The following is a 144,179-nucleotide window of genomic DNA, read 5'->3' as shown; positions in this document are numbered from 1 at the left end:
TTCATTAGTTACAACTTTGCTTCCTCTACTGATCGAGAGAGTTCATATACATAAACCATTATTTTCAATTTTTAATTGGCTATATTTTTGCTAAGAATTTTTTTTTTATAAAATACTTACTTTTTGAGTTATTTGCAAAAAACTGCCAAAAACCTGTTTTTTTTTTGTTGAAAAATGGACGTATTTACTCACAAATAACTCAAAAACTATTAACTTAAAGAAAAAAATGTAATAGAATAAAAGTTGCTTAGAATTAGTCAATTTATTGATTTCTGGTCTTATTTTGAACGTATATTTTTCCCCCTTCATAAGGGATAAAACTCACCCCCAGGGCAAAAGCAAATAGCGGCCAAATATCAATTTTCTTCTTTGACATGTTATCTATGTGTATGCCAAATTTAATGTTAATCCAAGCGTCTTTGAAATTTGGAGCAAAAACCGTGATTCAATGTACTATAAGTTACTAAGGGCAACCGACACAATAAATCACAATCGTAAAGAAAAATAAATCTCCACTCCACTTTAAAAATCATTTTTAATTGTTAAATGTAATTTTCTTTTAAAATAATTCTTATTTTAAGATAATATAAGTCTTTCTTTAGTCAATGACTGCGAAATAATTTCTTAATTGTTATAAATAAAGTCACTACGATTTAAGAAAACAAAAGCAATTATCTCGGCTTCAGTTGACCGTAGAAAATTTTTATTTTGTTTTAAATCATCATTGTGTCTTTAGCAACAATAATCTGCAAGTTAGAAACTCATACGATGTATACGGGTCGCTTCAGTTCTAAATGTTTATAACGAAATTTGACCCCTTATTTTCAAACCCGAAAATAAGAGGTTGAAAAATGTTTTATGCATGTATTTACACCAGAATATGAGAACATAAGTCTTTAGAAGGAAAGTGGATCTAGGATTAACCCTCTACGATTTTTTTCAAAAAGTTATAGCCTTCGACATTTGAGCTCTTGGGATGAACAATTTATAATATCTAACAAGTTCACCAATCGGGATTTACAAATTTTTTTATGTTTAATACAATAAAATAAAGTTATTTTTACAATAAAAATAATACAATTGCAAAAATCGGCCATTTTGGCCCTTTCGCGGGCTGTTTTGCAATAACGAATTAACGAAATTAAACTTGCCTTAGCTCAAATTATAGGTTTTTAACAAATAAAAAACGTCATAAATAAAAAGCTCCTACAATTTTTGGTTACATTTTAGTAGAATTTATTCCTGTCATAGTCCTTTAAAACACCTGATAGGTATCAAAAATTCCTGAATTATATCCTGAAATCGACCTATGTTTCACCCACAGCTTGGACTATACTCGTACATGGACAAATTGATGTATGAAGTTAAATTTAAATATCTAACACTAAAGTAAACAATACTTACTTAACGGTTTTGCTCTGGATTTAATTGAATATATAGGAGCGGTCACTTTTCCTACGCGAGTATAATGCTCTGCATAATATTTAGGTCCAGGACCAAGAGGTTTTCCGATGGGTGGAAATTTCGGAGCCATTGTATAATTAGGATATCTATATTTGGAGATGTCATGTTTCGGATATCCTATTACTGAAGGCAAATTGTATTTGTTCGGAGCTGGATCTAAAATGTTACATAGAAATGTATTACCTAGTAAATCAATAACTTCAGTTACTTTTATTTTATGAAGGCTTGTCTAGGTATAAAATGACATTCCTTACATTTTCTTCTTCCCTAGATACAAAGTTTACTACATTAAAAGAATTAGAATAATTGAAACAAAAATATTAAACAATATTTTAAATCCAAGACTTTTCGTTAAGAAACTGCTTTCTGGCTGCATCCTGTATCTCCAGCTTTTACAATATATAAGCACAAGAGACGACGAATATAGAAGAAAGCAAATAAAGGACACTAGCCACGTATTTACCTTCTTTTCGTCTAGGAAAAGGATCGAAAGACGAGTAAAGATGAAAAAGATAAAGGCAGTTTGTGTTTTTATTTGATTCAGAGTTGGACCACCATCTCCATATAGGTAGCTATTTCAGCATCTATGCATCATCAGTGAAGCTATGCAGTCACAACTCTAAACCAAATATCAACACCAATAGAGTTGTGACTGCATAGCTTCACTGATGATGCATAGATGCTGAAATAGCTACCTATATGGAGATAGTGGTCCAACTCTGAATCAAATAAAAACACAAACTGCCTTTATCTCTATCATTTTCTGCTTGTTCATTGATATCTCTATGGAAGGTTGTCACTCCATCTTTTGCGCGGTCGTCCTATACTTCTACCCATTGGCGATTTATATCTTGCCATTTTGATCATACGTGTCTCCCTCATTCTGCTTACGTGGTTTTTTCATTCTTTTTTTATATTTAGTGTCCATTCGTTTATAGACTGTACATTTTCATTTAATGTCTTCACTCCTCTTTCGATCTCTCGCAGCGTATTCCCTCTAATTCTTCTCAGTACTCTCATCTATGTCGTTTCCAGTAGTCTTTGTGTTGTGGCTATATGGGGTCTTGTTTCTGATGCATATTTTTCTTTATTGGTCTTACACCGACTTTATAAATTATGGACTTCACCTCAGTGTTAATATGTCGGTTTCGCCATATTGTATTATTAAGGCATCCTCTGTGCATTCTGTGCATATTTGATTTCACAAGTTTAAGTCTACCTTTGCAAATAAGAGGTAGGGGTGAGTGGGAACCTTCTCATGAAAAAATGGCTGTAAGTCCCGTTCTGCTAAATCGAATTTTGCATACTTGGTCTTGTTGAAAACCGTGACCCGTCAAAAGAGCCCGGTCAAAATAGCCCGGTCAAAACAGCCCCGTCAAAAAAGCCCCGTCAAAATAGCCCGAACACAAAATAGCCCGCAAACAAAATAGCCCCGACAAAATAGATCGCACACAAAATAGCCCCAGTCAAAACAGCCCCGGCTAAAATAGCCCCGGCTAAAACAGCCTCTTATAAACAATTACATAATTATTTATACAAGGTGTCCAAAAACTTTTTTTAATTTAAATTATTTGACAAAAAGGAAGAATGTATTTAATTTATTTAATTTAAAATGCATTTTACTGTTGCCCGAAAACAGAAAAAAATGTTTATATCATAAATAAACATTGATTTTCGCTTAACTTAAATGTTCAAACATCCAAGAGGCAGGGAAGACAGGACTCGAGTTCTCTGAAAAGACCATTCTTATTTAATGTGGTTAATATAAACATCTGAATAGAGGATAATTACCATTTCCGAAAAAATGTATTTTTAAGGAATTATTTCATGATGAATTCTGAAGGGAGCTTTTTTGTCGGGGCTATTTTGTCGGCGGGCTATTATTCCGCGGCTATTTTGTCTGCAGGCTATTTTGTCGGAGCTATTTTGTATGCGAGATATTATGTTGGGGCTTTTTTGGCGGGGCTATTTTGACGGGGTACCGTTGAAAACAGCTCTTTTTCGTCAATGCAAGAGCAAGTAAGAGTCTTTTCGAAAAAGCCTAATAAGTAATATGCCAGCTAGTAGGCGTCATTTAATTATTTTTGGAAATCTAGTTTTCTTTGGAGAATATTAAATACAAGTATGCATTTTTAATCCTGTATTACAAAATTAGACCAACTTAGCAACATAATACCGAAAACCGCATGTCGATACCTTTTTTCTATCTCGGGATATCTTAAGAAACGTGTAAATTTTAAAGTTAATGTCACGGGTAAACGAAGTTAAGGAAAAGTAGTATGCTATAGAAAAAATAAAGAAATATTTTCCAGATGTAAACTTATATAATTAATTAAAACAACAATAAGACAAACTAAAGAATAAAAAAATACAACAATACTTAAAAACAAGAGTGTTTGACCAGTGCATACTCCCAATTCTCACATACGCATGCCAAACATGGACCTTGACCAAGGCAAACATGGATAAAATAATGAAGACACAAAGAGCCATGGAGAGAGCAATGTTAAGAGTAAAGACAGACAAAAAGCAAAACAACTGGGTCAGAAATAGAACAAAGTCAAAGACGCAGGCCAACATATAGCCATGCTAAAATGGAGCTTCGCAGGTCATAACAGGAAAGAGAGCAAGAGGACGACCCCAGATGAGATGGGGAGACGACATTAAAAAGATAGGAGGAACGCACTGGAAACAGAAAGCACTAAACAGAAGCGAATGGAGGAAACTGGGGGAAGCCTATGTTCAAAATTGGGCGAATTAAAGGGCAAAAGAAAAAGAAGACAAACAGCAGTATAAAATATAACAAAGAAATAAAAGCAACTACTTAGGTACTTAGTGACGACCTAAATGTTCAAATTGTTGCCCATAATTTTCGATACAAACATTTACTCTTTCAAGAGTAGATTGAAAGGCAGTCTCAATTTCTGCTTTCGCAATGCTTTGAATGGCGTTTCGTATTCTCTAGATTCTAGATCATGTTTTCTCGCGTAGTAGGCCTAGCGGCAAAAACAAGGTCTTTACTCCGTCCAGGGCCGCTTTATCCATTAGGCAATATAGGCAGTTGCCTAGGGCGGCAAATTATGAGAGGTTGGCAAAAGCAAAAATACATAAAAATGGTAAGTACATGTTAAAGGACGGCTACTAGAGAATTGCCTAGGACGGCAATTGACCTAAATGCGGTCCTGACTCCGTCCCCGTAAATAAGAGTCTAAAACAGTTAAATCTGTTGCTATTCACTCTACTCTTGAAAGAGTAAATGCTTGCATCGAAAATGATGTGCAACAATTTGAACATTTAGGCAGTCACTAAGACTAAGTGAGTAGTTGCTTTTACTTCTTTGTTATATTTTATAGTGTTGTTTGTCTTATTGTTGTTTTAATTAATTATATACATTTACATCTGGCAAATGTTTATTTGTTTTTTCCATAGCACACTACTTGTCCTTAACCTCGTTTACCGGTGACAGTAACAGCTATGTTTAAAATGTACACATTTCTTAAAATATCTCGAGATACAAAAAAGGGATCGACATGCGGTTTTTGTGTTGCTAATTTGGTGTAATTTTATAATACAGGATTAAAAGTGTATATTTGTATTTAATATTTTCCAAAGAAAACTAGATTTCTTAAAATAATTAAATAACGCCTCCTAGCTTGCATATTATATTTCTAAAAAGAGCTGTTTTTAACAAAAGCAAGTATGCAAAATTCTATTTAGCAGAACCGGACTTACAGCCATTTTTTCATAAGAAGGTTCCCACTCACCCCCACCTCTTATTTGCAAAGGTAGACTTAAACTTCTGAAATAAAATAGGCGCAGAATTTTATGAAGAATACGATGATTGGATTTCCAGCGCCCTTTCATTAGGTAAATTTTGTAAAATTTTGATTTTTGAAATTCAATTACGCCCTCTAGCGGTGGACCCACAATCATGAAAATAATTTCCTGGTTTTTCCCGAAGCAACTTTTGTTATAAATATTTTTTTCTCAAAGCTGTACTATAAATGGTTCCTGAGATATGGCCGAGAGCCATTCTTATTGGGACACGCGGTACATACTTGATTTCTCACTCCTTTGTCCGTAGTTGGACAATGTAATTCCAAGGTATTTTATTTCCATTACTTGTTCAATACTGATGCCATCAATTTCTATTTTACCTTTGATTAATTCTTTAATGATTACTATTGTTTTAGTTTTCTGAAATGAAATTGTCATATTGAATTCTTTTGCTTTTATGTTAAATCTGTGGAGTAATCTTTGTAGATTACCTTCATCTTGGGCTATCATTGTTACAGAGTAGTTTTACTTCTTTGTTTCTCATTCTGTATACTCTTCCTTTATTGACACTTTTGATGATTTAATCCATAATTAAATTGAAGAGCATAGGCAGGTCACCATGAGTCTCCCTGTCTTATTCTGCTGCCTATGTCAATAGCTTCTGTAAGTTGTCCATCTATTGTGACCTCCATTTTGTTACTTTGGTAGATGTTTTCAATAGTTTTTATGATATCTAGGGAAACTTCTTTATCTATTACACAAAAGACGGATTACATCTTTTTCATTGCAGGAATTAGGCATTTTTGCCTGTTCAGTGTTCTGGTATCAAATTTCACCCCATCTTTTTATGGGGCGTTCTTTCTTTCAGATTGCATTTGTTTAGTTAGTCGCTTTCATTCGTTCTGTTTATATACCTACATTTTGCATTTTCTTCTGCATTCTTTTATTAATCAGGTAGTTAGTTCTTGTTTTACGTCTTAATTTACCCTTTTGTAACGCCTTTAACTCTTTTGAGAAATCTCGTTCTGCTAGCTTAGGTTCTAGAATTATCCATATAACAGAGTAGGTGCGGCCAGTGTCAATATTTTATTTCACGTTAGGAATATAACATTGCGAAGATAGTCTCATGCATTTCTTATAAACGATGGAAGTGCGCCGATGCCACGCCGTACTGATTAAAATGAATCGTATATCGGCAGTCGAGTAGCCACCCGTGCCCGAGAGATTTGTCAACACTGATCTCCATAAGCGTAACGTTCTATTCTTAACGTGAAATAAAGTATAATAACATTTTATCATTGTATCGTTTCTTTACGTATTCTTGAATGTTCTGCGCACTCTTCCGTATATATAGGGTGAGGCAGATAACTGGCCTATTAGAAATATCTCGAGAACTAAAGGCAACAGAATCATGAAAATTGGAATAAAGGGATTTTGAAGGATGATCTATTAAATGAAAATATTTTCATCTCTTTGCAACTTCCGGTTATACCGGAAGTTGCTTATAACTTCGTTTTTTTAAATGGGACACCCTGTATATTTTTACATTTTTGGATTCTCTTCGATGTCTTCTTTCTTAAAATATGAGGTTTTGTAATATTATACAGGGTATTTTAAAAGATAATTACGTTTTTTTATTATTTTCTTAGCAATATTCACACCCTGTAGAATTGTAGTAGTTTGACATCTAAAACTCTACTTACGTTCAAATGATTTTTAATATACTCTACTATTGTTAAGAGTCATTAGTATAGCTAAATTTTTAATTTTAGTATACAGGGTTGGTCGAAACTCGGAATGAGTATTTTCTGAGTTTTCTTAAATGGAACACCCTGTATTTTTGTATTGTAGTGAAATGATATTTTATAGTACTTTTTTATTTCTTAAGCATTCCCTATACCTAACTGCTTTAACTTGTGAGTTATTGGTGATTCAAGCTAAACATTAATTGCAACAAAAAATGCGTAAAATTTTATTAAGTTGGCCGTGAAAATACTCAATCCCAAATAATTTTTCAGAAATAAATACATATTAATCCAGACTGGTCCTTAAAATTACCAATAATGGTTTAGCTATCAAAATACCTACGTAGATTGTTGGTGCGATTAACAATTAAGCACAAATTATTAATTTGGAAATTAATTTTTAAATAAAAGATATTTTAAAAATTAAAGTAAAATTTCATCAGCCATAATCTTTGTTTTTGATTTATTTATGGACTGCCTTGCATTGAAAATCACTCATTCTATTCGTTCTAACAGTTCTATTGCACCAGAAACTCGTACTCGAACAGAAGTTTCAACTAACACAGGTTAGCGCAGTTGCCACAATGATCTCAATGTATATTCCCTATGTCCAACAGAACGATTTACGTACTGTATCTATATGTTTCTTCAATTTTACCTTCCTCTGCAGCATATTCAATAATAATTATTATTGTGATATTACGTCTGTCAAATTTTAATCTTCTTAGGTACTATCTGGTCTTTTATGTATCAGTTGCTTTCTATTCTATGTGTCCACTTCTTATCTACTAATATAGCTACATCGCATTGAGCTCTTTCGTTCTGATATACTCCAGTGTTTATCTTATGATAATTTAGATCGTCGTTTATTTCTTGTTTTTTTAACCTCAATCATGTGCAATCTCAAGTAGACCTGAATGTGATTTTGATTCGTCCGGCATTTGAGTTTGATGCTATTACTCATTATTTGTAATAATTATCCCAGTACATATTATCAATCTGTAGCTAGGTATGTTGGCTGGTGAAGATGCCACCTCGGGACCTTGAAACCTGCCTGGTTTTCTGTAGTTTTTATCTCTTAATCGACGTGTTACTTAAATGCATACGTAATGAATTCAGTGTTTTCGCCGCCATAATCCTTCAGGAACACGAGAATAGGATTTGTTGGTAGATCTGGATTATATTTCTAGAACCTCCGACTTATTTATAACGATCAGTGGAGATTATTCAACAGTTTTGTTGCATAGTGACCTTCGACAACCCACCTCCAAAATCCATTAGTAGTATTTGAGAAATGATCAGTAACCATTAATAACATTAGTAGTCTATTAGTATGATACTGAAAGGTTTCTGATACATGGCAGGCAGCTTATTTCATTTCGGTTCAGAGATGATTCACCATCCCCATACGTACGTTTCGGTCTCTCCAGACCTCCTCAGTGGGGCTACATGCAGGCTACATGAACACCACTTTTTCTAATACAATTTCTTCATGATGAACAGATTTCCGATAACAAATAGCTAATTAGGTATGAACAGTTCCATTTTTTTTTCGAAAGCAAATAATTAAAAAATTTTACACACTTAATAAATTTGTACACACTTGAATGAATAAAGGAAGTTAAAAATAGTATATCAAAGTGTGTAAGAAGTAATTTATTTCTTTAGTTGAGCACTTTCGACAAAAACGTCATCATCCGAGCTAATGGTCAATTATAAAAAAAAGTACCACTACTTGAGGCATGTGCGTGAGCATCTTGACAATATTAATTTGCATTATAAATCATGTATGCAATTGAGTTCTTTTGTCCTCCGTTTTATTTTTTTTTATTTAGCGTGTGGCTTAAGTATATCACAGAATATATTTAGATTTACGCATTATACAATGCATCACAAACAGATGTCCAGTTTTTTTTATACAGTATGTTCCTGTAAGTTGTTTCCATATGGAAAACTTTTTTATTATTGATTTTACGAAAAAATGTTATTCTTCATAAAAAGCTCTGCATGGTCCAAAACCTAACATTTAACCATCAAATATCAAATTTTTTGAATATTATACGAGGTATGTCAAAAAGTTTGAATTTCACTCAAGAGTAAAGTGGCTTTATTTTTCACAATATTGAAAATTTCTATTACGAAAAGTTGTTTGGAATTAAAAACTATATTCTAGTATGCAATTGCATCCTTCTTTTGGAATTTTTTTTTTGAAAAATTATGGATAACTAACAATATTTTCAGTTACTTCAATTCAGATAACTCTTTTATTATTAATTTTACGAAAAAAAGTGATCCTTAATAAAAAGTTTTGCATGGTCTAAAACCTAAAATACAACCGTCTTATGTCAAATTTTATCAATTTTATACGAGGTATGTCAGAATTTCGCTCAAGAGTAAAATACTTATGACACAAAACATTGTTATTGTGACACTATTTAGTCCGCTCACGAATTGGCCTATTTCTTCCCGAAGACAACCGCGACCGCAAATACATCACATTATTATGAAAAGTTATTTAGAATTAAAAACTATGTTTCAGTATGTAATTACGTCCTTCTAATTGAAATATTCTGAACTATAAAGGTACTTTACTTTTGATCTAAATTTATCTTTTTTGACATACCTCGTATAAAATTTATAAAATTTGATATAAGATGGTTGTATTTGAGGTTTTAGACCATCCAGAACTTTTTATTAGAAACACTTTTTTTTCGTAAAATTAATAATAAAAGAGATATCAGAATTGAAATAACTGAACATTATTTTAGTTATCCATAATTTTTCAAAAAAAAAGTTTTTTAATTAGAAGGATGTAGTTGCATATTAGAATATAGTTTTTAATTCCAAACAACATTTCATAATAGTAATTTTCAATATTGTGAAAAATAAAGCTACTTTACTCTTGAGTGAAATTCAAACTTTTTGACATATCTCGTATAACATTCATAAAATTTGATACCTGATGGTTGAATCTTGGGTTTCGCACGATGCAGAACTTTTTATAAAGAATAACTTTTTTTCGTAAAATTAATAATAAAAAAGTTTTCCATATGGATACAACTTACAGGGACATACTGTATATATTCGATTGACCCTTCGGTTGCCATGCATTACAAAGTCTATAGGGTCGTCTGTGTATGCTCTGCGTGGGCAGTCCTGAACAATGTGTCTGATCGTCTGTCTTGCAGCGCCGCAATCACAAGAAGGCGAAGGAAGTTTACCCCATATGTAGAGGGAGTCGGCGCATCTTCCACAGTTTGTTCGAATCCGATTAAGGACTGCCCAAACCTTACGGGGACGTTCAAATTCGCCAGATTTTTCTATGATGTCCGGTAGACTATGGTAATGCGGATCTCTCTTACTTTCCCAATTTTCTCTCCATCGGGTATTTAAGGCAAAGTTGGATTGCTGCAGCGCTTGAGCAGATTTTAGAGGGGGTAACCTGAATCGGAGACGGTTTCCATGAATATCGGGGGTGTCGTTGTGGACTAGAAGCTGGCGACTGTCCATTATTTTGTTATATTCTTTAACCAATGCATGTTCGCGGCGTAGATTGGGTGGTGCTATATTACTAAGGGTATGTAGCCACATTGTAGGGGTGGGCTTAATTGTGCCTGTTATCATACGCATAGCACGGTTTAGTTGAGTGTCGACCAGATGGCTATGTCTGCTATTTATCCACACTGGTGTACAGTATTCTGCCACCGGATATATCAGGCCAAGAGCAGAGGATCTTAAAGTTGATGCTGTGGACCCCCATGTAGTGCCGCAGAGTTTCTGTATTATATTGTTGCATGTTTTCAATTTTGCTGCTGTTTTCGTCAGGTGTTCTCTGAATGTGAGCGTTCTGTCTAGAGTAATTCCAAGATATTTCGGGTATTGATTGTGTTTCAACAGCTTGTTATTAAAATACAGTCGCAATTCTCTGTTTGCCAGCTTGTTGTTGAGATGAAAAGCTGATACTTCAGTTTTTGCAGTACTTGGTTGTAGTCTCCATTTCTTAAGGTATTCGCTGAGGATGGATAGGTCATTCGTGAGAGTGATTTCTGTAGTTTCTAAAGATTGGTGGCTTGTTGCAAGGGTCCAGTCGTCAGCATATCCAAACTTCCGAGATTCGGTTTCAGGCATGTCAGCAGTATAGAGGCTGAAAAGTAAAGGGACAAAGATAGAACCCTGTGGAAGGCCATTGTAAAGTTTCATCTGTCTACTCGTCCCCTTTCCCATTATAACCTGGAAGGCTGTTTGTCAGCCTGTTGTCAATGAGGTTAATTATCTTTCTGCAGGGGATAATACGGGCCAGTTTATATATTAATCCCTATCTCCATCTCCAAACAGTATCATATGCTGCTGTTAGATCTATGAATACTGTTGCTGTATTTTGTTTCTTTTGAAAACTAGCTTCTATAAAAGTTGTTAAAGACAGCACTTGGTCCGTACAGCTTCGATGAGGGCGGAAGCCAGCTTGTTCAATGAGAACGTTTTCTAGTATTCTGTGACTAATGAATTCTGTTGAGAAGCTTTTCTAATAGTTTATATACCATGCTGAGTAGAGCTATGGGGCGGTAGTTTTCTGGCTTATCGTTTGATTTGCCTGGTTTCGGAATTGCAATTATCTTTGTTCGCTTAAGTGAGAAAGGAATGTTACCTATGTTGATACCATCAAACCCAAGTGCTTTACCTGATTTCATTTCTTTCAGCGCATGTGTGATTTCAAAAATAAGTATTCTTTCTGAATATTCGGAGTTCATTCTGTTCGTTTGTTTTAATGCCCTTAAGTCTCTTTTCACGTTGGTAGTATGTGTTCGATCTCGTGGAGCTCTGGATAGAGATACTATAATATGGGAGGCAACCTTGTTAAGAGACATTTTAGACTCTCTGGATTCCAGCTGGTTAGCTCCTCCAATTTTCCGCAACAGGGACCATGCCTGTCGGCTTGATTTTTTAAAGTCGAGGTTTTCGACAGTCTTTATCCATTTTTGGCGTCTAGCTGTATCGGTGTTGTGTAAAAGCTCGTCGGCTATTTCTCGGTCACCACTTTCGAGAAACTTCGCGTATAAGTCTTCACATGTTTCAGTCCATCCAGGCACATATTCTGTGCGATATTCCCTAGGGATGATTTCCTTGGCAGCGCTTATTACTGCACCCACAAACCTCTCGTAATGTTTGCTGGTTGGAGGGACCCAGCTCAAGGTCCGGTCTAGTTGTTCAGAGAACTTCTTCCAGTTTCCTTTTCTAAGATTTCACCTGGGTCGAGGCTATGATCTAATTATTGGAATTTATATTCCGATGGTGATAAGTACAGGACGATGTTGAGTATGTGGGAAGTCTGCAAGAACACTTCTCGCAGTTGTTAGTGGTCTATCTTTGGTATCTTTTGAAACAAAACTCGGTTATATTCTTTTCTCCATGCAGCTGATTTAAATGTTACTCTGTCTTTGGCATCAAAAACTAGATATGTGTTTTGCTCTTCAGAGCATTCTACTAGTGCCTCCCCATTTTCATCATTCGTGGTGTACTTCCACATTTCGTGGTGGCTGTTGAAGTCGCCGATGTATATAGTAGGATGTGGATGAGTCTTTAGCACTTCTGGGTTCCATGTAGTGGCTGGAGGTTTGTATATGTTAACTACGCTAATCTCTCCAATTTTGGTGACCACTTCATGTATATTATTTTCATTGGACGCAGAAAGCAGGAAACCATTTTCTACAGTGTGACCCATTTAGATTGGAAACACCTCTATAAAATTTGAAGTTATTAACCGATTTTAACCAAATTTTTTTTAATGTCATGTAATAAAAGGTCTATTGCGGGACAAAATATGAAATATTTAGTTAAATTTTCAGGGCATTCTACGATACTTTTTCTTCGTCGAAAATGGAGAATTTGTATTAGCGATTTTTTTATTAAAAAAATTTCTACGCCACTGGATTTAGAGTGGCTTCAAATAGCTATGACAAAAATTTCATTAAAATATATTTATTAATAACGAAGTTACGACAACTTAAAATTTTAAAACTCACTCTAAGCTACGAGCCAAAAAAGAACACCCTGTATCAACAGATAACCATAAAACTAATTATTTTTCAAATAATTTTAATAATAAACCACTACTAGACAAAAAATGTTTAAAATAAATTTAAATTGAAATTTTTGTCATAGCTATTTGAAGCTACTCTAAATCCAGTGGCGTAGAAATTTTTGTAATAAAAAAATCGCTAATACAAATTCTCCATTTTCGACGAAGAAAAAGTATCTTGTTAATTATTAATATTAAAATTATTTGAAAAATAATTAGTTTTATGGTTATCTGTTGATACAGGGTTCTTTTTTGACTCGTAGCTTAGAGTGAGTTTTAAAATTTTAAGTTGTCATAACTTCGTTATTAATAAATATATTTTAATGAAATTTTTGTCATAGCTATTTGAAGCCACTTTAAATCCAGTGGCGTAGAATTTTTTTTAATAAAAAAATCGCTAATACAAATTCTCCGTTTTCGACGAAGAAAAAGTATCGTAGAATGCCCTGAAAATTTAACTAAATATTTCATAGTTTGTCCCGCAATAGACCTTTTATTACATGGCATTAAAAAAATTTGGTTAAAATCGGTTAACAACTTCAAATTTTATAGAGGTGTTTCCAATCTAAATGGGTCACACTGTATATTGCAGCGAATATAGGTTGCGACGCCGTTATGTTTATCATAAGTGGCTCCCAGTAAATCGTAGCCAGATATCCTTCCCTTAAATCAAGCTGGACTTTGTCTTCAGTATGGGTCTCTTGTATGGCAACCAGGTCATTGTCGTTATCGTGTAGGATTGTTTTGCAACACTCGGCATTTTGCATTTTAGTCTGGGCTGATTATCGGAGAATAGGCCATTTTTGGGAAAAGTTATTCACCAGCAATTTTATTACTGAAATCGAATCTTATGATTGTATATATTAATAATATAGGTATGCAAAGTCCGCAGATAGTGTGCTACTTTTTTATAAACAAAATGGCGCCCGAAAACCGTGTTGTTTTCAATTTTTGCTCTATAACTCCAAAGATTTTAACTTTACACCAAAAACACTCAAATAAAAATTCACCGCAATTAAATTCTGCATAGAGACGTGTTTTTTCCGATTTACTTCGACGAAAACTTTCCCCGGAAAAAGCGGGTTTTCCAACAAAATCTTTAATTTTCAACTAAACTTTTAGATAAGTAATTGTTAATCAATAATTAAATAACTTGGCAATGTATAAGCCCTTTTTGTATAGATTATAATTCCAGAAGGCGATGGAAATTGAATAAACAGTTTAGCAATAATTGAATCGTTAATTAAAAATTTACGGTCGCTATAATAACGACAATAATTATGATACATAAGAATAACTATAATTTTTTCATAAAAAGACACTATACCTATCTAATGTACTTTACAAAATTGAAATTGGACTATTTAAGCGGCCTCGGGAATATTTTAAAATTATAAAGATTTTTTTGGCTTATAAACAAATATAATATCTCGGGAACTATTAAACTAAATTAAATTGTAAAAACGTTATTCGAAAAACAGCGGCAGGACGCTTCTTTTAAAAGAAAAAACGTTTAATTGTGATGAGCAGTTCCTGAGATACAACCGGTCAAATTTGACCGGAATTTACGGCAAAGATATAAATAATAGATATATATATATATATATATATATATATATATATATATATATATATATATATATATCATCATCATTCATCATTCTCTTTGCCTTATCCCTATGCGGGGTCGGCTTCCCTAATTGCATTTCTCCACACAATTCTGTCTTGGGTCATATCAATGTTAATCCCCTTTACCAACATGTCCTGCCTTATCGCCTCCCCCCAGGTCTTCTTTGGTCTTCCTCTCCTACTCCTTCCAGGAATCTGCACTTCAGCTATTCTTCGTATTGGGTGATTAACGTCTCGACGTTGAACATGACCAAACCATCTTAACCTATGCTCTCTCATTTTGGCATCAATTGGTGCCACACCTAGACTTCCCCTAATATACTCATTTCTAATTTTATCCTTCTTTGTCACTCCACTCATCCATCTAAGCATTCTCATTTCCGCCACATGCATTCGTTGTTCCTCTTTCTTTTTCACTGCCCAACATTCAGTTCCGTACATCATAGCCGGTCTTATGGCTGTTTTATAGAATTTTCCCTTCAGCTTCATTGGAATTTTTCTGTCACACAACACACCACTCGCTTCTTTCCACTTCATCCATCCAGCCCTAATTCTACTGCATGCATCTCCATCTATTTCTCCATTACTCTGTAATACCGATCCTAGGTACTTAAAACTATTGCTTTTCACAATCATTTCACCATCCAAAGATACCATTTTATTTGTAGTAGCTCCATCTTTAAATGAACACTCCAAATACTCTGTTTTTGTCCTACTAAGTTTTAAACCTTTTTCCTCCAGAGCTTGTCTCCACTGTTCCAGTTTTTGTTCTAGGTCTCTTTCACTATTTCCTACTAACACGACATCATTAGCATACATTAAGCACCATGGAATGTTACCCTGTAGTTTCGTTGTTATCTGGTCCACAACTAATGAGAATAAATACGGACTAAGCACAGAACCTTGGTGCAATCCTACTTTCACATGAAATTATATATATATATATATATATATATATATATATATATATATATATATATATATATATATATGTAAAATATTATACGGGAAATAAATATTCTACCCTCGTCTGTGCTGCCATCTTGGGAACGTTTTCGCTGTCTACAGCTCATCAGCCAAGCTCTCAGAACAGACGAAGATGCAGAATATTTCCTCCGTATACCCGAGGCCGTAAGACAGCCATGCAGTCCTTATGGGACTAGCGCAATCTGAGTTAGTTAGAAGCATATATATATATATATATATATATATATATATATATATATATATATATATATATATATATATATATATATATATATATATATATATATATATATATATATATATATATATATATATATATATATATATATAATTTACGGCAAAGATATAAATAATTTTCAAACCGTCCCCTTTTTATTTTTGTCCTCTTTCTCCACACCAGTTTTCATATCCTTAAAATCCTCATAACATATATTATTATAATAAAAACTATCGATATTACGGGTGAAAATTGCCAAAAATAGCAAAATTCCAATCAAAAATTAGGTTGGAGAAAATGTAACCCTCAAAGTTCAAAATCGGTATACGTTAAAAAAATGCATTTTCTCGGCTTCCCATGGAGTAATTTCCTTCATTCTTTTTTTGTTCCCAAGTAACTGGAGTAGAGCCATCGAACTAATGCATTATTAAATGTCATACTTGCTTTTGTTTTGTTATAATAAATTAATTTATTTATTATAACACAAAATTTTAATTTGTTTAAATAAAAATTGTTTAAATAATTATACAGCTTTCAAATGAGAATATTTATGTTTTTAACATTAAAAGGGACACTTGTAGTAAGTTTATCTAAAAAAAAGCCTACAACTGGAAAAAAATATGTAGTTTTCTGTTCTTATAAATAAATTAATCTATTATAACAAAACAAAAGCAAGTTTGACATTTAATAATGTATTAGTTCGATGGCTCTACTCGTGTTATTAGGGAACAAAAAAAGAATGAAGGAAATTGCTCCATGGGAAGCCGAGAAAATGCATTTTTTTAACGTATACCGATTTTGAACTTTGAGGGTTACATTTTCTCCAACCTAATTTTTTATTGGAATTTTGCTATTTTTGGCAATTTTCACACGTATTATCGATAGTTTTTATTATAATAATATATGTTATGAGTGTTTTAAAGATATAAAAATTGGTGTGGAGAAAGAGGACAAAAATAAAAAGGTGGTGGTTTGAAAATTATGATCCTTTTGTGTATATCTTTACCGTAAATTCCGGCCAACTTTCACCGGTAGTATCTCAGGAACAACTCGTCGTAATTAAACGTTTTTTCTTTTAAAAGAAGCGTCCTGCCGCTGTTGTTCGAATAACGTTTTTACAATTTAATTTAGCGTAATATTTCCCGAAATATTCTATTTGTTTATAAGCCAAAAAATTGTTTATAACTTTAAAATATTCCTGAGGCCGCTTAAATAGTCCAATTTCAATTCTGTAAAGTACATTGGATAGGTATAGTGTCTTTTTATGAAAAATCATAGTTATTCTTAAGTATCATAATTTATTGTCGTTATTATAGCGACCGTAAATTTTTAATTAACAATTCAGTTGTTGCTAAACTGTTTATTCAATTTCCATTGGCTTCTGGAATTATAATCTATACGAAAAGGGCTTTTACATTACCAAGTTGTTTAATTATTGATTAACAATTACTTATCTAAAATTGTAGTTGAAAATTAAAGATTTTGTTGGAAAAACCCGCTTTTTCCGGGGAAAGTTTTCGTCGAAGTGAATCGGGAAAAACACCTCACTATGCAGAATTTAATTGCGGTGAATTTTTATTTCGGTGTTTTTGGTGTAAACTTAAAATCTTTGGAGTTATATAGCAAAAATTGAAAAAAAAACACGATTTTCGGGTGCCATTTTGTTTATAAAAAAAGTAGCACACTATCTGCGGACTTTGCATACCTATATTCCAGCAATAAAATTGCTGGTAAATAACTTCTCCTTGTATTTTGCTAATTAGCCCAGAGTATTTGGCCTTGCTTATGCCCTCGATGTTAAGGTGACAGACTCGGATACACGGTCCGAGATCTCTAGTCAGTTGGTTCTGAGAAGAAAGTTTATATTTGTTCCCATCGTATGTGATTTCAGAAATTATTACGTATAGATAAGATATATACATATTTTACGTATAGATAAGATTTGTCCTCCGTACAACCACCAAATAGAAAAAACGGCCACATAAACGTTACAAACACATAAAAAACTTTTTTTATGGTGTGGGTGTATAACCCAAACATTTTGGCCCTAGGAGAGACAACTGACTGACATATGTCGGAGCAGACGTGGCCTCAGATCACAGCCCACTTATCGCCAAAATAACACAAAAGGCTGTATGACACTATGCATTTTCTTGTAACATTTCTAATATCGTTTCTGATATGTCAAAAAATGCATAGTGTCATACACAGATACAAGAAACGATATCAGAAACGATACAAGAATTTGTGTCAGGCACAGATTCTTGTACAAGAACTGCGCCAATTTCTGCGCAAAAGGACAAAAACTTAAAACCTGCTGGTAAAACATCTAAATGTCATAATGGCGGCTGAAAATGAGATCATATGATTTATGTCTTGATGAATTTATTTGTGTTTTTGTAGGTATTATTTATAAATATTTTATTGATACTTAATATACCGTTTGGTATGGACTACTGTTCTACTAATAACCATATATTTAGCTCCTAGTAAAGTTCAAACTATGTATAACTTTGGGTTTCATGTTTCATAATTTTTTAATAGAGGAAAATACAATAGTTCCTAATTTGGATCAAACTGAAGATAACTAACGCAAATATTTTAGCACAAATATCAAAACAAAATAAAAAACACAAATAATCAACAGTCAACGTAAAAATTCTGGTTAACATTGAAATAAAATGTTTTGTTTTTAAAAGTTTATAAATTTGATAAAATCCTTAAAATCAGCTGTAGACTGTAGACCCAGTATATTATTTATCTATGCAGTACTACCATACCAATATATGTACCATATTCTCCTTTTTATGACCATTTTTCAGTGCGTCACAAATTATAGAAAAAAAGGTAAGTCCGTGATAATACACATTTATGACATTTATTCTAACATGACATTTTAGTTAAATCTGACAGTTGTCACATTTTATTTTCAATTTGGAATAAAAACAAATCAATTGTGTCTATTGCATTTATAAAATGGTATTTTCTTTGATTTGTATAGTCTTATAAATTGTACAGATTATATTGATAATATTATTATTTTATTTAATAAATAATTCTTTTTTGATTATGGCGCCATCTATCGACAACTAGAAGAAATGTTATAAATATCTGTAATCACCGACGTGCCTTTTTTTCTGTCACATACAATTTATTGCGTTAGAGAGAAATTGAAAAACTGTTACGCACTGAAAAATGGTCATGAAAAGGACTTTACCAATGTAACGTGACACAGGGTGACAAACAAAATTTCGACCAATCACGTGCCGAATTTCACACAATTTTCGATACAAGAACTTGCATAGTGTCATACAGGGCCCAGAGCACGCCAAATAGAATTCTATTTTGCTGACGTCACAAAATAGAATTTCATAATGGGAGATTCGACGGTTGCTACGCAACGTGACGTCACTAAAATAGAATTATATTTGGCGTGCTCCCGCACCAGGGCACAAATGTACGTACAAGAAACGATACAAGAAAATGTATATCAGAAACGATATTAGAAATGATACAAGAAAATGCATAGTGTCATACAGCCTTTACACTTGAAAATATTAAAAGACATCAAAGAATTGCTACAATATACACAACCAAGCAAAGAACCCAGTGTAAAAGAATCAATGTCCAACGAAAAGAAACGGAACCAATGTCGAACCATTGATTAATAAATACTACACAAATGGTCGAACAAGTAGCTCAGATTAACTCCAACTTCCAGGAAGTCAAAATCAGAATAGAAAAGGCTAGAGCAAATTTTAACAAAATGGAGAAAAGTGCTCTGCGCCAGAAATTTGAAGTTGGAGCCAAGAGTTAGGTTGGCTAGATGCTACGTTTTCTCGACTCTGTTTAAACAATGGAAGCTTGGACCTTGAATGCGGCATTAATGAAAAAATTAGAATTAATCGAGTTGTGGGTACACAGAAGAATTTTGAAAATATCGTGGACAGAACGTCACAAACAAAGAGGTTCTGAGAAAGATGATTAAAGAAATGGACATCTTAAATACCATCATACGACAAGAAAATGAGAATATCTCGGACATATTATACGTGGAGAGAGATACAACTTGCTCCAATTGATTATGCAGAGAAAAATTCAAGGAAAAAGAAGCATAGGGAGATGCAGAATATCGTGGCTGCGTAACCTGAGAGAATGGTACGGATGTACAGGGTTATTCACCATATTTTGATCCCCCCTGTAAACTGCTTTATTTACAGAATTAGAAAAAAATGTAAAATACAAAAGTTATTCGATTTTTAAATTATGATTTTTTTTACATATATATCGTACTAGTGACGTCATCCATTTGGGCGTGATGACGTAATAGACTATTTTTTTAAATGGGAATAGTGGTCGAGTGCTAGCTCATTTGAAAGGTTATTCAATTCCCTATTCAGTAATATAAACATTCACATGATTAATTATACAGGGTGTCCAAAAAATTTTTTTAAATTAAATTAATTGACAGAAAAAGAAGAATATATGTAATTTATTTAATTCAGAAGACATTCTACTGGTGTCAGAAAACAGAAATAAATGTTTATTGAACAAATAAACATTACTTTTCACTTAAATTCAATGTTCAAGCTGCCACCCATCTGCCTCTTGGCAGATTGAACATTGAATTTAAGCAAAAATCAATGTTTATTTGTGCAATAAACTTTTATTTCTGTTTTCTAACAGCAGTAAAATGTATTTTAAATTGAATAAATTACATACATTCTTCTTTTTGTGTCAATGAATTTAATTTAAAAAAATTTTTTTTTTGGACACCCTGTATAATTAATCATGTGAATGTTTATATTACTGAATAGGGAATTGAATAACCTTTCAAATGAGCTGGCACTCGACCCCTATTGCCATTTAAAAAAATAGTCGATTACGTCATCACGCCCAAATGGATGACGTCACTAGTACGATATATATGTCAAAAAATCATAATTTAAAAATCGAATAACTTTTGTATTTTACATTTTTTTCTAATTCTCTAAATAAAGCCGTTTACAGGGGGGTCAAAATATAGTGAATAACCCTGTACATCAAATGAACATTTTAGAGCAGCCGTCTCTAAAGACCGAATAGCTATGATGATTGCCGACGTCCGTCGCGGAGATGGCACCTGAATAAGATATTCTTTTCGCAGTTTTTATATATCAGCGCATAAATGATGTGAGGACGTGAATAATCCAATTAATTATACAAAATTCATATCAAGATTTAACTTGCAGGCTCTTTAGTTTTGTACCAAAGCTAGCCAGTAAATTGTCAAGCTATTTTCCAAATTGGAGTTCATTATATTCAAAGTAATAAAGTTATGTACTTACAATCTGTCCTTACAGGCATGTTAAGGAAAGTTTTAAGATCTTCTGAAAATGGGATATGTGAAAATGAAATGAATAATTTCTTTAGGTGATTCTTTTACATGAATTTGGACATGATTGACGATTTGATATGAATAAAAGTAGAAGCAAGCCTACTTTAAAGCACAGCTTGTTAGTAATTTTTCTTCTGTATTTTTCTATGGCCTCCAATATTCAGGGACTAAGCTCAAATTTATTTACATATATTCCTTACCTCGCTGACTTTCCTGTTGATAACTTCTCTCCAACTAACGCAGAATCTTCCTCTTTTTCTTCGACCGTGAGATATAACCTTCTACCACATTAAGACTTATTATGGAGGACGTTCCGCAAACATTCTTTGTACATGGCCATACCAGACGAGTTGTTGGGTTCCAATATCATCTACTATCGTCCTTTTTACTTTCATAATTTCTCTCATTCCGATGTTAGTTACCTACTGTTTCTGGTACAATTTTCCTGCTAAACGCCTAAAAGAAATCCATTACCGTTGCCTCAAGTTTGTATCTTTTTTTATTTGCCGTTAAATACTATTGAAAAGGAAAATTGCTTTTTGCTAGATATTTATGTGTCGCAATGTTTGATAACTTGTCCATCTTTCAGTATTATGTTCTGTTGCTTCCCACTGATACTCATATATACTCGATTTTTCTGATACTGATTTTAGGTCGACACTCTTCATATTCTTCGAAAAGTTTCCGAGTCATGTACCTACTCAATATCACCGTAGTACTGCGCTATCACTACTTGATCATCTGCATATGACAACAAGTATCCGCTATTGTTGTTAATTAGCATTCCCATATTTTCGTACTTGTTTCTAGATTTAAAGCCTGTTCTAGGATAAATTTTGCATATTGTTAGGGAGAGGCAACAGCCTTGTTTTAAGGCCTTTATTGATTTGGAATCCATTCGATAAACTATTTCCAACTTATCCTTTTGTGTTAGCATTAATATACAGCTCATTTATAGCACTTATTAAATTCATGCGGAGGTGTAAAGCTAGTTCGCGTCCGCATTAGAATACTTCACGTGCACCGTGAGTCGTGAGTAATCTAAATGAACTAGCACCAGAGGCGCCAGACAATCTTTCACAAGATCTCATGGCAGAAAGAAATCACAGAATTAAAAGTTATTAAAGGTTCAAATGATTAAAAGGAAACGATATGACCTGGTCGTAATACTCTCTAACACACAGAGCTGGGCCGGGTACTGATAAATTGTACTCGGGTACAGAGTACTTTTCATATTTGAGTATTGAGTACAGAGTACCGAGTACATTGCTCAAAAAAAGTACTCAGAGTACAATACTCAAAGTACAATTACCCGAATTTCTCGGGTACTTATTTCGAGTAGATTTGAATATAGAACCAAAAAAAAGTAATAAGGTAATAATTAGAGAGCGGATTTATATGCGATTAATTTTGATGAAATATGAGAATACATATGCAGTAAAAAATTTCGAAATGTGCGCAAGATATGCACAAAAATTCAAAGAATGCGCATTTCTTGAAACGAAATATTTTCTGTTCTATTCTAGTGGGTTTTATACAAATACTATCTTTCAAATAAAAACAGTATTTGTTATAGGTACGCAACAGGTAGAATCTTGAAAGTACCTATTTAGAATAAAACACAATATGACTACATAATATGTCTTCGATTATAATTTTGATGTGATAAAATATTTTTGTAACTTGAAGAACTCCTTTCAACACCAACAGTGGTAATTGGGGCGTATTTAAAATAACTTGTTAAAGCCGAAAATTATACACCAAAATCAATTTAAAAATTTGTTTCAAACGATTTTCTACTGTCAATGGATAACTGAACAACTTTCGATAACTTTTTTTGAATTTTGACTTTCTGTCCAGACGTGTTGTGACCGAAAATTTTCGCTGAGATAGTATCTACGACAATAACACGTACTTTTTCAAACTGTTTAAACTTTGAAAGTTGAGGATGGAGTCAAATAGTATTTATTAAAGAAAGAAGAGGAAGAAAGCAATCTTAAAACCCACGTTGGTGTAAAAAAGCTCGGGATAGGTTCTGATTCAGGAATAAACCAGGATAGAGTCGTTCGGCATAATGCATTATTTACAAACATAAGTACTTTTACACAAAAACTAAGCATTCGAATTGCCGACTTAAGTGACTAATTTTACTGGCTGATTTACTTTCCCCTTTAGCAAATTATTACCCATTATTAGCATTATACCCATAACAAAACCAACGGGTGTTTTCATACATTTAATAATATCCTCTCTAATAATAATAATAATAATCTCTCTTATCGGCTTGATAATTATTTGCTAAATGGGTGGTCAATACTATTTATTCGACGAACAAAACGGGATCGGATTTAAATCATATTTAAATTTCCTTTAAAGAATCGTAAAACGATGGTTAGAGGTGTAAATATTCTCTTAGAGGGCTATTACATCTTCCTAAATTTAGTGTCCGATATTTAGAACGTTCTGAATTCAGGATAGTGTAATCGCATTTAGTCAGTTAGCATCCTAATTAGGATGGTTTTCGACATTCTAAATGGCTAAATAGTCGGGACTATAACGTCGCCCCCGTTAGCGAAATTATTCCGACTCGATTTTTTTGCACAAACTTTCTCAAAAACAGGTCCGTATAACAAATCCACAGTGTCAGGCGGTGCAGTGGTCGAAAAATTGTTTAAACAATTTTTCTATACAAATTCACAAAAATAATTGTTTCATTTCGAACAAATTTTTTAGATAACTTGGGTCATTCTGAGCAAAAAAGGTTTCTAGTCATTTTTCTCTAAAATTGATTATTGTCGAGATATACGCGATTTAATATTTGAAAAATGCAAAAATGGCTATTTTTAAGGCTTAATAACTTGATTAAAAATTATTATTATGAAAGTAAAAAGTGACCAAATCAAAGATTACCCACATAACAATTTCATGTTCTTAGTAGATTCATAGAACATACTTTTCAGAAAAAGTATATACTTAGAATATGCGTAATTACCATTACGAATGTGCAGAGCATATACTGAGTATATACTACATTACAGTACTTAAACGTTCTATGTATATACTTAGAATGTACTACTGCACTTCTTTTCAGTATATACCAAGAACATACTTTTTAGAAGATTCTAAGGAGGTGCTATAAACCTTTTATTTATATATTTAGAATGTACTATCGCACATATTTTTAGTATATGGGAAGAATATTCCAAGGAAGTGCTATATACCTTCTAGTTATATACTTAGAATGTACATCGCACATATTTTTAGTATATGGGAAGAATATTCCAAGGAAGTGCTATATACCTTCTATGTATATACTTAGAATGTACTATCGCACATATTTTTAGTATATGGGAAGAATATTCCAAGGATGTGCTATATTTGTCAGAAGTATGTTTTCAACATCACCCAATCTCATCCTAGGTTCTACTAATATATTATATTTACATATTCTAATTGCATATGGGAATGTAGTTGTTACATTCTACAATATTACGTAAAAAGTAAGTATAAAATGTATAAACTTTTGTTAGTTATATAGGCACCTATGTATAATAAATATTATATGGGTAAGTAGCCTATATATAAAATATAAGTAATATATTTAGTTATTATGTGCACATCAAAATAAAAATGCTGCTTATATAATTATATAATAGCCAAATATATATAATATGTATGTAAATTACTAAAATTTATAGCTATATACATTATACATACTTTTACACTTACTAGGTATTTAGGAAATATTGAAGTACCAATATGAATTTATTATTTTCAAGCTGCTTTTTATGTTCTTTAAAAGTTTTAGTCCTTGCAGCTAGACGTCTTCGCTTTGTCCTAACAGCGTACACATAAATGCCTAACTGTACACTGGAAACTATTTTCCTATTTTGCCCTTTTGTTACCTACCCCCTTTCCTTGTGCAGGTATAAAATATGCAATGCAAGAGTCAGAATGACAATGAATGGCCGTTTCCGGATTCCCGAAAATTATAGGTAAAAATACTTATGGTATAAACTCAAATCAAAATGGTATATTCATTTCAATTGAAAACGAAACGAGAATTTCTCATTTTTCTTCAATAGAATTAAGTTTTAAACTTTTTTACCATACAATTAAAACGGTTTAAAAAATGAATTAGATAGTTCAGTAGTACCTACCAAAATACCTAAATTTTATTAATTATTCTTAATGCGAAGTTGATAATCTATAGGCTAACATGATTCTTCTTCCTATAGGTACATACAGTATATTCTTTTTAAGATATTTTAAAAGTATATACAAGTATGTGTTAAGCATATACTTTTGCATATACTTACGCATATACTAAGAATATTCGATTAAGGTATACTCTAAGAATAAACTTTTACGAACATTCCGAGATACTACGTACACGAATGTGCTTAGTATATTCGGTGCAAGAATATTCTTTGAAGCACATGCAAAGAACATGAAATTTAGAATGTTTTTTATGGTACATGCTATGCTTGTACTACGCATATACTAAAAAGGATATACTTCGACGAATGTTGGTAGGATATGCTTAGAACATGATGCGAACATCATTGTTATGTGGGTAAAACCCCCTCTTTCAAGATCCTGAAACTTTAGTCATTATTTTATTACGAAGCTGTTATTTTTAATTACATATTAACAATTAGCGCTATAGGCTGTATCGTCTCCCCGGTTAGCGAAATTATTTCGATTAGATTTTTGAAGTTATACTTCTTTACGATCGAGAGTGAAATTTTATAATACCGGGCGCATGCGCACACAGACAGTATGTAGTTCGTTGCTAATCTTTCAAGATATGTATGTATCAGCGCTGTCACCCAGGCAACCAAACGACGTTTTTATAACGTAGATAACACGTCATAAAAATGAACAATTGACGTGTTTCTATGACGTAGTACTGACGTTGAAAATCACGTGTATTTGTCTCATCGATTTGACGTCATAATTGTGACGATTTTAAAACGTAATCGTATCTACGTTTTTTTCACGTCGGTAAAACCACGTCTTTAATACTTTCAAAAAGTGACCTCTTTCAGATGTTTCAAAATAGTATAAAAAATAGGTACATAACATAAAACCTATAGGCCTACGTCCCATGTGTCGAAAGTACTACCACTTGTTTAAGATCGCTTGTGCGCTAGGCTTGAAGCATCATTGATTCTACCTGATTGTACCAGCCCTCACATTATAGAATTTTCACTAGTTATATACCTAATTACTGTGTCAAAACTGAAAAAACATATATATGAAACTAATAAATAATTTATTAACAAATTATCCAGCACACTAATATCTTAATTTAACGCTGTCTTAATATCTTCATTTAACGCTTAATTAAAAACAAATAAACATAACCTCAAATAGTTCATAGTTGTCAAGAAGAATTACTGCATTAAACTAACTCACTGAGCAAAAAACACATAAAAATCTCTTAATTTACACGTTTCTTTAACTAAATATCTAAATGAAAAGTCTTATTTTATTACACAAGACACAAACCACGTAAACAATAAATGAGAAATTTCTTATGAACATTTAGCGTTATCTATACCTAAACGAAATTGTTTAGAGTCAATACAAACAAGCAAGCTCCTCCCAATTTTGTGACGTCAGACTTCGGCTGTCTGAAATTAAAACGTTTTTTAAACGTAATTTTAACGTCATTAAGCTTACGTATTTAAAATCACCTACAAAAGACGTCTATATGACGTAATGTTCAAACACGTGTTATATTCAATCAAAAACTGACGTTTCCTCAACGTTATATGACGTCACTTGGTTGCCTGGGCAGCGCCAATAAGTCGTTAAAAGGATATACAGTCGGAAAAATGAAAGAATACCCATGAACGAACATATAACACACGCTGTATTTTCCTGTCACCGTGTCACAAAGAAAACTGACCAGCGCAAGTTCATGTAATAATAATTATTACAAGTATTTGCGCTGGTCAATTTTTTGTGTGACACGGTGACAGGAAAATACAGCGTGTTTTATATGTTCGTTCATGGGTATTCTTTCATTTTTCCTACTGTATTAGTGTTTTTAGTAAATGTATTATTTATTATAATTTTTGTGTCTTTGGATTTGTCTTCCTCGGGAATAAGATATTTTATAATAATAGTAAGTATATTTAAAGTATTTTTGTATACTTCACTTGGTCTATTAAATTTGTCAGTGTGTATGAGAAATCTTTTAATCTGCCAAAGCAAAGTGAATATAGCTCAGTGGTCGAGCGTATGACCGGAGATCGAGAAATCCCGGACGATTCATATTCTTTTTTTTTATTTTTGGTATTGTTTTAATAAAAAAATTTTAAAAGTGGTAGGTAAGAAAGTTAGTTTAATATTTAAATAAAATACAAATAACCTGTTAAGTATATTTATTTCTTTGAAATTATATAATAAAAGTATAACTTCTTACGTGCGTACAAAGTACACACACATTCTTTTTTTTTGCACAAACTTAACTTCAAGTATTACGTACCGCAATTTTTGAAGATTTTTGCCCCCCTCCCCCAACCTGCGTTACCTAAAAGGCGGAGATAAATATCCGCGCCGTGCGTTCGTGGCGCGGTTAATGTTCGTTAAAATTTTTCATTTTGACGAACATTCCGCGATCCAGAGGAAACTTACGAATATTTAGTAATTGTAGATAATTAGTATTAAAATGTGGGTGCCTACATTGGATCGGTTTTTCTCCGATCAGATCAGATCCGATATCGGCCGACGTCGCGAGTAGCTTCTCCTATTCTCATCGAGAAGTGTTTGGTTTCATTCCGATTGGTTGCAAGCTGAGTTGCTAGTTGGTTGCAAGTTGGGGGTTGCAAGCTAACATGTTTAAATATATTCAATGTCATCATCTCATTTTCATTTTCGACGGTAAACATCAATAAGTTTGATATTTCCTTCCGACCACTCCATTACTAACAAATATTCAACTCAGGCGCCCCAAAACCAACAAACCACTCGCAAACCCGTCCAAATACGTATTGCGAACCATCAAAGCATTTGTTGAAAAGCCGACAGAAGTTAGATCGTGGTGCGCCGTGTGCGAGCCGTTTGTGTGCCACTTGAAAACACGTACTAATCTAACAAATAATATATGCTGCGCGCGAGCGGCCCGCACACCGAGCAGAGCGCATATGTATACCCGCCTTAATACTTGAACGTCCCCTTATAACAAATCCACAGGTTTTTCACTTCGGACAATTTTTTTTGATAATTTGGGTCATTCTGAGCAAAAAAGGTCTCTTGTGATTTTTCTCTAAATTTTTTTTTTTTTTTTTTTGGTTTATTGGCTTTGGGAAGAACCTGTTTTGCCACGAAAATTTATAACATTTAAAAGACTATGAACTATATAACTGAACACAATTTGGTACAAATACAATTTTTACAAATCTGTACATATAAATACAGTAACTGAATACAATTATTTGGTACAAATACAGTTTTTACAAATCTATACATATATATTTAATACCTAACTGAATAAAATTTGGATTGGTTGATACAGACCTAAAAGTTGAGGAATATAAGCGTCTCCTCGTACGACCTAAAAAGTTACAAAAAATAGCTCTTACTTCGGGATTATGGATGCATTCCAGCATAACGGAAAGATAATTTTGAGGAAACGGGATTTTTGGTTTCGTTAGTTCCGTAATAAGGTAAGAGGTGGCATTAGAATTATGACTGCATTGAAAAATCCAGTGATTAAAGTCGTCAAAACTGTCACTGCAGTCACAGAGGGGGGATGTGGCCAATTTCATCTTATAAAGCTTAGAGTTGACTGCTCCGTGTCCAAAGAGGCACCTAATGTATTTGGTGTTAATTTTTCTATTGGGATGGCTTCTTTTAGCAAGCTTTGTAGAAGGAAGTGTTGGAAAAAGCGTGCAGTACTGAAATGCATTGTTAGATCTAATTGTTGTCCATTTGTCTGCCCATTTAGTTCTTACGTTTTGCTTACATATAGATAATGCGTCTTGTAGCGTTAATTCGGGGACTTGTTTACCATCAGTGATAGCTCTTTTTGCCAGTTTGTCAGCTGTTTCGTTTCCCGTTATGGAGGAATGCCCTTTGGCCCATATGAAGAATGTATTTATCTGTTTATAATCTAAGGCTCTTAAGGTTGTCAAAATTTCCACGATTATTGAGTTATTGTATATGGAGGTAACCGGGTACACCAGAGCTGATAAAACAGATTTCGAATCCGATATTATAGCCAAGTTTGACAAGGGTAGCAGTGAATTGTTTGCCCAATCCAAAGCCTTAAATATAGCAAGTGCCTCTGCTGTAAAGATTGTAGAGCTTTGTTTAGTTTAAACAACAAACTTTCGTTTGTGTTTTCCCTGTACACTGCACATCCTGTTCCAGTAGGGGATTTGGATCCGTCTGTAAAAAATTTATGTACATTACCTAATTTCTCTAATTCTATTTGCATAGATATGTTATTAATTGCTGGGTTATCATTATATTCTGGAAAAATAATATTTGGTTGTGTAAGACATATATCGAATTTACCAGAATCATCACGTAGTTCGATGTTTGAGACTGTTGCAAATGCATCAGCTAGAGGGGGACAGTTTCTGTTGTGCCAGTATTTATTAGTGTAGCTATATGCAGTTAATATGCCTAAATTTTTAATAAGGTCGTTGTGTGTAAATCGTTTTTGTTTAACGACGAATTTTTCAGCTAGTAACTGTCGTCGAAGTTGCATGGGGGGTTCGCCACACTCTGCAAGGATAGCAGCTGTGGGAGTGGATTTAAATGCACCAAGAACAATGCGTAGAGCCTTGAACTGTACTCTATCTATTTGTGAAAGTCTGGAATTAGTGGCTGATCCATACAAGAAACAACCATAATCTAGGATAGATCGAGTGTACGCTCGGTAGAAAATCAAGTTAATGTTAGGGTCAGCGCCCCAATGATATCTGTTAATTGCTCTTAGGATATTAAGACTTTTTTCACTTTTCTTAATGCATCTTGATATGTGATCAGACCAGGTCAGTTTGCAATCAAATGTGATACCCAAATATGTGTATGTTTTGCAAACAGGTATAGTGTGATTTTGAATTGTAAGGCTATTAAGTTCTGGCAATTGGTGTCTGGTAAAAAATACAATAGCAGATTTATGAGGTGATATTTCAAATCCCTGTTCAGGAAAGTATTTAAAGCAGCAATGCACTATATACTTAAGATTACTAACACATTGAGAGTAGTTTTTATGAGTAGTGTATATAGAAAAATCGTCAGCATATTGTAAAATTCTTGCGTTCATACCAAGGTTGTGAACATCGAGGGTATAGATATTAAATAGAAGCGGGCTCAACACCGACCCCTGTGGCAGACCAGAGTTAACCTCTCTAGGACCTAGAGTATTTGTATTGCATTTTATAAAGATTTGTCGTCTAAGGAACATATTAATAAGAACAAATGCAAATTGTGGTGGTATATGGATGTATGTTAACTTTTCATATAAACAATCCAACAGCACGCTTTCATAAGCACTAGAGATATCTAAAAATAAGGCAGCTGAATAATGGTTTTCTGAAAAAGCCAACTGAATTTCCGTTGCAAGATTGGCTGCACAGTCGAGAGTACCTTTACCTCGCCGAAAACCAAACTGGGATTGGGGGATGATGTTATTATTTTCTAACCACCATTCTAATCTGAGTTTGATAATTCTTTCCAAAGTTTTTAATACACAAGACATTAGAGAAATGGGTCGCAGAGCTTTGTTGTCACTGACCTTAGGAATAGGAATAATTAGACACTGTTTTAGTGAGGGGTAATCCGTATCTCCTGAAAGTATATTGTTATATATTTTGCAAAGAAAGTGTTTCGCCGAGTCAGGGAGCTTTTTAATCATCATGTAATTGATGCCATCTAAGCCTGGAGCAGTAAGTTTTGACGATTTGATATTAAGTTCTAACTCTCTTAGTGTAACTGGGGCTAGAAGAGAATGATCATGATTACTGGTGGGTGTGTAGCGAATGTAAGGACTAACAAAACTTGGAGCTAATTTATGAAAAAGTATTTCCGCCTCATCTTCTTCACATGGTTGGATATCATTTTTCTTCTTTTGAAATCTATTAATCCGGCGCCAAATTTCCGAGGAATTTGAATTCCTATTAAGTTGAGTACAATAGTCTGCCCAAGCCTGTTTGGCTTTCAATTTGAAGGTTCTTTTGCAGAGCGCATCTATTTTTTTTACATTGATATAATTTGAAGTTATCATATTGCGCTTGTACGTTTTGTAAGCTTCCTTCCTTTGGGTAACTAACTGTTGACATTCCTCATCCCACCAAGGGGGATGAGGAGCCTTTTTAGGAGAGAAGGGGTAAGTTTTTTTAAGAGCTGAATCCGCCGAGGATGTCATTGAATTGGTGATAAAGTTAATCATTTCGTTAGTATTGTTGAAAAGCGGAATCTCGGAGAAATCTTTATCAATTTTTGTTTGAAACAATGCCCAATCAGCTTCTCGCATAGACCATTTATGAATGGGGGTAATATTAATATTATCAATTCTGAGTTGTTGTAACACAAATGTGATAGCATAATGGTCAGAGCCATACGTCACATAAGATCAACACATGATGGAGGAGAGCCAGGGGCAGATACTCTGGTAGGAGATCCGTCATTTGCAATGATAAAGTTGTCGAAGTATTCTAAAGCTTCCATGAGTATGTTACCGCTATGATCATTGTTTATAGAGCCCCAGGCTCCATGATGGGCGTTAAAGTCGCCACCAATAATAAAATTATGCGGAATTTGTTGAAAAAGAGAAACATAGTCGTTCACTGTGACTGCAATGCTACCTGGACGATAAATACTAACCACAGATATTTTGGTGCCATTGACATCAATATCAATGCCACAAACTTCAATATTTTTATTAAATGTTTGGTTGAATACTATATTATTGTATTTAACATTATTAGAGATAATTATGCTAACACCTCCACCTCGTTTATTACGTCTATCTTTTCTAATAATATTAAATCCCTGTAAGGACATTTCATACTTAGGTTTGTACCAAGTTTCCGAAATAAGAGCTATATCAAAGTGTTCTTCTGTAAAAAGTCGCGTAATAGAGTTTTTATTAGAGTACGCTGATCTAGCGTTCCACTGGACAATTTTTAAACCGGCCATATCAGGTAAAGAAATGTTTAATCACGCTGTTAATTATATTTTCTACATCTTGTATAGAGGGAACTGAACTATTAATCGCAGGGTTTCGAGCAGGAATGTCTGAAAAGAAATTATTGATTGAATCCTTCAAAGTAGTAGCGAATTCATTTTTAAGATGTTCATCGTTATTTTTAGATACATTTTTATTATAGTTTCCGAACTGGAATACGGGGCTAGCACAAAAGCTAAATTCGCTTGGAGCGGTAATAAGCGTAGGAGACGATGGGTGTATTTTTCGTTTTTTTCTAGTAGAAGCTGCAGTATTTGAAATATTTGCAATGGAAGGCAAATGTTTTGATGAGCTTTGAGCAATATTGGAATAGGTATTTGGCCTGGAAACTAATGAAGGGAATTCAGTAGTGGATGACAGTAACGGAGCAAATCTGTTTTTTTGAACAATACTAGTGTAGGCAGGATTGTCAATAACTTTTTCGGCCTCTTTGAAAGAAATATTAAGGTGTGCCATTGCTTCCTTAGTTCGTTTTTGTTTTTTATACTCTGAACAATCTCGATTTGTCGAGTTGTGTGAATTAGAGTTACAAAAAATGCAGAAGTTATCACATTGAGTGCATTCGTTATCATTTTCTTTGCCGCAGTTTCGGCATTTCTTTTTTCCTTTACATTGAGATGCAGAGTGACCGTAACGAAGACAATTGTAACACTGCATAACAGGATGAACGTACGTGTCTACAGGACATCTCACTTTATTTATATAAATAAATTGGGGAATTTTGTTCCCTGCAAATGTGACAATTATCATTTGACGGGGGATTTTTTCAATCACTCCGTCTTTTATTACTTTTCGAAACATTCTTTGAACCTTACGAACAGAACACTCTGATTTTATAACTTTAACAAGATCATTTTCAGTCAGATATGTATCGACCGATCTCACAATACCTTTTTTTTCAGTTAAATGTGAGGGGATATAAGCTATCAGTTTATTGTCTTTGAATACCGAATTTTCCACTAATTTGTTCGCAACTAACCCTGAATTAACTTCAATTTTAAGTCTGTTACGACCCACGCTACTAATTTCTAAGATCGATTTTTCGTATTCCGAAAGTGCTAACAGTTTTTCACCAAGTCTCATTGGATGCAATCTTCCCACATTCAAAACTTCGTGTTCCACAAAAATTAAGTACGGACCTGTATCTCTTGACGTAAATCGATTATTAATGGAAATATCGCGTCTGAAAGACTGGTTTGGCTGGTCTAAATTACTTGCTGTTGTTAATGAGCTTTTATTGTTATCATTATCTGCTGGAAAAACTTGATTTTTGTCCCCTGTTGCAATATTATTCTTATCGGCTTCTGTAAATCCACGAAAACCATCTTGATTAATATTTACATTTGAATCGTCGAGTTCCATGCCATCCAGAACCCTGATATCCTCGATTCTTATATTTGAAGATCGCGGCGGCTTCCCGCCGCCAGGTGAAGTTCCCGACATCCGTCCCAGACAGAAGTCGGATTTTTAAGTATAATTTCCTAGGACAAATTAAGTAATGAATCGACTTACTTGTAGAAATCCAAAAAACTTAACCAAATAAATGAGTAAAAGGTAAACAAACTGTGTATTTTTTGCGGCAATTAGTGAATCGACTTTTAAATCAAACACATCTAATCACTAAGAGACTTGATAGACGTCTCTAAAATTGATTGTTGTCTATTTACACGCGATTTAAAATTTGAAAAATGCAGAAATAGCCATTTTCAACGCTTAATACCTCGATTAAAAATGATTTATTATATAGCGCTAATTGTTAATAATTAAAAATAATAGCTTTGTAATAAAATAATGACAAAATTTCTTCAGGCTCTTGAAGGAGAGGTAAACTTTGATTTGGTCACTTTCTGACTTTCATAATAATTATTATTTTTAATTAAAATATTAAGCCTTGAAAATGGCTATTTTCGCATTTTTCAACTTTTAAATTGCGTGTAACTCGACAAAAATTAATTTTAGAGAAAAATCACAAGAGATCTTTTTTGACCAGAATGACCCATATAATCTAAAAAAAGTATACGAAGTGAAAAAATTGATTTTTTGAATTTGTTTAAAAAAACGTTTTAACAATTTTCCGGCCTCGGCACCTCCCAGCATCCTGTGGATTTGTTATAAGGACCTCTTTTTGATTAAGTTTGTGCAAAAAAGTCGAATCGGAATAATTTCGTACGGGGGTGACGGTACAGCACCGTCTAAAATCGGATGGGTGTACAATCCCATATACCCGTACCAACTGTACCTTTTGTACCCAAAACGATAAACATGTCACCGACACGTAATTATTCACTCAACACGTCTGTCACTCAAGCTGGTTGTTCAAATCTGATTCTTTTGTTTTTTTACCTGCTTTTAAAAGTTTTACCTACTTAAACCGAACCCCTGGTTTTAACACTTGGTTTTCAAACCCTATCTTTGTGCTGTCTTTTATAATTTACGATCCTAAATTTAGGATAGTGTAATCGCTAGCTTTTTTGACTGAATTTAGTGTCCTAAATCGTATCCTGAATATCGGTCCTGAATTTAGGATAATGTAATACCCACTTTAACAAGAGGGTATTAAAAGAATCGCCAAAATTATACCCACTAAGTGCAATAAAATTTAAAAGATTCGAATTTCCGGATCCATTTTTACAATCATTTTATGACGACGTACTATGCGGTCTTTGCGGGTTGTTAAAGATCGGGTGTTTTCTAAGAAGAACCGAAAAGAGCCGTTCCCGGAAAGATACGACAGCATATAATATTATGTGCGAGAAAATATTTTGTGTCAATTAAAAAATTTTAGAATTTTTCCTTGTATGGACAGAAATGTTTTTAAATAGACACAATACGCATGTTTCTTTAAAAATATGCAAAATGTGGTAAAGTTCTCAAATGTGCGATATGTGCAAGCAATCTGCATTTAGCATAAAATCCGCTTTCCAGTAATCTCTGCGTCTCTAAACATATTAATTTATTTATGAGTCATGAAAACATAAAATAACGTACAATTCCAACTAAAATAAAAAAATAAGAATTTAATCGATTAATAATCAGTATAATAGCACTCACACTCACTCATTAATTTCATTGACTTTTAAGATAACTAATTTTTCAAAGTTTTCATCAGTTAGAGCATTTCTTCAAGGGCTATTAATTATTGTAGCATAAGAGAATATGCGTTGCTTGAATTGAAGAATGGACTGATACTGATTGCGTATCAGTATCGTTGTTGCGTGTTGCTCCTAATTTGCTCTCCCATATGCAGTGACAAGTTTAGACCTGCAAAAAGTACTCGGAAAATGTACTCGTATAATAAACGCGGGTACCTGGTATTTTACCCTATATGCTACGGGTACGAGTACCGAGTACTTTGTTGAAAATGTACTCGGGTACTGAGTACCCAAAATGTACTCAGAGTACAAAATTCGGGTACTTGTACCCGGGTATTGCCCAGCTCTGCTAACACATACAGAAAATGAAGTCCAGTTGAGCTCATGAGGAAAAATCCCAGGCTATGACCTACTGGGTGTTGCCCTGTTACCTATGATAGACCTTACAGTACGTAGCAACCTACACTTGAGTCCACGATTCTTTACCCGTGCGTCATTAATACCTGGCGAGATAAAACATACTTTTTATCTAGCATCATTCTCTTCCATGCATGAAACTAATGACAAACCCGCTACCGCCTGTTATTAAGTAAAAACAGATGTTATTTTTATGAACGCTCTAGACTCGGTACATTGAAAAGAGATAGGTACAAAAAAGACGATTGGGGATGTTTTCACATTTTAAGTACAATTTTTGACGTTTCTGGATTGTTTACTTTTGTGACTGTCAGTCTGTTAAATTTTTAGCTGTTATTTTGTCTGCATTTTGAAGTTTTTTATAGTACATAAACAGTTGTTTTCACAACTAATTTTATATTAGTTTGAAATTTTATGGTAAGTACCTAGTTTATTTGGCGATTAATTTTTACAACATAAAAAGCTAACCTCATTGACACACGTAAGGAATGGCCACGATGACGACCTCTCTTGGATTTCGGCGGAACTAAAATTGAGACCTTTTTTCTTTTTATTGCCTTGCTATAATGGGGGTTTCTAATGTCAAATCGTTGTCAGTATTTTCGAAAATCAATAATTTAATTAAGAGCCTACGAACCTTTTATCAAAAGTGTTCTTATTTGTATGTTGTGTTGCAGAAAAGTTGGAGTCAATTTAGAAGGAACACGTTCTTTTTGATTCTACTGATGCTGGTAGATTAATCGATGGGACTACTAAATTTTTCACTTTATTGATTTTCGGAAATAATGACAACGATTTTAACATTAAAAATGCCCATTATAGCAGGGCAATAAAAAGAAAAAAGGCTTCCATTTTAGTTCCGCCGAAATCCACGAGGGGTCGTCATTGTGACTTAAAATCGCCAATTGAATTTTTTTACAAATTGTGTATTTATTTATTAATCAATGATATTAAAATAATTTATTAAGCTACTTCAAACGTAGCTGTAATTATGCACCAAAATGTTAAAGCAAATCTTCTATTTATTTGATAACGTCAAATTTTATACTATAACCCGTGATCGAAGTACTACCCACTTTCTGTCACTTCCTGTTGCGTTTAGTAAATTTCCGACTTATTTCGTACACTTTAAATGATGACGCACGGGTTAAAAACCCTGGCGGCAAATCATCAGGGGCCAGGAAGAAATATAACTAAAGAAATTGACTAATAGACGAAAAATTTCTAAAATTTTTATAGCTACCGGGTATCTCCTCAAACACTCCTAAGATTTAAAGGATAAATAATTGAATCGGATAAATTGTTTACAACTGTATATTGTACAAATATACATTTTTTAATTATAAATAATAAATTTAATTGAATGAACTAGTATATACATAACAATTATAATACACTCTTTTATAACTGGGTATAAAACAATAATATCTTACGTTTTTGATGTGATGCATTTGTTCCTATGAATTTGAGTATTACATTTTTTACACAAAATAATTTTAGTTCAGTGCATAAAAAATCGCACCATAGTTCTTGGTTCACACACGTTTACTTCTTGCACTGTGTCACATCATGTAATTTTTTCCATAAATCATATTGTTCAACGCCCTTTACCATATGAATACTGATTTCTTTTTGCACGTTGCAAGATGTAAATTTCACGCGCTTGTTTACGAACTCTGGTACGTGTGCACGTTTGATCTTCAGTCCATTTGCCACTATTCCTGTGACAAAAACATCTTCAAGCTTAAAGTAAGTATAGTTTAAAGAAGCTACGTACAGTTCCTTGGCTATTTGAGCTGGAAACAGATAAGCTGGTCCCGTCGTAAAATCAGGAAAAGCAGGCGGCTTATACTGTTGAAGAGATATATAATATTTAGATTTTTTATTCCTAATTGGCTTCCACTTTCTGGCCAGTCGACCATAAATCGTTCTTTCTTCAGGCTTATGCCTTGCTATAAACTCTAAAAGTCTCGAAACATTGATAAACATATCATCATCTGTCTTAAGTACAAACTGAGCTCGGGAGCAAAAATTGTCAACCCATTCGAGCATTGAGATAGTCTTAAGAGTTAGATTGTCATATGTATCTACAAATTTTCCTCTGATAATATCACCATAGATCTGTTGTTCAGCTTCTATTCGATTATTTACAGTTTGATTCGAAGTGGCACCTAACATAAAAGCTACAACTATGTCTTTTCTTATCGCAAAATGACCCCAGGTCTCCCGGACAGCGAGTCTGGCACTTTCATGACTAGGAGCTGAAGTGATCGCTATCAGCAACTTGACATTTTCACCCATATTTGGACATATCTCAGAATCGTGATGCATATGCCCAGCTTCGTAAATTTTTTCAGCCGCTACACCCTTCGTCAGATCTGGCCCTTGAATTGAATTACTGGTTGCGTTTGTGGCAGGATTCGAGGGAACAACCAGTGACAGCTGCCTTTCTGTTTCTAATTGGCTCACATTTTGATTACTTTGGACTAGTTTTACTTCATAGGTACGTAGCGGGATTGCTGTTGGTTGTAGCTGATTCGTACTGAGATACGATAGGCATGCAAAAATGGGTATCATGGCTACAGCAAACACTGCCAAGTGCACACAACGCACTTGGGCCAACCATGGCATCACCATATCTAAAAAAATATTGTATATTAAGTTTATAATAACTACGCTAACATTTTTCAGTTTAAAAATAAAACAAGCCTTTATTTTTCTATGACGTCACATTGCGTCAGATTTTTACAGTTAATCAAATAAGTTACCGTTATAAAAATACGTCTATAAAATAAAATTGTAATAGAAATTTTGCTTTCTAAACAATGAAAATGATTTATGCCGTTGATAACGTTTTGTAATAGGTACAACTTTTTATGTTACATTTTACATAAAATATTCTATAAATAATTTTGCACTATTTCCCAAGTTCTTTTACCTGGTAAGATAGATTTAAAAATATTTGCGACAAATAATACATAGGGTACGTATATGCAAATGGTTGTACCATGAATACTAACTACAGAACACAACTTTTTTACATTTAAATATTGTATACATTGTTCCCCTAAGATTCAGACGTAACTGTAATATATATCAAAATTAGTTTTTGAAGTGAATACTTCTTATCGCTCGGTATGAAATTTTGACGGGACTAAAATTGTATTGGGCGTCATTCAACGCGAGTGGTAACCTTAGAGTATACCGTAACATACATATCTATACACTTATTATTTATTATTTATATTTTAAACAAATTATAGGTATCAATAAGTTATATTTAAAATATTTTTTTATTTAAATATTAATAAATTATTATATTTGCACTTATCAACAAAACATACGGTGTTTAGGTACGTTTGAGTTTGACAGATTCGTCAAAGTCAAACTAAATTTTAAATTATTATCTAATAAAATATAAATGTCATTTGAGTATAGTTTGAAAGGAATATATAATACTGTGACGCAATCAGCGCTCCTATACCGCTGAAGATCCCGGCCTATTTATTATAATTGGAATGCTGTAAACATACCTTTTTTATATACGATGATTTGTTACCTGTCTGTGTAAATATTTTTTTGGATATGATTTTCTTAACCAGAATTAGATTGAATATTAGAGAAGTATTATTTTACTATTTAAAAGAAGCAAAACTGTTTGTTTGGGTTAGTTTACGATAAACGGTATCGATTTTTATAACGCGGTCAAATAAATTGTATTAATAAATCAATGTCTAAGAAGCCAATCAGTGTAAGTCAATTAATGTTTAAAATGAGATACTAAGATGTTTCTGAAAGTAGTTGCAGAAATATAAGTAGTTATTAAAAACAAATAAACCGTCTTTATTTATCATAATATGGGTAACATATTTATAAATACAAACAAGGAAATAATAATATTATTATATAATAATATGTGTTATATCTCATAAGTCATTTTTAGGGATAATGTGACTTACACCGTTTGACTTCTAAGGCATCCTAAATTATTATAAATTATTACGTGTGAGTTTTTAGTTATTTGTTCTTTAGTATTAAGTGTTTTATTAATAATTAAATAAGTTTGTAAATAAAGAATATAAATTCAGTGTTTTCATTTATTTAGATGTAAGTTGCAAAAACCTTAATCCGACCAATAACATGCTATGGCAGTGAAGTCTGGGTGCTGAAAGAAACATCCAAAAACAAACTCGACACATTCGAAAGGAAAGTACTTAGGAGAATACTAGGACCTGTGAGGGAAAACGGAATCTTCAGAAGTCGATACAACAACGAGCTTTATCAACTTTATAAGGAAACGCCCCTGTCAGACTTCATTAGATTACAAAGATTGCAATGGGCCGGACATGTGATAAGAATGGGAGAGGATAGGCTACCAAAACGAGCACTGAATGCTAGAATGCAAGGAAAGAGACCGGTTGGGAAGCCACGAAAGCGCTGGGAAGACACAGTAAACAGCGACGCACAAGCCCTTTTAGGAGTCCGTGTACGGAGAAGAGCAGCCACAGACAGGCAAGGGTGGAGGCAAAAAATAAAGGAGGCCAAGGCTCAATTTGGGCTGTAGTGCCGTAGAAGAAGAAGAGAAGTTGCAAAAACAATAAATAGTCAATTCAAAATAAATAATTAGTGTCTAAAATATAAATAATAATCAGTAAGAGTCAATACGCGTAACAATATAGTGATGAACGCGCTAAAAGATGGAAAACATAACACGTTGCGAAATAAAAAGAGATGAAACTAGTAGAGGTGTAAAATTATCAATATGAATCTATAAATTTACATTACATTGCATACGTTCTCACCTTTAGACGTATCGGAGCAGTATGACAACTGTCACAGACGTCTAAAGGTGGGAAATTGTGTAATGTAATGTAAATTTATAGGTTCCTATCGATAATTTTGCACCTCTACTAGTTTCATCTCTTTTTATTTCACAACGTGTTGTTTTCCATCTTTTGCGTTATTTTTCCGGTTATTAGCGCGCTCATCACTGTATAATATAATAAAATTAAATAAAATAAATCAAATCGGATCGGATCGAGTGGAATCGAATATAATCAAATATATGTAAGAGGTATTCCGTTCTGTCGGCACTCCGCAAGTGCCACGCATCTTTGTATATGAATGAACCAAAAAAATGTAGTGTTATAGCCCGATCAAAGAACCATCTGACCAAAAAAAAAATAAAGGAAGGATGAAAATTTGGGAGTAGGTAGTTGAAATTGTCTATTATTATATAAGACAAAGTTTACAATTCTACATCCCCTCCATTTTACAGAAATGGAGGGATATACGCCCTTCTCGGAGGTGAAAAATATACATTCAAAATAAGTCCGGAATTGGATAAAATGACTAATTCTAAGCAACTTTTGTTTTATAGAGTTTTTCCCCAAGTCAATACTTTTCGAGTTATTTGCAAGTGAATATGTTCATTTTTAACAAAGAAAATAAATGTGATTGAAGACGATAATTGCAAACATTGCGGAAAGCAGGGTGATCTTGATCATATCTTTTTTAAATGTACTAAGTTTCAACAGCATTCAAACTCTCTCTATAAAAATTTAATTAAACTTGATATGCATGCACCATTCAATATCCAGTCTCTGCTGGCTACAGGCTCACAACAAATATACAATATCATTATAAATTTCTTGCCAGATACACGCATGGTCTTATAAGATTTGTACTCGTGTATGATATTTTTTATGATTTAAGTTCAGATTTGCATCCTTTTTTATCATAAATGTTATATCACTTTATCAGAGATCCATTATTGTTTTTATTGTATTATTATCGTATTGTATTATTTATTGTATCACTATATTGTTTCCGTTTAATTTTGTATTAGGGATAGGATTGTATATTCTTTATTGCAACTGGCTGAATGACTAATGTCTATGCCATTAAAAAAACGTAAAGTAAAAACGTAAGTATTTTATCGAAAAAATATTCTTAACAAAAATATAGTTTAATAAAAGTGCAAAAAAAATGGTGTATGCATGAAGTCTGTAGACCCAGTAGAAGTAGAGTTGTAGCTAATGAAAAGTAAGTTCTTCTTCGTCAAATTTCAAATCGAATATTTCAACGTGAAATAACCAAAAAAACGGAACACTTTTCGGGGAAAACTCATAACACTTTTTTAAAGTGTTTAAAAAAGGTTTATTGTTGTTAAAAAAAACTTCGAACATTAAAAGTGAGTTACGCTCAAAATATTGTTGGTCCCTTTTATTTTTTGGTAAAAAGAATAGCGAAGAAGACTCCCTAATTAACATCCAAATAAAAGTAATCGTTACTGCTTCACAGGTTACTTTACTTATGTATTGTTTATATGATCTATAAGTTTCATTAGTGCAAAGTGCTCCTTTATGAAAAAAAATTAGTTTTAAAATTAAAAAAAATTTAGTTTTGAAAAAAATTCCAATTTTTGTACAAAATAACTTAAAAAATATTAGTAATACCAAGAATCTCAAAGAGTAATAAAATTATTGTGAGCATAACTCACTTACTTTTAATGTAAGAAGTTTTTTTTAAAAACCAAAAATAAACCTTTTTAAAACACTTTAAAAAAGTTGTAATGAGTTTTCCCCGAATAGTGCTCCGTTTTTTTTATTATTTCGCGTTAAAATATTCGATTTGAATTTGACAAAAAAGAACCTACTTTTGGTTAGCTACAACTCTACTTCTACTGGGTCTATAGATTTCATGCATACACCATTTTTTTTTCACTTTTTTTATAAGCTATATTTTTGCCAAGAACATTTTTTTCGATAAAATAGTTACTTTTTGAGTTATTTGCGAAAAACCGTCCAAAAACATGTTTTTCTTTGATAGAAATGAACATATTCACTCGCAAATAACTCGAAAAGTATTGACTTAGTGAAAAAACTCTATAGAACAAAAGTTGCTTAGATTTGGTCATTATATCCAATTCCGAACTTATTTTGAATGTATATTTTTCACCCTCGAGAAGGCCTCCATTTCTGTAAAATGGAGGGGATGTAGAATTGTAAACTTTTTCTTATATAATAATAGACAATTTCAACTACCTATTCGCAAATTGTCATCCCTCCTTTATTTTTTTGGAGGTTTTCGTCAAGTTTTGTGTTCTTTGATTGGGCTATTACAACAAAGTGGTCATACTTTGTGTGGCCATTTCCAAACAAAAAAAAGCGCGAGTATTGTATTATTAAAAAAAAACAGTTGCGTCCAAGTCCCAAAGGAACGATAATATACTTATCGCTTTCCCCTTCTCGTTGTAGACTCACTAAATTCTTCTACTCGTTGTTAGTTTTTCGTCTTCTTCGATCTTCACCTGTGGTCTACATTTGCACCTCTCCGAATTCTTGTAATTAATAGCCTAATTCAAAATCATATTAATGCTACAAGTAAAATTATAAATAATATATTTTTTCTACAACCGTGTTAAAAATGCAATATTTAGCACTCCATACGAGTGTTAAAAATGCTACTTTAAGGCACTAGTGCTTTAAAATTTTTAAGGCACTGCAGTTCGTATTGACCGTATAGGCAATTTTGATGTTATGTCAAAAAAATATAAAAATGGAATGTCAGTCAAGTTCAAGTAAAAGTTTTTGTAGCTATTGTCCTGTAATTACGTTTGTAGAAAAAATATTGTATGATATGCGTGGTTAAAAGTACATTTTTAAGTACACATGCGTGCCTTAAACGTGTACTTTTAACACTTATATCATAAATAACTATTAAAAGAAACGCTATTTAAAAATACAAAAGTAGAGCTCGTTCAGTAGATTAAAATGGACAAAGAAAATATTTAGCAAAAAATGAGAACACTTCTGACAAACACACAAAAACATTATCATCGCAGGGCCGCAGAAAAAACGTTCTTTCGAATAGAGACTCGCTTTTATACCGCATTTATCGCCTCTTCACGGTTGGGTTTTTAGTTTTGGGGATAAGTGGATCGACATTCAGACAGCAAACGACGGCCTGCGTCCACACTACCATCTAGACGAGCTCCTCTTCTTTGTTTTTCCCTTTTCAGATTCAGTACCAACGCAACGGTCCCTTTCAGATTTTGTGATTATCTTTTTTGGCAAACTCGAGGAGGTAAGGCTGTGACTAGATCCTCACCTAGGAATAGGAATCGTGCAATGAAAGCAGGAAACCAGAGAAAACACTACTTTCCCCCTATCCGAGTATAGGGCTTTTCATCGATTAATTATCATTTGTTTCGAGCTTCTGTCATGTGTCACATAATATTAATATATCTACGCCATACGTCTTTGGTTTGTATCTTGTTATACAGGGTGGTGAATCGGAAAACGGGCCATAGGAAACTAAATGTAAAATTCTAAACTGTTGAATTCCTGCTTTCCTAATTATGTTACATCAAAAGTCATGAGAAGTTATTTATAGAGGATTGAAATATGTATTAAAAACAGAAGTTACAATTGTTCTACGATTTAAACACATTCCAAAATTTTGAAAAATATAATGTACTTACCGCATTAGGTATGTGTGGGCATGTTAGGCCACACGTTACTATTTAACTGACAGTGAGCACACTATTGACTGAAGAAAATATTTTTATTATTAATACTTTCTCATTAACTGAGGGTAACTTATCAACTTTATTGCGTTTTAAACAATAAATGATAAAATAAATAAAAAAATTGACAGTTCAAATTGTTAATACACATTATTGCACTGTGTGTGGCCTAACTTTGGAGTATTACTCTGAAAATTGTATTATATTTTTACAAAAAATAATTATTGTTCGTAGAATAAAATTAACAGTTGTTTTCAATACAGATTTTAATTCTCTACAAATAGTTTCTTATGACTTTTGATGTAAAATAATTAGGGAAGCAGGAATTCAACAGTTTAGAATTTTACATTGAGTTTCCTATGGCCCGTTTACCAATTCACCACTCGGTATACCAATAACGTATGACGTAGATATATTAATATTATGTGACACATGACAGAAGCTCGAAACAAATGATTGTGAATGAAAAGCCCTATTAGTCGATTCTTGATGAGTATAAGCGAACGCTCAGTTTTCCGTGTTGTGGGTATATGTAAGTAGTGTTTACTGAAATTTTGATATGGAATGTGTTATGTGGTGAACGTGGGTGATATGTATTTGTAGTTAGTTTTGGTACGGAAATTTTAGTGTGGTATGTCGTATGATTTGTTTTATGTTGTATTATAGTGAGCGTTCTTAGGGTGTGGTATATGTATGTCTGTTAGGTATTTTTTGAATTTTTATTAGTTTTTTTGTATTTTTTAATTTTTTATGTTTTTTGTATTAAAAAAAAATTGTGTAGTGATATGTGCAGTGTGTGTGTATTGTCTAGTAACGTATTTGTGTGAATGTTTGGTTAATGGAATTATTGATTGAGGTTGTGGATACTGTGTATCCATAGAGTTGGTTGGTCATACTATTGATATAATGGGCTGTGTTACTCCTTTTTTTCAGGAAAGACATTGAAAAGGAGCATCGAAATGAATTGTATAGTGGATTTTAGGTATGTTGTTAGGTCATGTTTTGATATTTGTTTGGTTATGTGTCGTGGTTCTGAGTTATGTATATTTGCAGGTGTAACATTTTTGTGTTGGCATTTCGGTGAAAATGCCGGGTGTTTTCCACCACAGTTAGGGCATTTGGTTCTGTGCTTAGATTTTCGCTTTTGGAGCACCTCGTAATTCAATCGTTCCCCGTCTATTCTTATACCATTCGAGAGGGCATCAGCGAACATAGTTTCAGAGTTAGTAAAAACTCTGACGAAAGAGATGGTTTGTTGCTGGATCGGAAATTATCCGAACAACTTTTTTGAATGGAAATTTAGATGAGGTTAAAGTATCCTCGATATATTTTTGTGTTAGGTTTATCGACTCCGGCAAGGACTAGGTGAAAGTTATTAGGATGACTTGCTGGAACGGGCTTTGGAGTGTCTTTTTTGTCCTTTTTGCAAATGAACTTTGAGTGAGACAAATTTGGTTGTCTCTAATTAGATTACCGAGTTTTGCCTGAAAATCAAGGAGGGTTATTATTTCAGTCGTTCAGATAGAGGCTGCCTGGTGGGCTGCCCCATATAAGTACATAACATACAAAGAATGTGATAAAAAGCGTACTTATGGATGTTATCAAAATGGATTTTCCTCGGAAAAGCATTGAAGAATTCAGTTGTACCATTTGTACTATATTTTTCTGCACAAATATCAAAACTACAAAATATATAAATAACGGGGAATAAAAATACACTCACCGGCACAAAATTCCGCCCCCCCCCCCCAAATTTTTGTGTAAGTTTGACAATGTATAACTTTATTATTTGTGCTCCGATTTTCAACATTCTTGCACCATTTTGTAGGTATATGCATTGATATCGTTTAGTATTATTCCGGCAATACAAAAATTTTGCTTGCATGGCATTATATAGGGGGAAATGGAAGCGTTGTATTTTCTCCTAACTTTAAAAAATTCTGTGGAAAAATGGAAGAGCTGATTTTGGTTCATAGTCCTGTCATTTTATCCCGGAGGCATCACTAAAATTTTGTTTTTTGAACTATCCGAATATCTCTTTTCTTGTACGAGCTGTACTATTTTTTGTAAATAAAAACACTGATTGACTCATAAAATAGAGGTTGAATTGATAAGATTGGAATGTCCAGCCCAGCCTCAATTGCAGCCCAGATCTCAATCCTATTGAGCATTTATGGGATGAATTAAAAAAAAAGCTATTCGCCGTCATCCTAGGCCTCCAGAAAATTTGGTACAGTTATGGCCCTGGTAGAGGAATATCGGGCTATTCCCCAGGCACGGATAACACAGCATTATTCGATGCCAAACATATTGCGAGCAGTCGTTGCTGCAAGAAGTAGACATACCCGCTATAGAATTGTTTTGTTGTTAATTTTGTTTTGTGTTGTTAATTTTAGTGCGTTTGATAGTTTTAATTAAATAAACCTTAAAAGCAGTGAAACCTTTTATTGACAGCTCTTACAAGAAAAGAGATATTCCAATAATTCAAAAAGCAAAACCTTAGTGATACCTTTACGATAATACAAAAGGAGTATGAAACAAAATCAGCCCTCCAATTTTTCCACAGAATTTTTTAAAGCTAGGAGAAAATACAACGTTTCCGTTCACCCCCGTATAATGCCCATCTACGCAAAATATTTTTGTTACCGGAATAATAACAAACGACATCAATACATGTACCTACAAACTGATGCAAGAATCTAGAAAATCGGAGTACAAATAATAAAGTTATAGATGGTCAAACTTAATCAAAAATTTTGGGTGGCGGAATTTTGTGCCGGTGAGTGTATATAACTCCAATAATGACAACAAGAATAATTCGTAAACATATATATCAAAAAGCTCATATAAAAAGACGTTAAATGTGTAAAAAGTGCATAATTCTAAAATAAATAAGCAAAGTTAACGAAAAATCGTTCATACCAAATTCAAAATTAGCATCATTTTATAGGTTAGGTTTTGATCACATTTTTTATAATAAAGTTATTGCAAGTTTACTACTAGAAGAATTCTTACCAGAATTAAATCAAAATTGCTTTGTCTTTGTAATTGCAAAACGTATTCTCGTACGTCTAGACATTAAACAGATTAAAATATCTGTGCCATATTATGAGAAATGAACAGAGATATAGCATGTTGAGACTCGTTCTTCAGGGGAAGGTGTATTGAAAAATAAGTCCAGGGAGAAGAATCTATTGGCGTCAAAACCCGAGACAAAGGTTTAACACGTCTACAATTGGACTATTTCGAATAGCAGCCAGAATCATGTTGATCCTTAACATCCGAAAGAGATAGGCGTCGTAAGATGAAGAAATTTACAATTAGTGTTAAGTTATGCAAAATATGTAATAAAGAAGTGGATATATATATTATAGAGCATTCTTAGAAGAAATAATAAAATAAAAATATGTTAATATACAAAAGAGTCAGTATTATACACTCTTGGCCAAAATTAACCGGCCACTTTAAAAATGGGTCATTTTTGATGTCATATCTCCTAAACCTGTTGTCCGATTTAAGTGATTTTTTTAATATGTTATAGCCTTATTCCTTGACAATAACGTTATAATAATATTGTTGCTAAACAGGTAAATTTTTATTGTATACAGGGTGTACGAATCAAACTGTGTTTTTTTCTTAAAGTTTGCATCATCCTGTGGAATATTCTAGCATTTGTAGAATACTGAAATTAAAACCTAACTATAGTATCATGCTTTCTCAACATTTTGTTGTTTGATTGCTTCGCTTATGTTGGATAATAAAAAAGTTAGGTGCTTTAATAACTAGACATGTTTTTTATCAATACAAGGTATTTTTTAAAAAAATTGGCAAAGTTTAAGGGGTAATTCTACATGAAAAAATAATGACAGTCTGCTTTATAAACTTATGTCCGCTAATGCTTCGTTTCCGAGATAGGGGGTGTTGAAATTTTTCTGATAAACTGACGATTTATTTATTACTTTAAAACCCGTTGAGACATGCACATGACATTTGGTGGGTTTTAATACGTAGTAATTGCATATTTTTTGGCATACAATTAAGCATTTAATATTCACCATTGGCGCGCATACAGGTAATATGATGCTCATAATACTCGTATGCGCGCCAATGGTGAATATTAAATGCTTAATTGTATGTCAAAAAATATGCAATAACTACGTCATAAAACCCACCAAATTGCATTTGAATATTCCAACCGGTTTAAAGCAATAAATAAATCGTCAGTTTGTCAGAAAAATTTCAACATCCCCTATCTCGGAAACGAAGCATTTGCGAACATAAGTTTATAAAGCAATCTGTCATTATTTTTTCATGCAGAATTACCCCTTAAACTTTGCCAACATTTTTTTAAAACACCCTGTATTGATAAAAAACATGTCTAGTTGTTAAATCACCTAACTTTTTTAGTATCCAACATAAGCGAATCAATCAAACAGCAAAATGTTGAGAAAGCATGAGTCTATAGTTAGGTTTTAATTTCAGTATTCTACAAATGCTTAAATATTCCACAGGGTGATGCAAACTTTAAGGAAAAAAATACAGTTTGATTCGTACACCCTGTATACAATGAAAGTTTACCTGTTTAGCAACAATATTTTTATAACGATATTGTTAACGAATAAGGCTATAACATATTAAAAAAATCACTTAAATCGGACAACAGGTTTAGGAGATATGACATCAAAAATTACCCATTTTTAAGGTGGCCGGTTAATTTTGGCCCAGAGTGTATTTGGATTTGTTTTCATAAGTACCTTTTCAGACCAAGCCACTGGTGTCTGACACCGGTGTCCGCTACGGGCAGCAAAGCATTGTTTTAAATGAACGACTACTACAGACTAGCCACTTTGAGTGTCTGGCTCATTTTAGTGGCTCAGTAGAAGCGAGTTTCTTTTTGGTCTTAGACTCAAGACCCATTTAGCCAGCCGATTTGTTGAATAAGTAAAAACAGTTAACTTTTATACTTCTTTCAGATTTATATAACAATTTTCTAGTTCTTTCATACACTCAATTTCCTAACTTTCCCATTAAAAACAGTATTGATGACTGTACAAAAAGGATTGAACACACGTTTCACGCTAAGGTGCCCTTCATAGCGACTTTTTTTAAACAAACAATAAAGGCAACGGTTAAAGACAAATAATATAAAAGGAAAGACAGTAGCAAATACAACTAAAGTTCTACCATTTCTCATTCACACATCACTGTTTGGAAAAGGCAGTTTAAATTTTCCGTTTGGTACGTTTGAAGAATTCCCATAAAGAGAAACGAGTTATTCCACATTTTTTTTCTACGAAAACCCACGATTATAATTTTCTGTTAATGAAGGTATTGGGAAAATTTCTCTCTTAAATCTTGTACCAAATAATTATAATATTTCATCAAATTATTTTGTTAATTTTTTCAAAATTTTTGGCGGGGGCTTAACCCTTTGTTGCAAAACACTATCCAAATAAGGTATGAATTATCCACAGATCTCAATAAACGAAGTAAACAAAAGTACATGTTATCATTTTAGGTATTTTTAGTTAGTTTGACTATTATAAACCTATGGTTTTTAAATTTTTTAAATTTAGTTCAATAGGTACTATACAGGGTAGCGAGAAAGTATGGAAACACGCTAATTTCTCGGAAACCGCTGGAACTACTTTTATAGATTTTGGTGGGTAAGGGTTTTCTAATACGGCATTACATTGTTGTCAAATCTTCCATTTTTCTGGAAATCTAATGAACTTTCTTATTTCAAATAGGACACCCTGTATATTTTTTGCGCTTTGAAGTCCTTAAAAAATACTGATACATGATTTTTCATGTTATATTCCCTATACCTAAATGCCATAATTTTAGAGTTATTGCTACATTTATTAAAAAAACATTTTTAACAAAAATTATAAAAATCAATTTTTTTCGGCCCGGATAGACATTATTTTAGGTTCCTTGAATCATTAAAAACAAAAAAGGTCTTTTGTAATTTTTGTCTAAAATTAATCGTTTCCCAGTTATAACAATTTAAAACTGAAAACAAAATCGAAAAATGACGATTTTCTAGGTTCAAAAACACAAGTAGAAAATAGTATTTTTGAAACTACGAAGTGCCTAAATTCAAGCTCAAACCTTATTTTATCAGTTGCCGTTAAGTAATTTGGGCTTGTTTCATTTTAAGACACTTTTTTTAGTTGTTAATGTAGCCCGATATCTCATATGCGCTTCATTAACAATTAAAAAAACAATGTTTTAGAATAAAACATGCCAAAAATTCTTATAGGAATCTGATACAAGAAGGTTTGAGTACTTAGTAATTTCAAAAATTATTTTTTTACGTGTGTTTTTGAATCTTGAAAATCCTCATTTTTCGATTTTTTTCAGTTTTAAATTGTTTATAACTCAGAAACGATTAGCTTTAAAAAACATTACAAAAGACCTTTTTTGTTCCCAATGATCCAAAGAACCTAAAATAATGACTATCCGGGCCGAAAAATTTGATTTTTATAATTTGTTTAACATTTTTTTTTTAAATAAATGTAGCAATAACTCCTAAATTATGGCGTATAGGGAATATAACATGAAAAATAATCAGTATTTTTAAAAACGCAAAAAATATACAGTGTTCCATTTGAAATAAGAAAGTTCATTAGATTTCCAGAAAAACGGAAGATTTGACAGCAATGTAATTACCACTATAATATCGGCCGTATTAGACAACCCTTACCCACCAAAATCTATAAAAATCGTTTCAGCGGTTTCCGAGAAATTACCGTGTTTCCATACTTTCTCGCTACCCTGTATAATATTGAAATATAGCAATCATCACTTGGTATGAACGATATAATTTTAAAGCTATTGGGTTTCGATATAAAAACAGTCTTTAAGAAACTCTGCCTCCAGTTGAAAGAGCACCGCCTTTGCCAGTCCATTCTTCTTTAAGTTTGACGTTGCAGCCTAAGTCGCGTAGAGCGGCTTTTATGTCATAATCTATATCACCGAATTTTTTCAAATCGGCTTGAAGGACCTCTTCAATTCCTAAGTCTAGGAACGTTTTGTTTTGATCTCTGCTACGTGAAACCATGTTTCTAATAGCTCGGCTTCCAGCTTTCTGAAAAAAGAAATACACAGAGTAATTGTAATAATTACAGCTAGATAAAGAATACCAGTTTAATAGGATTCAACACACAACTTTTTATTAGAAAAACAAAAGCGACTACTTATTTTGTTTCAGTGAATTACTGATGCAAGAGTGTGAATTCCTGGACATGTTGAAAATTGAAGCGGCTTATTCTAGGCTATTGATTATGTTCAAAATAAGAGAGCTAAAAGGAACTACAACGTTAACGGGATTTTATTGTCTCATATGGTCAATGGACCCCTAAATTAAAAAGAAATTGCGGAGCGCCACCATTTAAATGGGTGCGTTTTTAATTAGTCCCTAGGCACAGGGTGAATTAGGGTAAGTTCTATGCATTTTTGGTACAAACATGTCTACAGGAAAATTGTTCCAGGTTAAATTTGCTATCGAAATATCACATTTTAAAGTCAAAAATATTTCTTTAACAAAAATGTACTCAGAAGAAAAGCAACAAAAATACACGAAAGAAAGCAATTTTGTGTTTTGCCCCATAACTTTTTTCCGCAGGGATATAGGTATAGGTATTGCTTCAGCGAAAAATAACTTCCATCCTTCCTCTTTAAAATGGCGTTCGGTGGAAGTCTCTAGGATTTATAGTTTCCGAAAGAGGATTTTTCAAAGTTCGCCGCTCACAGCATTTTTGGGCCATTTTCCCCATTATTTCGCAAACATTGCTCTGTAACTTTTTTCTACGCATCTCTAGGTACAGTAGAGCGTCGATAATCCGAACTAATTGGTACAGGGGTAGTTCGGATTATCGAACATATGTTCAAAATACATACAAAGCTCATGAACATAGTACATGTACATATGTACATACGTTTTAGTTACAAGGAATAAAATACCTGCATAATAAACAAATAGATTGTATGTATTTCTGCATAAACAAAACAAAAATCCAGGGTCATATTTTGCCCATATTGTCATATTAAATCCAAAAATTTGGTCCGCGATCATATTTTTGCGTTCGGATTAGCGAACGTTCGGATTACCAGGGTTCGGATTATCGACGCTCTACTGTATATGCAATGGTACATACTTTAGTAGAAAGGGAAGTCAATTACCTTTAAAATGTTCTATTGTATAAGGTTGTACGACTATTTTTAAGCAAGTTATGCTTTCTCAAGGTTTTATACTTTTAATGATTTTTGATATTTTTTGTGATAATTTTTTTAATTTTTCATTATGACTTTTTTTCTTGTACATTTAGGTATATACGTTGTGAAACAAAAAAAGCATATTTTCTTTACCTTAAAATGGTGTATTGCAAAAAAGTCTAGGACTATTTTTAAACAAGATATCCGTAGGATATCCAAGGGTATCCGTAATTTCAGAAAAATTTTAAAAAATTCCATAGTATAACATAATTTTTAATTCCAAATAACTTTTCTTATTAACACATTTCGATATTGTGAAATATAAAGGTACTTTACTCTTGAGCGAAATTCATATTTTTTAACATACCTCGTATACTATTTACAAAATTTTATATCTGATTATTGCATCTTAGGTTTTAGACTATGCAGAGCATTTTATAAAGAATAACTTTTTTTCATAAAGTTAACAATAAAAAAGTTTTCCATATTATGGTTCCAACTTAATGGGACCTATTGAATGTGTATATGTCACATTTTGAAAAAGCATATCTTGTTTAAAAATAGTAACAGAATTTTTTACAATACACCATTTTAAAGTAAAGAAAATAAGCTTTCTTTTTTATTGCACAACGTATATATTCTCCTTTTCATGAACATTTTTCAGTGCGTCACAAATTATAGAAAAAAAGGTAAGTCCGTGATAATACACATTTATGACATTTATTCTAACGTGACATTTTAGTTAAATCTGACAGTTGTCAAATTTTATTTTCAATTTGGAATAAAACCAAATCAATTGTGTCTATTGCATTTATAAAATGGTATTTTCTTTCATTTGTATAGTCTTATAAATTGTACAGATTATATTGATAATAGTATTATTTTATTAAATAAATAATTCTTTTTTGATTATGGCGCCATCTATCGACAACTAGAATAATCACCAAACTAGAATAATTACCAAAGTATTCACAGACGTGCCTTTTTTTCTGTCACATACAATTTAATGCGTTAGAGAGAAATCGAAAAACTGTGACGCACTGAAAGATGATCATGAGAAAAAGAATACCTAAATATACAATAAAAAAGGTTCCGGAAGTAAAATGAGCCTCCATTCGGATCTCCGGGTGAGGACTATCTCGGGGGAACACCATTGCAGGTTAGAAAAATCAGGATAGGGTCTTGGAATCTTGGTAGTCTTACAGCTAAGAGTCTGGAGTTAGTGGATGCGCTCAAACGAAGAAGAGTTCAAATTACTTGTATTCAAGAAACTAGGTGGAAAGGACAAAGGGCGAAAGAACTAGGTGATGGATATAAATTGTGGTATGTAGAGAGTAGTAACACTAGAAATGGAGTTGGTATAATTGCTGATAGTGAAATGAAAGATAACGTAGTAGAAGTTGTAAGAACGAGTGATAGAATGATGTCAGTGAAATTTGTAATTGATAAAGAGGTATTGAATGTTGTGTGTGTATGCTCCTCAAACAGGTCTGGGTGAGAATGAAAAAAGAGCTTTCTATGACCAGTTAGGAGACGTACTGAGTGATATTCCAGCAGAGGAGAAAGTTATAATAGGAGGTGATTTCAATGCACATGTGCACCAAGCCAAGACTGGATATGAAACAATACATGGGGGATTAGGTTTTGGAACTAGAAATGAAGCTGGAGATGACATGCTAGAATTAGCAACAGCATTGGATATGGCGATTGTTAACACATTCTTTAAAAAGAGAGAAACTCAACTTATTACCTACAAAAGTGGACAACATCAATCCCAAATAGACTACTTCATGATAAGGAAAGAAGACATACGTGAATGCAAGGACTGCAAGGTAATAGTTAGTGAGACAGTAAGCCAACAGCATAAGCTGCTTGTTCTGGACATCGAAGTAAAAAGCGAAACTAAACAAAAATATCGGAGAGGACCACAAAAATCAAGTGGTGGATGCTAAAAGATGAGAAGCAAGGTCTATTCAGGGAAAGAATGGTAGAGAAAATATGTTGGAACATGAAAGGAAGCCCTAACACAATTTGGAGAAAAATGTCCAATATTATTAGAGAGACGGCTATTGAAATACTTGGGAAAACGTCAGGAAAGAAGTTTGAGGATAAAGAGACTTGGTGGTGGTCAAATGAAGTACAAGGAAAAATAAAAGAAAAGAGAAAATTATATAAAAAGTGGCAAGAAACCAGATCGGACATAGATCTTCAAAACTATATGGTCGCCAAAAAGGAAGCGAAAGTAGCAGTAGCAAAAGCTAAAGCAGAAACGTATTCAAACCTATACGATCAACTTGATACCAGGAAAGGCGAAGCAAAGATATATAAAATAGCCAAACAGAGAGCAAAGAAAGCAAGAGATTTTAATCAGATTAGATGTATCCGAGATGAAAATAATAAAATACTAATTCACGAAAAGGATGTCAAAAAGAGATGGAGAAAGTATTTTGACAGTTTATTAAATGAAGAATTTGACAGACAGCCTGTGGAGTTAACGGAGACAGTAACAGCAATGGTTACCAGAATAACAAACGAGGAAGTGGCTCGAGCGCTTCAAAAAATAAAGAAAGGAAAAGCAGTCGGACCAGATGATATTCCTGGGGAAGTATGGAGAGCATTGGGAGAGACAGGAATAAGTTGGCTAGCAGGTCTATTTAATAGAATTATGGAAGTTGGACAAATGCCAGACGAATGGAGAAGCAGTATATTAGTACCTGTCTACAAAAACAAGGGAGACATACAACAATGCACAAACTACAGGGCTATAAAACTACTAGCCACACCATGAAAATATGGGAGAGAGTAATTGATAGACGGATACGTGAAGAAACCGAAATATCCGATAATCAATTTGGCTTTATGCAGGGCAGATCAACAACAGATGCAATTTTCATTGTAAGGCAACTGATGAAAAAATACAGGAATAAAGAGACCAACGCTCATATGGTATTCATTGATCTTGAGAAAGCATATGATAGAGTTCCCCGAGAGATTCTGTGGTGGGCACTCAATAAGAAAGGAGTCCCTGGCGAATATGTAAAGATTGTGAGAGGTATGTATGAGGGAGTAACGATTAGTGTTAGAACAGGTGTGGGAGAGACTGATAAATTTCAGGTGACAGTAGGATTGCACCAAGGCTCGGTGCTTAGTCCTTATTTATTCTCATTAGTTTTGGACCAGATAACAGCGAAACTACAGGGTAGTATTCCATGGTGCCTAATGTATGCTGATGATGTAGTGTTAATAGGAAATAGTGAAAGAGACTTAGAACAAAAACTGTAACAGTGGAGACAAGCTCTGGAGGAAAAAGGTTTAAAACTTAGTAGGACAAAAATAGAGTATTTGGAATGTTCATTTAAAGATGAAGTTACTACAAATAAAATGGTATCTTTGGATGGTGAAATGATTGTGAAAAGCAATAGTTTTAAGTACCTAGGATCGGTATTACAGAGTAATGGAGAAATAGATGGAGATGCATGCAGTAGAATTAGGGCTGGATGGATGAAGTGGAAAGAAGCGAGTGGTGTGTTGTGTGACAGAAAAATTCCAATGAAGCTGAAGGGAAAATTCTATAAAACAGCCATAAGACCGGCTATGATGCACGGAACTGAATGTTGGGCAGTGAAAAAGAAAGAGGAACAACGAGTGCATGTGGCGGAAATGAGAATGCTTAGATGGATGAGTGGAGTGACAAAGAAGGATAAAAATAGAAATGAGTATATTAGGGGAAGTCTAGGTGTGGCACCAATTGATGCCAAAATGAGAGAGCATAGGTTAAGATGGTTTGGTCATGTTCAACGTCGAGACGTTAATCACCCAATACGAAGAATAGCTGAAGTGCAGATTCCTGGAAGGAGTAGGAGAGGAAGACCAACGAAGACCTGGGGGGAGACGATAAGGCAGGACATGTTGGTAAAGGGGATTAACATTGATATGACCCAAGACAGAATTGTGTGGAGAAATGCAATTAGGGAAGCAGACCCCGCATAGAGATAAGGCAAAGAGAAAGATGGATACAATAAAAAAGGTTATAATGAGAGATTTAAAAATAATTATAAAATATATCAAAAATCATTAAAAGTATAAAATTTTGAAAAACCATATTTTGCTTAAAAATAGTCATACAGCCTTCTACTGTAGACCATTTTAAAGGTAATTGACTTTTCGTCGTACTAAATGTAACATTGCATAAACCTAAAGCTGCGTAGAAAAAAGTTACAGAACAATGTTGCGAAGTAACGAGGAAAATGCCCCAAAATCGCTATGAGTGGCGAACTTTAAAAAATCATATTTCGGAAACTATAAATCAGAGAGACTTCTAGCAAACGTTATTTTAAAGAAGAAGGGTGCAAGTATTTTTTCTGTGAAGCAATGCCTATACCTATATCCTCGTGGATAAAACTTGTGGGACAAAAAGTAAAATTGCTATCTTTCGTGTTTTTTTCTTGCTTTTCTTTTTGAATATATTTTTGTAAAAAAATATGTTTGACTTTATAAAATGATATTTCGATAGTAAATTTAACCTGGAACAATTTTATTGTAGACATAACCAAAAGTGCATAGAACTCACCCTAATTCGCCCTGTGCCTAGGGACTAATTCACCCCTTTCTCAAAAACGCACGCCTTTAAATGGTAGCACTCCGCGGTTTTTTCATATTTAGAGGTCCATTGACTATATGAAACAATAAAACCCCGTTAACGTTGTAGTTCCTTTCTAAAATACATAATCAATAGCCTAATCATTATATACAGGGTAATAGTGTCGAAGTATGATATATCAGTCATTACAAAAAAAGGGATTTAAAAAAATTAAAGGTAACTTTACACCTAATATTATAAAATTATTTTCGTATCTACAGGGTACATTTTGTGTTTGGGGTGAACCAAACATACTTTTATTTTTTTATTAGAACAATTTATTAAGCGGTAAGTCAACTTACAAAATGCCACTTCGTCCAGTAATGGCAGACACAGACTCAGTAACTCATGTAATATTACCCGCATAAAAATGAATTACATCAGCCCCAGTGTTAGCGTAGTCCGATTTTTTCTAAGATCGCGGAGAACCGAATAGGAAATAGAAGCAGAATAGGAACCGAATAGGACCCGCATAGCAGCAGGCCATTTAGGAATTGCGACTACTGACTAGCGCAAAATACTAGTGGTCTATGTTCAAAGAAATAGTACACTATGTTAGAAACTACAAGAAAATGCCTTCAGTGTAAACCGTCGTAGATGCAACCCTCCAGTATAGAAAAGCCTTGCGACACTGTCTCAATTGATTTGGTGGGACCATGTCAAAGATCTACAGAACGGAGCATCTTCTTGACAGTCATCTAAGACCAGTTTACGAAGTAGACTATCGCTCAACCCCCAAAGACCACACTGTTAATGGGATCACGCCGTTGTAAGGTAAACACCACAAAAAATGTATGCTACATTTTTTCCCAAAGAGAAGGGGGTGTAACGATAACATCGCCAGGTCTCACCGCCGGCTTGTCACGGCTCTGTACCAACGCACTCTCATGGTGATCTACCACTTCCATTCGATGCGCGCTGGAGATCGAAAGCCAGCAAAGGTATAATGACAGAAAACAGTTCTACGAGAGTACTGATCTGGTGAGAACTCCACCGAACTCTTGGATATTGACTAATACTTGGCCAACCGCTCCGAGAGTATTAATCTGATAAAAACTTCACCGGGCCCTTGGGTATTGGCCAAAGGTACCAAAACGTCCCGCCGGCGACCAAGTATTGTTTGGTCGCTTCCTGTTCCTTCTCGGATCGAGTAGTGATTGATTCGGCCACTCGTCGGCGACTAAGTACTGATTGGTCGCTCTACGTTCCTCGTTCGGATCGAGTATATAATTTTTCCTTGATCTTTGGGTACTGACTAACACCTGGTTCTTTTGTGTCAATTTATTTAGCATTGCCCGTATTTACTTTTTACAAGTATCAGCAGTGGGTAGTAGCGTCGTCCATTCACTCATTTTTCTATCTATATAAGGATTTTTACAGCTGTCGCCGCCTTCCTTCTTTCAGCCAACGTCTCCAGTCCTTTCTGTTCTACAATTCTCCGTCTATAAGTTCTCGTCTTTCCATGGCCTCGTCCACTTCATCCCTCCATGATCTTCGGGGTCTACCTCTTCTTCTTTTTCCTATTGGGCTCCAATCCGAAATCTTTGATATACACATTCACATTTTTATTGTACATATTACAGAAGTTAATTTTATTTTGTTATTTATCTATTTCGAATATATTTTTATTTAAATTAAAATTGTGTTTTACTGAGCCTGATGTCTAACAGAGCTACCCGTTACATAATCAATACTATGGAAAAATACATTAACTTGATGTGGTCAGTAACGAGTAAAGAGTCACCCTACAAAACCTAATTTTGTTATACTTACATGGATTTCTTTGTCATCTGGATATATTTTCATAGTTTCTGTAATAGCTGCTGGCATACCTGCTTGAAATAATGCTTTACTATTTTCAGGTGATCTAAGAGTTAAAGCTGCCACAGCATTCAGACCAGCTACTGCTGTTAATGCATTAACCTAAAAAATATTTGTTGTACGATATAGTTTTAGTAACAATATAATAAACATAATAATAGGCATTCAGAAGATAAACACACTGTCAAAAAAAAAAAACAGGAAAATTTGATGAAATGTCGATAATTCTAACGTGTGCTAGACATATCTAACGAATGTGTGCTAGAGACCATGCACAAAGAGCGAGATTTGATCAATCTCATAAAAATGAGAAAGGTTCAATAATTCGGTCATATGTATAATGAGAGGATCTAAATATCGCTTACTCCGGTTGATCATTCAGGCCAAAATCGAAGGAAAACGCTGGGTTGGAAGAAAACTTTCCTGGCTGCGTAACATTAGACAATGAAAAGGTCGAAAGGTCGAGGAATTGTTTCATATAGTGGTATTCCCACTGACTAGTGGTCAATCCTTATAAATTATGTAGGATAAGTAGGATAGAAAATGTTAAGTAGATAGGTATAGGAAAATATATTGTAAAATAAATGAGCAAAACTGGTGAATCGGCGAATGAGCCTTGAAGGGCCCGTAGTCATACAACTCTAAAGAAAAAAAAATTGTTTCATATAGCTGCCGACCGCGAAACATTTCATCGGCTTGTTAATACGACGATAGCCAACGCTTCAAACCAAACATGGCACACAAAGAAGAAAATGAATATACAATAACTGCACACAAAGTGTGCAAGAGAATGGACTACGGTGCTGACGGTAGCACGATTTTGAGTTCTACCGCATCCAGAGTGAATATGATATCTCTACCATAAATCATGTACCTATAATAAAGGACCAATGTATGGGGAAGACCAAGAAGTAAGTAGGAGAAAACCTAAGGATATTAAGAACACAAAACTGGAAAAGGAAGGAATGAAAACTGATCTTGGAACAGAACAGTAATAATTTCATTTTAAATACATATGTTTCACGACTTTAGCAGATTCAATTAGCTATATCTTACCTTATTAACCGATAAAGAGTTTGTAATAATCGGAGCCAAACCTTTTTCTATCAAGTAAGCTTTGCAAGTGTCATTTCCTGCTAGAGACTTTATTAGCTTAAAGCACTGTCTGATGATTTTCTGGAAAATAAAATGAACGGTATTTTTTTAAGAAATTAAACAAATACGAGCCCAGTTCAATACGTTCAATTGAAACTCATCCTTGGCCCAGAAAAAATTTATTGGTAAATATATCTACAAATAATTACCACTGCAATGAAGGCACTTATCCTATTGTTTCACCAACCGATGTATACCAGCCTGCTTAAAGACACTCAAAGAATTCTTTTACGGTATTTTGCACCCCTTCATCAGACTGAAAACGATTATCTTTTAGCGCATTTTTCAATGGCCCAAAGCCGTGAAAATCACAAGGCGATAAATCGGGACTATAGGGTGGATGCCCTAATATCCTTCATTTCTTTCGTTGTAGATTTTCTTTCATTACTTTGGCAACATGAGGATGATCGTTGTCGTGGAGAAGAATGATACCATGTGAGAGCAAGATGATATAAGCTAATAATGACACCTGGATTCGTCGCCAGTAAATTACTGACGAAAGAAAGTCATTACCGTTGTGTCTGTATTCCGTGAGATGTTGCAAATATAAACCCATACGCAAGCTTGTTTTGCCCTCTGAAAATATAGACTATTGATTATGTATTTTAGAAAGGAACTACAACGTTAACGGGTTTTTATTGTTTCATATAGTCAATGGACCTCTAAATATGAAAAACCCGCGGAGTGCTACCATTTAAAGAAGTGCGTTTTTGAGAAAGTTGTGGCGAATTAGTCCCTAGGCACAGGGCGAAGTAGGGTGAGTTCTATGCACTTTTGGTACAAACACGTCTGCAGGAAAATTGTAGCAGGTTAAATGTACTATCAAAGCATCACATTTTAAAGTCAAAAATATTTTTTATACCAAAATGTATTCAAAAGAAAAGCAAGAAAAAACACGAAAGATACCAATTTTGTTTTTTACCCCATAACTTTTTTCCGCGGGGATATAGGTATAGGCATTGCTTTACAGAAAAAAATCTTCCGTTCTTTCTCTTTAAATGACGTTTGGTAAAAGTCTCTATGATTTAAAGTTTCCAAAATATGACTTTTCAAAGTTCGCCACTCACAAAGATTTTGGCCCATTGTCCGTGTTACTTCTCAAACATTATTCTGTAACTTTTTTCTACGTAGCTTTAGGTACTTGCAGTGTCACATTTAGTAGAAAGAACAGTCAATTACCTTTAAAATTGCCTATTGTAGAAGGCTGTATGACTATTTTTAAGCAATATATGGTTGTTCAAAATTTTATACTTTTAATGATTTTTGATATATTTTACGATTATTTTTAAATTTCTCATTATAACTTTTTTATTGTATATTTAGGCATATACATTGTACAAAAAAATAAAACCTATTTTCTTTACTTTAAAACGGTGTAATGTTAAAAATTCTCTGACTATTTTTAAACAAGATATGCTTTTTTTAAATGTGACATATACACATGCAATAGGTCCAAGTTGGGACCATATGGAAAACTTTTTTATTATTAACTTTATGAAAAAATATATTATTTATAAAATGCTCTGCGTAGTCTAAAACCTAAGATGCAATCATCAGATATAAAATTTTATCAATACTGTACGAGGTATTGTAGCGATTACGCTCCTAATTAAATAAATTCAACTAGAATTCCATTCAAAGTCCCCTAAATAAACCCTTGTGTGACGCTTGCGATCAGCGTAGAACGACATTCATCCGTCGACAGCGCAGCTTGTCCACTCGAATTTCCGATGAGGATCGATGATTTAGTCAGGTCGAAGCTCGCTCAACAGAACAACATGCAAACGTAAAATCTTCAGAGGGACGAATTTCTGGAACAAATGAATACCATCGAATAAATTACATACAATCAACTATTTCAAAAACAGAGTTTTCAATAAATCTTCGGAGTAACCAATTGACAAAGCAAGTAAATATCCAATAATTTGTATATGAAGAAATGAGCAATGCTGTTATGGCGGAAGCTTTGAAGTTTGCATGTTAGTTTCAGGTAAGCTTAATAGATCATTTATCTTAGATAAAACGGTTCTCTAATATTGTCTTTATTTTGTTTTGTGAAGAAACACAGTAAAAATCTCAGTGATATGCCTTCATATCATTTGACCTTCTTTGACCATGTTTTTTTATCTTTATGTCTTCATTTTGTTTTGTGAAGAAACACGGTAAAAATCTCAGTAATATGCCTTCATATCATTTGACCTTCTTTGACCATGTTTTTTTTGCGATAGAGTAAAATAGGAGTTTTTGTCTGTTTTTATAATTAACATAAAAAGAATTAGTACTTTCGTGAATATTCGAACCAACGCGCAGCTGCAATAAATTGACAGCGTCTGTCACAAGCTGACAGGGTGCCTGGATGATGTTTATTTGTTTGGTAAAAAGATACAGGGTTGATCCGATGTTAAAATGTGTACTGTTGCAATTTGATTGAGACTTTTGATATTTTATTGAATGTTATCTTGTTTTGTAGAGTTCGTGATACTGTTATGAATGCTGTTATGGCGGAAGCTTTGAAGTTTGCATGTTAGTTTCAGGTAAGCTTAATAGATCATTTATCTTAGATAAAACGGTTCTCTAATATTGTCTTTATTTTGTTTTGTGAAGAAACACAGTAAAAATCTCAGTGATATGCCTTCATATCATTTGACCTTCTTTGACCATGTTTTTTTTATCTTTATGTCTTCATTTTGTTTTGTGAAGAAACACGGTAAAAATCTCAGTAATATGCCTTCATATCATTTGACCTTCTTTGACCATGTTTTTTTTGCGATAGAGTAAAATAGGAGTTTTTGTCTGTTTTTATAATTAACATAAAAAGAATTAGTACTTTCGTGAATATTCGAACCAACGCGCAGCTGCAACAAATTGACAGCGTCTGTCACAAGCTGACAGGGTGCCTGGATGATGTTTATTTGTTTGGTAAAAAGATACAGGGTTGATCCGATGTTAAAATGTGTACTGTTGCAATTTGATTGAGACTTTTGATATTTTATTGAATGTTATCTTGTTTTGTAGAGTTCGTCCCTATATCCAGAACCAGTTTTTTTTGTTAACATACAGAAACATACCAATATCTACTACCTCTACTTGATACAGGAGCTCTTCCACACAGTAACAGCTTTACATTGGACTTTATAGGAGCCACGAGGACCTCACCCATCCTACTGGACTTGATTTGGATCAGCGATTGTAAAAGCTAAGCTAATTTTATCTATATTATTTGCATTTCATAGTACTATTTACCTTTGATTACATTTATTTTTGTGAACTTCCTTGAGTGCAGACAATCAAGCAAATTACGTATAGAGTTTTGAATAAATGGGGGGGGGGGGGGGGGGGTTTGTTTTTTATTAATAATAGTAGGATGTAAAAGAAAATACATGTGTTAATATAAACTAGATAATGGTATAAATAATAAATAACTCAATCAGTTCTAAAATTACATAAGAGAAGGGGTAATAATAATAATAATTAAATATAATATATTATAGAGAGGTTTTCAATACTATTTGAGTGAGCATCATTTAATTTACGTAGAGTCTACGACCTGACTCGTTTTTTTTTTCTGGTATTTGAGTGCTCTGGACACTTGTCAGTCCAATTAGTTTCTTTACTATATTACTAACCTTAGGTTAAGACTTCAGCTATTCACACGGACTTTGATTGTTTACTAATACATACCTTTTCCTTGGCCAGTAGTAGTGGTTCTTTTATTTGTAGTGGCTCTTAGGTCCTCTCTCACGGTTATACCACCCACTACTACTGTTATTTAGATGTTATGTAGATGTATAATATAAAATATTTATACATAATGTTCAATAATTAATTGTTGATAAATGTATTGATTGTTGCTATTTTGATTTTTATTTCAGTTTCTACTAAACAGTATATATGTTATAGCAATACGAGTTAAATATTGATTTTTTTTGTATTCAGGTCATTGTATCAAGTGTTATTTCTTCCCTGTCGTTCGTTACTTAAAAAAAATCTCAACCTTTTGTTGAGTTGGCGCCCATTTCCTTCTCTCTTTATCGTCCCTCTTATCTCGATCGATCTCCAGCATTCTTATCTAGTTGCCTTCAATTTTTGTATTAACCTGTCTCATTTTTTTTCTTGTTTTCATCATTTCATTATCCCATCTCTCTATTTGTATATCTCAAAGCCAATATTCAGTGTAATGAAGCTAGCCCGAACACTCACTTGAGATATAGTGTCTCTTTGCCTATTTGATTTGTTCGTCTGAGCTAAGCTACTCTTAATTTGTATCTTAAATCTCTGCTCTTCTAGTTTTTCCCCTATTTTGTCAGTTCTTCCTCTTCAAAACCTCAATACCCAGAGTATTGGGTTACAAATTGGCTATGACCCAACCTGTGGCTTCTTTTGCACTTCTGGCTTTAAAAATATCTCCTTGAACTTTTGGTTTTATCTTGGGTAGTTGTATTTTAACGTTCAGTGGTTTTGTTTTTAGATTTTCATTTTACCATTTAGTTTTGTACTTCAACTCTCTTTGTACTTCATTGTTAAAAAATATGAATTTCGCTCAAGAGTAAAGTACCTTTATGATTCACAATATCGAAAAGTGTTATTAATAAAAGTTAATTGAAATTAAAAATTATGTTATAATGTGCAATTATAGTCTTCTAATTGAGAAAAACAAAAAAAAAAAATGTTTCGCAAATTACGGACACTTTTGGATATCCTCCGGATATCTTGTTTAAAAATAGTCATAGAATTTTTTGCAATACACCATTTTAAAGTAAAGAAAATTAGTTTTTTGATTCCACAATGTATAAACCTAAATGTACAAGAAAAAAGTCATAATGAGAACTTTAAAAAATAATCATTAACAATAACAAAAATCAATAAAAGTATAAAACCTTGAAAATGCATTACTTGCTTAAAAAGAGCCGGCTAGTCTTATACTATAAACCATTTTAAAGGTTAAAATTCTCTTTCTACTAAATATACCATTACATATTCCTAGAAATGCGTAAAAAAAGTTACAGACCAATGTGTGCGAAATAATGGGGAAAATGGCCCAAAAATGCTGCGAGCGGCGAACTTTGAAAAATCCTATTTTGGAAACAATAAATCCTAGAGACTTTTAGCAAACTTCATTTTAAAAAGGAAGGATGGCAGTTATTTTTCGCTGAGGCAATACCTATACCTATATCCCTGTGGAAAAAGGTTATGGGGCAAAAAACAACAACAACTTTCGTGTTTTTTCTTGCTTTTCTTTTGAATATATTTTTGTAAAAAAAATATCTTTGACTTTAAAATGTGACATTTTGATAGTAAATTTAACCTGGAACAATTTTACTGTAGACGTGTTTGTACCAAAAGTTCAGAGAACTCACCCTAATTCACCCTGTGCCTAGGGACTAATTCACCCCTTTCTCAAAAACGCACCCATTTAAATGGTGGCGCTCCGCAGTTTTTTCAAATTTAGAGGTATATTGACCATATGAGACAAAATCCCGTTAACGTTGTAATTCCTTTTAGCTCTCTTATTTTGAACATAATCAATAGCCTAATAGGTGAACAACTCATTGCGCAAAAACTTTGCTCTAACCCAGTTTGTGTATGATACTAGGAACAGATCCTATTCGCTCCGTGCGTGACCATGGTGGGGATACACGAAACTATGCCAGCGTCCGTAGCGGCGAAATGTGTCATTATGTTCGTTCGCGGACCCTGCCGGTGACTTTTAATCCACGACAACACATGCGCACTTTAATTCCATATTATATTGATTTAATGTATTATCGTTTATTGATAAATATACCAGTATATTAATAATTCATAATACATATTAATTAATAGTAAATATACCTTGTATATCTATCTATCACCGGTATTATTTATACAGTACGTAAATCGTTCAGCTGGACATAGGGAATATACATTGAGAGAATTGTGGCAACAGCGCTAACCTGTGTTAGTTGAAGCTTCTGTTCGAGTACGAGTTTTTGGTGCGATAGAGCTGTTAGAACGAATAGAATGAGTTGGTTTTGAAGTACGTCAGTCCATAAATAAATCAAAAACAAAGTTTACTTTAGCTAATTTTTAAAATATGTTTTATTTAAAAACTAATTTCAAAACTAAACAGTTTTCCCATTCCCTTAGGGCAAAAATATTTAGCTACTACATTGTCATATTTTGACGTTTATTTGTATCAGTCGAAATGAGTTGTCAATTTTGAGGTTAATTCCCCTTAATGCTAACAACTAATATTGTCATCGAGAGAGCTCAGTTGCCACAATGATCTCAATATAATACAATGTATGTATTTATGTATCTAAATATATACAATGTATGTTCCCTATGTCCAGCTAAATGATTTACGTACTGTATTATTTTAAAGTGCGCATGCTCCACTTGTCGTGGACTAGTCCCTGACTGTCTCCGCGAACACACTTATTGTTTGTATAACAAACTTTATCAAAAATGGTAAATAAATATTACATATTAACGGTAAATACGCCATATCTGCATCATATGAGGCGGTGAAAGGAAAAGTGGTGTAAGTCACATGAGCATGATTTTGAGATATAAAAGGTTTTACTAGAAACATTGTAATTAAATCTACGTAACATTTATAAACATGCTTGTGGTATTTTTTTATTTATAAAGAACATGTGTAACTCTACTAACATTTTTGTATAAATAAAACTATGTTCAGGGTAGTTTTTAAGGGGTGAAATGACTTACACCACTTTTCCTTCAAGAGTTTAAAGAGAACGCAAAGAAATCAAAATATGTTTATTGTTTTTAAATTAGAAAATCAAAAATAAATTCACTAGCTTATTAGTCATTATTTTCTTCTACATCAGGAAGTGGTCCAGCTTCGTCATTGAGTTCATCAGATGATCTAAGATTTCTAAAATGAGAATGGTGGACTAGAGGAATGTATGGTAGTAAATCACACATATCCCGTTTTTTAGCTGGCGTGACTGGTCGAGGTGCTGTGTACAGGCAATCCAGTTGAAGATTTTTCAACAATGTTGGTCTTCCCTTCTGCTTGCTTTGGATATTAATTTGTGAAAAGGAAAAATCTTCATTTAGTGTTTCTTTATAGAACAATGAAAATGGCTCGTCTTTTTTGACTCTAATACACTGCATTTTTAACCATGACACTGGTTGGTTATCCGTATTGGTTTTTCTGTTTGTAATTGATTTAGTGAGATTTTTCAGATCTTTAAAGTCTTCTCTAAGTATTTTTGTGAAAATAGAAGCTTTTTTCTCTACACCGAACTATGACGGAAAACCAATCTTCAGGCACATAAATCTGTTTACCTTTAGAGTGAGTTTCAATTGAACCAAAGTCTGAGTCGTTTGGTAAGTAAGAGTGTCCGCTTACCATAAACTTGTGATCGACTACTTCGATACTATTATTTTCACTCTGAACTAACTGTAACAAGGCCAAGGCAAAATTCCAGTTTCTATTTTGGCCGGTGCAGCTGTCACTGTACAATACAACATGTTTTGAGTTTGCTGCACGTAATTCTATGTGCTTTGTGACACAGGCACTGATTTCCTGAGATCCTCTCGAAGCTGTTGTTTCATCCCATCCATACATGTAGCCTAAGCCAGATGATAGCTCATGGCAGCCCAAATTGTAAATGTACATATTACGTTTATAGTATGCGATAGATGTGGTTAGTTTTGGGAAAGCTAGGGCTTTCTCTAGGTCAAAAGTGAATGCATAGTAAGAATCGTCAGTCTGGGCCTTTTCTGTATCATTTTTCATAGAAGAACGTGCAAGCTCGGCCTTCCTAAGATGGAGTTCGTGCTCAACTTCAATCTGTCTTATCTCATTATTATCTATTGTTGCAGCTTTTCTTAATTTGTAAGCATCACACTTAGAGCACGTATCTTTTTGTGGTACATGGAAATGAAGGTTGTACTCATTATTGAATGTACGGCGATAAATATCACTAGAAACGGGGACAGTACCTTGTTCCTGACAGTACTCACTGTACAAGCGATACAGCAGTGTAACATTAAGGTCATCACTCACATCACTTAAACTGTCGTCATCCATTGTATTGAAAAATCACAACTGAAAAATACTAAACAACTGTCACAGGAATGAAGGAATCGTGGTGTAAGTCTGACTTGCACCACTTTTCCCTCTACTACAACAGAGACTTTGTTTGACTGTCAAGTTTGTGCTGCTATCTATGAGCAAATGGAGGAGTTATGACGTACACCACTCTTGCGTCTGATAGATTTAAAAATGGAGATTTTGAATATGCACTTATCTCTATTCTATAAAAAAGTGACTTACACCACTTTTCCTTTCACCGCCTCATATATTTAACGTCAAATTGTGGTCGCCAAAAATCACAGACGACTACGATAGGTGTCGCGTCGCGTTTTTGTCATGCACGGAGCGAATACTCACACCAAACATTTTCTGAAATTGCTCTGATTAAAATTCCATTATGTTTTCTAGTCAAATCTTCCACACATGCATGCATTACTCAATGCACCTGGTCGCGGCTTATCATGCATCTTCTGCCTTCCACTCTTAAATTTTCGACACCATTCCTTGACAGTTGGATACGCAAAACATGTGTTTACATACACTACTTGCAGCGTATGAATTTGCAATGGTTACAAACCTTCAGCACACAAAAATTGAATGACCGCACGTTGATTATATTTGGACGAATTGTTAACAACAATCGCCATTTCTAAGTCACATTACTTAACATCACAGTCAAATATAAATAATAGGGACTGATCAATGTGACGTTTACAAACATAACTAACATTGCAGAACGTCAGTTATGTGATTACAATTGCTTCCAAGGCTATGCTGACCAAAGATGCATTTCAATTGAACAAGCGTACATATATTATTATATTGTGAATATTTCTTCATAAAATATATTTAATAAATGCAAGAATAATGAATTTTGCAATATTCTGTCCATATAATTCAAAGACTGGAATTGAATATAGTCATCGTCTCAATGGATATCACTGGTATAGACGGCGTTGGTTCACTTTACTAATCACATATAAGTGAGTACATAATAGGAAAAAAAATTATCTTGATGATTTACAATTTGTTGTTTTCGCATATTACGTTATAACACAGCACAAAAGTTGCGGGAAATTATAAGAATGTAACTGCTCTGTGAATTCAGAGAGAATGAAATTTTCCCCACTTCTTCGAATTTTGCTACTGCGCACCCAGAACTCGCGTCTCTTTACTAATTTGGGCTAGTGTAAGTTACATATAAATATATTGAAGAAATGAAGTGAAAAAACCTGTATGTGATCATTTATGTATATATTACGGGTAAAGTTAGGTAAACGGGTAATTCCAGGATTACCCGGGTAAGGTGCTAAGTACTCCCCAGGTTCTAGTAACAAATGCAAATGTAAAGCTACTGGAAATATTTGTAACTCCAAATGCCACAGCAGCTTGTCTTGTTTCAACAAATAGATTATAATTTTTATTTTTGCAGTATTTATATTTTTACTTTCTTACTTTTGAAATATACGTTTTTTTCTTAAATTAAGATATCTTTCAGTTACGGCCTTATCATTACTAGTATACCCAATTAAGCATTTAACCAGGAGGCTGCAGGTAGAATGTGTTTTACTCGAGTAAAGCTCGAAATTTGAAAGCTATTTAAATTGTATTTCGGACTTACTATCGGATATTACCGATACCTCGCGAGTACTTCGCACTTTACGCGGGTAATCCTAGAATTACCCGTTTACCTAACTTTACCCGTAACTATATATGATTAATATCAAATCAAATAACTATTTAAAATGTTTACTACTGGTTTAAAAACTTACCTCGTTAGCAGCAAAGTTGTTCATCACTTCTCCAATCATTTCTATTCCTCCGGCATCTTGAACTTTTTGACAAAATTCAGTTCTTACCATCAAAGTGGATACAGTTAACATCAGATCGTGAATGAAAGGTTCATCCGCTTTAAAACCTACACAATAAAGATGTAAATATAGAAGTCGATATTATTAATTAAGTTCAAAAGTAGACAGGGGGCGCACCTAAAGCAAAATGCTCAGACCCGTCGATTATTTTAAGGGGAACACGTATTATTCACCAGTTCACTATCATAACTTACCAGTTCACTACATAACGCACCCTAGGAGAAAGTGCGGGCCAATATGGCCCACACGTTTGAATAGTATGGTCAATAGTTTTTTAATTTTAAGGACTTACAGTTTAAAAGTTCATTTGAAGCAGTTTTCCAGATTACTGAAGTTCTATTGAAGCATAAATTTGCAAACAAGAAACGTAATAATGGCCACGAATTTTATTATGGTTACAAAAGTTGGGACAAACAAGAGACTGCATACGAAAATTGAACCCGATACTGTGGGATAAGAACAACAGCATAAAAACAAAAAGAATAATATATAATACCATGACAAGAAGTATACTCACTTATGGGTGTGAAAATTGGACAATAAATAAGAAAACCAAAAACAAAATCCGGCATAACCGGAAGTAGCAAACATTTTCATTAAATCACTATTCAAAATCCCTTTATTCCAATTTTCATGATTCAATTACCTTTAGTTCTCGAGATATTTCTAATTGGCTCTTTATCTGCCTCGCCCTGTATATTTTTTGTTTGCATTTCAATATTCTATCGCTTATCCTGTCAAAACCGAATGAGCTTTTTCATTGATTATTTTGTTCATTAGCTATAGAATCTCTCAACGAAATGGGTTAATTTATTAACGACGCGATAATGACTATTTTAACGTCTAGATAGATTTTATTGGACATTTCTAAATCGCAGTACCTTTTATCACTTCAAAGCACATTACACGTGCAACTGCTATAAATCATCCATACTTAGAAACCCCCTTTAAAATTTATCCAGAAGTCATGAAAAGTTTTGTTAGCCGTGTTAGAAACTTGTAATTTTATCACTAAAATTGGAGAAATTGGAGATATGATAACGATAAGACTATTGGAAAACACGAATACGATAACATAAATGACCAAGCTATATGTACTAATGAATTTTCTTAATAAGGAAAATCGTCAATAAAGTAATTTCAACAATGGATCAAATTTAAATCAATAACATTGCAATTATGCCAGTGGATGTAATTTGACGGCAGCGATGAAAAAACTTTGATGTAATCTCTACGCGTGATCTCTCTTCTTGAAGTAATATTCATCAAAAGATATCCTAGAAATTGGCCCTGCTGCACTTCATACTTGTGAATGGTGGACAGAACTTTCCGCAATAATTGTCCAAGTTGTTAGTGTGCGTATACGTGTCAAGACAAAATGTTTCAAATTATTATCGGTCTCAAGAGTAATTATTCTTGGTTCAAGCAATCATATGATTTCCAGTGAACACTATAAATGGTTGTGCCCGAAGGAATCTATTCTTTAATTATAATTACAATATCTACATTCCTTCTTTCCATGGGCAGTATCAAGCACTTTCTTGAGTTTCTTCAAATCCACCAAATATTTATTGCCCATTATAATGGTGCCCTCTATTGTACTTTCTCTGGTCGAATTTTGCTTTGTCAATTTCAGCAATGGTATCTGAGCTCTAATTTCACCCAGTTGTCTTTCTAGTTCTATGCAAAAAAAGAAACAATTTACCATTGTGTTAGAAGAAATTCTTAACTCACGCCAATCTAAACTCTGTATTGGAGACTCAGGTGTAGAGGTAATGGATTTTGACAAGAGCTATGACTTTGTAAATAACACGCCAACTTGTGTATTGTGTCGGTATGACTCATAGCTCTCTTGTCAGAATCCATTACCTCTAACAGCATTCCTAATAGCAGGAACATTTTCTAATAATTTAAATTTTTAATAGGTTACCGCACCGACCCAATGGTGTTTCTTTCATTACTCCATGTTGAAAATAACATTGAATTAAATCTTTCTTGTGTCGAACCAATACAGCACTATCAAACATGTGTGGGTAACGCTAAATGAGCTAGTATATGTGGGAAGTAGGACAATCTTTGAATCCACAGACAGTAAGACACATTCTACGAGACGTAAATATGCGGCCACAGAGTATGAACGGTTCTTTGCAGGATCAAGCTGACTAGAAATTTTGGACCTGCGGTCAGAATTTGTCATAAAAACATAGAAATCATAAGCTATTCCAAAAGCCAATACCTATCAAAACTTTTAAAAGGTAACGACACCGACATAGTGCTATACAGGATTTGTAACTGGGAAAACATTGGGCATTGTGAAACGGAAAACGGAGTAAAACACCAGGCTACGAATTGTTAGGAAAAATCTATCACCGATCTTATGGAAAAGCAACATACGTTAAACAAAGCATAGAAAACGCTTCCTTCATATCAGCCTATCAAATATCCATAGCATCATCGTAAAAATTGGAAACATCACAGTTTCTATCTTAACTATCTTATGATAACTAACTAATAAATAAGATAAAAAAGATCAAGGCAGGTTTTGTTTATATTTGATTCAGAGTTGGACCACCATCTCCATATAGCTATTTCAGCATCCTTATGCCTCATCGGTGAAGCTCAGAATAATAAATAAGAACTTACGTGTCATTAACTGAGTCAAGGGGCACAAAATTTCACTGGCAATAATTCGAGCATGTTCATGGGCATTACCGAATTCCACTCGAATGTCGTCATCCAATACGAGAGCTCGGCAAACTGCTAAAACTTCTCTTAAAATATCACTGCTTCCGTCATTGAGTAATTCCTTTAGTTTGTCCAAAACGTGGGCGTTGAATATGTTCTGTCTAAAATAAATCACGCAACTGAGAAATAGTAAATGTACTAGTAAACATGTTTAATACAATATAATACACAGAAGGATAAAAATTTTCACAACTGCATAATATACTGTTTTAGAGGAAGAACTTCTTCAATTTTTGAGGTTATCTTTGATAAGCAGATACCACATTTGATCCTTCTGAGTATGATTACTGGCCTACTGCAGAAGATATGCATATGGCATATGGGGATGTAAGATTTAATGGAATAAATCATATTTCTAGAAGTACATCACAAAGTAGATATATTGTATGCCAAAGAAACGTACGCTTTTTTTATAAATTTTTATATAAAATTATTTTATATAAAAATATTTTATGTAAAAATATTTTATATAAAAATTTTTATAAATAACAGAACTTGTTAACATGTTTATTTGTAACATTAGTTTTACAGTTTTATTTTCATTTTTTGAGTTTTATTATTATGTAAGGAATAAAATATGTTTTCACTGCAATGTTATATACAGTGATGAATGTGCTAAGAATGTGAAACTAGAGGGTGGGAAATTATCGGTAGAAACCTATAAATTTACATTACATTACCATTATGGATAATTTCCCACCTTTAGACGTTAGCCTAGGAGCTAGTTGACTTCAGTCATAATATTATAAGTATGACGTCGAACATTAACATTTTTTCAATTTCGCATAACTGACTAACTGTAAGACTCTTACGCATACACTCTTGTCATGATACATGGGTAGTTAACATAAAATTTTTTTCGACGTCATACGTATATTTATGACTGAAGTCAACTAGCCACGTATACAAACTAGTTTTATCTATTACTATCGCACAAGTTAATGCTTTCCATTTTTTGCGTTATTTTGCCAGTCCTTAACGTACTCATCACTGTAAAGTTAAGACCTAGATATGCCAACGTTGTCATTCTGGAAACATGTTTTTTTTCAAAACACAGTACCTATTGTATTTTTTTCACAAAATAAAATGATAAAGATACCCCAATAACATCTTTTTTTACATATATTATGTATTTGTTATTTTTTTACATTTTTTAATGATTCGGCGTTTAAAAGGTTTACAACCGATATTTTTATTAGATACTTAGAACTATTTATATGTTTTCACAATCTTTTTATTAACACCATTTGCTCCAAATCAAATTAATTAAAGTTTGATAAAAATTAGATCATAAACATAATATATAATTTTTATAATATACCTACTTAAGTATCTACTAAATTTTTTCAACTTTTATTTTAGCACTATTTAAGTAGTATATGATCAGTGACTAGACATTTTTGAATAACCATAATTTTAAACATTGACTTTGATCACAGTTCTTTTATGTACAGAAATAGGTAGTCACAGTAATCTATGTAAACAAAACAAACATTATCACAATTAGTCTGTATTAGGTAGTGCTATAAAAACATATTACTGATAATGAAAATGTTTAACTAACGCAACTAGATGGTTTGACTTATAATAATAAATTTACATTACTAACAGAAAGTAATCCATTTAAATCACTATAAATATTTCTTGACAATGATTTCTCTTTACTAAAAATTAACTCTAGAATTTCACTTAAATTTTTTTAAAGTTTGTAAAAATTTTTTTATAAAAGAAAAAATATATTCAATTAGCTTAATCACATTTTAAATGTATTATTTTAAAAAGTGAAATATCAATAGATAATAACATAAAATACCTCGTATTTCATTTTTCCTAAAATTCACCGTTGGTAAATCCCCAGATGTTTCTAAAATCACGTTCACTGAGAATTTCATAATATTTATTATATAAACAGGTCTTGTGAGACGGTGACCGTGAAATTGATATCTGATCATCTGGTCACTGTTATCGAAGTTAGCAAGGAACAGTAGTTACAGGTGATTTATAAATCACCGTGATTAAATTACCGGTAGTGAAATCACATCCCATCAATACTCTATACAGGATGTAACAAAAATACGGGTCATAAATGTAATCACATATTTTGGGACCAAAAATAGTTCGATTGAACCTAACTTACCTTAGTACAAATATGCACAGAAAAAAAGTTACATCCCTTTGAAGTTACAAAATGAAAATCGATTTTTTCTAATATATCGAAAACTATTAGAGATTTTTTATTGAAAATTGGCATGTGGCATTCTTATGGCAGTATCATCTTTAAACAAAATTATAGTAAAATTTGGACTCCCCATAAAAATTTTATGGGGGTTTTGTCTCTTTAAACCCCCCAAATTTTTGTGTACGTTCCAGTTAAATTATTATTGCGGTACCATTAGTTAAGCACAATGTTTTTAAAACTCTTTTGCCTCTAAGTACTTTTTCGAAAAGTCAGTTTTTATCGAGATATTTTGAATATTTGTCAAATCCACCACATATTTGTATATGGTACGATTATGGAGCCTAGGTAATAATATGAAAATTTATTTATGATTTACATTTTTAGGTATATTTTGAACCATATTAAAAAAGAAGCCACATCTCGATAAAAGGTGCCTTATCGAAAAACTACAAAGAGGCAAACAAGTTTTAAAAACACTGTGTTTATTTAATGGTACCGCAGAAATAGTTTAATTGGAACGTACACAAACATTTGGAGGGTTTAAAGGAACAAATCCCCTATAAAATTTTGATGTAAACATATTAAAAAAGAAGCCGCAACTCGATAAAAACTGCCTTATGTGCCTAAAATATTGAATTTAACTAATGGTACCACAATAATCATTTAATTGGAACGTACACAAAGGTGTGGGGGGGTTAAAGGAAACAAAACCACCATAAAATTTTTATGGGGTTCACAAATTACACTATAATTTTTCTTTAAGATGTTCCTGTCATAAGAATTCCACATGTCCATTTTCAATCAAAAATCTCTAATAGTTTTCGATGAAAAAATCGATTTTCATTTTGTAACTTCAAAGGGCTGTAACTTTTTTTATGTGGATATTTGTACTAAGGTAAGTTAGGTTCATTCAAACTATTTTTGGTCCCAGAATATGTGATTTAATTTATGACCTGTATTTTTGTTACACCCTGTATATTTAGCATTAATATTTTCTAAGAATATTAATAATCTTAATTCGATTTAAATTTCACAAGTGCGACCCTGTGCTGTGAGTTCCGTTGCTTGTTATTATTACGTAGCAAATATCCCTGCGAACAAATGCTCCAGGCTTGAAGCTATTACGCCTTAACTTTCGAAAATTCCCATTCAGAACTCATAAGTTGCGTTTTAGATTCTAAAGTGCTCAAAAAAATTCAATCCAAGCGTTACCGACACGAGAGCTTATTAGTCAGTTTAAGAAGAGCGCTAAAAAGAAAGCATCTCATTGGTTCGGTAATAGCAGGCACGAGCGAAGAGTTGCAGGCAGACGACACGAACCGGTAGTCTCATAACACCGACAGACCAGTATGGACTCATAAGAAGCGCTAGGGTATTTATGTAATTACCGAAAAAAAAACCAATTCCATTCCACGACCTAGCTCCCACCAAAATAAGAGTAGCCGTTCGCAAATGAACAATTTATTACTTATTCCTCCTAAAATCCCCATTATCTATTAGTCCTTCCGATCAATATTTAGTTGCTTCGTTGACTATTTCCTTTCAAGCCCATGTCGACCTCCTTTATCTAAAAGTAGGCGAATCAATCCTTGTTTCAATTGGTGCCAAATTTTATTAAATTCTATATATTCCCCCTTCACCCCAAAGTCATTATCCCCTGAACAAGTAATAGGTAAGTATACACATATTCTGGTATTATTTTGGTTAAAAAAATTAAACAAAAAACTCCCAAGAAATCCAAAATATTATTCATACTTACGAATATAAAAATATACATATTATGAAGTTAAATTACTTTGGATACCCGAATGAAGGTTATGAACGTTTACTAGGAACAAGAATATCCAGGATATCGCCCTACATAGGAACAAACGTAGCAACTGAAATGCTGAACAAGTTAATACATACCTGTTGTGCTCATGAAGAATACAGCAGCTTTTAATCCACCTTAAGGTTAATTTTTTCAGATCAAAGTCAGTTTTAATTGTAAGGAAAGTGAGCATCAATTTTATTCCGCGATCATCTAATAAATCAGGTTGCTTGGTCATTAGTGCTAATAAGGTTTTTAGACAAGTTCTTTCAACCACTATATAAGATTTTTTTACTTCAAGAACGTCCAACAATGCATTATACGCTCCAGCTTTTCCTGAAAATTTTAAGTATTAGGTGAAAATATAACCATTGATTGTTTACCATCTATAATTACATAATATGATTACATACACTTGCGAGCAAAAAAATCGACTCACTCGATGAATTGTAGTTTATGCTTAAGATTTCATGTTGTCTTCTTTAAATTAAAACAACTAATGTAAAAAAAATATTGTCTATTATAGATTATAGAGCTTCCAAAAAATATTGCAACTATGTAAAATATTGTAAAATTATGCAGATTTGCAACGTGTTATAAAATTTGCCTACTTCTGTATGGCATAGAGAATGCAGCAAAAATTGTAACGGGCATGTTCTACGCAATTTAAGCGGTCTATTCACATGCGTGTCTGTCCGGAGGATATGTCCGACGGACAGATACTCCGGACAGATTCGCATGTGTATATCCAATCCATGCGTACGCCGTATGTGTCTTGCTCGCACTCTGTGGTTCAAGACGACGAGCACAGACAGCGAGCCAAGACATATACGCATGTGTGTGAATAGTTTCAAGGATTTGTTCGCCGGACGAAGAGTATCTATTAAATTTGTATCAATTTTCATTCTAACCACGGTAGTAAGCGTGTATTTATATAACATTAAAATGGTATTTGCGGATAATAATATATTTTGGGAAAGTTTTATTTTGTTATATAAGTTGAAGCCATGCTTGTGGAATGCAAAAAGTAAAGAATATTCTAACAGGCAACAGCGAAAAAGCACATTTGAAGAATTAGTGGAAAAATGCCAAGAAATTTGCTGCAATTATCGCTAGTTGCATTTTATTATTCATAGCACATAGTGGAAAACAGATAAACACACAACGCGGGAACCAGTACAACTGAGAGATTTGTCCGTGAATGTGTAGCACCAACGAATTTGTCTGGAGACACATCTGCCTGTATATAGCTAACAACGGATCTGTCCGACGGACAAACGTTGACGTGTGTGTACACTTCGAAGTGCAGTAAGTGAATATTTTATAAATGAATACTTCACCAGTAAAGGAGGCCCAGGTAATTGCATAATTTCGAGAGCACTATAGTCAGAGGACTGTCGCCTATCATCTCTTTATGACGCAGTCTGCAGTCTCCAAGGACTTACCGTCGACGACAAGGTTCGGGTCGACTACGTGTAATACCCGCTTTACATCAACAATAAATTGAACAAGAAATTGACAAAGTTATTCAAGGCCAAATTTGAGGTGTACAAAATGTATGGTTTGTGGTACAAAACACAATTTGACATCCAATTTTACCCACAGATCACCTAAAGTGTTCTGTAACTTTAATGTGAATCAAAAGAAAATGAAGGAATTTGATGAAATAGAATTGGATATGTTTTATTTTGTCAAATTTCTTTATTTTCTTTTTATTCACGGCAAAATTGGATGTAGAATTGTGTTTTGTATAAGTCAAATTTGACCTTGAAGAAGTTGGTCAATTTCTTGTTCAATTTATTGTTGATGTAAAGCGGGTATAATAACAGAGAGGGATGAAAGATTCATTGTCCTGGGTGCCTTGCGCAATCGGTACGCGACAGGAGTTGAGCTTCAACAATCCTTGAGGAATGGTCGAGGTGTCATCTCGATTGGATAGTTAGAGAAGACTTAAGACTGTCACTACTGACATGATATTTTGGTACATTTACCAAAATATACCAAAAGTCCTTATTTTCTTTTTGTTCAAAGTACACCTGATTTACTAAAAAAACTATTAAGCAGACAACAGATATTAATTACTTACATTAAAATGATTCTCACATACATAAAGACCTTGACAACAAACTAAAATGCCTTTAATGTCCTTTCTAGATACATGTTACCACTTTATTAAACGCCGTTAATTATCGGCAGGTAATCTATAAATATTTTATTGTGTGTTCAAATGGTTGTACTTTTAAACAATGGTACTAAGCAAAACTTGTAGTATTTACTTTTATTTTCCATAGTAAACACACACAATGCAATACTATCTCTTCAAAAACTGTGTCAAACACCAGTGTAAACAAAATGGTTTATACTTTTCTACGAGACAGCAGATCTGTCATTAAAGAATATAACTTTGTGACGTCACAAGTGTTCGCACGCTTTTTCGATTGTTTGAAATGATTTAAATAAACAGAAGATTTTAAATTTGTACAAGTTTTTGAGGCGTGTTATTTTTAAGTTATTTTTAAACGAAACTATACATTACTATGTAATAAAACAAAAATGTGCAAGTTCCCTATTCCGACGTTGTTCTATATGCGAATCCTTAATTGGTCTATAATTTTATCGACGTCCAGATCAGACTTGTATACCAACTTTCAACCTGCTTTCGTTCGGCTGAAGATGAATTAGGCATTTCTTCCGAAATACCACACATGTTTAGATCAAAAGTAAATATTAACCCGTGTAAAACTATTTCTTTGGCAACTTAACCTAAAATGACATTAAACGCTCAGCAGATGAAATCAACAGTATAGCTACTGTATACGAGGATATAAAAGTAATTATGATTCCAGAATACCTACCTACTGCGACCCTATTTGTAAGTCCCTTGTCACATTCCACTTTAATGATCTCCATTTGGTCCATTATATTTTTATCTGGTGTATCTACTTTGGTTAATGTTTTCAATTTGTTAACTTCAGCTCCAATATTCTGTGTTTCTTTAGAAGATAAACTAAGTTCTTTCATAATGTTACTCAAATCGACACCCTTAAAAAGATCAAATTATTGTAAGATAATTAATATAAAACACAAAACAAAATTGTAAGACTCACTATTATGATAACAAGATGAGTTGATAGAGTTGGTACAAAACCTCATGAACCTTGAAAATACGCGTAACCGAAAAAAATTAATGCTAATATTCGACTATTTTAATTTCATACTGAATTGCACGACAGGGTCTAATCTGCATCCCAATGTTTTCAGTAATGTCAGATTTCATCGTTTCCTAGATTGCAAGCAAGCAAGCATAGTGATTTAACCCAGCCTGAGAGACTTGCTCACCCCAGTAATGTCAGATTTCATCGTTTCCTAGATTGATGTCACCAAATGAGTGAGTCAGGTTCATAAGATTTTGTAAGTAGTCTAACAACATAGGTCCGGTCTTTTCACCTCCGGGTAACTAGTTATCGGGAAGTTTATTTGTCAGATTACATGTAAATCTGTCAGATAAACTTCCCGATAACTAGTTATCCGGAGGTGAAAAGACCGGGCCATAGTCTAATGGCGATACATTAAACAATATTTCTCTAATATATTCTAAGTGTAAATAAGCTCGCTGTTGGAAACATCTTATGAGCAACGATCCAATTGCTACAATAGGTAGCGTCATGTTATTAACACCACACATAAGGTAAAAACACAGTAGCGACGAGGTTCGAGACTAGCGTAATATAGTATATCGATATTTAGATGGAGATAATACCTAATTTTAAATAAATATGTTGTCATAATGGCGTGGGACAGCGAAGATGAAATTATCTTCTAAAAAAGTAAAGTTTGTGTAAGGTTTAGTTTTAGGGTCTTCAGGTCGCGCAAGCGCCTCAAATGTGACTTAACAACCACTTACAAGTGAACCAGCATACGAATAGACGTGAACATACTGTGCGCGCTCGTAGATTTTAAATTACGGCAGAGAACCCTCAGTTGACCGAGAACCGCTTAGCTGTTTATGTGGATTGTTTCACTGTAGAAGCGATTCGCGACGTTGACAAATTTTATGTAAAATCTCAATTGTTAATAATTTTTAATAATAGTGATTTTGAATCTTCTAATTGTTTATTTAATCTAAATATTGAGTTTAAAAAAAGTGCAAGAGCGTATGGCTAGTATGACAGTTAATTTGATAAATAATATAAAAAAAATAATATTAAATAATATGAAATTTTTGTGCTGCATTTTCAGGAGCTTCTGTATGTAGCATCAAAATATTTCAAAGGAGGGTCGCGAAATTGAAGCAGAAAATATATCCGGTTTTGTCACTGGAACAAGAGGCGGACAATATCTTCAAAAATATAATTACACAGTTGAACAAGGACAATTACATCGACAGATTAAATAAAATTCACAGAGATTTGTTGAAGAATTTGATTCTTAAGGAGGCAAACGAAGTATGCGGTTGGAAATTAGGAATCTTGGATTTTAAAGGAAAATAATCGGAAATACATAATACATATTATCGAATTGGATAATAGTACATGTGTTAATGATTAGAGTAAGATCGGTGTAGAAGAGATTTGTTATCTATCTAACCTCTAACTTGATTATAATTAAATCGTGGTTTGTCCGTTATTTTCCCAAACATCTCATTTCAAAGATTTAGATTGTCAGTTACATGTATTGTTTTATCATCACTGTTTATCTAAAAGGTCTTCCCATTTTTTTTCCAGAGAGTGACCAATTGCGCATTACCTTTGGCTATCCTCTTGATCATGTTTAATAAATAGTGTAACTATTTCGTTAATTTTCCATACCTAGTTTACTGAGTCAATTATGGTTTATGGTTAATGTGTAAGATTATTTCTTGGACATTATTTATGTACTTTGATTGAAAGTCGTCATCCGGTGCACTTAATGGGTATCCCCTCTTTTATTAGTACCAAATTCTGATGAATTATAAACGACATTTTGACTGAAGATTTGAGTTGATTCATTTATATAAAAACGGTGGTTTTATATATTTTATACACTGTGTCCACGGATGGGGTGTCCAAGAGGAAAAACTTTTTTATTTTCAATTTTAGCGAAAAAGTTTTGCTCATTCTAAAACCTCATAGAACGAAATGAAATTTAAGTTTTTCAAAACCTGCTTAATTTTGTAGCCAATTTTATGTAATTTCCTATACATTTTTGCACTAAGTTCGAAATCATAACAATAATTAAAACTTATTAAACTGTTGTTAAACTACAATGTCTGTCAACTCCGATAAATAATTTTCGAATTGTCATTCCAATTCCAATTCCGCAACGCTTTACAAGATAAATTCTTTGTGGGATGCTTAACATTTACTTGTTGAAAAAGAATGACATATCGCAAGTTATTTATTGGAGTTGACAGTTAAAGCTACAATGTAATTTAACAACACTAGATTATTGTTACGATTTCTAACTTAGTGCAAAAATTAAGCAGGTTTTGAAAAACGTGAATTTTATTTCATTTTATGGGGTTTTAGAAAAAGCAAAACTTTTTATCAAAATGACATTTTTTGCTAAAATTGAAAATAAAAAAGTTTTTCCTCTTGGGCACCTGATCCGTTGACACACAGTATAATTTTTTGATGAAAACATAAACTATAAAACATATGCACTGTGTTTGATAAGGAATAAAAAAATGTATCAACTAAAAATCCTAAATTTTATAGAATGTATTAACTAAAAATACTAGATTGATTGAATATAAGTTCTAAATAAGTTGGGCTAAAAAGTGGCATCATTTACACATAATTTCTATTAGTATAGCGTAATTCTATCTGATACTTTGATACGCCTTTCGTTCTGATACGTAAAAAGTATTAGACACTTATTGAAAATTTAAATTTTACCGCATAATTATACACAACAATTACATACAGAAAAAATACAGAAATGTATTGAAAGCTAGTGTAACTAGCTTGCAAAACAAAACTAAATAGGCACGTATATGAAACATAAAAAAAATCAAATTGCATAAGGAAGCTTAACACAAACAAATAGTAGACGTCAAAAAGCCAAACAAAAACACAGCTCCATGTTGTTAGTCCAAGTAATTCAACCAGGGCATTTAGCACAAAATAAATAGATATTTAAATACAGCACCTAGAGACTTACAACTTTTTGAATTATGTTCAGGATGATGCCAACAAAAAAGTCTACTATAGAAAAATGGGTGGAAATGCATAGTTGCATTATAAAGTGCATAAAATGCATCCAAAACAGCATAAACACGTCAAAATCAGTGTATTAAGGGCCATATGTTGTTACTCGATGGGTTTTTGGTGTTGCTGAAGACGAGTACGCCGTCAGAACCGACCACCGGAGCACCTGGTCACCAGGTTCACTGCTAAGGCACGTCATCTGGAGTGTCGAAGGTTTTCGGTACTCAATTGATGGAAACAGATTACTCGGAAGGTTTTTGGGGTTGCCGAACAAGAGTACGTCATCAGAACCGATCCTCGATGCAGCTGGTGCCCAAAAACCCTCCAAACTCCATAAGATAACATGCCTTCTCAGTGACCTTGGGCATCAGGTGGTCCGGGGGGGGGGGTGAGTTCTGATGGCGTATTCATATTCAGTGACCCCAAAACCGCCTAGTAAGACCGCCAGATGACGTGGGCGCCAGGTGCTCCGAGAGTCGGATCTGATGAAGTTATAGCGATACGCTTTAATTACTATTTTTGCTAATTTTAATTTTAAAATTTTTTCTCAAAACGAAATAATATGGGTCATATAAAAGTCACAGTTAATATACAAACCAGATGCTAAGAAAGACACGCTTTTACGAAACGAAATGCATCCCTAACCATATGGTTTTTGGTGTGTTCAGTTTAACAAAATGAATTCCCCATAAATTAATTACCATATCAGACAATATGTGTCAACAACTCACAAAGGACATGCATTCGAGACGTTTCTTAAAACTGCATATGTGTTCTGTTTTTAAACGCCAGATCTAAATAATTCATTGCCCTCTTCGGGCCATATTGTAGAAAGGCATAACATCGATATAATAGTGGTTTTAGTTAGTCTCTTCACACCCTGCGAACAACGCAGACACGCCCGCACTCTCGCTAACAATCGACCCTCTTCCGAGATATAGGCAAACAGCTTTTTTTTGTTACCAAAATAAATAAATATTTTACTGTTCGTTTGTTACACTTATTTTTATTATTTCAAATAATTGATTCCGTCAACATACACCAACGGAACATTATACAGGGTGTTTCATTAATAATTGTCCATATAATAACTGGAGAAACCTTAGCACAAAATACGAAGATTTAACCTAAAACACTTAAATAAAATATGGTTCCTTACTGAGTTACAGGGTGTTTTATCTAAAAATTTAAAAACTACTTTTGCTCAGCATTTTAAAACTATTCGACGTATCCTTTTCATACTTGGCAGAAAGTGCGACTACTATACACCCTACTAAATTGTGATAAACAAACGTTCCTAGATACTACCAGTGGCGTACGACAGAGGATGGTGAATGGTTGACCCTTCTCAAATTCTATGCCACTGGAGGAATTACTATTTTAGTGCCATTTTTAGATTCTCCAATATTTTCTAAGTAAATAATATACTCTTTATTGGTAACGATAAAGTCATTAGTTTTCGAGATATTTGAAGTTAAATATGAAACGGCACAGTTATTTTGATTAATTTATGATATGATTCATATGATTAAAATTTAAAAATTATTTGTACCCAGTACTTTAAAACTATTTGGCGTATCCTTTTCATACTTGGCAGAAAGTTCAGGTACTGTACACCCTACTAAATTAAGATAAATAAACGTTTCTAGCTACTACCAGAGGCGTACGACAGGGGATAGTGGCAGGTTAACCCTTCCCAAATTCTACGCCACTGGCAAAATTGCTATTTTAGTGTAATTTTTTTATTTTCCAATATTTTTATGTAAATAATATACTCTTCATTCGTAACGATAAAATGATTAGTTTTCGAGATATTTGAAATTAAAAATGAAGGGACACAATACATTAATCAAAAATGACCGTGTAGTTTCATTTTTAACTTCAAAGATCTCGAAAACTAATGACTTTATCTTTACCAATGAAGAGTATATTATTTTGATAGAAAGTATTCAGGAATCCAAAAATTTAACTAAAATAGCAATTCCGCCAGTGGCGTAGAATTTGGAAAGGGTCAACCATTTACTTTCCCCCATCGTACGCCTCTGGTAATAGCCAGAAACGTTTGTTTAATATAATTTAGTAGTTTGTACAGTACCTATACTTCCTGCCAAGTATGAAAAGGATACGTCAAATAGTTTTAAAATGCTGAGCAAAAATAGTTTTTAAATTTTTAGATAAAACACCCTGTAACTCAGTAAGGAACCACATTTTATTTAAGTGTTTTAGGTTAAATCTTCATATTTTGTGCTAAGGTTTCTCCAGTTACTATATGGACAATTATTAATGAAACATCCTGTATAAAGTATTCATGTCCAGCAATTCCAAAAACCCCCGTGTAATCTGTCTGCATCATGCATCAATTTAATGCCAAAATCACTCAAAACTCCAGAAGATGACGCATACTCGTTTTTGGCAACCCCAAAAACCCTCCGAGTAATCTTTTGCATCAATTTAATGCAGTAACTGATGGCATACATGGATACAGTTCTGATGGCGTAGTCGTGTTTAACGACCCGAAAAACCGCCGCAAAATCTGGCCCTTAATACACTTATCTTGACATGTTTATGCACTTTTGGATGCATTATACGCACTTTAAATGCAACTATGCACTTCCACCCATTTTTCTATAGTAGACTTTTTTCTTGACATCACGCTGAACATAATGCAAAATGTAAGTTTCTATGTGCTCTATTTAAAAATCGATTTATTTATTACGGTGTTTTTAGTGCTAAATGCCCTGCTCTAGACTGTCGGATTTCCGATTTTTACGATTTTATTCCTTATGTCTTTGAGAGTACTGAAGACAAAATCAAGGAGAGTAAAATATGTCAAAACTGTGGGATTTCAGACGGCATTTTCCTAGGAAAATTTAATTTCTTTAGCAAAGAAAATAGCATGTTCCGTGGCGATTTTCTCCCTTATGTCATTTTACGAATCAATGGAGGAGTACTGATTTTATTTTAAAAATTTTGGCACAAGGGGTACTGGTGAAATCTATGCAATAGGAACATATCATTCCATTCAGCTAAAATAACCAATACGAGCGAGGCCCCATTAGTGCGTTGCGTTGCAACGGAACAACGCATCGGGGTGAGTCCCCATTAGTGCGCTGCGTTCCGTTGCGACGTCGCAACGCAACGTACTAATGGGGCCTCGCCCTAAGGAGTCACTGGAACAAAAAAAACACAACAGATCGTACAAATAAGAGAGTTCATTATGTGATGCCGATTATGAGCAGATTAAGTATACAAATGTAGGAGAAAATATAAGATAAACATAGTGACACATTAGAGTATGGGCATATAAATGTTAGGTAGAAAATGGTTGTGACATTCTCAATATGTGTTTTCCGTGTAGCAAACTTAAATATCAAACTTAAATATCAACATAGATAAAATGTCAACATTCCTATAGGAGTAGTTAGCCGAGGAACAAGTTGTCTTGATGTTTTATAAAAAGTTATCTTACGCAAATTTCTTCTTTTTTTTAACAAAAAAAAACATTCTGATTTCTTTGGAAATACATTTTATTTAAACAAGAATTTTGGGTTTCTTCTGATATATACCTACTGCAAAAACAAGCTATCTTAAATGCCATGGCTTTTCTTGGAAGAAATTGGTAAATATACAAAATATGTTAGTTACTGTTCTAAAAATTATATTAGTTATAAAATATAACTTCAGGAATATTATCTTCTATAAATCTGCTACCAATTTTTCGAAAAGGTAAGGTTTGCAGGGTTCAAATTTTCTTATTAAATTTGGGCGGGATGGATTCGTTTGGCTATATTTTTTAAACTTGGTTCGCTTTAGAATAAAGCCAGCGAGTGGGATGGTGTCAATTGGACCATAGATATTAGCTGTCAGTAGTGTCCGCATCAGATTTCTGAAAAATTAAAATTTTGATTCAGATATCTGATATAGAGAAAAACTGCTGTTAATTTTATAGTGCCAATTAAACATTTATTGAAGATATTTATATCAGGGCTATCCAACAAGGGGCCCCCGGCTATATTTTTTGCCGCCCGCTTTTAGAAAATATGAACGCTTGAATATGGAATATATGTATGTAAATCTATGTTATAAAAAATAAACATAGTAGGTCAAAAAATATCACTAGTTAAAGAAGTTTCACTTTAACTGGCAACACTGAATGGAATCCGTCCCTAGAAATTGCCAAAGCAAAAAACGTTTAGTGATGGACTCCTTATAAAGAAATGTGCAATCAAAATGGCAAAACAATTTAATGCACCAAACATTGCTGAGAAGTTCAAAACAGTTGCAGTATCTCATCAAACAATTGGGAGATGTTTAGAACATATTCATGAACATGTTTCTAAAAAGTTGTATGACACAATTAAAAAATGCACGTTTTTTTCTTAGTGCCTGGACGAAAGTACTAACCAATCTGATTTAGTCAACTTGTAATTTTTTTCGAACTGTTCAAGACGACTTCACTGTAGCAGAGGAGTAGTTTAATTCCATTAGATACATGAAACAACCATGAGAACTGCCATTTTCGACGCGATACAAAAAGCCGTATCTGACTATCGAGGATTCAATAAATGCTCCTGCATTTTAACCGATGCGATGGAACCAAACCAAAGATAGAAAGTTAAACTGAGTTTGCTAAAACTACTTTCAATTAAGTTGCGTAGTTATTTTTTAATAAAATAAAGGATAGTAAAAATTCCCTATTTTCGATCAAAACATAAAGGTACGTACTGATATGCGCGACGCGCAATTCGCGCCGGCGCCGTGTGTGTGCCGGGCGCTTTAGACGGAGAGGCAGCCCTGAAAAATCTCTTTGAATTTACTAAAGTTAAATTTTTCACAGTTGATTACTGTAAGGCCAGTATTTTACTAGGCAACTGGTGACGCCACCAAGTTGCTCCACCAGTGACTCATTACGTCACGGGGCAGTTAAGTAAATGAGACCTATTAGACTACGGTAACTGGTTATCAGTTACCCATATTGGCCACCAGTTGCCCATAATATTTTGTATGCTTTAATTTGGTGGAGCCACCAGTTACCTAGTCTAATAACGGCCTAATTTTGTAGAGAAACATACAGCGGTCGGTAAAGCGAAACGTAGAACAGGGGTTACTGAGAGGGTATCAAAGTTGCTTTCCTACCAAGGTAATTAAAACCATTTACTAAGGCTGAAAATCAGTACACACATTCTAAATTGAATATAAATAAAAGTTATTATAGTCGGTCAGCTGTATGACGGGACAGAGCCGGTCGGTCGGCCCCAATAAATGTACAGGGTTATCACTATATTTTGACCACCTTGTAAACTGCTTTATTTACAGAATTAGAAAAGAATGTAAAATACAAAAGTTATTCAATTTTTTAATTATGATTTTTTGACATATATATCGTACTAGTGACGTCATCCATCTGGGCATGATGACGTAATCGACTATTTTTTAAATGAGAATAGGGGTCGTGTGCTAGCTCATTTGAAAGGTTATTCAATTCTATATAGGGTGAGGCAGATAACTGGCCTATAAGAAATATCTCGAGAACTAAAGACAACAGAATCATGAAAATTGGAATAAAGGGGTTTTGAAGGATGATCTATTAAATGAAAATATTTTCATCTCTTTGCAACTTCCGGTTATACCGGAAGTTGCTTATAACTTCGTTTTTTTTTTAAATGGGACACCCTGTATATTTTTATATTTTTGGATTCTCTTCGATGTCTTCTTTCTTAAAATATGAGGTTTTGTAATATTTTACAGGGTATTTTAAAAGATAATTACGTTTTTTTATTAATTTCGTAGCAACATTCACACCCTGTAGAATTGTAGTAGATTGACATCTAAAACTCTACTTACGTTCAAATGATTTTTAATATACTCTACTCTTGTTAAGAATCATTAGTATAGCTAAATTTTTAATTTTAGTATACAGGGTTGGTCGAAACTCGGAATGAGTATTTTCTGAGTTTTCTTAAATAGAACGTACTTTTGTATTGTAATGAAATGATATTTTATAAAACTTTTTTATTTCTTAAGCATTCCCTATACCTAACTGCTCTAATTTGTGGGTTATTGGCCGTAAAATTTTAATTGGTAAAATTTTATTATGTTGGCCGTGAAAATACTCAATCCCAAATAATTTTTCAGAAATAAATACATATTAATCCAGAGTGGTCCTTAGAATTACCAATAATGGTTTAGCTATCAAAATACCTACGTAGTTAAGATTGTTCGTGCGATTAACAATTAAGCACAAATTAAAGCAGTTAGGTATAGGGAATGCTTAAGAAATAAAAAAGTACCATAAAATATCATTTCATTACAATACTAAAATACAGGGTGTTCCATTTAAGAAAACTCAGAAAATACTCATTCCGAGTTTCGACCAACCCTGTATACTAAAATTAAAAATTTAGCTATACTAATGATTCTTACCAATAGTAGAGTATACTAAAAATCATTTGAACGTAAGTAGAGTTTTAGATGTCAAACTACTACAATTCTACAGAGTGTTAATTTTGCTACGAAATTAATAAAAAAATGTAATTATCTTTTAAAATACCCTGTATATTACAAAACCTCATATTTTAAGAAAGGAGACATCGAACAGAATCCAAAAATGTAAAAATATACAGGGTGTCCCATTAAAAAAAACGAAGTTATAAGCAACTACCGGTATAACCGGATGAAGAGATGAAAACATTTTCATTTAATAGATCATCCTTCAAAACCCCTTTATTCCAATTTTCATGATTGTGTTGCCTTTAGTTCTCGAGATATTTCTAATAGGCCCTTTATTTGCCTCACCCTGTATACAGTACTATAAACATTAAGATCATTATTTATACAGGGTGTCCAAAAAAATTTTTTTTGAATTATTAATTAAACAATTAATTTAACTAAAAAAAATTTTTTTGGACACCCTGTATAATTAATCATGTTAATGTTTATATTACTGAATAGGGAATTGAATAACCTTTCAAATGAGTTAGCACTCGACCCTATTCCCATTTAAAAAAATAGTCGATTACGTCATCACGCCCAAATGGATGACGTCACTAGTACGATTTATATGTCAAAAAATCATAATTTAAAAATCGAATAACTTTTGTATTTTTCATTTTTTTCTAATTCTGTAAATAAAGCAGTTTACAAGGGGGTCAAAATATAGTGAATAAGCCTGTACATTCACTGGGACCGACCGACCGGCTCTGTCCCGTCATACAGCTGACCGACTATAATAACTTTTATTTATATTTAATTTAGAATGTGTGTACTGATTTTCAGCTTTAGTAAATGGATTTAATTGCCAGGCAACTTTGATACCCTCTCAGTAACCCCTGTTCTACGTTTCGCTTGACCGGCCGCAGTATTCTCTACACAATGACAGTAATCAACTGTAAAAAATCTAGCTTTAGTAAATTCAAAGAGATTTTTCAGCGCTGTCTCTTGGACTATTTGTGACGCCGATAGAAGTTGGATCGTGGTGCGCCGGGTGCGCACCATTTGTGCGCCACTTAAAAACACGTAGGTACTAATCTAACAAACGCGTCACAAACGCGCAGCGAACACACGGCGCGAAGTGCGCGGCGTTCATTTCTATACGTACCTTTACAGAAAAATTACAGTAGTAAGTACATACAGAGCAGGGCATTTAGCACAAAATAAATCGATTTTTAAATAGAGCACCTAGAAACTTGGTATATTTTTGCATTGTGTTCAGGATGATGTCAGTAAAAAAATCTACTATAGAAAAATGGGTGAAAATGCATAGTTACATTTTAAAGTGAATCCAAAATTGCGTAAACATGGCAAAATAAATGTATCAAGGGCCACATCTTGTTACTTTGGAGTTTTTGGGGTCGCTGAAGACAAATACACCATCAGAACCGAACACCGGAGCACCTGGTACCCACGTTTTCGGTTCGGCACTAAATTGATGAAAACAGATTACTTGGGTTTTTTGGGGTCGCTGTACACGAATACGACTTCGGAACCGAACCCCCGGTGCACCTGGTGTCCAAATACCCTCCAAACTCCAGAAGATAGCATGCCTTAGCAGTGACCTTAGACACCACGTGGTCCAAAGGTCGATTCTGATAAGGTATCCTTATTCAGCGACCCCAAAAACCGCCTAGTGATCTATTTGCATGCATTCAAGGCCGAAAACCTTCGAAACTCCAGAAGATGACGTGCCTTAGCAGTGACCGTGGGCACCAGGTGCTCCGGTGGTTAGTTCTGATGGCATATTCGTGTTCAGTAGCCCCAAAAAAACCCCGTGTAATGTGTTTGCATCAATTTAGTGCCGAAATCCCTTAAAACTCCAGAAGATGAAGTGACCCTAGACACTAGGTCCTCTGAGTGTCGGTTCTGATAGCGTATTCGTTTTCAGTAACCCCAAAAACCGCCAGAGTAATCTATTTGCATCAATTTAATGCAGAAAACTATCGAAACTCCAGAAGACGATATGACTTAGCAGTGACACTGGGCACCAGGTGCTCTGAGGGTCAGTTCTGAGGCATATTAGTATTCAGCAACTCCAAAAGCCTCCAAGTAATCTGAGTGCGGAAAACCCTCGAACTTCCAGATGACGTACCTTAGCAGTGACCCTGGGCACTAGGTGCACCGGACGTCGGTTCTGAAGTAGTTCAGCGACCCAAATACCCCTGAGTAACAAAATATGTCCTTTAATATGCTTATTTTGACATGTTTATGCACATTCGGATGCATTTTATGCACTTTAAAATGCTATTATGCATTTCCATTCATTTTTATATAGTAGTCTTTTTTTCCTGACATCATCCTGAACACAATACAAAAAGTTGCACGTCTCTTGGTACTGTATTTAAAAATCGATTTATTCCGGAGTTTTTAGTGCCAAATGCCCTGCTCTAATACGGAAACTTACGGAAAAAGTAATTTATTTATTTGTCATTTAAAAAAAATTGGTTGTAATCGGTAAAGATCTTCAAATTTTACAGAGGTTTTTTTAAATTTAAATGAGCTACTCTATGCAAAAACTTAAAAAAAAGAAACATCCGAATTTTTCAAGGATTATGACAAACTAAAATATTCATTCATATATTTAGACTTTCAAATTGGGCTTAGCTTAGGTTAATACAAATAAAATATTTTATTGTTTTTTTATAAATCCAAGTTGTATTGTTTTTCAAAAGTGTCATGAATGACGTAATCAAATAAAAAATATCACGAATGACGTAATATAGGTAATGAAGATAAATATTTGGATTTGTCACTATCAAATGGCCTTAGCGAAATTATACACACACCGATTTTGGACGGTCGATTTTATATCGTTCGTTCAAATTCCAATAGTGAACCATATGTGAGAACGGGACATTGCACACACGCCAACCGCTGATCGGTGCCGGTAAAATACCGGTGAGCAGCCGTCCACTGCATTTGTATCACCAGCATGACCAGAGAACAACGACCACATGTGGTCGTTGTTCTCTGGCATGACCGAGAAATATTGGCGTAGGTGACTAAATACACGCTTGTACACACATCGATATTTTATCGGCCAATTCCAGCCGACTGATCGGTGAAATTGTAGGTATTTTAATTTTTATTTTGGTAGTGCTTACTATATAATTACGATTGCAATTGGTGTTTCTTGATCATGATATCCTTATTTCGTTGGTGGCAAGACCTATTTTGTGGGATAAAACTTTAGATACATCTAAGGACAGGAATCTTACTAGTGATACAAGGAGAGAAGTTTGCTGCACCCTGAAAAACGATTCTGGGAAAAGGAGGAAAAGAACAAATTTTGATTGGTATTCATTATTATGCAATAACCTCGTGTCACGACAACAAAGCAACTGATTGTTTGACCGGCAAAAATCCGGTGAGTCTGTAAGCACCTGCTGCCAGTAAAATATCGGCCGATTTTATACTGGTCTTCCAAAACCGATGTGTGTGCAAATAGCGTTAGGCAACGTATAGAAATTTATAACTTCTCGTCACACTACTATCTGAATTCTTTAACACTAAGCTTACTGTAGAAACCCCCGCATAGCTCCAGGTGCTAATTAATAGAATAGTATAGTGTATAATACTGATTATCACCCAGTAGAACTAAAACAATCACAATAAAAATTTCCAGATGTAAGCAACGAAACTATAATAAGAAAGCAACGGAAGAAAGCAACGGAAGAAAGCAACGAAAGAAAGCTGAAGAAATCGAAGTAGAGAAATAGTAAGAGCAAAATTTACAAGAATTAAACGAGTGCTTTGGAGAAGATCCAGGAATCGCAGTAGGAAAGATTCCGCTTAAGACAAGTGGAAAGAAGAACGATAGATGCCGCTGAAATGTTCGGTTGAAGAAAAATGTTAGGAATTCCGTGGACCGACCACAGGACAACATACTCAATTTTAAATCAGATACAGGTCAGCAAGGCTCTCCAGGAAAGTCCATCTCCAACAATTGAAATACTTTGGACATGTTATGAGAGCAAATACAGAAAACATGGAAAGACTTATTATCCAAGGAAAGGTAGAACCACGAGTTGGATAGATCGACCAAATTACAGGAATATGCAAAAGACTTATGCATGGCTTACTTAACTGAAATTACTAGAGACAGAGATCTTTGGAGACGGACAATACACGACATCAGGATGACCATTACAATCCCTCCGGGGGATCAAGACTGATGAGAGAGAGATGTGAAACTTAAAACAGCATTGTACAATCCAATAATAATATCCAATCTTTCGAGGTTTCTGGTGCTATTTTCAATTTTTGGCCCGCTAAAACAATTACTAAATGGATGATAATTCCGTATGGTTAAAAAATAAAAACGCTGATATTAATGGTAATAAGTATGTAATCCTTTATTAATGTGGAATTGTTTGGCGTCTTTTATTCAAAGATAATCTCTTTACAGTTATGCCCTTATTGTGTTCCCAATAAAGAATCCCTGTGTTTGAACAACAAAAAGAAAAAAAGTTTCTTATATAAAATATAAATTAAAATAATGTAATTATTATTATCAAATATTTCTACTTACCCCATTGTCATTACGCCAAAATTTTACATTTCTTTGTATTTATTTTGAGCAGAAACAATAACATCATAAAAGGGTAGTATTGACAATCTTGCACTGAATTTCTTTGACGATACCTATTTATAGAAAATGTGTATTAATGCATAAGGTTATATTTGGATACACATACATCTTACCTTATTAGATCTATTTAAAAGATTACTAATAACATTTAATCAATATATCCATAGTTTTAGAGATTCATTGCAACCACTTAAAAACTTACAGTCCTACATTGTTTCTTCTGATGATTATACTCCGTGATAATAGCTTCCTGCCCATAATATATCTTTAATCTAATTCTTTAATTAAAACTGCTGGAACTTTCTATGTAAGGATGGTTTTAGAACCAAATATGTGTCACTATCATCCACATTACAAGCATTTCTAAGACGTCTATTGTTAAATATCTATATATTGTGATGTTGTCGCAGTATGTGAGCGAAAAAATGTATGATTTAAAATAAACTAAAAGTAAGATGATAGAGATTTGATTTCAGAATAGGGCTTCCACATGCTTATGCGCATTTCGATTGAATCGTACATTGAATTGTGGGAAGGCTGTTGGGACTAAATCATGTATTTAAATAAGATGAGATCGAACGATCTGCTGAAACTATAAACACAATACACGGTTTGAACAATCAACAAAAGATTAATACTGATAATCTTCTTGACGAGGTATCCCTTGCTAAAGCTTTTATAGCGTCACACTATGTAGAATAAAATTCGACGACGATGCAAATTGAGTATGTGGACAAATGCGTTCAACAATTTAAACATTTTCATGATCCCAACCTGATAAAAACGGTGGAATATATTTTGAGCCTAGCAAGCATGTCCTTTCCTTTAGAGCGGGACATTTTGATGATGAAACCTCTTTGGCCGGACGATAGAGGCCGCATTTTGGAGTCTAGAGTCTGAGTCTAGCGCACAAGTATTACTGTACGGTACTTAAACTAAATGTTAATAATATGATATGCAATAATTTTTATGAAAAAATAAAAAAAATAAAGTTTATAAAAAAATAAAGTTGGTTAAAAAAATTACATACAAGTGATAAGTACGAATGTTACAAAAAATAGATACTTAATTAATAAAAAATTTTGATACCAGCCTGAGTGTTTTTTTCTACTTTACCCTATACACCATTTACTGTCCCGGTTTGGAGTTGCATAAATATGGTAAGCCTAATACAGTATATATGAAAATAAGAGGATTTAGATAAGTGTACAAGAAATATATCTACAAATATTTTCTTTTATCTAGACAAAAACATTTTCGAACATTTATATACATTGACGTTGACAATAATTCTCAACAATAACAACAACGTTATAGTTTTATACAGGGTGATTCATTAAGAACGTTCAATCTCTGAGTTGTAAATTCTAGACAAAATATTAAGATTTAACCCAAATCACTTACATAAATAAAATGTGGCTTGTTACTGAGTTACAGGGTGTTATATTAAAAAATTTAATAACTATTTTTACCCAGTAGTTTAAAACTGTTTGACACATCCTTAGCATATTTGGCAGAAAGTGTAGATACGGTACAATTTACTAAATTATGATAAATAAACGTTTCTGGCTACTACCAGAGGCATAAGACAGGGGACAGTGAAAGGTTGACCCTCCCCAAATTCTACGGAATTGCTATTTTTGCGCAATATTTCGATTCTTCAATACTTTCTATGTAAATAATATACTCTTCATTCGGAACGGTAAAGTCATTAGTTTTCGAGTCATCGGTTTTGAAGTTGAAAATGAAACGGCACAGCTATTTTAATTAATGTATTGTACCAAGGCCTATTTTACCACTAGGCCCACGAGGCCCCTGCCTCGGGCCCGCATTTTAATGAGGCCCTGGAAGATCACCAAAAAAATGGGGCCCGAAAAGTTGAAAATGGCGAAGATATTAAGCAAAAACGGTTCTCCTTTAAAATCAAATGGCGGCTAACGCAACGGCGGAATTAGCTATTTTAAATTTACACTACTATTGACCCCCCCCCCCCTAAAGATAAGAAAAATAAAATTCAGGGTAGCTCGGCATGCAAGGTTAGGCCTGTTACTCATCTAAACCGACTGGACTAAACAGGAAGCAATTTTAGCCTGTCACTTACAAACAGTGGTGGATCTAGACATTTACCTTGGGTGGGGAAATTTGCTTTAGGGGACAATAATAGTTTAATCAAATATATAGAAAACTTATAGAGAAAAATTTTCAGAAATTGAACATGAAGCTAAAAAATTACCGCCGATAAACGCTTCATATAGATATGAGCTTTCTTCTTCTTTAGGTGCCCTGTCCGTATTCAGACGTTGGCCGTCATCATATTTACAAGTTCCTGAAACTTTTCTCTATCGGCTGCTGCGCGAAATAATTCTTCTTCCGTGGAACCACACCATTGTCTAATATTACGCAACCATGAAAGTTTCTTTCGACCTATCCATCTCTTTCTCACCAGTGTTCCTGGACTTCCAGTCCTCTAATTATATGGCTGAAGTATTCTGTTTTTCTTCTCTTTATGGTGTTTATTAGTATACGTTCTGAATTCATCATTTGGAGAACATCTTCATTGGAAGTGTGCGAAACCCACGATATCTTTAGGATTCGTCGATAGCACCATAATTCGAATGAGATGGGCTTTACCAAGGTCGAAAAAGAAAACAAATTTTTGATGAAAATTCGAGTGTTCTCGAAACCATTTTTTTAAAAGGACTTAAAAATTTTTAAATAAACAATATTTACCTATTCGTGATCCTATCTATACGCAACTATCTATACGAAAAGATGCTAATAATTCTGTAAACAACGATATTTTTAACATAATATTATGTTTGTAACATTGTCACAGACAACAGTGAGACAGTAGACTTGAAAACTATGTATTACCGAATACATATTATGAGAACGCTATCGATGTTGATGATTAAGGGCCGGTTATTCGAACACTAATCAACATTGATCACTATCAAATACTTAATTACTGTCACAACTGTCAATGTCAACTTTGGTTGGGTTGCCGAAAACATAATTATTGATGACAATTATGAAATTAGTTAATCAATTATGTTAATATTTGTTATGTTAATTGACTAACTAATCTCATAATTATAATTAACTATGTTTTCAGCAACCCAACCAAAGTTGACATTGACAGTTGTGACAGTAATTAAATATTTGATAGTGATCAATGTTGATTAGCGTTCGAACAACCGGCCCTTAGTGGAGGAAGTGGCACATCTTAAAGAACTTTGTAGCACATCTAATGTTTAATTGTTTAAGTGTGAATTTTATATATTGTTAATAAAAATTTAAATATCTGGTGCAACCATATTTCTATTAAATAATTAACACATTTAAAAAAGTTATTATTATTGAATTATTTTATTTAATGAATTTAGGGGCCCGAAAATTGTGTAGTGCCTCGGGCCTGATTTAAAGTAAAATAGGCTCTGTATTGTACACCTTCATTTTTAACTTCAAATATCTCGAAAACTAATGATTTTATTGTTACGAATGAGAATGAAGGAATATTATTTACATGGAAAGTATTGGAGAATCTAAAAATTATGCTAAAATAGTAATTCCGTCAGTGGCGTAGAATTTGAGAAGCGTCAAACATTCATTTTCCTCTGTCGTACGCCTCTGGTAGTAGCCAGAAACGTTTATTTAACATATTTTAGTGGGGTATACAGTAGCGACACTTTTTGGCAAGTGTGATAAGGATATGTCAAATACTTTTAAAGTACCGGGTGCCAATATTTTTTAAATCAATTAAGCGATTTGGGTTAAACATGGTATTTAACATATCCACAGTATAAAGAGGGACAGTAAAACCTCTTCCATGTCGGCACTTTGATCTCAAGAAGTAATACCGGCAGTACGCAATTGGTAATTCACCAGTGGTGAATGCGGGTTTTCCCTCTTAAAACCGGTACGTTTCTACGTGACTAGCAATGCGTGAGTGGGGCAAAAGCGACTGGGAACATTGCGCCGTCGCCATGCATGACTAAAGATTTTACTTCCAATTTTTCGGAGAGTGGTTCTACTGTCCCTCTTTATACTGTGACATATCCTTATACTTGGCAGAAAGTGTAGGTACTGTACACCCTACTAAATTATGTTAAAAAAATGATCTGGCTACTACCAGAGGCATACGACAGGCGACAGTAAATAGTTGACCATTGTCACATTTTACACCATTGGCTAAATTGCCATTTTAGCGCAATTTTTCGATTCTACAATACTTTCTATGTAAATAATATACTTTTCATTCGTAACGATAAAATCATCAGTTTTTGAGAAATTTGAAGTTAAAAATGAAGAGGCACAATACATTAATCAAAATACACTTGCGATCATAAAAAGCGGGTCACTCGATGAATTATTCAAGTTAGATGTCTCGAATTTTCTAAACCTGTTGTCCGATTTGAGTGATTTTTTAGTATGTTATAGCCTTACTGCCTTACTAATAAAACACTCGTATTCTAAGGTTATTCCGTATTTATATCTAGAATAGTTATCCTAAGTATAAGATAGATATAATACGAAAATAATTTGTTACCAATAAACTCGGTATAAGTTAGTTATAAGTATTCCCACTTTATTCCGAAATAATAGTTTGGCAACGCCGCAATCTTCTACACAAATGCATAAACCAACGATATATTGGGTGAAATATGTCAATTTTGACTTTTCTCTACAACTAACACACCAAATTCGGTCATTTTTTGATGAACTACCCTCTTTTTCCTTTATGAGTCGTATAAACTCAAAAAATATGTAGTTTACATAATTTTTTGATGGACTATGACCGTTGTATTCTCTGCTATATTTTAATAAATCGTTATTTCGTATGTTGTATATTGAGTTTGAGTATTTCATAAAAAGGCTTTAAATAAAACAGAACGTTACATTAAATGGGAAAGTGAAGAAAAAGTAAACAACTTAATTTATTTTACTTATAAATGCAATGTAAATATGTTAATTTCAGCATATTTTGAAGAAAATTGTGAGATTTTCTACATATTATAGAAAATAAAGACATTATTTTTCTTGTAGAGTAGAGGATAAGCCTCCTCCTCGCTTGTTCACAATAAGTGAATCACCTACTAATTTTTCTAAAAATCTTACATCATCTTTAGGTAACCGGATTTTTATTCTTCGTTCTTTGAAAAAGAATTTATGCTTTCTTTGAAAGTTTTCCTTTTTCGTGTATTTTCCATCATGTTAATTAAATAATTATCAACGTCCTCGTTAGCCACAATACCTCTTAAACACATTTTTTTATTATATATCTACTCACAAAACAAATCAAAAAATAATATATTTTTGTCTCTGATGACTTTGACAGTCATAAAACAGGTTATACCAGACTTAAACAAGGGTGTGGGTCGGTATAAACTTGGACTAAATTCTTATACCAAGTATAACCTATACCTAAGTTATTCCATGTTTATTGGTAGTGATTTTGCTTATACCTGATTTATTCTCAGTATAACTTTTATACTTGGTTTATTAGTAACAGTGTTTTCTTTTTAACAATATCGCCATAATAATATTGTTGCTAGACAGGTAAATTGTCATTGTATACCGGGTGTAACAATCATACTGTGTTTATTCCTTAAAGTTCGAAACACCCCGTGGAATGTTTTAACATAGATAAAATACTGAAATTAAAACTGAAACTTGAAAATATAAAAATTAAATCATTTTCTTTTTTGATTTATTTGGTTATGTTGGATAATACAAAAGTTAGGCACCTTAACAACTAACCATGTTTTTCATCAATACAGGGTATTTGTAAGTAAGTGCGACAAACTTTAAGGGGCAATTCTGCATGAAAAGATAATGACCCTTTGCTTTATAAACGTATGACCGCAAATTCTTCGGTTTCGAGATACGGGATGTTGAATTTTTTCTTACAAACTGACGATTTATTTATTGCTCTAAAACCGGTTGAGATATGCAAATGAAATTTGGTAGATGTTAAGAGGTAGTTATGGCGCATTTTTTGACATACAATTAAGAATTTTATATTCACCATTTTATTGTATGCACGCCAATGGTGAATATAGAATTATTAATTGTATGTCAAAAAATACACAATAACTGCCTCTTAAAACCTACCAAATTTCATTTGCATATCTCTATTGGTTTTAGAGCAATAAATAAATAGTCAGTTTGGAAGAAAAATTTCAACATCCCGTATCTCGGAAACGAAGCATTTGCGGACATATGTTTATAAAGCAAATTGTCATTATTTTTCATACAGAATTACCCCTTAAAGTTTGTTGCACTTATTTAGAAACACCCTGTATCGATGAAGTACATGGCTAGTTATTAACGTGCTTAACTTTTTTATAATCCAACATAAACAAATAAATCAAAAAAGAAAATGTTAAAAGAGCTTAAGGCTACAATTGAGTTTTAATTTCAATATTTTATCTATGCTAAAACATTCCACAGGGTGTTTCGAACTTTCAGGAATAAACACAGTATGATTGTTACACCCGGTATACAATGACAATTTACCGGTCTAGCAACAATATTATTATAGCGATATTGCTAAAGAATAAGGCTATAACATACTAAAAAAATCACTCAAATCGGACAACAGGTTTAGAAAATTCGAGACATCTAACTTGAATAACTCATCGAGTGACCCGCTTTTTATGATCGCCAGTGTAGAAATAATTTAAATAGAAAGTCTTGGAGAATCGATATATTGCGCAAAATAGCAATTTCGCCAGTGGCGCAGAATTTGGAAAGGGTCAACCATTCTCTTTCCCCTGTCGTACGCCTCTGGAAGCAGTCAGAAACGTTTATTTTTCATAATTTAGTAGGGTGTACAGTACATACACTCTCTGTCAAGAATGACAAGTATATGTCAAATAGATTTAAGCGCGTGATACACACGCAAACTTTAAGTACGCGGATTTAAAGATCGCTGACTTACTCGCCGTTGGTGATACACGGCAGACTTAAAGTACGCGGTTTTAAAGATCGTGGTCGCCGTCGGTGGTTTGTGCTATTTAGGAATTTTATCGTATTATATACTTCGTATCGTATCCTATCGTGTTATATATTTTTAATACTAATAAAAAAAGACGAAATCGAAAAGTGTGAGTAATAAACAAAATATCATAGATAAGAGGGTAATATTTTCATCAGGAGGATAAAACAGCCTATAAATAATTAGGTTTACTCAAAAACATATAATCAAAAATAATTTAGTATAGCTTAAAATAGTGTTTTACGGTTTTCTCAAAACTTATAAAATGTAACTTGTCTACTTTCAATAATAAACGATTGAATTATTTCTAGGCAATTTGCTTAATTAGTGAAAATATAAGTGTAACTTTAAACGCAATAACATGACGGCTCGAGGCTCGTGGCAGTGATACACGTACGGGTTACGAGTAAGATTTCAAACTTGTTGGATCGACGGCGTACTTACTTGGCGGACTTAAAGTACGCGTACTTACTGTGATACACGCGCGAAAAAGGTCGTCGAGCCATAAGTTCGCGTACTTACTCGCGTGTGTATCACCCCTTTTAAAGTTCTGGGTAAAAATATTTATTAAATTTTTAAATAAAAAACCCTTTAGCTTAGTAACGAGCCACGTTTTATTTAAGTGATTTGGGTTAAATCTTAATATTTTGAGGTCTAGAATCTACAACTCAGAAATTTGACATTCTTTTAGAATCACCCTGTATATGTATGAATCATATTTTTAAACATAATTTTAAAATGTTCAGTGTGATTTAAACTTTATTTTTAATGGAAAACCCTGTATATGTTTAAAAGCTGCTTAACAACCTGATCTCAACGAACTTTATCATGTAGGGTCTATTGTGAATAATACAGGGTGAAATTTTTAAATTATACAGTGTGGGAACTGGGAACCACTTATAAATACTTTAAAGATTAAATACATAAAATTTTGAAATCAACAATTTATCACACTTTAAATAGTGGTATTTTTTTTAATTAGCTAAGTAAATATGTACATACATCAATTTTCTAAACTATCAGAGTGCGTTCGGACTACCATAGCGGCTGACTGTCAGCAGAAATCGGCTGAGTGGTTGTATCCAGCCGTGTTAGGGAAAGCTTAGTAAATCTCTCAGCGACTGACTTCCAGCAGTGACGTCTGACAGCTACTGCTGGCTCAGCTGTCCAGCCGCTGTGGTCGTCCGAACGCATCCAATGTACAGTCAACAACAACTGAAACAGAATAAGAGGCAGACAAACAGGAGTAATCCTAGTCGCACAAAGAAGAAGATCAGGTTGTTACGGAACTTATAAAAATATATTGGGTGTTCCATTAAATATGAAGATGATGGAATATGCTAGACTTGCGTTAACCACCCTATACATTTAAAATTATGTTTAGCTGTTACACGTCAACTTTTAAACGTGTAACAGTTTTCTTTATAATTTTTAAAATAAGGACACAAACAATTTTATTCCGTAAGTAGTTTCCAGTGTTATTCACACTATATAATTTCAAAATTTTACCCCGTAATATTCATAATAGACCCTCCATGATATAGTTCGTTTAGATAAAGTTATTAAAAAGCTTATAAGAATATAAAAATGTACAGGGTGTGCCATCAAAAATAAAGCTTATGGGCTATTTAGTGTGACCAACTAGCCCGAAAAATCCGGGACATGGCCCGAATTACGACGTCGTGTCCCCGCGTCCCGGACAAGGCTTCCAGAACATCCGAATTTTCACCGTTTTGGTAAAATTCTATTTTCAAATTTTGAATACGTTATACTTCTAAAAATTCTACAGTGTAATACTAATACCACATTCAAAACGCATGCATTTTATTTCGTGGTATTATAAATAGTCCTTCGAAAACTCAAACTCTGGACTTTTTCCCGTTTCTGTATTTTAATTATCGTCTTCCGAAAAGACGATTCAAAACCATGAATATGTAATAATGATAATTATACTTTTATATTAACCTAAAGTTATATTTACATGGAAGTCCAATATCAGTTTATTTTCTAATTTTTTGCTTTTTTGAGGACGACTTCCTGATTGGAAGTCGAAGCGTCAAAAACTAATAAAAATGTGATTATCATTACAACCCATCCCATCAAAGAAAATTTTGTCAACATAAAAATGTTAAATAAAATACTAAAGTTCTATATTTAAAAAAAATGGCCCGATTTTCATTGAAAAGTCCCGGATTTCAGGTATTATTTTTCAGCCATATCCCGAATTCGACTGAATTTGATTTGGTCACACTAGCTATGCTAGGCTTGCGTGAATCGCCCTATACATTTAAATTTGTTTAAAAAGCGCACATTTATATACAAAAATCAACGGGTCTCGGACTTTCTTATAACTTTTTAAAAAAAGGACAGAAATAATTTTATTCCATAAGTGATTTCCTCCCTGTATATAAATGTATTTGATGGATATCAAACTACACTTCGCGTCAGAGAAAACGGGCGGCCCACAAAATTTGCCATTTTTGATGTCTCGAATTTCTAAACCTGTTGTCCGATTTAAGTGATTTTTTTAATATGTTATACGCTCTGAGCTTCGCTGGTGGCGCTCCTAGCGGATTACTAATTCAACTTACTAATTCACCGGTAATTTTTAAATTTATTATTTAATTGTTATCGCTTAATATTTACAACGCAAAAAAGTAATTAAATTGTAATCGATTTTTTTTAAATTTTGCTAATCATTTTGACGTTCTATTGAAAAAATATGAATTTCTTACTTCAGATACTTTCACAATTATCGTGTAGATGGCGCTAAGACTAATATATTAATTTATAATTACATATTACGGAACATTAAAAAAACTTAAATTCGGTATTTAAAACGTAAGTATATTTAAGGTACAAATATATACCACAGCTTTGACCAACTAATATTTCTTATAATTAATGTTTTTAATTTTAATTTTAAATTAATCACTTTGACATTTATGTCAAATTTCCGGTAAACGTTTACAGACTTGCCACTACTGGCGCTCGCGAATTTGTAAATATCCCCTCTACGTACGAGCTCACAGCGTATAGCCTTATTCTTTAACAATATCGCTGTAATAATATTGTTGCTAAACAGGTAAATATTCATTGTATACCGGGTGGACCAATCAAACTGTTTTTTCTCAAAGTTCGCAACACTGTGGAATATTATAGCATTTATAAAATACTGAAATTAAAACCCAACTATATCCTCAGATTTGCTTAACATTCTGTTTTTTATTCATTCGCTATGTTGAATAATAAAAAAGTTAGGAACTTTAACAACTAGCCTTGGTTCTTCATCAGTACATGGTGTTTCCAAATCAATGCGACAAACTTTAAGCGGTAAGCGCCGGACTCCACTTACGATTTGTAGTCGCGCGATTGTTTTGTCGCGAAAATTGAACACATTGTTTCAAATACAAGTCAATCCATTTGCGACTAAATAATCGAGAATTGACTTGTATTTGAAACAATGTGTTCAATCTTCGCGACAAAACAATTGCGCGACTACAAAATCGCAAGTGGAGTCCGGCGCTAATTCTGCATGAAAAAATAATGACCATTTGCTTTATAAACATACAGAGATACAGGATGTTGAATTTTTTCTTACAAACTGACGATTTACTTATCTCTAAAACTGGTTGAGATATACAAATGAAATTTGGTAGGTTTTAAGAGGTGGTAACTCTAAAATCTTAAATAGGAACCCCCGTTTTTTATTGGAGTTTTGGATTCCCCATGAAAGAATAAGTAACATTTACTCGAATTTTTTTAAGAATTGTTGATAGATGGCGCTAATAAATCGTATTTTTCCGATGATAGCGCCATCTATCAACAAGTCCAAAAAATGTTTCGAATAAATGTTACTTATTTTTTCATGAGAAATCCAAATCTGCAATAAAAAGTCCTATTTAAGATTTTAAAGTTTCCAGGGGGTGGGGTGGAGGGTCATGTTTGGTGTTAGTCGATAGGTTTTTGAGAAATATTAAACACGTATTTTTTGGTTTTTCATTTAGAAGTGTATTTCTCGAGATATTAGACCGTTTCTATAATTTTACCTAGGGTATCACGATAAATCGTTTTTTTCCGATTATAGCGTCATCTATCCACAATTAGGAAAAATGTCTCGAATACAAGTTGCGTACTTTTAGGTAAGGAATCCAAATTTGCAATAAAAACTGGGGTTTCTATTTAAGATTTTAAAGTTACCCCTTACCCCACCTCCAGAGGGTGGAGTGGGGGTACGTGTTTGGTGGCATTCGATAGATTTTTGAAAATTATTAAACACGTATTTTTCCGTTTTGGATCCGATGTTCAGTTCGCGAAATATTCTACCGTTCCGCTACTTTTGGGACACCTTGTATATATAAAAAAATCAACATCCTGTATCTCGGAAACGAAGCATTTGCGGACATATGTTTATAAAACACACTGTGATTATTTTTTCATTCAGAATTACCCCTTAAAGTTTGTCGCCCTTATTTAGAAACACCATGTACTGATGAAAAACATGGCTAGTTGTTTATAACTTTTTTATTATCCAACATAAGCGAATGAATCAAAAAACAGAATGTTAAGAAATCCTGAGGCTATAGTTGGGTTTTAATTTCAGTATTTTATAAATGCTAGAATTTTCCAAAGGGTGTTCCGAACTTTGAGAAAAAACAGTTTGATTGGTTCACCCGGTATACAATGAAAATTTACCTGTTTAGCAACAATATTATTAATTGTTAAAGAATAAGGCTGTAACATATTAAAAAAATCAGTTAAATCGGACAACAGGTTTAGGAAATTCGAGAATCAAAAATGACCAATTTTGTGGGCCGCCCGTTTTCTGTGAAGCGCAGTGTATATCAAGGAGTTAACTTCACAAATAAAATGATATTAATGCTAAACAAACAAATCTGGTTAATGTCAATAATATTTTGTTTATTCAGTTAGAATCTCTAATTTTTTTAAAAAATAATTATTTACAGGTTTTAAACATTGTACTTTTTTAACAAATAATACACTCTTCTATGGAGTTAAAATGTAAACAAATCAATAAATTATAATCAAATTAAATTACACACTACTTTAAATGTTAATATAAACATCAGAGTATTCTTAAGGAAGTATTATATGAACTTAAAATTAGTATAATTATTAAAAAATTCGAAAACAGGAGGGGGAGACGTGGTCTGAAATTTTCGATTTTTTTGTTATTTTAAATGAAAGTACATACTTCAAGAATACTATCAGTACTAGTTTCTAGAACTATTATGGTCTAAATTCTTAGAGCTTTAAGAGATCAGAAAATATTAGGCAATATGAATAATTTGTCAAACAGCAGTTTAATAATACAAATTCATTACATTTCAATATTTCTGTTGTTTCAATGTTTCCTTATACAGGGTGTCCCAAAAGTAGCGGAACAGTCAAATACAGGGTGATTGATTAGTGGGGTAAAGCTCAATAGATCCACTATAGTAATAGATAGCAACAAAAGTTAATAACAAAAATTGTAGACAACTTTAAGATTCATATTACAAAATTAGTTAGAATGTTACAGAATGTTCGATAACCTAATGGCAGACCAAACTTATGTTTTTTTAATGGAATGTATTTTATTTTTTATTCGAAATCTCCTTAACTGTCCCATCACAAAAATATAAAGGTTTGTTATGTTATACAGGGTAATCAAGTATATTCAAATGGGAAATAAGCCACAATTTTACCTAAAAATGATTTTATTAACGTTTCGACGCCCAAGTCGGGTGTCGTTGTCAAAATACAAAATAATACTAAATAAATAAAAATGTTGTTGCTTAGTAAAAAATTCTTCTAATAATTTATTTAATCTGACTCATTTATATCGGCAATTCAGACACGTATTATACATTTTAAAGTAGACGACTTTAAAATGATATTGCCAATATTGATGAGTTCCGTTCCTGGGACGACTTTACTAAAAGATAGTTCATTCGATTACATGAAATCAATCCCAACTCAAGAATATCCGCCACAAAAAATCATAGCATGTGATCTGTCTTTAAAAAGACAACCAAATGCAACGGTGGTACTGAAATTCTCGCGTTAGAGATTCCATAGTAAATCACGAGGGAAAACCAGGAAAAACCTCGTGATACTATCCCGACAAGTATTTGGGTTTACATTTAGTTTACTCTCAAAACTAATACAAAATTCTGACTTGATATTTTAAATTTTAAATATGTACTAACTCGATATGTTACTGATTTACTAATTGCGGTATTTTCTTTCTATTGACTTCCTCCTTTAATATGGGTAACCACATCCTACTGCATTCTACCGAGGAATTTGCGACACAATTGGTTTCATTTAGCATAATTAGAGCCGCTTCTTTGATTTTTCTCTTTTTACTATCTGTTTCTTTTAGGACTATACTTGAATCTCTCCACTGAACTCTATGTTCATTATCCCATGCGTGTTGACATATTTGAGATCTATCAAATTCTCTATTTTTTATATAGGACTGATGTTCATTTACTCTAACGTCTAATGGTCTTGACGTTTCACCTATATAAAATTGTTCGCATTCACAAGGTATTTTATAAATACAATTCTTTGTTCTTTCTTGTTCACTGTTAGGTTTAGTTTTAGATAGAATAGATCTCAATGTGTTTGTTGTTTTGAATGATGTTGATATGTTGAATTTATTTCCTATTGTTTTAAGTTTCTCGGATAGTCCTTTTACATATGGTATTGATATTTTCCTCGTATTATTTCTTGTGAATGTTGTAGGATCCCGTTCTAAGTTGTTCTGTTCAATTCGATCCATTCTTGACAATTCCTTATTTATAAACGATATGGGATAATCATTTTTTAATAAAACAGATGTTAACAATTGTTTTTCTTCTAAAAATGAATTTTCGTTAGAACAAGTAATTTTGGCTCTATCATATAAGGATTTAATGATTCCCTTTTTAACGTTGATGTTATGATTTGATTTGTAATTGAGATATCTGTTGGTGTGTGTTGGTTTTCTATACACTTGAGTCTCATATCCAGTATCTTTCTTTGAGACCAAAACATCGAGGAAAGGTAGGGTGTTATTGTATTCCTTTTCCATTGTAAACTTTATTGTCTCTAAACTTCTTGATCGTTTATAATATTCAGGAACGTATCCAACAATTCCGATCTATGAGGCCATATGGAAAACACATCATCTACATATCTCCACCATACTGTGGGTTTTAAATTTTGTTTAGAAATGATATTAGTTTCGAAATCCTCCATAAATATTGTTCTGAAGCTATTTTCTTGTGGCATTTTTACAATTTTAACTATTTAGAATGGGAAATAAGCCACAATATTATTAAAAAATGATTTTTATTAACGTTTCGACGCCCAAATCGGGTGCCGTTGTCAAAATACAAAATACTATTAATATAAACAAAAATGTTGTTGCTTAGTAAAAAAATTATATATAATTTGTAATAATATATTAGCCAATAATGGAGATAAAGAAGAGCCCATTGCGAGACCAAAATTTTGTTTATAGAATTCATTATTTAGTTGAAAATAGGTATTATTAGTACATAATGTCAATAACTCCATTATAGCTGATACATTTACCTCCATAAATATATTAGCCAATAATGGAGATAAAGAAGAGCCCATTGCGAGACCAAAATTTTGTTTATAGAATTCATTATTTAGTTGAAAATAGGTATTATTAGTACATAATGTCAATAACTCCATTATAGCTGATACATTTAGTCTTGTCCTAGTTGCTAATGTATTATCATTTTCTAATTTCGTTTTGATTATGTTTAAAGTTTTATCTAATGGCACATTTGTAAATAAACTGTTTATGTCAAAACTTACTAAAATATTATTTGGATTAAATTCAATATTTGATAATTTGTTTAAAAAATGTTGTGTATTTTTTATAAATGTGTCATTATTATTTGCAAATGGTTTTATAATATTTAATAAAATTTTTGATAGTTCACTACAAGGAGAATTGATGGTACTACAAATAGGTCTAAGTGGAATATTTGCTTTGTGAATTTTCGGTACTCCATAAAAATGTGGTGTCTTACTGTAATGAGGTGTCATTAATTTTCTTTGATAGTACGTTAGGTCATTTTTAAATTTGAATAAAGTTCTATAGATTTTGTTTTCCAGTGTCTTTGTTGGATCCTTCGTTAATTTGGTATAAGGTCCATTTGTAATTAGATCTGTAATTTTGTCCTCATATTGTACTTTATCCATTATTACAGTTGCATTTCCTTTATCCGCTGGTAGGATTGTTATGGAGTCATCATTTTTGAAAGTTTTTAAAGCTTTCATTTCCTCTTTGCTGATGTTCTGTTCAATTTTATTAGATTTTTCCAATTCAAGTTTGCATAGTACCCTATATTGTTCTTTTTCATGAGTTGGTAAACACTGGGATATTTTTTCCACTGCGCTAATTATGTCTAATGTTGGAATAGGTGGATGAGTGACAGCATAGTTTAAACCTTTTGACAATATCAAATTTTCCGTTGCATTTAAATGTCTATTTGATAGATTGACAACTGTCGCTAATATGTCATTATTTCTATTTAGGTTATCAAAAGTATGTATACTATTTTGTTCTAAAAGAATATTAAATTTATTTAAATGTATATTTCTTTGTTTCTGATATGAATTTTGATAAATTATGTGTAAACTAAAAATAATTCGATCAAAATCAGAATTTGATATCATTCCGTAAAGCAAATCTTCAATACTTACGATGTCTTGTTCAATAATAAAACGTTAATAAAATCATTTTTAGGTAAAATTGTGGCTTATTTCCCATTTGAATATATTTGATTATAAAAATGCCACAAGAAAATAACTTCAGAACAACGTTATACAGGGTATTTACAAAGTTATAACCAATTTTATATGAAATCCGTAACAAGCTCAACTCCCTGTATAAATAAAGATGAGCACAACAGCAATAGTTTATTGATGCCATATTTTTTTATTTATTGTTAAAATTTTCAAAAAATTATTGATATTGCTAATTTTCTTTATATCAAATACAGGGTGAGTCAAAATGCAAGTGCATTATTTTTTCAATAATTTTAAATGGAACACCCTGTACTTTATATCACTATTGAAAAGTATAGTCGATTCGCTAATCTGAAACATAACTGTCTACACTACAATCGCAATACAAAATGCACTATATAGAAATAAACAAACCAAGGCACGTTGAATGTTCGAGGAGCACTCCCAAATCATGATTTGGGAGTGCTCCTCGTGCTTGTTTATTTCTAGTGCATCTTTATTGTGATTGTAGTGTAGACAGTTGTGTCTCAGATTAGCGAGTCGACTATACCATTACCGTACTTTAACTTTTGTATAAGATTCCCTATGTCTAAATTTATTAGTTTTCACGATATTTTCATTTTTCAATGGACCAGTAGCGTGGCCACCCAGATCACCAGAATTTAATAAACTGGATTCATTTTTTTGCAGTTATGTCAAGAATGAAGTTTATAAAATACCTCCAAAAACAAGGGATGATATGAAAAATAGATCAGTGGTCCCGATCGTTGGTGACTAGTAGAAACATTTCGGGACCTCAAATTTCTATTCCTTAAACCGGTATTCTAATAACCGGTATTCTAATAAGCGGGTTCGACTGTATTTTGTGCTTAGGTTTTTTTTTATAAACTTTATTACTGATAAATTATTTTTCTTGCTTTATTTGTTACATTTACATAAAAAAGTGGTTTTTAATTGTTTCAAAAATGTTGTATGTTGTGGTTGTGTTTTTTTTTGTAAAATTTCTTACTAATAAATTGTATGTCTTTCTTTAATTGCTACATCTTTACGTTGATTACCGGATTGATAATCAGTAATCGTTTATTGTCAGTTTTAGACAATTCAGTCATGGCTTACTTAAAATTTGGAAAAATTCAGACACCTAATTAATAATTTGCTCTAAAAAACGAAAATATCTCGAAAACTAATAAATTTAGATATATATATATATATATATATATATATATATATATATATATATATATATATATGTATATATATATATATATATATATATATATATATATATAGGGAATGTTATTAAATTACGGTAATGGTACTTTTCGATAGTGATATAAAATACAAGGTGTTCTATTTAAAATTACTGAGAAAATAATGTAGTTGCGTTTTGACTCACCCTGTATTCAATATAAAGAAAATTGGCAATATCAATCATTTTTGAAAATTTTGACAATAAATAAAAAAATATGGCGTCAATAATCAATTGCTGTTGTGCTTATTTTTATTTGTACAGGGAGTTGAAATTGTTATGATTTTCATATAAAATTGGTTATAACTTTGTACATACCCTGTATAACATAACAAACCTTTATATTTTTGTGATGGAACAGTTAAAGAGATTTCGAATATAAAATAAAATACAGAGTGTTCCATTTAAAAAAAACATAAGTTTGGTCTGCCATTAGGTTATCGAACACCCAGTAACAATCTAACTAATTTTGTAATATGAATCTAAAAGTTGTCTACAATTTTTGTTATTAACTTTTATTGATATCTATTACTATAGCGGATCTGTTGAGCTTTACTCCACTAATCAATCACCCTGTATTTCGCAACCTGAACATCGGATCGAAAAACTGAAAAATGCGTGTTCAATATTTTTCAAAAATCTATCGAATGACACCAAACACGACCCCGCATAAATCGTTTTTTCCGATGTCTCGAATAAAAGATGCTTACTTTTACGTAGGGAATCCAAATCTGCAATAAAACCTGGGGGTTTCCACTTAAGATTTTAAAGCAACTCTGTGATGATGTACAATGGATTATAAGAAAATACCCACTTAGTCTATAATCTATTTGCTATCTTACATCTTACTAAGAATGTGAAGTTACAAAAGATGTGAAAAAACTAAGAAAATCAGTTAGGATTTATGCAAGGCAAATCAACGACAGATGTAATTTTCTTTATAACACAGTTGATAGAAAAATATAGGAATAAAGGAACAAAAGCTCATATTGCATTCATTGATCTTGAGAAAGCATATGACGGGGCTTTGAAATCCTCGAGATGTTCTATGGTAAGGGCTCAATAAGATAGGAGTCTCTGTTGACTATGTTCGTGAGAGATATGTATAATTGATGATGATATGAGTGATGATGAATAACAAACAGTATTGGGACAGGTGAGTGGGAGACTTAAATTTCATGTAAAAGTAAGGTTGCCTCAATTAGTAGAGAAAATACTGCAATGAGTGTAAGGGTTCTTGAAGAAAAAAGGTTTAAAACTTAGTAGTATTAAAAGAGTATCTACAGCGTGTCTACTTAAGTTGGAAACATATGGGAAACTTTTTTGTTATTCATTTAACGAAAAAAAGTTATTCTTTATAAAAAGTTCTGCATTCTCTAAAACCTAAGATTCAATCATCAGACATAAAATTTTGTCAATATTATACGAGGTATGTCAAAAAATATGAAATTCGTTCAAGAGTAAAGTACCTTTATTTCTCTCAATATCGAAAATTCTTATTATGAAAAGTTGTTTGGAAATCAAAACTAAGATAAAGTATGCAATTACATCCTTCTAATTGGAAAAAAATATTTTCCAAATTTTTCTCAAATTTATTGATATTTAACTTCGTTTTTATTTATTACACATACGATAACTCTTTTATTATTACTTTTACGAAAAAAATGTATTCTTTATAAAAAGCTCTGCATGTCCTAAGGGAGAAGATGCAACCATCAGATATCACATTTTATTAATTTTATACGAGGTACGTCAAAAAATATGAATTTCACTCAAGAGTAAAGTACCTTTATTTTTCACAATATTGAAAATGGTTATTACAAAAAGTTGTTTAGAATTAAAAACTACGTTTCAATATGCAATTATATCCTTCTAATTGAAATATTGTGAAATATAAAGGTACTATAATCTTGAGCGAATTTCATATTTTTTGACACATCTCGTATAAAATTAATGAAAGTTGATATATTATGGTTGTGTCTTAAATTTTAGACCATGCAGAGCTTTTTATAAAGAATAACTTTTTTTCGTAAAACGAATAATAAGAGAATTATCATATTTGTAATAATTAAAAACGATGTTGGGTAGGTATCCATAAATTTGAGAAAAATTTTTTTTTTCAATTAGAAGCATGTGATTGCATATTTGATCTTAGTTTTTAATTCCAAACAACTTTTTATCATAAGAATTTTCGATATTGAGAGAAATAAAGGTACTTTATCCTTGACCGAAATTCATATTTTTTGACATACCTCGTATAATATTGGGAAAATTTAATATCTGATAATTGAATTTTAGGTTTTGGGGCATGCAGAACTTTTTATAGAGAATAACTTTTTTTCGTAAAATTAATAATAAAAAAGTTTCCCATATGTTTCCAACTTAAGTAGACACGCTGTAGATGACTCTACTACTGCAAATAAGATGATTACTATAAAACTTCCAAAATACCTGTAATTTTGTGATAAAAGGATGCATCATGCATCTGTGATATTAATAATGTATAGTATTTTTACTACAAAAGCGATATTACGTAGGTCAAAATTTTTAACATTAGAATGTGACTTTTCATTATTGCCATGTTTATAATAAACATCGCAATAATGAAAAGTAACATTCTAATGTTTTGACAGTTCTCTTACGTCAAAAATTTTGACCTACGTAATATCGCTTTTGTAGTAAAAATACTATACTAGTAGAATGTACGTAATACAACTAATGCTCGAAACAGTGGAGATGAAAACCCTTCGGAAAATCGATGGTAAGACCATCTATGGGACAGAGCTAGAAGTGCAGATATGCGACGGAGATGTAAGGTGGAGAACATTAATAACTGGGTAAGAAACAGAAGAGTAGAATGGAATGACCACATAAGCCGAACGACAACAAATAGAATAGTAAGGACGACGAGAGACCGTTCACCAATAGGAAGACAATCAGTGGGAAGACCACGAAAACGATGGAATGACAACTTACTGGAGGCACATTGAAAAAACAGAGGCATGTCTATACAAAACAAAATATCTACTGAGAAAATAGAACATCGAAGAAAATTCAAAATTTCAAAACATTTACATTTCAAAAACACACAAACTTATATGTATATGAGCAATTCCAAACGATTTCGCCGAGTTTTGTGGACGAGGTTCTCGGATTTGTACTAAATTTTAGTATGTTATTGTACCTCATTAAAAAATATTTTCCTGAGAATTATAGCCCCCTAGGTCTCATAGGGCCTGAGCTAGGGTATCTGAAAAGGCCTCAAATTGACCTTTTAAAGGTTTTGAGCGTTATTTTTAAATTACGATATCTCGAAACATTTTCAAGCAAATTTAATTTTTAAAACTGGATTTTTTTTGTCTTGACGTCTAGTACTCACAAATAAATTTTCAAATTTCTAAATATTGAACTTAATTTTGGGGAACTCATTAAGTGCGAAGCAAATTTTGAAAAATGGATGTTTTCTAATTTTTTTCATTCTATTGCCAAATTTGAACGCGACGTCGAAAGATCTTTTACAATGCCTGATTTTTAAAGTGTTAAGGCAAAGTTTAAAATAATTCTAGGAATATTTTTTATGTCGAAAGGGAGCGAAGATATATGCATTTGAGCAGGGCCCTTTTTTGCAAAATCAGCGTTTTTTGGTATTTTCAGCCTAGTGCAACTTTTTTCTTCCTATTTTTTTGACCTGAAATTTTTTTGTGAGTAGTTTTCTATATGTATAATAATCTCTAGGTAAGGAATTTCTTGGCCCGGTCCTCTAAAACTTCGTTTTAAATCCATGAAAAATCAGAATTTTTTGTACTGAGTAACTCAAATTACCTAGTTTGTAGGACTCAGTTTAATAGATTCGAATAATATTCCACGCTGTATGCTCGCCCCCGTTAGGTAAATTATTCCGATTCGTTTTTTTTTTGCACAAACAGGGTGCCAGGCGGTATTGCGGTGAGAAAATTGTATAAATCATTTTTTTTTTAAATTCAAAAAATCAATTTTTTCACTTCAGACAATTTTTTTTTTAGTTTCTTTAGTTCATTTTGACCAAAAAATATTTTTTAAGATTTTTCTCTAGAATTGATTGTTGTCGAGTTATACGCAGTTTAAAATTTGAAAAACGCGAAAATGGGAATTTTCAAGACTTAATAACTCGGTTAAAATTATCATTAGGAAAGTCAGAAAGTGACCAAATCAAAGTTTAAAGCTCTCCCTACAAGATCCTGAAGCAATTTTTGTCTTTATTTTATTACGAAGCTGTTATTGTTAATAATCAATAATGAGCGTTGAACGCGTATTGAGGCGAGTGGTGAGTGCGCGAGAGATATACGCTTAAGCTACAGCTCCACGGGCTGGAAATTGACGCTAGCAGTAGCCGCAAAACGAACTTAAGGTTCCGCACAAGGTCCCTATACCATAGGTTGTATGGTAACTTTGACATTGTCAAATTAAATATTGTCATCGTGACGTCACCCAGACGATCAATTTTACGAATTGTTTGTAAACATAATAGGATACGTGGTTTGGAGGCTATATTTTGTTATTAAATATCGTTAGTGTTTTAATTTGTGTTTATATCTTGAGATATAATGTATCTGTAGATATCATTAAGTGTTTTTAGTATAATAACTTAAACCCAAAACTCTTTTACAAGTGTTATTAAGGCTATGGGTACATAATTCGCAAATATTTTACGTGTATCCCTACTTTCTCTGTCTTTACACGGCAAATTATGTGTAGTAAAATTCACACTGGTATGGATATTTAAACATTACTAGAATGTCATTCTACTTGAAAATGTCATCATTAATTTAAAGAGATGGCTTTTGAATGTTCCTGGATAACTGTTATTTTTATAATTGCAAATTATTAATTCAGTTAATAAATGTGATAATTTTTTCACTAACTATGTATTCAGTGATTGTAATAATTTATTTGTACAACAAAGACTAATACTCAATCGAAAAAAGAGAAAAAAGTGTTAAAGTGATTTTTTAATAATATATTGTTATGGAACGCTTACAATTTTGAACATCTTTAACAACAAAATACTTGGATCACAGAATATATTATCCTGATGTATTCTCTGCTTGGATCTTCCACAAATAATACACAATAAATAACTTTTTATTAAGGTCACGTCTTAAATCAATTATTTATCAAATACACTTTATATCAATATTATTTAATCAATAACTCAAAATATTCCCGATGCAATGTCAAATATTTAAAATTGTCACTGATTGTCAGTGTCTGACTGACAATATATGCTGACAATATTATATTCGGCTGAGTGCGTTGTAAGACAAAGATAGATTTGGAAAATATTACCACGGCATTGTGTTTATTTTTTTCGAATCCTGAAAAAACCAATAAATATTTTTGAAAAATTTAAACGCAGAATGAAAGACTAAATTATTACCGAGGGCCGAAAGTCCCTTAGAATAAATAAAAAGTTTATTTTGAATGATATATTTGAAATTAAAAATCACACTAAATTTTCTCTTAGTTTTTCACCCCTACAACTTATTAAAATAAACATTGTAGAAGTTCTCAGGGACTTTCGGCCCTCGCTAATAACGTGATATTTCATTCTGCGTTTACATTTTTCAGAAATACTTATTAGTTTTCTCAGGATTCGAAAAAAATTAATCCCCATTTGAATATCATTGCAGCCGAAAATACGTACCGATCCTCTTAAGATACATTTTAATGTGGTTGTATTAAGTACCTACTATTACTTACTGGATTTTCTTTCTGCTGTATTGTATAGTAAAGGACATTCTTGTATAGAGACATTACAGTTCTGTAATGTCTCTTGCAGTTCTTCACATCAAGTTTACATCTTAGACTTATTGAACAGTATATCTAATTAAGTCTATGATAATAGATCTATTATATGTAATTGTTTCATATAAAATTATAACCAATATTGCAGCCATCTGAAGATCGTTTGAATAAACAATTATACACTAAATGAATATATAAAATGGGGAAAATTCCATTTATTGCACTGAAATTGTATTTTTTTATAATTCACTGTTAATGTAAAACTTCACAGGTACCTATTGAATGGAATCATAATGTTTTAATAGGTTTGGATATTATAATCCAGTACCTAACGTAATCAGATGCTCTTATGTTCAACTTAAGGGAAAAACTACTAATTTTGATACATAAATCTTTAGTTGAATCTCTTTTTCACCATTGTTTACATGTTAGGAGGAATTGATAATAATGTACTACATGCATTATCCCCAATTCAAAATTATTATATACCTACTCAAAATCATTTAAAAAAGTAAATTGTATTCAACCCATTATTAATATACCTAGGATATTTGAATGATTTAGTCCCATATATATACAAGAAAGAATCTCTTTCTGATTTAATTAAGTAGTAATGCTATTCTACTGCATGTATTTAATTGCAATTATATTCTATGATTTTTGTAACTCTACAGGTATCTACCACATTTTTTAAAGAATATATGAAATAAATAGTCATTAAAAATCCAAACGTATTTTTTTTTAAATATACACATTTTCAATATATTCCTACTTTCCGAGTTCATTTCAATGAGTGAAGTGAATGAATTTGAATGCAGCATTCTGGGTGACGTCACTCCCGCCATTAGATTCTCGACGCTGATTGGTGGAAAGTTACCATGCAACCTGTCTATTTATGAACCTTGGGTTCCGCAGAACGGAATAGGAATAGCCGAACTGTACCGACTACAGGACTTGTGCGTAGTCGGTTCAGTTCGGCTATTCCTATTCAGTTCCGTGGAACCTTAAGTTCGTTTTGCGGCTACTGCTAGCGTCAATTTCCAGCCCGTGGAGCCGTAGCCTTAGCGCTTCTTTTTTTTTTAAATAACAGCTTCGTAACAAAATAATGACAAAAATTTTTACTTTAATTTGGTCACTTTGTGACTTTCATAATAATAATTTTAACCGGGTTATTAAGCCTTGAAAATTCCCGTTTTCGCGTTTTTCAAATTTTAAATTGCGTATAACTCAACAACAATCAATTTTAGAGAAAAATTACGAGAGATATTTTTTGCTCAGAATGAACGAAAGAACTAAAAATTTGTCTGAAGTAAAAAAATTTATTTTTTGAATTTGTTTAAAAAAAATTATTTAAACAATTTTCCGACCGCGATACCGCCTGACATCTTGTTTGTATAAAAAAAAAACGAATCGGAATAATTTACCTAACGGGAGCGGGGGGCGAGCATACAGCCTGGAATATTATTCAAATCTATTAAACTGAGTCCTACAAACTAGGTAATTTGAGTTACTCAGTACAAAAAATCCTGATTTTTCATGGATTTAAAACGAAGTTTTAGAGGGCCGGGCCAAGAAATTCCGTACCTAGAGATTATTACACATATAGAGAACTACTCCCAAAAAAAATTTCGGGCCAAAAAATAGGAAGAAAAAAGTTGCACTAGGCTGAAAATACCAAAAAACGTTGTTTTGCCAAAACCTTTGCTCAAAACCTTTAAAAGGTCAATTTTAGGCCTTTTCAGGGCCCCTCTCTCAGGCCCTATGAGACCCAGGGGGCTATAATTCTCAGAAAAATATTTTTTTATGAGGTACAATAACATACTAAAATTTAGTACAAATCCGAGGACCTTCGGCGAAATCATTTGGAATTGCTCATTTATTAAGAAATAAACAAACAGAAACAGCTTATGATTTCAACTCAACAACTAGAACTGTATCACAAACTACATAACCACAGAATGGTTTACAAAATTTCCTGTTTCCTCGTTAAAAAGAATTTATCGACACTGTATAAAGATAATAGTCCTTTGTGCATCTCAACGAAACAATCTAGTATAATTGGGAAATATATACTTTTTTGGATTTAATTTTCAATGTTAATTCTCTATTTGGATTTAAATCATTTTGGTGTCTACTGATGACATCACTTTTCTTCAATCTCATTTATTGCCACCTTGAGATTGACTTAAAAAATATATCCATTTTGTGTAATTAGTCATTGGTGTATTTATTTAAAATTTGTAAAAGATATTTTAGATATCTAATTAAACATTAAATGACATTGTTCTTAAATTTACACTAGAATAAATATTTAATTATAAATAGTTACAACATTAGGAAATGTCTTCAAGGAATTTTGAGGTATTAAATAGAATAAACTAAGAAATAGCAAGATTTTAAAATAACAATGCATCAGTGGATTTTAGATTTAAATAATTTGAACAAATAAATGCATTAATTAAATTAATGTCTACTTGACACTAATATCCAATAATATTATTGACAGTTATTTATTAACTTTTGTTATTAACTGTGAATAACCTTTTTGTTATGACTATTTTAGTAAAAAATGTAGACTTCATTGTCAACTTCAGATTTAAGCCATATGACTCACTTTTTCAAATTGAAAAATTTACTTATTTCAGTTAAGGTCCTTCTCAGAGTCTTCTTTCAGTGCGTCATTAATGTTGAAGTCATATATGATTTTAAGAATGTCGTGAATCATTGCATGACATTTTAATTAAATGTGACAGCTGTCAGAATCGTAATCGGCCAAATATGAAAAGGTTATTGCATTATAACACTTTAATCGCAATTTGGTATTGGGACCGTGCAAGTTCGGAAAAGCGACACCTGGTTTCATAGCTCAGCAACATTTTTAGCACTTTTAATTATATTGGCCAATTATATTAGTCCTGGTTGCTGGATAATTGTCAAGGCCACTGCCCAAAAAATTATAAGAAGAAAAAGTAAGACTGAGGATATGTTATTAAAAAGTAAACAATAATTGTATGTAGTAAATAAAATTAATTATTAAAATGCAGTACTGCAAGCAAAATACAATTAATTAAATTTACTTTTGTATAATAATTGCATATCATCTCAGTATTGTGGAGTAACATATAATTTTTCTTCTTCAATGACAGTAGGTATGAAATATACGTCAATTTAACAATTTCAGTTGACAATATGAATTGTTTAAGAAAGTTGCAAGATTTCTCCGCTATTCGCGCACGATCGTTTCTCGTATCTCCTCCAAGTACTTGCACACTGCGAATAAAAACAAATAAATAGTGTTTATTGTATTACAAAAAGTTCTGTTCTTTGATTTGTATAGTCGCATAGATTGTATAGATGTAGATAATGGGTAAATATTTTTTCCAATTATAGCGCCATCTATCAAGAACTAGAATAGGTAAATGTTATAAATGTGTATAATCACAGACGTTCAACTTAATGCGTAAGAAAGAAATCGAAAACCTGTGACGCACTGAAAGAAGGTTCTGATAAGAACTATACCTAGTGTATCAAATAGGTTGAGCTTCAGGGTCTTTCTATGTTATTGAGCTCTAAATGATCTGGTATGCTGGAGTAATTTCCACAAAATTTCTGATGCATTTTGATGTAAAAAGCACTACCCCTTTTTGCTTGTTCTAATAAAGATGTTCATCAAGATTTCTTTGGAATGATACCAGTAATTGTGAGAATACAGTCCCTGGCCAAATTACTAGACGCACTATTAAGATTTTATAAAAACGTGTTAATTATTAGGTGATACTAAATAAATAGGTTTTTTGTATGTACCAGACAATGCGTGTTGTTTGGTTATTCATTTATTTGTCTACATTTTATCGTAAATAAAACATAATTTATCGTCAAATAAACAATTATATACATATATTCTTAATGAACAAATATGTACTTATTGACTCTTGAAAGAAAAAATAACAATTAAATTTTAATATTTTGTTGAGCCACCTTTATTAGAAGAGTATTAATTATTATTTTCTACAATCACTTGATAAAGAAGATTTTTTTGCTTGTCAATGGCGTCAAAGTTGACGTTTACTGAGTACCGTCACTTTATCACTCTAGCGCGTTAAAGTTTGATAAACGCGCGTCGTTCGTAGCAATCATACAATACAAACAAATTGAACATTCAAACTGACAGAGATATAAAAATAAAAGTTTGCTTAAAATTGAAATAATAGTTTCACGATTTGCGCGTTCAATTTAGATATACTTAACGAAAATTATGGAAAATATTATCTCAATAATATAGTGATAGTGATATCGATATCCCGAGTACACCTCCTAAAACCAAAAGTATTGCAAAATCGGTAACTTTGAATTTGTTGCCAGAAAAATTAAAGACATTATACGAAAAGCAATATAATTTCTTCGTTATGTGGTGTAATAAGCAAAAAATTTGCAAATACTCAGAAAACGTATTTGTTACCTATTTTTCTGAAAAATCCAAGACACTAAAATCGTCATCACTCGTCTATTTACTCGACGTTAAAAACGACATTATCTACAAAAAAAAAATTATATTGATTTGTTCGTTGACGTTTTGAAGTCCGTTCAAAAAATTGACTGCATTTAAAAAAACAAGGGATTGGATATAAACCCAAAAAGTCAAAAACCTTTATTTATTTACCAAAAACCATTTTTTAATATACAATATTGTAGTTTAGTGGAGGATTATTTTTTATAGGTTGTTCTAATTACTGGAACTGCTGGTGCCTGTAGACGTGATGAATGGGTAAAAATGAATTATAAAGATATTGAAGACAAAGAACCTCTTTTATTGGTTACTATTATTCCTGATTCAAAGACAAGAAGGGCTCGAGTTTTCACTGTCATAAATAACATACAAGAAAATTCTATTGACTATTTAAGTTTTTTTAGAAAATACGTTGCCTTAAGGGGTCATAATATACGTTTCTCGGCTTCAAAAAATCGATTTTCTTATTTTAAAAGGTACATCTCTTAGAAACATTTTAAGACCAGAACGAGTTCGATATTCGAATTATTGACGAAGTTAAAAAAAAACCCTTGCAAAACTTTAAACGCGTTTTTCTCGAAACAGCATTTTTCATAACGGTGGGCATGATAACTGCTTAACCGTTCGTCCGAAACTTCATTTTTGGCGTACATATTCTAAATTAGATTCACTCTCGTGTGTCGAGAGCTTTTTTGATTAAATTTAACCATTTTCGAATAGCAATAAAAAAAATAGACAATTTTTTGGTGAAAATTACGTTTTTTTAATTTCGACCATCTCCGTAATTTTATTTTTGAAGATATTCTTCTTTAGCGGCGAATCGATTGAGGGTAAAATTTGATTGATCCGCGCGCATGCGCACACCGACAGTATGGTATTAATCGTTATACGGGCTCTGATTGGGTGTTGAAATTTTGAAATGATCTGTCAATAATTGTTCAACATGGAGCTTATCGGTAAACAAAAATATTGTATAATATTAGTTTTTATTGATGTGTGCACAGAAATAAAATCAAATTTATAATTATAGTGACTTTTTAAATAGTTTTGAAAAGCCGCAGGTACGTAATTCTAAATGTTTCAGTTGGAAATACCTAATAGTTTCAATACCTATCTATTTGGAAAATGTAAACAAAATAATGTAGTTACCTATTAGTAGGCAATGCTTTAATTTACATGATCTGATTACGAACAAACTTTCTACAAATCTTCATCTCATATATCGTTTTCTTACTCTATATTTTGTTGTATTTTATTTCGACAAAAATCAAACTAATAATTGAAGAGCTCAAGAATAAAAGGATGAGGGTCCAAAAAGACAAGTTTTGAGATAATAAGTTTTTAAGATTTAAAACTAGATATAAAAATAATTAACAGAAAGGGCACTTGATTTTGGTTACTAAATCATTCAATAGCTTACAGGGAATGTATAGGTTATGTTTTTGTGTTATCAATTTACAAATTACTATAAATATAAATTTATTTATCTTTTGATGTCATAAAATCTCAAGCTAAATGGATGAGGGTCCATTAACGTGTCTTAAAATGAAACTAAAAATACAGATAAAGTAGTCTATATTACAAATAGTTTATATTGCAAATAGCTATAGATAATATACAATGAAAAATAAACGCTTTAAGCATGTGGTAGTGCGTCAAAATATGCTTGAGACTTTACAGAGCAAAATTTTTTCAAATGTTGAATATCGTCGAATTTTGCTTTATTTAAAGGTAAAAGTCCACAATATGCTAGCTCTGGTAGGTGAAAACAGCCTTCAGGTAGCGAAATTTGTTTCCTCTTAGGCTTAGTAACAATACTTTCTTCATTTAGGCCATTAACAGTTTGACGATGTAACATCATTCGAGGGTGATGAGAAACGATGCTTAGTTGTCGTACAGGTCGTGTTTTGAAAGGACAACTTTTTGTATACAAAGGAGAAAGAAACTTAGTCTATGACTTAAATATTTCCTGGTTCTCGCAAGAAATAACTCTAAATGGTGTTGGTTTGGATCTGGAGTGTTCAATAATTTCGTTCCACTTCGAAGGGGTTTCAACTACAGATTTTTGATTGATTAAGCCCATGTTCCTTTCACACTCGAGGTACGAGTGGCCTCTGACTGGAAAAAACATTGTTATTTTATCAAGTCTCAACCTCAATTTTTTCATTACATCTTGAATGCGACCAAAACTTTTTCTTTTCCTTAAACAATTTTCAATTGCTGCAAAATATTCGTTGTCAGACATTTTAAACAGCACAGGACTTTAAAAATGTAATAACATCAACCTACACCAAAATAACAGAAAGCTATAAGCACAGGTATGTACGTTTACAAACCTCTGGGCAACAAACAAATCTATTAGCAGAGATCTCTGTGGTCAGAAATCTGAAGTAGGCGGACTGTCATCCTTTTAGCCTGCGTTTGTAGCACCTTCATTCTTTTAGCCAAGAAGACCTATTTTTCAAAGCTGAATGGCTTGTACACCGTCATCTATATTGCTTAGTTAGATACCATACAATATTTTACATGGGATAAAGTACAAGAAATTAGTATTATCTCCATAATGACAAATAATGGACCCTCATCCTTTTATTCTTGAGCTCTTCAATTTTATTAAATTCATATAAATTTATGGTGTAAACGTTTAGTTTGTGTATATTCCCACATAACGTATACGCGAATGTGGTGCAGTTTGAAATACCGTCACCTTTCGTACGGCGCGGTAGACGTGAAGTGGGTTCAAGCCCCAAGCACGTTATTATTTTTTTATTTTTTTTATAGATTTTATGATTGTAAGTATATTATTATATAATTTTTGAAGATATTCTTCTTTTTTGAAAGTGGTAGATAAGAAAGTTAGTTTGATTTTTAAATAAAATAAGTACAAATAACCTTTTAAGTATATTTACTTCGTTTAAATTACCTATTATATAATAGAAGAATATCTTCTTACGTGCGTACAAAGTACACACACATTCTTTTTTTTCTTAAATTCCTCTCGTCACACGAGAACTATGACTCTAAAAAATGATAACAAATAAACAATTTTTGTTTCAGATAAATATTACGAGCTGAATCATGCCCACCGTTTGACCGGAAAAACAAAACACGTTCTACGCCACTGGGCGCAGCCGCCATGTTTTTAATTATTTTTTAACTTTTAACATATATGTTTATGCTCCTTAAGAGTCCACCTTTACAATTAAAAAAAAATGAAATCAATTAGCCCAATAGTTTTCGTACAATTTATCATTACATTTAGGGCCGGTTGTTCGAACGCTAATCAACAATGATCATTATTAAATATTTAATTACTGTCACCAAAACTGTCAATGTCAACTTTGTTTGGGTTGCTGAAAACATAAATAATTAAAATTATGAGATTTATTATTAATTGTGTTAATAATTATTGTTATATTAATTGATTATAGTCTCAGAATTGTAATTAATTATGTTTTGACAACCCAAACAAAGTTGACATTGACAGTAATTAATTATTTGATAATGATCATTGTTGATTAGCCTTCGAACAACCGGCCCTTAGACTACTTTTTAAGCTCGAGAAACGTATAGTCCGTCCGCTATAACTTTTCCCATGCGGTACGATTCATTTTCAATCAAATTAAGTCAAAACAGAAAGTGAAACGTACGCCGATGTGTGTAGTATATAGTATACAGTATACAGTAGTATATAGTGTAGTATATAGTATATAGTATACAGTATACAAAATGTATATACACATCGACGTTCGTTTCAATTTATGTTTTGACTTAATTTGAGTGAAAATGAATCGTACCGCATGGGAAAAGTTATAGCGGACGGACTATATTATGACCCCTTAAGACCTAGGAATGAAAATACACCGCCACAATTTGTTTTTAAATATACCAAGGGAAAGTGTTTCAGTCAAGTTGTGGGAATGAACACTACTGCCAAAATACCGAGCGAAATTGCTAAATATCTTAATCTACAAGACTTCCATTTGTACACAGGACACTTCTTCCGCCGATCATCGGCTACTTTACTGGTAAACGGTGGAGGTGATATCACACAATTAAAGCGACACGGGGTTGGAAGAGTTCGACGTTGCCGAAGGCTATATAGATGATATTATTAATGAAAAAATTGAAGCAGCAAAGAAAATTTTGCCTGAGTCATCGAATGGACAGATAGGGGATAATGCCAATCATAATTATCCAGAATACAAACCTAATATTCCTTAGGGGTCTGAAATAATAATTATTAAGGGCTGTACTCACTGCAAAATTTTGCCTGGGTCATCGAATAGATAGATAGGAATAGACAGAAGGACTGTACTCACTGCACTTTCAATTTACAAATTACAAAGTGAATTACTATTAATATTTGTTCAACTAGTTATAATAAAGTTAATGATTTTTTAAATAGTTACAATCAAAATGATTTAAAAATAGTTTCATTTCATTAAGTGATTGTAGAAAAAATGTTGTATGTATTACAAGCATAAAGTGACATTATTGCTTTCGAGTAATTACCTATTACTATTACTCTCAAGCAATAATGTATCACTTCTCGCTCTTAATACATAAATAACTATTACAGGAGACAGTACAGGTTTGCATTGATAGTATGCCGCGCAGAATTAAAGCACTATAATAGCAGCTAAAGGAGGCTTAACAAAATATTAACATTTAATTGTCATTATTTCTGTTTCCTTTCAAGAGTCAATAAATACCTACATATTTGTTCATTAATAATGATATTGTGATAAAATGTAAACAATTTTAAATGGACAACAAAACAACATACTTTGTGTCTGGTACATACAGTGTGCTGGAATAAGTGTTACTTCCCCCACGCATATAAATTCATTTATTTTTGGCACATCAGCAAAACGCTCGGACAGGTCGATTTTTAAAATAATCATAATATATTATAGCATCGATGTTTCGAACTTTACGTGATCCCTCTTCAAGTGACAGTCATAACTTTTATTTTTTTTTAATGGGAAAATACATCATGTGACACCTCATTTAAAAGCTTTTGAAATACTGATTGCCAAAATGCGTAATACTTGGGCAAAATTTCGCTCAAATGCTTTTTAAATGCATTCATTTTTTTTTCGAATCCTGAGAAAACTAATGAGTATTTTTGAAAAAATTAAATGCAGAATGAAAGATTACATTTTTACCGAGGGCTGAAAGTCCTTTAGAATAAACAAAAAGTTTCTTTTGAATGATATATTTGAAATTAAAAATCATACAAAATTTTCAATTCGTTTTCACTACTGTAACTTATTAAAATAAACATTATAGAAGTTTTTAGCGACTTTCGGCCCTCGGTAATAATGTAATCTTTCGTTCTGCGTTTAAATTTTTCAAAAATTCTTATTAGTTTTCTCAGAATTCGAAAAAAAAATGATAAAAAGCATTTGACCGAAATTTTGCGCAAGTATTATAAATTTTTGTAATCAGTATTTCAAAAGCTTTCAAAAATGAGGTATCACATGATATACTTTCCCATTCAAAAAAATCAAAGTTATGACTGTCACCTGAAGAAAGATCGCGTAGAGTTCGAAACATTGATGCTATAATATACTATGATTATTTTAAAAATCGACCTCTCCGAGCGTTCCAGCAAAATTAAGTATTGTTGATTTTAGATTGTAACACTTGAAGTTTTGGAAGGTACGCTGCTCTCTTGTATCTTCTACATTATTTTCACAATGCAATACAACCATTACTTCATCTAAAAACTTTCTGTGATATATTCGTTAGGCTGCCAAAATTATTCACTGATCCATGGGTTGAATAAGCCATGTTGTATTTTTTGGCAAAAACATACAACTCAGTAAAGTTGCCACCTTCTGAATGTAGAATATTTTCAGAGGGATGAGCAGGAGCATTATCTAAAATCAATAAACATCTCTTCCGGCGGTATTCTTTAAAAAACCAATTTTTGAAAATATCTGAGGTGAACCATGCCTGACTAGAGCTATAATATGAAACGGACAGATGATGCACTATATTGTTTAAAACTATAGGTTTACGAGATTTGCCAACATACAGGCGATCAGCACAAAGCAGTGCCGAAATCCCGTCCTTGCTGATTTTTCTTCCAGAATTTGATTCTTCCAAATTCTTTGTAAAATACCACGTTTGGTGTCCACGAGGACCTCCTTGGTATGCAATGTATCTTGGTATGGGACGGGTAAAGCATGTTTTAATTTTTTTACATTTAACCAGATTTTTTGTCTGTTATATATCTGCAGTCCGTTAGATCGAGGTTTTACTGCATTAAGAAATTTGATGACATCATCCTCGTGATACATACTTACTATTAAGAGCATTATACTTTTACATCTGATTGGTATATAAGTGGCAAACGCAAAGAAAATGTCCTTCTTCTTCTTCATGTGCCGTGCTCGATTATCGAACGTTGGCTATCAAATTGGCTATAGCAATTTTGTTAACGGCAGCTCGGAAAAGGGATGCAGAGGATCTGTTATACCATTCTCTCAGGTTTTTAAGCCATGACGTTCTTCTTCGACCTGGCCCTCTTCTTCCGTCTACCTTGCCTTGTATTATTAAATGGAGTATATTATGTCCAATAATATTATGTCCTTATTAAGAAAATGTCCAAACAAATTAAACAATATTAAAACGAGCTAGTTTGACTAGCTGACTATGTTTGACTGACAAAATACAGGAGGAGTTTTTGCAGTCGAACAGTGTAAATTTGAAGTCGAACACTGCAAATGTTGTTGTAAATCTTTCTCCAGATATTTTGTCCATCAGGATACTATCTTATTATAAACTTTTTATTTAGTAAAAAATTGAAGAGTCCCAGATGCAGAATCCACCAATTTAATAAAAATTAAAATAGTAAATAGTGATTTAAACCTGAGACTTTTCGCGTTGAAAGTTCTTACTGGTACATCCTTAATGTGCGACTTTTTCAATTAATAAGACAGCAGACGACGAATATAGAAAACGAAAGGGAAACGATCACATTCCGCCTTCATTCGTCTAGGAAAAGGACAGCAGAGGAACTTTCAGTACTCAAACCGAGTAAAGGAAATAAAATAATAAATGATGGTTTTGCTTGTTTTCGATTCAAAGGGTTGCACACCTGCTAGACAGGCTGTTTCTACCATTTCAGGCGTCCTCAGTAGCTTTTGTTAGCGTGCACACCTCTGAATCGAAAAATAGCTCCCTGAAAAATAATTCAAATCTCCCATTAGACGCGATACAGCGACATCTCATAACAAATTGAAGAGTCTCAGATGCAGAATCCACCAATTTAATAAAAATTAAAATGGTAAATAGTGATTTAAACCTGAGACTTTTTGCGTTGAAAGTTCTTACAGGTACATCCTTAATCTGCGACTTTTTCAATTAATAAGACAGCAGACGACGAATATAGAAAACGAAAGGGAAACGATCACATTCGGCCTTCATTCGTCTAGGAAAAGGACAGCAGAGGAACTTTCAGTACTCAAACCGAGTAAAGGAAACAAAATAATAAATGATGTGTTTTGCTTGTTTTCCATTCAGAGGGTTGCACACCCGCTAGACAGGCTGTTTCTACCATTTCAGGCGTCCTCAGTAGCTTTTGTTAGCGTGCACACCTCTGAATCGAAAAATAGCTCCACCATCATTTTAAAGGGAATCTGAAAAATAATTCAAATCTCCTATTAGACGCGATACAGCGACATCTCATACCAAATTGAAGAGTGTCAGATGCAGAATCCACCAATTTAATAAAAATTAAAATTGTAAATAGTGATTTAAACCTGAGACTTTTCGCGTTGAAAGTTCTTACTGGTACATCCTTAATCTGCGACTTTTTCAATTAATAAGACAGCAGACGACGAATATAGAAAACGAAAGGGAAACGATCACATTCCGCCTTCATTCGTCTAGGAAAAGGACAGCAGAGGAACTTTCAGTACTCAAACCGAGTAAAGGAAACAAAATAATAAATGATGTGTTTTGCTTGTTTTCCATTCAGAGGGTTGCACACCCGCTAGACAGGCTGTTTCTACCATTTCAGGCGTCCTCAGTAGCTTTTGTTAGCGTGCACACCTCTGAATCGAAAAATAGCTCCACCATCATTTTAAAGGGAATCTGAAAAATAATTCAAATCTCCCATTAGACGCGATACAGCGACATCTCATAACAAATTTAAGAGTCTCAGATGCAGAATCCACCAATTTAATAAAAATTAAAATGGTAAATAGTGATTTAAACCTGAGACTTTTCGCTCTGCATCTGAGACTCTTCAATTTGTTATGAGATGTCGCTGTATCGCGTCTAATGGGAGATTTGAATTATTTTTCAGATTTCCTTTAAAATGATGGTGGTGCTATTTTTCGATTCAGAGATGTGCACGCTAACAAAAGCTACTGAGGACGCCGGAAATGGTAGAAACAGCCTGTCTAGCGGGTGTGCAACCCTCTGAATCGAAAACAAGCAAAACCATCATTTATTTTGCAACACTTTTTGAGCTTCCCAGACGGTTATGGTAGTAGTCTTTTTTAGCTGATTTTATAAGTTTAAGATAGGTTGCCCTGTACTTGGTGATATATTCAGTGATAGAGACGTTGGTAGTTTTCCTGATATAGAGAAGAGAACACATATTCTTGGAAGATATTCGGATACCTTTAGTAGTCCAGGGTTTGCGATGTTTTGGCTTAATTGCAATTAAAGGAAATGCTTTATTGAAGATACAGACAAGCTTATCTAAAAAAGCACTGAAATTACTATCCATGTCCATAGCAGGAAAGCGCCACTCAGAGGTTAAGCATAAATTTTGGAAATTACGAAAGTTCCGGGTGGAAAAATCCTGCCTAAACGTCGGGTTTTCGAGGAGGGTTTGCTTAAGATATTAAACTTCGTATAAACTGCTTCATGATCAGATAGTCCAGCATTAATAATTGTAGAGTGGACATCAAGGGGTGAAAAATCTGAGACAGTATAATCAATTATGGTAGATGAAGTTTGTGTAATCCTTGTAGGAGAATCAACGTGCATTGTTAGACCATACGATTCAAATATGTTGACCAAGGATATTTGTGTAGCACTAGCAGCAGCATAATCAATGTTAAAGTCCCCGCATAAAATTTTTCTACTTTTATGGGGCAGGTCATCTAACAAATTTAGCAGGTTCTGAAAAAATAGTTCCACGGAAGAGTTAGGTGATCTATAAATGCAAATAATATAAAGATTAAGATTCTTATTGTAAATTAACGAAAACTCAAAGAAGGCTTCACTTAGCAGAAAGTCATATTTTGTGACCGAAGAAAAATCATTGCTCGTAGATAGAATTAGGGTGCCTCCATAAGCTGAGCTTGGACGATCATACCTAGCAATTGTGGTGTATTTTTCTACAAAAAACGGCTCGTTGACTTCAAGCCAGTGCTCTGTAACCGTAACTACCGGGGGAAATCCTAATTCCTCTAGAAACAAAAATAATTCATCAGTTTTGTATCTTATAGAACGAATATTAATCAGAACCATGCTAAAGTTGTTATCACTAAAACAATTTGAGGATTCTAGTCCCTCAGAACACGTCGTGATGTTTAAAACAAAGGGAATCTGAAACATAATTCAAATCTCCCATTAGACGCTATACAGCGACATCTCATAACAAATTTAAGAGTCTCAGATGCAGAATCCACCAATTTAATAAAAATTAAAATGGTAAATAGTGATTTAAACCTGAGACTTTTCGCGCTGAGATTCTGTATCTGAGACTCTTCAATTTGTTATGAGATGTCGCTGTATCGCGTCTAATGGGAGATTTGAATTATTTTTCAGATTTCCTTTAAAATGATGGTGGAGCTATTTTTCGATTCAGAGGTGTGCACGCTAACAAAAGCTACTGAGGACGCCGGAAATGGTAGAAACAGCCTGTCTAGCGGGTGTGCAACCCTCTGAATCGAAAACAAGTAAAACCATCATTTATTATTTTATTTCCTTTACTCGGTTTGAGTACTGAAAGTTCCTCTGCTGTCCTTTTCCTAGACGAATGAAGGCGGAATGTGATCGTTTCCCTTTCGTTTTCTATATTCGTCGTCTGCTGTCTTATTAATTGAAAAAGTCGCAGATTAAGGATGTACCAGTAAGAACTTTCAACGCGAAAAGTCTCAGGTTTAAATCACTATTTACCATTTTAATTTTTATTAAATTGGTGGATTCTGCATCTGAGACTCTTCAACTTGTTATGAGATGTCGCTGTATCGCGTCTAATGGGAGATTTAAATTATTCGCACACAGAGGTGTGCACGCTAACAAAAGCTACTGAGAACGCCTGAAATGGTAGAAACAGCCTGTCTAGCGGGTGTGCAACCCTCTGAATCGAAAACAAGCAAAACCATCATTTATTATTTTTATTTAGTATTTCTAAGAAAATTGCACTGCTGTTATAGTTATTAGGGTACCAAGGGTATAAGGATAATAACACTTGAGGCCAATGGTGTGTATCCCGAGGGCCTTTGGCCCAATGGATATACGTTGGCCGAAAGCGTTATTATCCATAATACCTGTGGTGCCTTCAACTTTTAATTTCCGACTAAATATTCTTTATATGCAAAAAATTTGAATGAATTTTGAATTAATTAGTTTTAAAATAAGTACATTTACCAGCAATAGTCGTAACGTAATAGTGGTAACCATAGTATTACTTAGGTTGTTATTTGTCAACTTGAGAGTATTTAACTACAGTAAAACCTCCGTTAACCGAAACCCTTTTAACCGAAACATCGCTTAACCGAAATGGCTGACAGTTACAAAAAGTTCGTCAATAAAAAGTGAATTTAAAAAAAAAAGCAATAAAATTAAGGAAAATGAACATGTTAGTTTTTTTAAAGAAATCTGCTATTTTCTTCTGTTTTTTTTTGATAAAGATGTTTTGCAGCTATATCTCTCCAATACCATGTAATTTGATATAAGAAGAATACAAAAAACAATGATATTTTTAACCGAAATTCTTGTTATCCGAAACGGCTTTCCCCCCAATTATTTCGGTTAACGGAGGTTTCACTGTAGTTATTTTAATTTAATACCCTAGTAGAATGTTATTTTGAAAAATAACTACCTATGGAAATATATCATATCATATTAAACTGACTTTGAAATCATGTCATTATTTGTCAGATAATATACAAGTCGGACATTAATAATTTAATTTATAGTCACAAAATTAACATATTATGTGTCTGTGGCCCACTTAATGGCAGAACATATTGATCCATCAACATTTTCTTCATGTATTTCAGTTTTATCATAATTCTTTCACAATATTTATGATAATTGCTGAAATTGTCATTTTTCACAATATCTCAAAGGAAAAAGCTTCAGTTTCAGATTTTCTGATCATAAAATATTGAAAAAGGCTCTTTAACTGTTTTCTTGTGGCATGTAAGTTAAATATTGTATTTATATGGAATTCAAACACAATAGATTGTACACATTTGATTTTAAACTTGAATTCAAATTTTTATGAATTAAGAAATTATGTTAACCTCATGGTTAGTTTGATGGTTTGGTGACTAAATTTCTGATAGGGACCAGCATAGCACTGCAGGCTGTAATCATAAATTCAAGGGCGTATTATTTCTAAGTTTGCAAACTTTTTAATTATAGTGGTCTGAATTTTAATATCATTGTCAAAGTAATATTATTTGCTATTGGACATATTTTGCCATAGCCACGCACATATGATTTACAGTGGAACCCCGATAAGTCGGCCTCCGATAACCCGTAAGTCCGGCTAACCCAGACTGATTTTCATCAGACAAAACAAAAAAATTTTCACTTTGAATTTTTTACCACGAAATAAACAATACTGTACAACTGTACGTAACTTTGATGTACTGTGCATATGTATTTCATGTTTTTGCAGTTATAATGTGTATTTGTGTATTATTTATATGTATTTTACTAATTTTTACATTATTCTCCGGCTAACCCGGATCGGCAGCGGTCCCGATAAATCCGACTTATCGAGGTTCCACTGTACAAAGTTAATTTGCAGTTTGTGCAAGCAAAGTTGGCTTAGGCGTTATCTTATCTCTGATCTCTATTGCATTTCTATAACTCCAAACTTGATGAACTTCGGGCTCCAACAAACTTCGTCTACCAGATTTAATCATTTATTTATTTATTTACGGGCAAGCCCAATTCAGAAAATATTACAAAAAAAATATTACAAATACAAAAGCAAAACCATAAACAGTGTCAACACAAAGAACAAACATTATAATATGTATTGGATAACAAAGCTAATAAGTTAAAGGAAAAAAAGAACATTACGATATAAAAAACAAACAAAGTTTAAGCTTAAAAAATTGCCGATAGAAATTATATCACTAACATTGTATGTTCAACAAATGGTTTTTAAATCTATCCAAGGAATTGCAGAATATATTTAAGTCATTAGAGAATTCGCAAGTCTAAGCGTTCGTGGTAAAAAATTGCTGTAAGTATAGTTATATCTATGAAAGCTTATGTGAAAAGTTTAAGTTTGTCTTGTTGACCGAGTAGGTACAAAAAGACCAATTTTTGACAGAAGATCGGGACAGCTACTATTACCATTAATAATGTTGAATAAGATTGTCAGATCTTTTCTTTTTCTACGGATTTCTAATGAAGTAATATTCAATAATAATTCAATATCTGTGTAGCTACGATATACAGGGTGTCTGCGTAACTTGGAACCATATGGGAAACTTTTTTAATATCAATTTTACGAAAAAAAGTCATTCTTTATAAAGTGCTCTGCATAGTCTAAAACCTAAGATGCAATCATCAGATATCAAATTTTATCAACAGTATACGAGGTATGTCAAAAAATATGAATTTTGCTCAAGAGCAAACTACCTTTATATTTCAAAATATCAAAAAATTGTATTATGAAAAGTTATTTGTAATTAAAAACCATATTCAAATATGCAATAACAGCCTTCTACTTAAAAAAAAATTCTGAAATTTTCCTAACTTACCGATTCTGAACATCATTTTTATTTATTAGACATGTAATAACTCTTTTATTAATAATTTTAGGAAAAAAAGTTATTCTTCATAAAAATCTGTGCATCAGTTATCCAAATGTGTTAATTTTATACGAGGTGTGTCAAATAATATGAATTTAGAAAGAATTTAGAAAGAATTCGTTCTAAATTCTTTCTAAATTCATATTATTTGACACACCTCGTATAAAATTAACACACTTGGATAACTGATGGTTGCATCTTGAGGTTTAGACCATGCACAGATTTTTATGAAGAATAACTTTTTTTCCTAAAATTATTAATAAAAGAGTTATTACATGTCTAATAAATAAAAATTATGTTCGGAATCGGTAATTTAGGAAAATTTCAGAAATTTTTTTATTGCATATTTGAATATGGTTTTTAATTACAAATAACTTTTCATAATAAAATTTTTTGATATTTTGAAATATAAAGGTAGTTTGCTCTTGAGCAAAATTCATATTTTTTGACATACCTCGTATACTGTTGACAAAATTTGATATCTGATAATTGCATCTTAGGTTTTAGACTATGCAGAGCACTTTATAATTGATATTAAATATAATTCGTAAAATTGATATTAAAAAAGTTTCCCATATGGTTCCAAGTTACGCAGACACCCTGTATATGTTGTTTAAAAGCTACGTATCTGAGAATGGTAAGCTGAACTCTATCAAGTTTATTTTTATGAACTAGATAATATGGAGACCACACAGAGGAACAAAAATCAAGATGAGATCTAACAAGTGAGCAATATAAAATTTTCATTGAATTTATATATGTGAAATCACGAGACGTTCTTTTAATGAAACCAAGCATTTTCATAGACTTTTGGGCAACGGTACTAATGTGGTGTTTAAAGCTGAGTGAAGAGTCTAATATTATGCCTAGATCTCTGATTTGTGTGCATGATTGCAATGCTTGATCGTTAATAGTATAGTCATGTATAGTCATAGTAAATGGTGATTCCTACAGAAACGCATAATATTTATAACCAAAGAATACTCCATCCAACGTTGGATGGAGTATTCTTTGATATAACACTTACCAACATTTAATTCCATGCCATTAAGAGAGCACCACTGGGATAATTTATTAATATCTGATTGTAGTCCAAGCATATCATCAAGAGATCTTATTATTGTAAAGCACTTAAGGTCATCAGCGAAAAGGAAAGCTTTTGTATGGGAAAAACAAGTGGTAATATCATTAATGAATAGATTAAATAGTAGCGGTCCCAGGTGTGAACCTTGAGGAACACCTGAAGTTACAGGGAAAATGTTAGAATAACAGTGATTTACTCTAACCATTTGAGTTCTGTTTTCTAAATAACTACATAACCAGCTAAATACCAGACCATCAATACCATAAGAATGTAATTTATGTAATAGAAGGTCATGGTTTATCTTATCAAAGGCTTTAGAGAAGTCAGTGTACACTGAATCAACCTGTAAGCCTTCCTCCAGGGCTTCAGATAGGTAGTCAGTATAACTGAGTAGACTTAGCTCAGCAGATTTACCGGAAGAAAACCCAAACTGTGAGTTAGTAATAACACTAGAGCAGTCGTAAGAAATTCAGATATAATGCTTTCAAATACTTTAGGGATAGTGCTTAGAATAGATATGGGGCGATAGTTCTTAATATCAGATTTAACACCTGATTTATAAATAGGAGTTACATAAGATTGTTTCCAGAAGTCGGGGAATTCACCAGAATCGAGAGAGGCATTGAAAATATGATAAAGTGGTCTAGATAGTATAAAGCTGCATTCTTTTAGAATAATAGGAGGAATCCCATCGGGTCCAGGTCCCTTATTAATATTCAGTTGTGACAATCTCTCATATATTTTTGATATTTGAATGTGGTAGGAAGATACACTAACGTTGAAGTGTATTTGGTTATGGTAATAATTTAGTCTTTGAATGGTTAGTATACACAGATGAAAAATGATTGGCAAATAAATTGGATATATCATTTCCATGAGAGGCAATAGAATCGTTTAGTTTCATTGTGTCAGGTATTATGTTGTTTTCTCTTTTGCTATTAACGAATTTCCAAAATGACTTAACACTAAGTTTAATGGAGTTTTCAATTTCATTAATATAATTAGTATAGCAATCCCTTGTTAAAAGTTTACATTGGGCTCTAAGTCGACTAAATTCTACATAGCTTTCTGGTGATCTGGTAGCTTTAAACATTTTATGAGCAATTTCTTTGTTATGTATTAATTCTTTAAGATTAGGTGTAAACCAGCAAGGAAATTTTTAGAACTTACTTTTTTTAGTGGAACATACAGGTTAATAATATAGTACAGAGAATCATACAATATAGAAATCATTTCATTGAGTTGTTTATTATGTAAGAGATTGTCCCAGTCAATAGATTCAAAACTTTGACGAATGGCTGTGTAATTTGCACTGCGAAAGTCGTAGTAGTATTCCATAACTGATGTTGTGCTTTTTTCAACTGCAAGTTGTAAAGTGGTTACTAGCGGAGGATGGTGAACATCTTGCTGGATCAGAAAATTGTGTGCTTTGTGTATTATTAGTTCTTGTGGAGATAGAATAAGATCAAGAAGAACCCCTCTGTTGTTAAGCACAGTATTAGATTGGAAAAGATTATGAATGGCACATATATTTGAGACGACTTTAATGGCTTAAGCCTCCGCCAATGGGGAGGTCGGTTGACAGGTTGCTAATGAACAGAAATCTTCTATTTCCCATATAGCAGATGGAATATTATAATCACCAAATAGATAAACTTGTTCGACTGCGGAATTAGATTGGATGAGACTTGTTGACAACTTCTTGTTAACTGATATTAGCACGCCACCTCCTCTACTAAAACTACTGGATTCCAGTGAACGATCTCGCCTGTAGACATTAAAATTTGATAAACCTAGTTCAGCATTATAGATATCAGCCGTTAACCAAGTTTCTGTGAGAATGATGACATCATAAAAGCAATTTGATACATTTAGACTAAGTTCAGTTAATTTGGTCCGAAGTCCTCTGACGTTTTGATAATAAATTGAGAGCTTGTCTAAGCAGTGAGCTTTAGCGGTTTTTTTTTAATGATCTTGGGAACATTTTTAAAATATTTAATTGTTAGGTTCTGCTCACCAGCTTGTTGACGATTCAGCAGCTCTGTTTTCACAGACTCTAAAGCTTTTCTTTGAAGCGGTGTTTGGTCCAGCTGAATAAAGATTTTTTTATCTCGACAGATGTTGTGTTTGTTTTTTATTACTGCATGGGCGTCCATTGAGGAAGACATTATAACTCTAAGAGGGCGATGTCCATTCTTATTCCTATTTCCAAAGCGAAAAATTTTGATATTATTTGAGTTTATAAGATTGTTTGAAATCGTGTTTAGAATTATTTAACTTGATTAATATCATCTGTGGCTGTATTTGGTTCTTGAAGATTGAAAATCAGTAGATTGTTTGCCTTTTTTTGACGTTCGTGCAATTCGTTTAACACTTCTTCTGCCGAGAAAGGGGTAGCATCTTTATTTTCCTTCAGTTTCTTGATTTCTGATTTTAGTGAGGAAACCTCAGATCTAAGGTTCTCTATTTCTCTGATTAATTTAGGAACACTCTTAAACAATAATCGACAGTCACTGCAGAAATAGTTGAGGGTTCTTTTCTGTATAATAACGGCACGAAGTTCTGAAGCCGCTAAACCAGTGTAGGTTTCATTAGGGTGCACTGTAATATGACAGCTGTCACACGCTACTAGCTTGTCACTATGGGGACCTGTAAGAAGGAGTGGAAACGCAATGCATCGTTTGTGGGCTAACTTTTCAACCTCTAATTCAACTTTCAGCAATCGCCGCTAGAGGCGCAAATGTTCGAATAGGTGCTACAAATACATTAGCTCTTATGGACTTATTTAATATTTAACTCATTTTATTTTTGTTTTTAGCGTAATTAGACATTAATTTATTGGTGGATTGTAGCTGAATATGTTTTATGCCAAAAATAAATTATTTAACCTTATAACGTATCGACGTGTGGTAAAAAGTGTATTCTTTTTATACCATTGTAGATGGAGATGTGACATCAAATTGAAATTTGTCATTACTTTAATATGTAGGACAGCTTATTTTGAAGCGGAAATATTTTGTCATATTATCTAACTGCCACATTTATATACCAATGGTATTTCAACTACAAATTAATTTTTTAATATCTTTGTAACTGATATCAAAAAGTTTGTTAGTTGAAAAAATTGACTTAACTGTACGTAATTGTTTTTAAAAAGTTTAAAAAGTTATTTAAATAATTTGAAGTTTATTGATCAATTTTTTTTAATTATTCTTTTTATCAAAATTTAAACTGCTTTTTCTTTTGAATACTATCATTTATCTATATTCTGAAAGCTTACCTATCAGATGTTTAAATTTAGTTAATAAAAATATGTCTATAAACTACGCAGACAATAGTCTGACTTTTATAAAATTAATGTTAATTTTTGTGAAATATTTTGTCGCAAAAAATGCATTGTTTCGACAGAAAAACTTTCCAAGATCCTCCTACTATTATCACTATAATTTTCAGGTTAAAATAAAAACCAATAATAGGCACAAATTTTATTTACACCGAAGGAAATAACATACAAACGAATAGGTATAATCCATGAACGTTATAAATAACATAAAGACAAATATTTATAAAAAGTCTTTATTAACTTCATTAAGTTCCCTTTTGAATTTTTTATCGGAACGATAACTCGATATAAATCCCGGTACGAAGCAAGTTCTTTTAGTGTAAGCTTTCTTGGCACTCACATTTAAATAATATTAACCACCAAAACCAATAATCTTATATTAACTACGAATAATTAATTATTTTCGAAATTTTCACATTCACTCCAATGCAAAAGTAGCATCTATCTCTACGCCACCGCCGCCCTAGCGAGAAACCAAGCAAACAGGCAAAATCGTGTACAAAAATTTCAAGGTCGTCCTATCTCGATTCCTCTCCTCTGTGTAGGTCTCCATACTTGTCACCTAATGCATCACCACAATGCACACAATTATCACCAGCCATGTTCCAAATTTTACTGGACTATAACGACTGTGTATAAAATCTCCGTGATTTTTTCCTGGACTATAAGCAGATAATTGAACTGTTAATTACAGTAACAAAAAGACTGAAGAAAAACTAGTCCTCGTTTATGATAGTTGAAATATTTGATATTTATTCTTGAAATACAGATGCAATTTAAACTAAGTTTCCTAAATTATTACTTATTGTAGGTACTTATCTGATGTATCAAATTGTAGATAAGAATTAGCTGCTTCTTTTGGTATGCAATTTATTGTAATAGCTTAAATTATTCCACTATAAAAACATATTTGAAACAGAGCAGCATGTTGACACTACTGATACTATAATGAGACTAATCATGGAGAACATACTGTGTTATCCAGTTATCATATGGCAAAACTATTGTGTGCACTCAAGAATTCATTTTTATATCCAATACTTAGTTTTTTTATGGGGGTTTAAATTATCATGCAACATAATATGAACTACCTCATCACATTAAATGTGATGAATGTTACATGCTATCCACTTCTTTATAGCTACTTTTATCTTTTCTTTAATTAAGGCTTTAACACATTGCGTGCGGATGTCTGATCCTAAGATTTAAACTGTGAACAGACAAAAATAACACACATTAAAAATGTGTATAATCAATAGCATACATGACTGCTGTCCGCACATTGGTAAAGGCATCATGTGGCTCACATGTATGCCGTCCGCACAGAACGTGTTAATAAATTACCTATTATTCTTTCCAAATTACCACTAGATTTAATCATGGAGAATAAACTGCGCGTCATAGAAAACGGGCACCCTAAAAAATGGGTCATATTTGATGTTGCGTATCTCCTTAACCTGATGTCCGATTTAAGTGATTTTTTGAGTATGTTATAGCCTTATTCTTTGTCAATATCACTGTAATAATATTTTTACTAAGCAGGTAAATTTTCATTGTATACCGGGTGTGCGAATAAAACTGAGTTTTTTTCTCAAAGTTCGCAACACCCTGTGGAATATTTTAGCCTTTATAAAATACTGAAATTAAATCCCAACTATAGCTTCAGGTTTTCTGAACATTTTGTTTTTTGATTCATTCTCTTATGTCGGATAATACAAAAGTTATGTACTTTAACAGCTAGTCATGTTCTTTATCAGTATAGGTTGTTTGTAAATAAGTGCGACAAACTTTAAGGGGCACTTCTGCATAAAAAAATAATGACTGTTTGCTTTATAAAATTATGTCTGCAAATGCTTCGTTTATGAGATACGGGATGTTGATTTTTTTTTTACAAACTGACGATTTATTTTATTGCCCTAAAACTGGTTAACATATGCAAATGAAATTTGGTAGGTTTTAAGAGATAGTTATTGCGAATTTTTTGACTTGCAATCAAGAATTTTATATTCACTATTGACATGCATACGGGCAATATGACCGATCATATTACCCGTATGCACGCCAATGGTGAATATAAAATTCTTAATTGTATGTCAAAAAATGTGCTATAACTACGTCTTAAAACCTACCAAATTTCATTTGCATATCTCAACCGCTTTTAAAGCAATAAATAAATCGTCAGTTTGTAAGAAAAAATTCAAAATCCCGTATCTCGCAAACGAAGCATTTGCGGACATACGATTATAAAGCAAATTGTCCTTATTTTTTAATGCAGAATAGCCCCTTAAAGTTTGTCGCACTTGTTTAGAAACACCCTGTACTGAAAAAGAACATGGCTAATTGTTAAAGTACCTAACTTTTGTATTATGTGACATAAGCAAATGAATCAAAAAACAGAATGTTGATAAAACCTGGGGCTATAGTTGGGTTTTAATTTCAGTATTTTATAAATACTAGGATATTCCACAGGGTGTTGCGAACTTTGAGAAAAAAACACAGTTTGATTCGTACACCCGGTATACAATGAAAATTTACCTGTTTAGCAAAAATATTACTACAGGGATATTGAAAAAGAATAAGGCTATAAGATATTCAAAAAGTCACTTAAATCGGACAACACGTTTAGGAGATACGCAACCTCAAAAATTACCCATTTTTTAGGGTGCCCGTTTTCTATGACGTGCAGTGTATATATGTATTGTCCAGTTATCATATGGCAAAACTATTATTAAAAGAAAGCTGGGGTACTTCAGATATGTAATAAGAGTTCCCAAATACCTATAGCTTGCTGCAAAATATTATGCAAGGGAAAATAGCAGGCAAACCAGTCCAGGATGAAGAAAGAATTCATGGTTGAAGAACTTGTGACATTGTTATGCTATTGATTCAAGCATACTATTTAGGGTGACAGTGAAAAGAATTAAGATAGCTATGATGGTAACCAAAGTTGTAACAGACATGGTACATGAAGAAGAAGAAAACTACTATGTAAACTCAAGAATTCATGTGTACAATATTCTGAAGCCCATGAAGAATTTTTAATACAAAGAGAAACATTTTTCAACTTTAGTAAAAACAATATTTATCAAGAATAATATTTTGTTGACAAACCTTTTTGTCTGTAGTTTTAAGTACAGTAGAACCCCGATTATCCGTGCTCCTCGGGACCAGACGTGGCATGGATAATCCGAACATTTATTCTTATATATAATACATATGTACGTATATACAAACATATACAGGGTGTTTGGTAGGTTGATGGAAATTTTTTAAGGGATAAGGGATACCTTATCTTCTGTCCTTAAAAAAGGACAGAAAAATGCATATTTCATTATGAATAGACCTCTTGGGATATAGTTTTCGTGGAGTGATTTAAAGTGACTCTATGTTGATAAAACCTCAAAAATGCCATTTGAGTGAAAATCATAGCATGGATAATCCACAGCCAGGATAATCTACACACGGATAATCAGGGTTCTACTGTATATTGTTATTACAGCAATGGAAAAATTATCAAATTATTTACCAAAATTAACAGAATACCTAACAGCTTAACTTAAATCATAAAAATAAAATAAATAATAATTTAACTAGTATGTAAGTAAGCTTTTTCAATACATCTTATAGTCATCAATGCTACAATGAGAAATACATCAAACAGTAATGTTAAATGTATATTCAAGGATTTGTATGATTAAGGGAAGGCCAAGGCAAAGAACATTAATTACCAGTACTTAACTCTTACAAGGTAAACATCATTGCCACTATTAGTGGCAAAGGCTCTGAAATATAGATTACATTAAATTTAAATGTATAAAACTTTCCACCCTTAAAATTCTTTCAGATTAGGTATTAGAATTAAATAAAATTGGCAACTGTGTGCAGTAATCCTTTGATGTAAATAATTTTGTTGATCATCTATCATCTCATCAAATCAAATCACTTTTAGCTGCTAACTGACACACAATTCTGTATTAAAAGAAAAGAACAATCAAAAAATTAATTTGAGCACTAAATTATCATTACTATGATGTTACAAGGCAATGCAATTCACTTATTTTAACTGGGGAAAATAAACATCACTAACATGCAGAATAATACCAAAGGCATAAAAGTTAGATAGTCTTTATTATTGTAGAAGTTATGTTATTTATTGGCAGAATCTCTTCTGAAATTCATTTGCCAGCTTGCATAAAACATTTTCATTGTTTAAATAGCCACAGTTACATTAAACATGAAATCAGGCACTTACTTGGGATTCAAATTGGGTCACTGCTTCTCTCAAAGCTTCTTCTGGTGATAATCCCAAATCTTCAATATTTTCACGAACAGCATCGTCAAAGGTTTCTTGAGATATAACCAACACCATATTTGGTTCTTTGTGCCCACTTTATGTATTATTACTGTTAAGTTGCTACTTTGTGTTCAAATTAATATTGAGTTAGTAAAAAAGAAATTGTACCAATTTATATCGATGTTTACTTCTTAAACAAACAGTAATTGTTACCTCTTTCTCAGAAGATTTCCTAAGACAAACTCAACATGAACATGAACTGAACAAGTTAGCAAAATGACAATCCGAATCCGCAAGAAGACAAGGCGATACGGGAAAACAAAATTGCCAAATATTCATATTTTCGGTGACACTAATGACAGTTAATCTGACATACTTGACATATGACTTATGAAAAAATCCATGTTGCCATTTTTCTTAAAATAAGCTTACAGGGTCTTGTAATAGTTTAGAATTTTATTGGTGATTTTTATATGCTTTATAAGTAGTATAGACAAAAAGAATGTGTGTGTACTTTGTACGCACGTAAGAAGATATTCTTCTATTATATAGGTAATTTAAACGAAGTAAATATACTTAACAGGTTATTTGTATTTTATTTAAAAATTAAACTAACTTTCTTATCTACCACTTCCAAAAAATTTTTATTAAAATAACGAAAAATAAAAAAAAGTATGAATCGTCTAGGATTAGAACCCGCGACCTTCCGTGTGCTTCCGTTCTCTGTCCCACCGCTCTGCCAACTACGCCATCGAGCCACTTGAATTGACACGTAAGTTTCGGATATAATTACACAAGACGGCGACAAACTGTAAACAT

The 144,179-nt window shown here is 32.8% G+C and overlaps 3 protein-coding genes and 1 long non-coding RNA gene across 6 annotated transcripts in view; 1 reads left to right on the top strand and 3 right to left on the bottom strand.

Annotated features, from left to right (window-relative positions):
- The window catches only part of LOC126879713 (outer dense fiber protein 3-like), a 32,899-nt gene extending 11,510 nt beyond the window's left edge, over window positions 1–21,389 (bottom strand). Inside the window, exons 1-2 of the mRNA XM_050642909.1 lie at window positions 21,223–21,389; window positions 1,405–1,620 (exon numbers count right to left, since the gene is read on the bottom strand). Of these exons, the coding sequence (XP_050498866.1) occupies window positions 1,405–1,620; window positions 21,223–21,241 (235 nt within the window). The 5' untranslated portion in view covers window positions 21,242–21,389. The remainder of the gene's footprint in view (window positions 1–1,404; window positions 1,621–21,222) is intronic.
- Window positions 21,390–37,291: 15,902 nt separating this feature from the next.
- Window positions 37,292–44,784, bottom strand: LOC114332528 (beta-1,3-galactosyltransferase 5-like). The gene is made up of 2 exons (XM_028282339.2): window positions 43,227–44,784; window positions 37,292–38,632 (listed from the first exon to the last, which is right to left on the bottom strand). The coding sequence occupies exon 2, from the start codon at window positions 38,628–38,630 to the stop codon at window positions 37,539–37,541; it is 1,092 nt and encodes a 363-aa protein (XP_028138140.1). The 5' UTR covers window positions 38,631–38,632; window positions 43,227–44,784; the 3' UTR covers window positions 37,292–37,538.
- Window positions 44,785–49,113: 4,329 nt separating this feature from the next.
- On the bottom strand, window positions 49,114–143,715 carry LOC114332527 (armadillo repeat-containing protein 6 homolog). 3 transcript variants are annotated; one of them, XM_028282337.2, is made up of 9 exons: window positions 143,574–143,715; window positions 143,319–143,483; window positions 79,869–80,055; window positions 77,112–77,349; window positions 72,923–73,125; window positions 70,181–70,326; window positions 60,260–60,379; window positions 59,156–59,305; window positions 49,115–51,616 (listed from the first exon to the last, which is right to left on the bottom strand). In XM_028282337.2, the coding sequence occupies exons 2-9, from the start codon at window positions 143,433–143,435 to the stop codon at window positions 51,389–51,391; spliced, it is 1,389 nt and encodes a 462-aa protein (XP_028138138.2). In that variant the 5' UTR covers window positions 143,436–143,483; window positions 143,574–143,715; the 3' UTR covers window positions 49,115–51,388. The 3 variants fall into 3 exon arrangements, with proteins under 3 accessions (XP_050498860.1, XP_028138138.2, XP_028138137.2); XM_050642903.1 differs by lacking the exons at window positions 143,319–143,483; window positions 143,574–143,715 and adding an exon at window positions 94,225–94,243 and having other exon boundaries at window positions 49,114–51,616; XM_028282336.2 differs by having other exon boundaries at window positions 143,319–143,698.
- LOC126879712 (uncharacterized) lies at window positions 62,089–63,667 on the top strand. The gene is made up of 3 exons (XR_007696218.1): window positions 62,089–62,348; window positions 62,829–62,892; window positions 63,374–63,667. It is a non-coding gene; the product is annotated as an uncharacterized LOC126879712 (long non-coding RNA).
- Window positions 143,716–144,179: the final 464 nt, after the last annotated feature.

Source organism: Diabrotica virgifera, chromosome 2, assembly GCF_917563875.1.
Source record: "Diabrotica virgifera virgifera chromosome 2, PGI_DIABVI_V3a".
Lineage (NCBI taxonomy): Eukaryota > Metazoa > Arthropoda > Insecta > Coleoptera > Chrysomelidae > Diabrotica > Diabrotica virgifera.
This window is presented reverse-complemented; position numbering and strand designations above follow the sequence as displayed.

Coding starts and splice junctions, on each gene's coding strand:
- LOC114332527 (XM_028282337.2), bottom strand. CDS start 143,435: ATGGTGTTGGTTATATCTCAAGAAACCTTTGACGATGCTGTTCGTGAA. Junction 80,056..143,318: donor TGACCCAATTTGAATCCCAA/GTAAGTGCCTGA, acceptor GATCTTTTTAAG/GGTGTCGATTTGAGTAACAT. Junction 73,126..77,111: donor ATTCTTCATGAGCACAACAG/GTATGTATTAAC, acceptor GATTTATTTTAG/ACAGAACATATTCAACGCCC.
- LOC114332528 (XM_028282339.2), bottom strand. CDS start 38,630: ATGGTGATGCCATGGTTGGCCCAAGTGCGTTGTGTGCACTTGGCAGTG.